This window comes from Homarus americanus, unplaced genomic scaffold (assembly GCF_018991925.1).
Source record: "Homarus americanus isolate GMGI-L3 unplaced genomic scaffold, GMGI_Hamer_2.0 scaffold48016, whole genome shotgun sequence".
Taxonomy (NCBI): domain Eukaryota; kingdom Metazoa; phylum Arthropoda; class Malacostraca; order Decapoda; family Nephropidae; genus Homarus; species Homarus americanus.
Window position 1 is genome coordinate 193,332 of NW_024755055.1, and position 123,382 is coordinate 316,713.

The 123,382-nt window shown below is 39.9% G+C and overlaps 1 protein-coding gene and 1 long non-coding RNA gene across 3 annotated transcripts; one reads left to right on the plus strand and one right to left on the minus strand.

Annotated features, from left to right (window-relative positions):
- Window positions 1-41,887: 41,887 nt before the first annotated feature.
- On the minus strand, window positions 41,888-73,151 carry LOC121856235. 2 transcript variants are annotated; one of them, XR_006086930.1, is made up of 3 exons: window positions 73,065-73,151; window positions 72,877-72,979; window positions 41,888-41,925 (listed from the first exon to the last, which is right to left on the minus strand). It is a non-coding gene; the product is annotated as an uncharacterized LOC121856235 (long non-coding RNA). The 2 variants fall into 2 exon arrangements; XR_006086932.1 differs by lacking the exon at window positions 41,888-41,925 and adding an exon at window positions 48,808-48,866.
- A 313-nt stretch (window positions 73,152-73,464) lies between these two features.
- Window positions 73,465-111,777, plus strand: LOC121856187. Its single transcript, XM_042351530.1, has 13 exons — window positions 73,465-73,630; window positions 85,130-85,248; window positions 87,045-87,140; window positions 88,053-88,220; window positions 89,780-89,904; window positions 91,067-92,577; window positions 97,723-97,854; window positions 102,096-102,177; window positions 103,810-103,919; window positions 104,401-104,535; window positions 105,557-105,768; window positions 108,623-108,768; window positions 109,481-111,777. The coding sequence occupies exons 1-13, from the start codon at window positions 73,544-73,546 to the stop codon at window positions 109,555-109,557; spliced, it is 3,000 nt and encodes a 999-aa protein (XP_042207464.1). The 5' UTR covers window positions 73,465-73,543; the 3' UTR covers window positions 109,558-111,777.
- The last annotated feature ends 11,605 nt before the right edge of the window (window positions 111,778-123,382 follow it).

Genomic DNA, 123,382 nt, shown 5'->3' on the forward strand with positions numbered 1-123,382 from the left:
TCCTTTATCCCACACCTCCTCCCTCCATTATCCTTCCCCCTCCCTCCTTTATCCCCCCTGGTCTTTCCTCCCCAACACTCTCCATCCAGTCTTCCCTCCCTCCTTTATCCCTGGGTGTTTCCTCCCTAACCCCCTATCACCCTGACCTCCCTCCCTCCTGTATTCCTTGACCCTCCATTCCTCCCTCATCTTACTCCCACCCTTAGACTCCCTTACTCCCCTCTCTCCCTCACCTCTCGGTCCACTTTGGTCTTCCTCCTTTTCCCTACCTTCGTCCTCTCCCTTGATCCTCCCTCCCACTGGCCGCCACATCCGTTCATCCATTGAGAGAAAGCCAAGGACGGTACAAAAATTTCACACACACACACACACACACACACACACACACACACACACACACACACACACACACACACACACACACACACACACACACACACACACACACACACACACACTGACAAATTTGGTGTTGGTAGGGGGCGACGCTTGCTACCTGTGGTGGTGGTGATGGTGGTGATAGTGATGAGACTGGTGGTGGTGGTGGTGACAGTGGAGGTGGTAGTGGTAGTAGTAATGGTGACAGTGGAGGTGGTAGTTTGTAATAGTGGTGGTGGTAGTGGTAATAGTGGTGGTGGTAGTAGTAATGGTGACAGTGGAGGCAGTGGTGATGACGATAGTACTGGTGTTAGTGACAGTAGTGGTACATGTGACGTTGGTAAAGGTGACAGTGGTGTTGGTAGTGGTGACAGTGGTGTTGGTAGTGGTGACAGTGGTGTTGGTAGTGGTGACAGTGGTGTTGGTAGTGGTGACAGTGGTGTTGGTAGTGGTGACAGTGGTGTTGGTAGTGGTGACAGTGGTGTTGGTAGTGGTGACAGTGGTGTTGGTAGTGGTGACAGTGGTGTTGGTAGTGGTGACAGTGGTGTTGGTAGTGGTGACAGTGGTGTTGGTAAAGGTGATAGTGGTGTTGATAAAGGTGACAGTGGTGTTGGTAGTGGTGACAATGATGAAAGTTGTGCTGAACGTAAGTGGTGATGACAATGGGGAATTGAATTGAAACAGTTTATTTAGCCAGAAAAACACAGATACAGAGTGGATAATAATAACAATATTAACATGGCTGAGCCATGAGAACCTGAGCTCTCTTGTAGGCACCTGATATATACTGTACATTTATCTCAAGGAAGTATTATGTAACCATTTAGTATCATCTGGAATAGTACAATAGCATGGTGGTAATAAAGAACATCTCATGTTACCACGGTTATCACTTCAATATTTATTAATTTTATTTATTTATTATTTTTTTATTTTTCTATTTATATATACATAAATTACAGTGGAATTGAAAAACATAAGTATAATGGGGGAGCAGTACAACCTGGGTTGTACAGTAATAAGGTTGAACAAGAGGACAGAGCTGTCAGGATTATGTCTAGTTGGCAATTATGTTTATTGCAATGGTAATTACTTATCTATTTACATGATAATTTCCGATAAAACGGTTTTGATGGTACAAGAAATATTAATACTTAGACAATAGATATTTTTTAAGAGATGATTTAAATGAAGGGAGCGTAGTCTTTGCTTGGATGGGTGGGGGTAAGTTGTTCCACACCTCCGTACAGCTCTCTTTCGTCCAGTTACCAGAGATTGTGTTTTTGAAGAGCCAGAGGCCCCCCACAGTGATGATAATAAAGGCAACATTGACAATAGTATTGACAATGGTGATAGTGAGAGCTCGTGCAATAACAACGGTGGTGTGGTGACTCAAGGCGATAGTGACAGCTGTGGTGAAAGTGGTGATACTAGTGGTAGCTACTGTGACAATTGTGATAGTGTCGAAGTAGTAGTAGTTGTAGAAGACGCCAGAATAATAGTAATAGTAGTTGTAGTAGCCAAATCAGTAGTGAGAATAATAGTAATAGTAGTACAGAAGTCAGAATAATAGTAATAGTAGGTGTAGTAGTAATAGCAGTAGTGAGAATAATAGTAATAGCACAATAGCTGAATATTAGGGGTTAATAGTAAAGGTAAAGAATATAGACAAAGCATATAAGGATGTGGAAGGAGTAAGTATAAGGGAAGAGAGGATAAGGTGATGAGAGAGGAGATATGATGCAAATGGTGGTATCCCTGGTGCAGGTACTGGGGTGAGATGGTGGTAGTGAGAAGGGTAATGGTGGTAGTAGGAATTCGAGAGAGAGAGAGAGAGAGAGAGAGAGAGAGAGAGAGAGAGAGAGAGTAGTGGGCTTAAAGTAGGTGTAGTGAGAAGGAAGAGGGTGGGTAGCAATGGGGGAGGGAAAAACAAACAGACGAAGAGTTGATGGGAGAGAGGGAGGTGAGGGGGGTTATGAGGAGGGGGGGGTTATGAGGAGGGAAGGAAACACACCTAAATATACCTTACCTACATACATGCACGCACACGTATACATGATGGAAGGGGGAGAAGGAGGGGGATGTGTGGGGTTTTAAGAGGGGGGAGAAAGACAGACCCTAGTAAATACAGGTGGCGACGCTGAGAGTAGAGGAGTAAGAGAGACCGGGATAGTCTGGCCGTGCATCAGTGACCACTTACTGCACGAGGAGAGGGAAATGGGGGGGAGGGAATGGTGAAGAGGGAAAGGGAAAAATGAAGAGGGAAAAAGAATAGGGAAGAGGGGAGAAGGGTAAGGTAGATGGGATGGAAGAAGGTGGAGGGGGTTGAAAGGTAAGAAGAGGTTAGAGAAGAGACAAGAGAGGGAGGGAGGGAGGGAGGGAGGAAGGAAGGAAGGAAGGAAGGAAGGAAGGAAGGAAGGAAGGAAGGAAGGAAGGAAGGAAGGAAGGAAGGAAGGAAGGCGAGACGGAACAGGAAAGGCAAGCGAGAAGGGTAAGGGTAAGGGATGGGAGAGAATCGGAACAGCAGGGGAGGAAAAGTAGGAGGAGGAGGAGGAGGAGAGGGGATGAAGAAAACATATACACACACATTCAAGTTAATCCCTACCTCATCATGGCTTCACCCCACCCGTCTAAACAATCAATAACACCCATAACACAATCAATCAATCAATCACAAATAGACTAACAATCAAGGTAATCCTAATGCATAACAATAACACAGTGACGACAATAACGCCTCTTCCTGCAGTAATAACGTGTGGTCGGGCAAGGCAGGTGTCGATCCCCTGACTCATACAATTCAACAGATGACGCTCAGCCACCCAACTTGTTCCGCCATTGACAAGTGCAGTCTCTCCCCCTACCCCAACGAGGTCTTTCAGTTGTGAGGTTAACACTTGTTACTGAGGTACGGTGTCATATGGATAATAAAAATAGCAAATAAAATAATAACAATAGTAATAGTAGTGGGAATAACAATTATAATAGCAACCATATAGCATAATTCAAATAAATAAATAATAATAATAATAATAATAATAATAATAATAATATCATCTCTCGTTCGGCCATGTCCCAAAGTTAATATCACAGAATAACACGCGGCCCAGCTTAGGTGATCTGGGAGGACGCTGCATGGCCCAGGTGGAACAGGTAACGAACACACTCGCACGGCAACGAACTCGTGGACTACTAGTCAAGTGAGCCCTAACTTAACTATTTGAATAAGGGCCTATTAAGACTTCGAGACGCTTAGGACTAGGTGCCCTAAGGTTTGGTTCCAATCCTAATAGCTAGGGTTAGGTTGGGGCCCATTACGATTGGGGTCAATTGGGAATATAACCCACTGCAACTGGGCCCCGATCCTAATGGTTGCCGTATATGTGAGGTTGGGGCAAGGTTAAACTGGGGCCCATAAGATCAGCTCGGGGCACATTAGACCAGTCATGTACACCAGGTGGGCAGAGGGCATGGAGGAAGGGAGAGGCAGATGGGAGATATGGCGGTGGTGGGCGACTATGGTGAACGTGGGAGGAGTATGGTGTAGGTTAACGTGGGAGAGAGAGAGAGAGAGAGAGAAACCCAGATTTATAAACGAGTGTGGGCGCCGGTGTAGGAGGCTGAGAGAGAGAGAGAGAGAGAGAGAGAGAGAGAGAGACTGATGAGCTGTAGGCCTTATACTGACCGCCTGCCGGACACACACAAACCTCCACAAAATATCAAATTTCAAAGACAAATTAGAAACAAGAATCAATCACACAGTTTGCATACCAACTCACACAATACAACGAAGCTTATAAAGAAACCTACGGAAATTCAGTTCTTAAGCTGGATGGTAATTACCTCATCTTACTGGGACGACAAGACGGACAGATGCCAATTAACCCGCCCCCTGCATACATAGTGAAGGCATTAAAAAAAAACAATAACACTGATTAAGAGAATTAAAACAACTTCAAAACAAATGACAGGTGTAAAATACATAGGGTTGGCAATTAAGGTGAGGAGATCCCCCGCTGCCCCACACTAATTAAGGAGCTCTAACTCACAACACTAATGACACAACAGCATCAACGGTCTCGGGTCTCGCAATAAAGGCTCTATTAGTAAGTCCATTAAAAACTGCGACCGTAAAATAACCAAATAAATAAATATATATATAAAAATCACTACAAGATCATGTAGCTCAAAGGAACGATTTTTATACGAACGAAATTTTGAGGAATAACTGATGAAAATATACTTTTTGTTAAGTTCTATTACATAAAAGTAAGTGTTTCCACAATTCATGGACGGACGGACGGACAGACGGACGGACGGACAGACAGACAGACAGACAGACACAGACGGACGGACGGATGGATGGATGGATGGAACGGCGTGTAACAAGACAAACAGAACTGAGGTATCACGCAAGAATCATGTAATAAGACCTTAACATGCACTTTAGGGCTAATAATGTGATAACCAACAATTATGGTACGGTAATTAGTTAAATAAGGTCCCTAGTCCTAACAAGCTCATTACCTAACCATCACGACTGGCTGGCACTTAATCCTAATGGGACCTCGTTCTATGAGGGCCATTAGACCTGCAGTGCCAGTGGATCCTTGTTTTAAAGGGACCCCGATCCTAATAGTCAGTGTTCGTTAGGTTAACATCCAAGAGGGGGTCAGTACCACACACACACACACACACACACACACACACACACACACACACACACACACACACCAAGCAAGCAAAAGGAGGGGGGGTGGGTGGAGTGAAGTGAAGTGGGGGTGGGGTTGGGGGTGGGGGTTAGTGGGTGGGGGTGGAGTAAGGGGGGGGTGGGTGGGGGATCTTTTAGAATTCAGGTCATAAATACTAACAGGCTGAGGCTGGGTTAGAGGGCCGGAGAGGGGAGGGACCACTATACCTTCGACTGATCAATTACTGTATTTATAGTTGTATCAACTCACTGCCTAACACGACCACTCCCACTAATTTATCCTCCTACCGATTAAATCCACGAGTTAGCATGATAGGTAAAAATCAGGGACAAACTCATCAGATAATTCTTTCCTGAAGTAAACATTCACAAGATTTATCCATGAAATAATGTACCCAATAAACAGTATAATCATTATAATCAATTCATCATCATCATTATTATTACCATTATTTATATTATTATTACCGGTATTATTATTATCATTACTATTATTATTATTATTAGTAGTAGTAGTAATAAAGCAATATAATTTTATCCTATCTCTGGTCAGGGATAAACACATCACACACACGCCTCAAGATGCTCGACCACAAGTACCTGCACAACATGTACCTTGACTCACGTCCTTCCTCAAGACGCACCTTGTCCTATACCTCCAGCCACCCTAAAAATAACACCTCATCACCCCCATTACAGTAATTTACTTGGATAAAAAATACATAAGTAGAGATAAAACCGGAATACAAGTCCCTGTTGGCCAAGAGGTGACTGGTCAGATGGGTCCCAGTCCTTTAGAGCGATCAACCCAACTTCCCTTGACCCTGAGGCCTAATAATAAAGAACCACAGTCTTACTATCAGGCCCTAACAAACTCTAATCTAAAACTAAAGGTCTAGGGCTCAAGGCTACGTCAGAATGGGGCCCTCTTGACCGACCATCACTCAAAACCCTAAGAAGACTAACAATACTGGCAGGCACTAACAGCGACAACAATAAACGCACCGCCAAGGCTTCGGCTATACTATTATAATCATCTAGACGATAAAAATACTACACGGCGACGAGAGACAACAACTCACAGATGCGGCTACACGTGGTGGTGAAGGTGACCTGTTTGTGGACCAACAACTGTAAAAGGTTTATGTCGAGGGCGGCAGCTCAAGCGACGAGGGGGCTCCGTCCATCTGACATTTGGACCACCACACCCCACCCCACCGTCGCCCCTCACCCCCTCCAATCCTTCAGAAGGTGGACTTGTTCATTCATAACCACCCACGGTTTTTCAGTCAAGGTATCATCCTCAGTGGGAGTTGTCGACCACGGTTCTCCACTCACACGTTCTCTGGCTGTCTCTATGATATTCTAGGGGACCACAGCTTATTATTTTCCTTTAAACATCCCAGTATCTTCCAGCCCTTCATTTCTTGACCATTATCTCATATCCCTATTTATTCAATCTTTTTCTTCTTTGTATTCTCAGTATTTCTCTGGCCAATCATAGCACTTACTGTCCTTGTTCCCAATATAACTATTCTTTAACTCTTACAGCACCACATTTTAAAAGCCTTTTCCTAGTGTCTGCTGAGAGTCCACGATTTATAACTATCAACAAACCCAACGTAATTAATTATATCATTAACAGTCCTTTAACCTTTAGTACGGTGGAGTTGTATTAAAAGTCAATGTTATCTGTCTCGCCACCACGTCTATAATGTAACCTTGCCACTGATGGACTGACTCATTCATTAACGGGAGGAGAATGGCACCCCGCTGACTCGCTCACTCACTTCCTCATTCACTGACGGAGAAATTTTCGCCATTTCCAACACAATAAGTTTTAAAGACTGAACAAATCTCATTGGATATTTGGCACTTTTCGTTGTGTTTAAAAAAGTTCTGAAATAATAACAAATAACTAAGTTGAAGCAAGTTTAAGATCATATTAACAGTAGTCAGTGAACTGATGGTGGTGGAAATAGAAAACAGAAAGATATATAAGATAGAAGGAAGATTAGCGAGTGTTTCTGTGAGGTATTAGTGAAGATATGAGCCAATCACGAACCTTAATATAATAGAGTGAGAAGCTATGAACCAATCAGTGAACAGAATACATCGATATAACACTATTACCAGCTCTGAACCAATAAGGGCCCTTAACATTGCATAGTGACCTTCCGTGAACCAATCAGGGCTCTTAATTTGACACAACGACCACCGCTGAGACCCGAGACAACCCATTTGGTTATAACACATCACAGTAACCAGGAAGAGAGGACGAAGTGTGTTCCTGAGGTCACACAACACACTCTCCTCTCTCTCCCACGTGGACCAGACAGACCATCCCGTCACCACGTCTCTAAACACAGTATCATCACATTTCTTTTGGCCAGCTACCTTTCTCTTGTACCTTCAGTGATATGAGACACGAGTGAGTACTAGTAGGATAATATGACCGGTTCGTGGACAAAAACTCACCAAACAGGTAATACGTCACAATAACAACTTTAGGTTACGATAGGTTAGGTTGGGTTTTTTTTCCAGGTGAGTTTTGGTCCTACCTCCAATATGGCCTCTGCACCACTCGTGAATATTCATTGCAGGGGTGGCTCGTGACTGTCCACTGTAGGGATGACTAGTGACTATCCATTGTAGGGATGACTAGTGACTATCCATTGTATGGCCACATCAAGTCCAGGCCACCACTCTCTCCGCTTCAATTCCCCATAAAAATGATATCAAGTCATGTAGGAATTTAAAATAAGCATTCTTTAAAAATCTGAGTAGTAGTGGTACCCGTTATATCACCACCACCATACCCTCCTTCACTTTCACCACCATAAGCTCCCTCACTATCACCACCACCACCATAAGCTCCCTCACGATCACCACCACCATACCCTCCCTCACGATCACCACCACCATACCCTCCCTCACCAACACCTTAACTTCTCTCACCACCACCATACCCTCCCTCACCAACACCTTAACTTCTCTCACCACCACCATACCCTCCCTCACCACCACCACCATATCCTCCCTCACCACCACCACCATACCCTCCCCCACCACCCCAATGAGTCACCCCTCAACACTCACAATACCTGCACGACGTAATTAACAAGATTCAACACAAGAGAAGCATCATGACACACACACACACACACACACACACACACCTACCTGTCATCTATTTTAAACATACACGCACGCACGCACAAACAACTCCCCACACACAAACACACCTTTATGTCAATTTATATCACACGCACCCCGCACGCACACACACACACACAAATAGCCGCCCCCTCACACACACACACAAGATAGCATCCATTAACTTTGTAATTCGATTCACCATAGCAAAATAAACAAAGACGTCAATAAAGGTCCCGACAAGTCCCCCGCCGCCGCCCCAGGGACCATGGCATTGGACAACGACAAAATACAACTATCCTGAAGTCTTGTTGTGATACAGTGAACCCTCCATATAACGGAGTCCTCTCTCTATGTAATCCGCTAGATGGAGGGTTATATATCTAAGAGACCCTCTATATAATGGACTTTCATCTTGTATATATTTCGTTAGATGGGGGTTTTCACATCGAACGGACCCTCCATATAACGGACTTTCTCCATCATAATCCGTTAAATGGAGGTTTTACTGTATATCCACACACCTCGTTTAATCCTTCACCGTTTTGTTTGAGTCATCGTGTTCACAACTCCAAACACACGGACGGACGGACGGAAGGACGGACATGTTCGAAATCCAAGTATCACCATAACGTTAGGACCGTCAACCACAAACCGAATAACGAATGGACAGACGAACAACGAGTAGAAGAACGAATCCTGATAACATAAGCTCAGTGACTTACAGAGTTGTGGTAGCGAAAACAACAAAAACAACAAAAACAAGACAATGACCACAGCACAGACAAGTACTCGGGTCACGGGGAGAGCTCGGTACTGCAGTTACAATGTTTGTTCACAGAAAATCATGTATTTAATTTGTGTGCGTGTTGGTAAATATGACTCACACACAAAAGGTGGAGTGAAGACTGGTCGTGGTGGTGTGGTGAAGAGTGGTGATGGAGGTGGTGTAGTGGTGAAGAGTGGTGATAGAAGTGTAGTGATGAAGAGAGTGGTGATGGAGGTGTAATGGTGAAAAGAGTGGTGATGAGGTGAGGAAACTGGTTGAGGTGTAGTGGTGGATAACAGCGGGGTGATGTAGGAGGTGCAATGGTGAAGACAGAGGTGATGGTGGATGTGATGTAGGTGTAATAATGAAGAAAATGTCAACACTAGCCAGACAAGGTTGAACACTACACCCACACGCTGTCTAACATGGCCTTACCCTATGTTCTTAACAATCTCCTGCCGAGGCCTTGTTCACATACTCCCTCCCACAGTAACTCCAAATCACTCCCACAAGCTAATAAAGGGTGAACAACTCCAGAAAAATATATTGACACTCGGTGATAACGTGTAAGATACTTTATGATCATGAGTAAGGCTCTTGACCATATACGGGTGAGGGAGTTGGGAGGAGGCTATGGTAGGTATCACGAGTTCCCCTGTAATAATAATAATAATAATAATAATAATAATAATAATAATAATAATAAATATGAACACTAACAAAAATAATCACAATACTAACAAAATAATACTAAAAATACCCCCCAAAATAATAAAATTAACAATATAATAATAAAAAAATAATAACAAAATAAAAATGTTAATACAAATCTTGTATATTTATTTTAAGCACCCTAACCTTTGCTATACACTACCGTCCTGTTTACCTGTTTCCATGCTTTTTCAGGAAGTGCCATGAGGTGCCAGACAGATGGTACAGTCACCCACAAGAGTCCTGTCGTCAGTGTCTACACCCTCGGGTTCACGAATCTGAATCTCGGGGTTGGTGAAGGAGCAGAAGAGGCGACGGGTACGGTACCCATCTGTGGTGAATATTCCCAAGGTCGGGTTCCAATATGGAGGTTTTCCTGGCCAACAAAATTACTCTGTAGAGACCCACAGTTTTCTTGGCCAATGGTGATTACCTTCTATGGAAATGCGGTCGCTCGTTTCCTTATATGCTTTCAACAACACGTTCAAAAAAATGTATTCAACACGACTTAAAACTGAGGAGGGCCACAACTATTATCAGGGGAACATCGTCTTATATACAGTGTGCACACGTTGTGGATAATGGAGAAGTGTGTGTGTGTGTTCATACGAGCCGTTTCTATACTTGCCTTCCATCACTCTCCCCTAGACCTTTCCTTCCGCCATTTTGTTATGTTTCTGTTCCCTTGATCCAACCCGGGGAAAAAATGGGTGCAGGATAGACGGGATATATACAGTAGATGAGATATATATTAAAAGGATGTACTATACACACAAACACAGACAAATAAACACCAATAGATTTATCGTGTTAGACGTCAGCTGCCATCAACCTGACCAAGTGGGAGGAGGAGTCTGCCAGCGCTAATATATATTAATAAACAAGTTTGACGACGGTAATGGCAGAGTAAAAGTTTGGCCATGACACGTGGGCTGAGGATCACACGGTGCACCGAGGATCACACGGTGCGCCGAGGATCACACGGGGCACCGAGAATGACACGGGGCACCGAGGATCACACGGTGCACTGAGGATCACACGGTGCGCCGAGGATCACACGGGGCACAGAGGATCACACGGTGCACCGAGGAACACACGGTGCACTGAGGAACACACGGTGCACCGAGGAACACACGGTGCACCGAGGAACACACGGTGCACCGAGGAACACACGGTGCACCGAGGAACACACGGTGCACAGAGGATCACACGGTGCACCGAGGAACACACGGTGCACACTGGGGCGAGGAAGAGCACCACGTCACACTGTTTGTGGAAGGTCATTGCAACACACCATTACCTAGGTGTTATGGACCCCCTCACGAACCTCTAGTCATACCTGTATTATCCTCCCCTCTCCTCCCCACCCCTTCCCCACTCCCTCCCTCTCCGTCCATGTGTGGTCGTCACCCTCACCACCGGTGTAGTCACGCCACCCCTCTTCTTCCTCAACACCCCCCACACCTCCGCCCCTAAATGTGATCATAGAATCCTCCCGCCATCCCTCCCTCCCATCCCTGTGTGATCATGCCTTCCGTCCGTCCCTTCCATTCCCGTTCCTCAGTATGGTTAAGTCATGCTACCGTCCCTCCCATCCCCGTCCTTTAGTGCAGTATGGTCATGCCTTCCGTCCGTCCTTTCTACCCTCCAGGACAACGGCCAGCCGATGATGAGGCGAGAGGCGGAATTATCGTACCTCCGACACGCCCCCCACCATCATGGGCCACCACACCACACTCCCCACATCCTTCCTCCAACACTCAAAACCTGCACCACCACACACAGCGAGAGACCACACCAACAAGATCCCTACTGTACTAGACAACGCTCCACCTTCTCTTGGTAGTGACATAAACACAACACTCAGAGTGGTGGCGGCGGCGGCGTGTGCCATGAGAAGCCACCAGAACCTTCCACACAGCATCACCTCCCTTCCTCCCCCTACACTCTCATACCTTTCTAACTTTGATTCCTTCGCCGTATAGAGGACGAGTGTACAATCCTTGGTACAGGAGTGACTTAGTCCAAACTCTTATACCATATACACATACTAGCGTTGTGTCTTAGTGTAATTTCGTCACCATTTACGCCCACTGGCACTAATTGACCGAGTTGTTTTTATGCATTCCGTACCAGATAAAATAAACATGAGTGTGTGTGCATCCGGTCTCTGGGAGGATGAAAACTGTGGCTTATACACACAGGGAAATGAAGCCTATGGCGGTGACTCAAACCTTTTTACCTGTGTTGGGAGTCTGTTGGGGTAAACAAACTATTATCCACATAATAAAGGGGAAATAATCATAGAGACGTGCGGTACATCCTCACCGGCCACAGGTAACAACTCGACTGCTTCACGAAAATCCTGATATTAGGGGGAATAAATTGACTTATCAAAGCTTAATCTAGCTATGTGTAATATGTGAGTCAGGTCCAAGGGAATTACACAGGGAATCCATTGTGTGTTACGAGACGTCAGGCCAACGTGAATTACATGGTGGACTGACTGACTATCTCCATCTGTGCGTGTTACGTGACGTCAAGCCAACGTGACTGACACCGTGAGATGACTCGTTAAATTTGAGGCTTTTAACGATTACGTAGACAATTCTCTTAACTATTGCCTGTGTCCATGCACGTGTGGTGGTGACGAAGCTCAGTAACGGGGAAACTATTTCAACAAATTGCCGTTGTCCCCTGAAGTAGGTGCTGAAGGGCGGACACGGCCACCATCAGGATGACAGGTAATGTGCTGGGGGAGACGAGCGTATCTCCTTAACCCACCCATTACGGTTTGAATATTTCTCCCTCAATATAAAGTGATAAGAGTACAGGTAATCCATAATATAAGTCAGGATATAACTATGGGGAAAAATACCATTAATGACTTATCTTTTACGTCTGGGGTGTGGGGGGTCCGGGGTGTGGGGTCCGGGGGTGTGGGGGTCCGGGGTGTGTGGGGGTCCGGGGTGTGTGGGGGTCCGGGGTGTGTGGGGGGTCAGGGGTGTGGTGGGTCGAGTGTGGGGTTCAGGATGTCCAAGGTTCGGAGTTCGGAATGTGAGGGTTCGAGGCTTGGGGTACGCAGGTTCGATAGTGGGTTCAGACACAGTATAGAAGACCCCACCATAGAGAGCGAACACAGTCACCACACAAACAACTTTCCACCAGACTTTCCAGGAACCCGGTCAAGGGAGCGTAATTGGCCCGGTGGTTAAAATCCTGTAGTAAAAAGATAATGTTCCTTGCGTTATCAACATCACAACTCTTGCTATTGACATTATCATTATTACTTTTATTATCGTTGTTGTTGTATTATCATTATTATTATCGTTAATATTAAAAGAGGTATTAGGGGTACAAAGGAGTCATCAGAGGGTTCAAATGAGTCATCAAGGGTTCAAAGGAGTCATCAGGGGTTTAAAGGAGTCATCAGGGGTTTAAAGAAAGTCATCAGGGGTTTAAAGGAGTCATCAGGGGTTCAAGGAGTCATCAGGCGTTCAAATGAGTCATCGGGGGTTTAAAGATGTCATCATCGGTTTCAAATGAGTCATCAGGGGTTTAAAGGAGTCATCAGAGGTTCAACGAGTCATCAGGGGTTTAAGGAATCATCAGGCGTTCAAATGAGTCATCAGGGGTTTAAATGTGTCATTAGGGGTTTAAAGGTGTCATCAGGGGTTTAAAAGTGTCATCAGGAGTTTAAAGGAGTCATCAGGAGTTTAAAGGAGTCATCAGGGATTCAAAGGAGTCATCAGGGATTCAAAGGAGTCATTTCATCAGTTCAAAGTAGGTCACGAATCTTTTTGGAACCTGTATGGGTAATTCAGGTGAAAAAGACTTTTATAGGTGTCCCAGGGCCTAAAAATAGGTGCCAGACAAACTTAAACCCAGAGGTAAATATCCGGGTGTGTTGGTAAGAAATTTCTCCCCCAAACACACCTGAACTTTGAATATGTTTATGTTCAGGTGTGTAAAGTTGTGTGGGACTAACTTTTAGACACGCACATACACACAAACGCGCACACACTATAAATGTCCTCTTTACAAACACACACACACACACACACACACAACAAATAGTAAACACACACACACACACATACATACTATATTTACAATCACAGGCAGGTACAGAAAGACAAAGACAAGAAAAACACACACACACACACACACACACACACACACACACACTAATTCCCTGACATGACCTCTTAATACTGTATAATTTGTAACCTTATAAACAAAAACATATAAATAAAAAATAAACGAACAATTTAAACAATACAATATCGAATACATCTTATTTTTCCCCTGCGTGAGACACCCCAATGCCCGTCCTGCCTGACCCGACTGACAATTATTTCCTTGCGTGAGGGACACTTATCAAGAGAGGCGTAACCCCAACAAATGACCAATCGCTTGTTTCTATTATTTTTCTTTACAACCCGGAAGTTATTTGGGATCACCTGAAGATTAACTACTACACTAAGGCTACACTGGGTTAGGTTAGATTAAGGTTTAGTAGGTTAGGTTTAGGTTAGACTAACGTTAGGCTACGTTAGAATAAGGTTTAGTAGGTTAGGTTTAGGTCAGACTAACGTTAGAATAAGGTTTAGTAGGTTAGGTTTAGGTCAGACTAACGTTAGATTAAGGGTTAGTAGGTTAGGTTTAGGTTAGACTAACGTTAGGCTACGTTATATTATGGTTTAGTAGGTTAGGTTTGGTCAGACTAACGTTAGAAAAGGTTTAATAGGTTAGGTTTAGGTCAGACTAACGTTGAATTAAAGGTTTAGTAGGTTAGGTTTAGGTTAGACTAACGTTAGGCTACGTTATATTATGGTTTAGTAGGTTAGGTTTAGGTTAGACTAACGTTAGGCTACGTTAGATTAAGGTTTAATAGGTTAGGTTTAGTAGGTTAGGTTTAGGTTAGACTAACGTTAGGCTACGTTAGTTAGGTTTAGTAGGTTAGGTTTAGGTTAGATAACGTTAGAGTAAGGTTTAGGTTTGATTAACGTTAGGTTGATTAATCTTCAAGTGAAATATGCTTGGGTTAATCTTCAGGTGATCCGCTATCAGAGAGAGAGCTGGAGTGGTACCGTTGTTTTATAATTTAACGTGGAGTAAAAAGCCAGTCTTGAACTGTGAAGTAAGGATACCATGTTCAGTTAAGGCTCCTGTATGACTCAAACTAATTACATTATTATTTAAGGTTACATACCAAGTCAAGTATTGTGCATAACTCAAATTACTGATATATTGTTAAGAATCCATACTAAATTAATTATCCTGTATGAAAATTAATGGTACTATTATTTAAGGATACAAGCTAAGTTAAGTTTCGCATATGAGTAGAATTATTGTTATTATTATTATCAGGCCGTAAAAGGGTGTTGATGGCATTTGTATCTTTAGTTTTACACCACAAAACTAAGTATTTATAATGAGTGATGCGATGATAATAAAATCCCGGCAACACACAGCCTGGATTTGTTTTCCTGACGCAACAGTTCAACAAAATAGAAATACAAAATATATTCGTAGTTTATTCTTGCGTGTTAAGGGGAACATGTGAAGAAGATGACTATAAGTTCAAGGACTCCCATAAGGTCACCTGTGTAACTTGTATAATAAAGTTCATACTCGGAGTGAATGGGGAAAAAAAATCTTGCCCAGTCACAGGTTATAAAAATATCTTACAAGTGACTCATTTGATTTTTTCAGTTAAATTAATGATGAACAGATGCTTCGATTAATGTTATTTTTAAGTTATTACGAGGTGAGTCACGCATAAAGAGTTTCACGAGGTCGTTCAGTCGTTCACTACTACCAATGACGACCGCTGACGACTACATCACTGTAATAATTGTTTCTCCTCGTATTGCTGTTAACAACCCAACCATCGAGAGGTAATCACCTGTAACCTTTAACTCAACACTTTCACATGTCCATATATGGTTTGTGCCCCCTTCATCACCGTCCCCAGGCGGGTGTCTCAGTCTGTCTGTCTGTTTCCGTCTCGTACAGGTAGAGCCACAAGGGCCATGGTGATCATATTGGCCTCCCCTTTACTGACATCAAGGCCATGTTCCAATATGATGGTTGAGTTGCTAATACGGAAAAAAAAAAGATTTTATACGGAAGAACAACATTGACGTCATCTTTCATGTGTTGTTGACTCGCTATTAAGACCATTCTGAATATTATAAAACAGTTAATATAATGAATTAAATTTAAAAACGTGAAAAATTACCCTATAAAATAATGTTCGGTGACGTTGATCTTTGAACGAAATCAAAATTAAAATATATCGGAACTTACGAAAAGAAAATTTACAGTAAAATTATATAAAATAAAGAGCAAATGAAGAGCTGACGGTCCCACGATAAACATTAAACACTGATATCAAATGACTGTATGGTCGACTTTATCCTGGGAGGCGGACGATCAGTTCTCCTGCCTGGCTGTAAAGGCACTGATGTGTTTTTACGATCTACACCGCAGCCATTAATTGGTGGCACATAAAACTGCTGCCCAGAATAAATCTTAATCATGTCACAACACACAGGTGAAGGTCACATTCTCACGTGACACACACACACACATCTGCGACGCGTTAGTCAGCTTCTACAAGTCTCAAAGGTTTCCCAAGTCGATTTTCCTCGTATGCGAAAATTTAACAATGCACCGAACCGGTTGACCAAAAAAAAATAACGTTAAGAAATATCTACCCACTAACACAAGCGTAACGAGATACAGTCACTTGGCATCAATACGAAGATCAACATAATATTTTGGAAATATTCTACACGTTATTTTTCTCTCTCACTGATGATAAATAAATATTTAGATATGATATTTTTGGACAACATAATACTAAATAAACGTTTCTAGTTAAGATAGACTGAATAAACGTTTCTATTAAAATTAGATAATAAACGTTTTTAAGGAGACTAAATAAACGTTTCTAGTTAATAGATCAATAAACGTTTCTAGTTAAGATAACTAAATAAACGTTTCTAGTTAAGGTAGACTCAATAAACGTTTCTAGTTAAGGTAATAATAAACGTTTCTAGTTAAGGTAGACTCAATAAACGTTTCTAGTTAAGGTAGACTAAATAAACGTTTCTAGTTAAGGTAGACTCAATAAACGTTTCTAGTTAAGGTAATCAATAAACGTTTCTAGTTGGTGTAAATAACGTTTCTAGTTAAGGTAGACTCAATAAACGTTTCTAGTTAAGAGACTAAATAAACGTTTCTAGTTAAGGTAGACTAAATAAACGTTTCTAGTTAAGACTCAATAAACGTGTCTAGTTAAGGTAGACTCAATAAACGTTTCTAGTTAAGGTAGACTCAATAAACGTTTCTAGTAAGGTAGACTCAATAAACGTTTCTAGTTATAACCAAAAACGTTTCTAGTTAAGTAACTAAATAAACGTTTCTAGTTAAGTAGACTAAATAAACGTTTCTAGTTAAGGTAGACTCAATAAACGTTTCTAGTTAAGTAGATTAAATAAACGTTTTAGTTAGAGACTAAATAAACGTTTCAGTTAAGAGACTAAATAAACGTTTCTAGTTGGAGACAATAAACGTTTCTATTAATAGATTAAATAAATTTCTAGTTAAAGATCGTTTTTAATAGACTAAATAAATTTCTGGTAGACTAAATAAACGTTTCTAGTTAAGGTAGACTCAATAAACGTTTCTAGTTAAGATAGACTAAATAAACGTTTCTAGTTAAGGTAGACTCAAAGTTTAATTCTCATTATATTTTTTGGACGTAACATTAGCTTTACTTTAGGTCAGCCAATTAATTATATACTTACGTCCTCAGTTAAAAGAAACATATCCTCGTTCACACCTCTGAGGAGACGGACCCTGCCACGCGATTAGGTTTTCACAACTTGACGTAAACCACTTTCTTGTAGTTACACAGCGTAACGTAAACCACCAAAAAGTTTTAAGTTTTATTTATTAAGTGCAATATACTGTGAAGCCTGACACCACCCCTCCTCTCATAGTTGTAATAAATATTCTGAACTATTTTGTTGGTCAATGAATATACTGTAATTACAATGGCATTACCGTTATCATTATTATTATTATTTCTGCTCTTAACCTTATTATTATTATTGATTGTGCTGTTATTATTATTATTTTGTTATCATTCTTATTTCATTAAATTTTGATCGTTGTTATTCATATTATTACAACAGTTATAACCAAAACCATTATTACAACATTATCATTAACGAACAAAATTACATTATTATTTTTACCTTTACCGTATTATAATTTCTATAATTATTTATACTACTAATTACTACTACTACTACTATTACTACAACTACTACTACCACTACAACCAGTAACTACTACTACAACTACTACCATCATTATTAACAGTCATTATATATTCATCCCTCATTATATCTCCACCATTCAAAACGTTTACATATTCAATAAGAGACACGGGTCAGCCTTTGTCCCCTCCAGGTTTTATCAGTAGTGAATATTTCGCCTCCTGCCAACACACTTCACTGCACTCACTATTTTAAATAACATACACGCTTACTATTATAATTATTGTTATTATTATCACCACCAATATTAATGATCATTATTATTATCGTTTTTACCACTATTAATAGCTTTACTATTATCATTATTATTAGTAGTAGTAATAGTGGTGTAGTAGTAAAATATGCTTTACCTATTCTTAACTATCCTCATTAGTAAGGTCATAATGGTCAAAGAGAGACAGACGTAAACCAACCTTCACCCCCTTAAGCTTTTATCACGATCGCCCATTTTACGTTCTACACACACACACACACACACACACACACACACACACACACCCTTTTAAACAACATTCACCATTTTTCGTTCAGCTGCCCTCTACGCCCTCCAGTTTTTAAATCAATATTTGAAATTGCGAGTGGAGTCACCCTCGGTTGCCAGGGACTTTGATCCATCAAGAATGGGGGGAAGGTGGGGAGGAGATACTGACCCCCACGACCAGCATCATTGATCAGCTGACACATCACAAGTTCACCCACTGTCAAAAATATAAATAAATAAATAAAATTAAATAAATAAATAAACTATATATAAAACCAACAGTAAATACTATAAATAAAATAAAACTTTGCATTATGTAAATATATAAAATGAAACAGAGAAACGCATCAATAATCAAGATGTTTTAAACAATGAGAATATATATCCGACTATGTGACTAACACCAACATGCAGAACGCCCCCCAGACGGCTCCTACAATATCACACGGGTCTAATGATTCAGTGAGAGAAGTCCGTCAAAAAAATATCGAGGCGGCCACATTATTATTATTATTATTATTATTATTATTATTATTATTATTATTATTTTTTTTTTTTTTTTTTTTTTTTGCGTGATCCTCGCCTCGCCCTTCATGTACGGACCAGACCTCAGTGCCATCAGCCTCACCTGTCACTTCAACTCACGGCTCGGGCATCACTACTACTGAGCACTGAGGTTACGATCACCAGAAAATGAAAGTTGCATAACATAACGTAATCTTACTTTCCACATTACTCTCTGGTAAAGTGTATTCCTGTGTGTGTGTGAGCGAGTGTGTGTGTGTGTGTGTGTGTGTGTGTGTGTGTGTGTGTGTGTGTGTGACTGTTTTTTAAGTGTGTTTGTGTGTGTGTGTGTGTTTCTCACGACCGATTCTCTTAGTGACTGTGTTTGTGTGTGTGTAATAATAATAATAATAATAATATTAATAATAATAAACGGTCTGGTAGAGTTGCAGCCGCCAACGCAAGACAGGTGAGGCGGTCAGATTCAGCGAGGAGGCTACGGAAGCTAGTTTATTGAACACCCCTTTACATCCTTGACCTTTCACCTATCCACCCTAAAAAACAGATATTTTACCCAACCAACCAATCAATCAATCAATCACCCCCATCAATCAACCAATCACCCCCATCAATCAATCAATCACCCCTTCAATCACCCCAACAATCAATCACCCCATCAATCAACCAATCACCCCATCAATCAACCAATCACCCCATCAATCAATCAACCCTAAAAAATACAACAGCTGGTGCAGAGTCAACATCTACAGTACATCGACGAATACTGTAGCTCCACGCTCTACAGTCAGTTAAGTACGTATACAGTCTCTTGAGTACAATGACAGTCCCTAGTACGATGGGTCCCTGAGTACGATGGCAGACCCTTAATACGATGACAGACCCGTGAGTACGATGACAGACCCGTGAGTACGATGACAGACCCGTGAGTACGATGACAAGACCCTTGAGTACGATGACAGTCCCCTGAGGAGTAGGATGATAGTCCCTTAAGCTGCCGACATACACAGAAGCCTGAGAAGCTATGCACCCTATTCAAGTAGCCGCCGTTCGAGTATAAAACCAAGAGAAACAGACCGCAATACAAAAACCACACACACACACAACAATAAAAAAAAAAAAACCCCACAACCAAAAACCAAAAACACCAAACAACACACACACACACACACACACACACAAAATCCGTCATTCTCAGCCCCTCACACCAACTAATACCGTAAAGCGCATTTTGACAGACAGCACCAAGGAAAAAAACACCGCCCATTTGTTTTTAATCTCTTTTCACATTTCCACTTTAATTCCCGGGCGCCGTATTATTACACACTAGGAAAATCAGTCCAGCCAATCAGTGCCGTGGACGTGTAGCCCTGACAACATTATACAGTCCAGCCAACAAAACAAGGATGACATCAGCCTGACAACACTACCCAATCAGTGACGAGGATGACATGCCTGACAACACTACACCCACACAAACACACAAACAACGTTCTAGCCAATCAGTGACGAGGATGACATGCAGGCCTGACAACACTACACGATCCAACCAATCAGTGACGAGGGTGACGTGCAGGCCAGCCAATCAGACACGAGGACTGCGTGGACGTGTAGCCCCAACAAAGTCAACACTCCGACACACTTAACTCACTGAAAACACAATCTGTATTTGCCCCCCACACACACACACACACACACTATCTGGTCTACCTGTTGTTACATTACCCTACTACGGTGAAAAATATATGTAGGTCTTCTTGACTCGCTAACTCAAAAAACACAACTTAAACTACCAATTCTAGCCCAGTTAACCCAAACAAGGTAATTTCTTTACCTAATCCAAGCCAACTAACCTAACCTAGCTAACTCAACTAATCCGATCAAGCTAATTTCTTTACCTAATCCAACCCAACTAACCCAATCAAGCTAATTTATTTACCTAACCCAAGCCAACTAACCAAACCTAAACCAGCTAACTCAACTAATCCGATCAAGCTAGTTTCTTTACCTAATCTAACCTAACTCTATCTCCTTCTGAACCACACTCCCAGATATTTGGACTCTTGAACCCGAAGCGTTTAGATATTGATGCATTATTCTATCCATAAATGCTTCGGATCCACGAGTCTACAGGGGTTCGTGGTTCAGGAGAGGTGAAACGACATCTGTGGGTCTGTCCATGATGAAACAAGTCTTCAGTGTGAGGTAATACGCCTGGTGAGGTTAGGTTAGGTAAAGTAACAGAAAAATCCCTCAGATGGTAACGTTAAGAGGACCGTGTTGCTGGGAGTTTGGTTCTCAGCTCATAATCATATTGTTTAAGTTTAATTCATCTAAAGATGGGGTCAAGAAGAGATGGTGTGTGTGTGTGTGTGTGAGGGGGGTAGGTAAGGTCACTGATTGGCTGGACCGTATAGTGTTGTCAGGGCTACAACGCCCACGTCACTGATTGGCTGAACTGATTTTCCTAGTGTGTTAAAAGTGTAGACAAACAATACAAACATGTACAGAAAGTATGTTTGATTGTTGTGTGTTTTATGGATCCATTGTTGTCCTTAAGATGGTGTGTGTGTGTGTGTGTGTGTTGGGACATTTTCAGAGTAGACACAGTGGACATAACTCCTTATTACTCCTAACAGGTAACTTCTGTAAGACTTATCATCATCACCATTAGTAATAGTAGTAGGTGTATTTACTCATCATCATTATTAGTATCAGTAATACCGGTACAAGTATTATTCGTTATTACCAATATATGTGTGTGTGTGTGTGTGTATGTGTGTGTGTGTGTGCGTCCATCGGTCAAAGGCGTTTCCTGTTGACAATTCTACCTGGCGATGACGTCACTGAGGACCCCGACCATTATGGATATACACAGGTGGACGGCAAGGAATGGCGGGTGGCAGAGAAGGTGATAGGGTGGGTGGCAGAGAAGGTGATAGGGTGGGTGGCAAGGAAGGTGAGGTGGGGTTGGGCGGCAAAGGGCGTGTGACAAATGGTAAAATGTTTCAGTAACATTCCCTGAAAAAAAATAAATAAATCAAAACTTGGCCTGTCAGCTTGGGGGAGAAACACAAGTGTATTGTTTTCGCAGTCAATTAGCCTGTTGATCAGTGACGCCTTGAACCAACCTAAGGCGGGGGGTGGGGGGAGAGACGGGGAGGAGGAGGAGAGAGGGGGGAGGAGAGACGGGGAGGAGGAGGAGGAGAGGGGAGGAGGGAGGAGGAGAGACGGGGAGGAGGAGGAGGGAGAGACGGGGGAGGAGGAGGAGGAGGGAGGACAGGGGAGGAGGAGGAGGGAGAGGGGAGGAGGAGGAGGGAGAGAGGGGAGGAGGGAGGGAGGAGACGGGGGAGGAGGAGGAGGGAGAGACGGGGAGGAGGAGGGGGAGAGGGGGAGGAGGGAGGAGGGAGAGGGAGGAGGGAGACGGGGAGGAGGAGGAGGGAGGATGGGAGGAGGAGGGAGGAGGAGGAGGAGGAGACGGGGGAGGAGGAGGAGGGAGGAGATGGGGGGGGAGGAGGAGGGAGAGACGGGGGAGGAGGAGGAGGGAGGGCAGGGGAGGAGGAGGAGGGAGAGACAGGGGAGGAGGAGGGAGAGACGGGGGAGGAGGAGGAGGAGGGAGGCAGGGGGAGGAGGGAGGGAGAGACGGGGGGAGGAGGAGGAGGGAGACGGGAGGAGGAGGAGGAGAGACGGGGAGGAGGAGGAGGGAGACGGGGGAGGAGGAGGAGGAGAGACGGGGGGAGGAGGAGGGAGAGAGGGCAGGGGAAGTGGAGGAGGGAGGAGAGACGGGGGGGAGGAGGAGGAGGGAGAGACGGGGGGGAGGAGGAGGGGAGACGGGGGGAGGAGGAGGGAGACGGGGGGAGGAGGAGGAGGGAGGAGACGGGAGGAGGAGGGAGGGCAGGGGAGGAGGGAGGGAGAAGTGGAGGAGGAGGGAGAGGGGGAGGAGGAGGAGGAGAGAGACGGGAGGAGGAGGGAGAGACGGGAAGGAGGAGGGAGGAGAGGAGGAGGAGGGAGACGGGGGAGGAGGAGGAGGGAGAGACAGGAGGAGGAGGAGGAGGAGGAGGAGGAGGAGAAAGAAAAGTCGAGGGATTTTGAGCCGAGATAAAATGTGAGAAGGAAAGAAGAAGGAGAGAGTGGAAACTAGGCCAGAAAAGAGGAAGAGGGATAAAGTATGAGGAAAGAGGTGAGATGATCTGTAAAAATACATGAAAGTATGAGCTGGGAGAGACATGGGTGGGGAGGAACACTACCAACACACACACACACACACACACACACACACACACACACACACACACACACACACCATCTTAAGGACAACAATGGATCCATAAAACACACAACAATCAAACATACTTTCTGTACATGTTTGTATTGTTTGTCGACACTTTTAACAGTTCAGAGTGATGATGTTGGCGACCAGGGCCCCACCTTCCTATACGTCTCTGGACTGTCTCCCTCGTTACTTGAGACCACAGCTTTAATTTACCATCCATCCGAGTCTCTGTCTTTACCCGGCCTCCCTACCCTTAATTATGTCCATTAATTATTATCACTACCGTATCCTTATCCCTCATCCCTAATATCACTACCCTATCCTCATCCTAATATCCATATCCCCATCCCTAATATCACTACCTATCCTCATCCCTAATATCACTACTTATCCCCATCCTAATATCACTACCCTTATCCCTCATCCCTAATATACCCTCATCCCTAAATCACTACCCTTATCCCTCATCCCTAATATCACTACCCTCATCCTATATCCTACCCTATCCCCATCCCAATATCACTACCCTCATCCCTAATATCCCTACCCTTATCCCCTCATCCTAATATCACTACCCTTATCCCCACCCAATATCCACCACCTCATCCTAATCACCTACCCTATCCCTCATCCCTATCACTATATCCCTCATCCCTAATATCACTACCCTCATCCCTAATATCACTACCCTTATCCCTCCAATATCACTACCTATCCTCATCCTAATATCACTACCCTATCCCTCATCCACCACTACCCTCATCCCTAATATCACCCCCTTATCCCCTCATCCCTAATATCACTACCTCATCCCTATATCACCCATCCCCTCATCCCCACATCACTACCCTATCCCTCATCCCATATCCCCTCATCCTAATATCACTCCACCCTCATCCTAATATCACTCCTTATCCCCTCATCCCTAATATCACTACCCCTCACCCATATCACTCCCTTATCCCTCATCCCCACACCTCATCCCTAATATCACTACCCTTATCCCCTCATCCCTAATATCACTACCCTCATCCCTAATATCACTACCCTCATCCCCGAATAATAGTTAAAAAGTACTTCAGTTTACCTATTGACACACAGTATTTCTCTGGTTGCAATGGTTAGCTCTGGCGATTCTTCATTAGTTCCTCTTATAGTACAACATATCTAACATTTTCTTGTAACTTTAATATATTATACATACTACAACATATGTAAGTTCATCAGTCAGTCAAGCGAACATATATTCACCCATAAATCAACTATGGAGAGAGAGAGAGAGAGAGAGAGAGAGAGAGAGAGAGAGAGAGACAAAATTATCAGTGATGGGCATCCAATCGCTGAAGGTTCAATACAATGTAGAGGAAGATATATTGTAGAAGAATGGGTACAGCCCCCTCTTCCTCGCCTGGCTCACATCCAATACGCCAACCGTTTCCTCACCCACTTTATTCTGCTCTCACATATACACACCAAGGTCACACCGTCAACCTCCCCCAACACCTACACAACGTTTGCCAGTTACATAAACCCACTCACACCTGTATAAGTTATACCCAAACGTACAATACCATACCATATATGTATACTAAACAACATAGCTACCTAGATCACACACACATTCTCTCACACACGCAAACACACGCACATTCTCTCTCACAAGCGCGCACAAACATTCTCACACACACACACTTCTCACTCGCACAGATAACTTCCACCAGATTAACTTACCCCAAAGAACCAAACCACTCACACACCAACCTTCGCTTGACCTAACTACACTTTGTCCACGAACTTAACAAATATTAGGATCCGGGAGTTTGCTTGTGTGTATCGGCAGGCAGGAGCGACGGGCCATGAGGCCCCCCACTGGGACACGTGGTGGTGGTGGTGGTGGTGGAGCCAACCAAACACAACGATCAATAACCACAACCTAAAAACTGTATCGCAAGCGGTTCTTAAGGTGTTAAAACCGGGTTGATAAATGTTCTTCCAACATTATAAAAACAGGAGGTTCACTGTTGTTCTTCCTACTTTATAACAGGAGGTTCACATCTTGTTCTTCCTACTTTATAACAGGAGGTTCACATCTTGTTCTTCCTACTTTATAACAGGGTTCACATCTTGTTCTTCCTACTTTATAACAGGAGGTTCACATCTTGTTCTTCCTACTTTATAACAGGAGGTTCACATCTTGTTCTTCCTACTTTATAACAGGGTTCACATCTTGTTCTTCCTACTTTATAACAGGAGGTTCACATCTTGTTCTTCCTACTTTATAACAGGAGGTTCACATCTTGTTCTTCCTACTTTATAACAGGGTTCACATCTTGTTCTTCCTACTTTATAACAGGAGGTTCACATCTTGTTCTTCCTACTTTATAACAGGGTTCACATCTTGTTCTTCCTACTTTATAACAGGAGGTTCACATCTTGTTCTTCCTACTTTATAACAGGAGGTTCACATCTTGTTCTTCCTACTTTATAACAGGGTTCACATCTTGTTCTTCCTACTTTATAACAGGAGGTTCACATCTTGTTCTTCCTACTTTATAACAGGAGGTTCACATCTTGTTCTTCCTACTTTATAACAGGGTTCACATCTTGTTCTTCCTACTTTATAACAGGAGGTTCACATCTTGTTCTTCCTACTTTATAACAGGGTTCACATCTTGTTCTTCCTACTTTATAACAGGGTTCACATCTTGTTCTTCCTACTTTATAACAGGGTTCACATCTTGTTCTTACTTTATAACAGGGTTCACATCTTGTTCTTCCTACTTTATAACAGGGTTCACATCTTGTTCTTCCTACTTTATAACCAGATAGATATATAGTTACAGAAACACGTACAATCTCTCTCTCACACACTGCTTCATTTATCGTAATTTTTTTCCCACAATGTCTCTCAATTATGTATAACCAATAACAAAGTGGAGAGTATTTTCGTTAATTCGTCGGTACGGCTAATAAAAATACCTTTGAAGTCACTGATTACCATTAAGGGGGGAAGTCACTGATTACCATTAAGGGGGGAAAGTCACTGATTACCATTAAGGGGGGAAAGTCAATGATTACCATTAAGGGGAAAGTCACTGATTACCGTGTTAAGGAAAGTCACTGATTATTAAGAAAGTCTGATTACCATTAAGAGTCATGATTACCATTAAGGCCACTGATTACCATTAAGGGGAAAGTCACTGATTACCATTAAGGAAAGTCACTGATTACCATTAAGGAAAGTCACTGATTACCATTAAGGGGAAAAGTCACTGATTACCATTAAGGAAGTCACTGATTACCATTAAGGGAAAGTCACTGATTACCATTAAGGGGAAAGTCACTGATTACCATTAAGGAAAATCACTGATTACCATTAAAGGAAAGTCACTGATTACCATTAGGGGAAAGTCTACTGATGATTACCATTAAGGAAAGTCACTGATTACCATTAAGGGAAAGTCACTGATTACCATTAAGGGGAAAGTCACTGATTACCATTAAGGAAAAGTCACTACAGTTACCATTATTAAGGGGTAGAGTCACTGATTACCATTAAGGGGAGTAAAGTCACTGATTACCACCATTCGGGAAAGTCACTGATTACCATTAAGGAAAGTCACTGATTACCATTAAGGGGAAAGTCACTGATTACCATTAAGGAAAGTCACTGATTACCATTAAGAAGGTACTGATTACCATTAAGGGGAAAGTCACTGATTACCATTAAGGAAAGTCACTGATTACCATTAAGGAATATGATTACCATTAAGAGTCTGATTACCATTAAGGGGGAAGGGGGTGGGGAATAATTATGGTCAACGAAGATTTAGTTTGAGATTTTAAGTAGTGAATCGGTGGTGTTTTGATTGTCAGTTCACAGTGGTGGTCTGATTGTCCGGTTCGTGTTGGTGTTCACCGTCGTCCGGTTCGTGTTGGTGTTCTGATCGTCGGTTCGTGTTGGTGTTCTGAGCGTCGGTTCGTGTTGGTGTTCTGATCGTCCAGCTCGTGTTGGTGTTCTGATCGTCCGGTTCGTGTTGGTATTCTGATCGTCCGGTTTGTGTTGGTGTTCTGATCGTCCGGTTCAGTGGTGTTCTGATCGTCCGGTTCAGTGGTGTTCTGATCGTCCGGTTCAGTGGTGGTCTGATCGTCCGGTTCATTGGTGTTCTGATCGTCCGGTTCACATTGGTGTTCTGATCGTCCGGTTCACATTGGTGTTCTGATCTTCCAGTTCACAAGGGCTAACTCATCGTACTCAAGGTCTAACTCCTCGTACTCAAAAGATAACTCCTCGTACTCAAGGGTTAAGTCATCGTACTCAAGGAGTTAAGGACAAACACATCTTCACTAAGGTACAGTGTTGGGATGACCACTGACCACCACCATAACTACCACTATCTATGACTCATCACTAACACAATCACCATCAAAAACAATTACTACATCATTATTCTTCTCACCTGCCCAGCGTACTGCACCGCATCGTACCGTACCCTCCACCAAGGTGTAACTAAGCATGAACCATCCACTCAGTCTCTTACCTGTAAATACAAAAAAAAAAATACAAAATCAATCAATTATCAGTATCAATTAGTTCATATCACCATCCGTGTTATCAATCATCAAAAAATATATACTTGATACACATTGACAAACTTGAATATGATCAATGAAGAAAATCTATACACATTCTACCACCTACAGTAGCCTACGTCTCAATGAAAGTGACTGGTCAATCGAGGTTGGTGAACAGTCTAGCTTTAAAGAGTTGGCAACGCCTCTGACACTAATCCTAGTTGGTTTTTTTTTTTGCTTTTTTTTACAATTTTAACTTGCAGAGCTGTCCTGTGCACAGTCAGAAAGGTTACAGGTCAAATGGGCCCCCGGTCTAACTATATCTAGTCTAATTGTTAGAACTAGGCCCCAGTCCTAATAGGCCCCGAACTTACTGTTACCATTAGGACTGGACCCCCCTTTTCCTTCAACTCATGAGCACTGGGTTGGGTTAGGTTAGGTTAGAGCCCATTACATTTGACTAGTGAGCTTTAGAATCACAGCATGCAGCAGTGTGTGTGTGTGTGATGTAGCCGAGTCTGGAGGTCGATGACTGTCGCTATACAAGTCATTTCAGGGTCGCTAACCTCACCTGGTGATCTTATAACCTTAAAACCTACATATTCTCCACTTGTCATTTAAGATTGTGGTAACCTATCACCCTGAATAATGCAGTGTCTACCTACCTACCTACACTGTCAACCTATCTACCTACACCTCGTCTACTTTTACATCACTCTGAATATTGCACTATCTATCTACCTACACTGTCAACCTATCTACCTACACCTCGTCTACATTTACATCACTCTGAATATTGCACTATCTATCTACCTACACTGTCAACCTATCTGCCTACACCTCGTCTATTTTTACATCACTCTGAATACTGCTGTGTATCTACCTACCTACACCTCTTCCACTTTAGAGGTGGATCAAAAGATATATAAACCTAAAAAATGTAGGAATTTGGCGGGAGTGTTGGAAAACATTAATCGTAGAGCAACAGCAAAGACTGAGAAGTAAACAAACCCCACATAACTACCCTCGTTTTCACTCCTCCAATTGCAAAAAAGAATTCTTGGCCTCACACTGATTCTCAAACGTTCTTTTCGATTCATTGTGTACACTAAATTGTCAGGTTGGTTCATGTTTACGCTGTCACCAGGATTCCACGGTACACAATCCATACACACCTTAACACTTCAACATTACCTGTCCATCTTGTTGTCAGTCTCCCTCCCCTCCCTCTATCATCCCACCAGACAAATGTATACACAATAAGACAGATGTATAAGTATAACAATTATAAGACGGCCATTGTCGTAAGCAAACACAACCATCAAAAGAAAACGAATTATATTATTTTTACCTCCCGCGGCTTAGAAATGAAACACAGATACATAGACTCGCTTTAGAAAACGAGTCGTGTTTACAAATATTTCATACATCAACACAGACATCAACACGTTCACTGTGACTTGTGATAATCTTCTCTCCTCTATACAAACTGCAACACCTTTTCCTCTGATTACGTTTCATTAATCTTCTTTTCTTCAATAAGATTATAAAACTTCACACACAGATCCCCGCACATCACTGGGATGATTTGGGTCAACTTGGTTTCATCTTTATAATCTTCTGTGAAACATTTCTCTAATTTATTTCTCACAAGATCTAGGGGGCGTTTGTATCAATTGGTTAGGTTAGATTGGGGGTTAAGTTAGAGGTTAGGTTAGAGTGGGAGTTAAGTTAGAGGTTAGGTTAGGTTGGGGGTTACGTTAGAGTGGGAGTTAAGTTAGAGGTTAGGTTAGGTTGGGGGTTAGGTTAGAGTGGGAGTTAAGTTAGAGGTTAGGTTAGGTTGGGGGTTACGTTAGAGTGGGAGTTAAGTTCGAGGTTAGGTTGGGGGTTAGGTTAGAGTGGGAGTTAAGTTAGAGGTTAGGTTGGGGGTTAGGTTAGAGTGGGAGTTAAGTTAGAGGTTAGGTTAGGTTGGGGGTTAAGGTATAGATTAGGTTAGGTTTATGACATGATTCACTGAGAGTTCAAGACCATCTGCCACATCTCTTTCCCACTCGAGCGAGGAAGTCTCTCATGTCGGGTGGTAAACTTGTCAAAACTGTCACCATCAACTGTGTCTTACTGACTTAAAAACCATAATAGTTCTAGCAATTGTCAAGGTGAACAAGAAGTAAATATATCAATATATGTCACACTGACCAAGCTAATATATGAGTAGAGCGGCATATGGGTCAGCCTATACAGTATGTTACCTGTTTTTTGCGAAATCAGTTATTTTGCAAAATTCTCGGCATGCATATTGGTAATTTTGCAAAATAACTTACAAACAGGTTAACCAAAGTATAAAAAAACAAAAAACAAAAACAGGACCACTTAATTGTGTATCAATATGCACGAGCCATACTAACCTAACCTAACCTAACCTAACCATAAGGTTAGGTTAGGTTAGGTTGCCTAAGTTATTTCACAAAAAAAATAATACTAATATATACAGGGTACATTTACTTAAGTATTAACGCTGTGGCTCTTATCGTTCTCGAGTCGAGGTACCGTTAAACATCCACTATAAATATACACTGTCACCAACCTCACATGACATGCGTGGCCGTCCAATCCAAATTACGAGGAGACCTTCCCAACACATACATTAACACTTCACGCCTTAAGTCCAATATGCGGTGTATCACCAAACGTTCTTCACCCCGACCTCACGTTTTACACTCACTGCTCACTATTTTAGCGTAATTAAGTTCCTGGCAAGACGAATTAATCAGCTATCGAAGGACTTCTTGCCATTAAGGGTTCAATGCTGCAGAGGTTTCACCACCACCCCCAAGCACAACAAAGAAGATGCAGGCTTGACGCACACACTCACTCGTTCAATGTATAATTAAACCAACTGACCCAGCAAGACATGTGTGACGCTCAACATGCTGAAGGCTAACACTGGTATATACCGTACACACTCAGACCAATACCAGACCATCAAAGCACACGATAGCCATCTAACTATTTACTCTGGCGGCTCAACACCTACAACCAAACACACCACAGTCTACATTAACTCGGATTATTACCAAACCTAACCTAACCCAACCTGACACACCACAGTCTACATTAACTCGGATTATCACCTAACCTAACCCATCCTAACACACCACAGTCTACATTAACTCGGATTATCACCTAACCTAACCTAACCCAACCTGACACACCACAGTCAACACTCACTCGAATTCTCAATGTTTTTGCTTTGTTTACCTCGAGCTGGTGTTAGGAGAATGAGATCACCTGAAAATTAGCCCCCCTCCCCCAACACCTGATGATTGAACACTTTAAACACTAAAAGAGAAACGTTCTTCCATCTGTTGAGAGTGAACTTCACCCCAACGAACTTGTAATAAGGGCCAGACCAAACTGTCTATTACCTGCATCAACACTGTGTACTGATGGGTCACCCACGAAAGTCTCGGCTGTGTTTAGCTTCATTTGTCACCATAAACACCTTCTAATGTAATAAAAAAAAAACATTAACAGTCAGAATACGGAGATTCACCTCACTCCTCCCCAGGATGACGGACGCTCTGCTCCATGGTTTTAAATGGGTCCACTGAGGTTAAGTTACGTTCAAATTCGTGTAATTTGGTGAAATTTAGTGTTAATAGATTCAGGTTTCTTTATGAATAGTTGTTTAATTTTGTTCAATTTAGTCACGTTAGGTTAAGTTTTGCTGACAATTACGAGAGGATTTACGTGAAAAGTTACTACAGGTTACGTTCGATTACCAATTGTTATCTCAGTTGAGGAGAGAACTAATGTATTTTTTTAACTTAATTGTTTTCAAAAACACTACTGTATACTACAAGTTTTCTGAACTCGAGTTAACATTTAGAGAGTAGTGTGTGTGTGTGTGTAATGAGGGAGAAGTACTCAGGTGATCTGTGGGAGTATATACTGTATATATAAAGTAGCCAGCAAAATTTCACTGCTCAGCGCTGAAGGTATTCTTTAAGGTCCATTACGACAGCACAGCCAAAGTGATAAGTTGCAGCAACTGTTGCTGCAAGTACCAGAGATTTTGAAAAAAAAAAGTAGCTATAGCGCAGGAGGTGGGCGCCTCGAACTGGTTAACTACGTTACCGATAAGGGCAAATGGATTCAGTCTCAATAAACAAGAATTTACAGATGCCATTGCTCTAAGGTACGGTAGGCTAGTAGAAGGTTTGCCCTCCCAATGCGTGTATGGCTCTTCCTATGACGTCGATCACGCCATTGTGTGCAAGAAGGAGGGCTTCATGTGCATGAGGAAGTAAGGGATCTCACAGCAAATATGTTGAAGGAAATCTGCCGGGATGTCAGGGTAGAACCGACCCTCCTTCCAACATAGGACTCCAAACACATCTGCGGCTCAACTAACTCAACACAGCTAGGGCAGCTACTTATGCATTAGGATAGTTAATTTTAAGGTAATAAAATGGCGGCGAAGGTGTGCCTATTGGGGGAGGCTGGAGGAGAAAGAAACAAGTAGTAGTAAGCTCCAACCACCTGATATTCCTGTGTCGAGATTGATCAAAGGAGTTAATCTCTGGCGCCAGTTCAGATAAGGGAACAACTGTGGCAGTAATCTACAGTCTATCAAATTTGGGAGAGCAATTGCAAGTAAGATGGTTTGGTCACGCATAGAGGGAGGGAGGGAGGGATGTGTGTGTGTGTGTGTGTGTGAGAGAGAGAGAGAGAGAGAGAGAGAGAGTAAAATAAAGGGAAGAAAGAAGGAAGACGTACAGAATGGATGGTCTGGCAGCTCTAAGAATAAAGATCGATCGGAAGGAAGAGGAGGAGGATGTGTTGTGACCCTTGAAGAAGAAGAAGAAGAAGAAGAAGAAGAAGAAGAAGAAGAAGAAGAAGGGAAGGGAAGAAGAGAACAACAATAAACCATTTTCCTAAACTTTAAATGATGACGAGAGTTTATAAATGATGACCCGATACCAGACGAGGCACGAACCTAACTGAAGGATAATGATGATAATGACGACATCATCTCCGGGGTTAACTCATCGTACTCAAGGGGTTAATTCATCATATTCAAGAGGTTAAAATTTTACGCGGAGGAAACTCTGTCCGGTGCTCGAGGTGTTACTGGATGGGTCTAGCCAGAGAAGACCCCCCCCTCCCCTCCCACACCACACCTCAACCATACCCTACACCACATCCCACAACATCCTACATCCACACCCCCACCATATCCCACAACACACCCTACATCCCTACCACCGTCCCACACCCTACACTACACCTCAACCATACCACATCCTTCACCCACACCACACCTCACACCCTCACCATACACCCCAACACACCCTACACCCCTACCACCGACCCACACCATACACCCCTACCACACCCTACACCCCAACCACATCCCACCACAACCCACCACATCCCAACCACACCCAAACCACATCCCCCACACCCCTACACCCCCACCACACACCTTACACCCCAACCACATCCACCACAACCCACCACATCCCACCCACCCCACCACACCACCACACCACACCCACCACATCCAACCACATCCCCCACACCCTACACCACAACTCCACATCCCCCCACACCCTACACCACAACCCACCACATCCCAACCACATCCCCCCACACCTTACACCCCCACCACACCCCACACCCTCACCAGACTACTTCAACACTACTCCATTGTCTATACCTTATCTTATCTCTCGTATCTCCTCCATGATGCTCTTTTATCTACCTATCCATAAACCATCTCACCGCACCTCCCTCCCTATATACCTAACCACCACCACCTTTCTCTACCTAACTACCAACTAACCAACCAACCAGCCAGCCTACCTAACTACCAACTAACCAACCTCCCTACCTACTACCCAACCAGCCTTCCTACCTACCTATTAACCAACCAACTAGCTTCCCTACCTACTAACCAACCAGCCAGCACCCCTTCCACCCTACTGCCAACTCCCTTACACACCACCACCTCTCACCACACCACCCTAGAACCGTGAACATTTTTGTTGTTTTCTGGTGTCCTAACTCTCTTCAGGTTAAATTTCGGAAAAGAATAAATAAAAAATATCGGCTCCTTCCTTTCCTCTTCTTTGTTTTCTCTTATTTTCTCTTTATCTTCCCTACTTTCTCCTCCTCAACTATTTTTCTTCATACTAATTCCCCATTTCTCTCCCTTCCTCTTCAATCCCTATTTTACGGTTCCGGTATATAATTCTGTTTATTTTCCTGTTCCTCCAGACATCAGGTTATCAGACACTATAAGATAACAGAAGGTGGAAAGGTTATGTTATGTTGTTAACTTCGGTTATGTTAGGTTCGGTTCAGTAAAGTTTCGGTTAAATTCGGTTCGGTTAAGTTAGATTAGCCTTACGGTGGCTAATCACAAGATGAAATAAACTGTAGAGGTGTTAATTCTTAGGTGATCCTGTGTGCATTTGAACAACTAAGGTCTTTCACTATATATTCCAAACTAAGATAGACTACAACTCCCTGGTTATTTATTTCCCATTAAAAACATATACAATGGCAAAATTATCTCCCGGCACGCATCACCCAACACCACAGATGACAACAGAGGTTTACATTCCGCTCGGCTGGCCACAACACCACATTTGCACAGTGACTGGTCAAATGGTCCCTTAAATCCTAATGGTTAAATTGGGTTGGGTTTGGCTGTGGTTAGGTTGGGGTTGGTTGTGGTTAGGTTGAGTTTGGTTGGGGTTGGTTGGGGTTAGGTTGAATATGGTTAGGTTGGGGTTGGTTGTGGTTAGGCTGCATTGGTTGTAATAGGCTGACAGGTTGGTTGTGGCTAGGTGGGAGTCAGTTAGGGTTGGGGTTGGTTGTGTTAGGTTGGGGTTGGTTGTGGTTAGTTGGGGTTGGTTGTGTATAGGTTGGGGTTGGTTGTATTAGGTTGGGGATGGCTGTGGTTAGGTTGGGGTTGCCAGGTTAGGTTGGGGTTAGGTTGGGGTTGGTTGTAATAGGTTGGGGGTTGGTTGTGGTTAGGTTGGGGTTGGTTGTGGTTAGGTTGGGGATGGTTGTGGTTAGGTTGGGGTTGGTTGTGGTTAGGTTGGGGTTGGTTGTGGTTAGGTTGAGTTTGGTTGTGGTTAATTTGGGTTTGGTTGTGGTTAGGTTGGGTTTGGTTGTGTTTAGGTCGGAACATAACAAGACTGGAATCAAACTATAATGTAGAAGCTGTATTGCATTACTTACATATTATGATCGACAATGTATGGCAGCCACACCACAAGGCAGGAACTTGTTTACAACGTAGGAGATGGTATTAAATGAGTCAGCGAGTCGCGTAACCTAGTGCGAGTGAGCGGGACAAGGCCATTGGGTTTTTAGGTTATATTAAGCACAAGAACACAACAAAACCGGAAATTCCAGAGACTAAAGCAACACCAACACCTTAACACCGTAAGGATCACCTAAAGATTCACCCCCAGCTTATTTCACCTGAAGATTCACCACTTAACCTACACCCCTCCTGCAGGTAGTGTTAGTGTGTTTAATCATAAGATGGAACAAATTGAGGGGAAGGGGACCGATCTTCAGGTGACCATTTAAAAGTCTTGAATGATATATATAATTCCTTTACACTGCCTTGTACACTGTCATCTGATATGTGAAGTTAGAATCATCAATAAACCTAAAGGGGGGCGATATAGCCTTAGTTACTCTAACCCTTCCACAAATCAATAACACTAAAATGTGAAGGAGACAGGTGTAACCGAGTAAGGTAACAGGTCAACAATCACTTCTGACAGTGTTTTATTAAGCAAACAAAAACTGAGGTGGATACAGGCCTATGAGATAAAAGGTTCCCCCCCCCGATTATTTTTTTGGGGGGGGGAGGAGGAGGGGGGGAGGAGGAGGAGGGGAGCAGGATGATGTAGGCGGCGGCAGACCACACCTGGGATACAAAGGAAGGGATGGTGAGACAATGTTATGGCGGACGTACACAATCTGGGCGTGATGGAACTACAGAGATGGATGGAGATAACGGGTGTAGAGGAGATAGGAGAAGCCTAGTGAGAGAGACAGTGGATCATCCAGGGGCCGTCAACCGGTGAATTATGACCCAACATGAGCTAAAAACACGAGGCTCCTTAGGTACTTGGGTTTCTGAAGGCTCACGGTCACACCCACCCACGCCCATCCACCCACGCACGCCCACACACAAAACGAAACGGCGTGATACAAGTAATTGCATTAAACATCTGAACAAGTCCAAAAACACGTGTTACCAGGAGTTAATCATCAATAGTGTTATAAAGGTAAGTGAGGAGTGTGTGCTGAGGGCGGCCCAGGAGGTGTGGCGGAGGTGGGTATGGTAGAAAAGGTGTGGTAGGAAGGGGTGGGTAGGAAGGGGTGTGGTAGAAGGGGGTGTGGGTAGGGAAGGGGTGTGGTAGGAAGGTGGTGTGGTGGTAGGAAGGTGGTGTGGTGGGTAGGGAAGGTGGTGTGGTGGTGGTGTGTGTGTAGGGGGATTGGTAGGAGGGGTGTGGGTAGGGGGTGTGGTGGGGAGAGGTGGTAAGGGATTGGTAGGAGGGTGTGGTGGGAGGGGGTGGTGAGGGGGGGGGTGGGAGGGAGTGTTGTAGGAGATGTAGTGGAAGGGGATAGGGGTTTGGTCCGGGGTATAGTGGAGGGGGCCAGGTGATATAGTAAGGGCCAGGAATATCTACACTATACCCCCTGCCCCCGGATATTGTGGAGGGGGCAGGGGGTATGGCGTAAGTCAGGGGGCATAGTGGAGGAGGTCAAGGGGTATAGTGGAGGGGGCTAGGGGGTATAGTTGAGGGGGTCCATCTAGCAATCAGTAAGGAGTTCGAAACGACTAATGGTACAAAAAAATTCTTCCCTTCTCAACAATATATAAGGTATAAACGTTTATGTTGCCCCTTCAAAAAAAGTATTGCTAATTTCTAATAATTTTCATAACTGTAAACAGGACAACACTCTCACCGGGACAAGCTTCTCAGACCGTATATAATGACTTAAATGAAGGCAAGGTTTGAGGAAGGATGTTGACGAACGAGAGAGAGAGAGAGAGAGAGAGAGAGAGAGAGAGAGAGAGTAGAGAGAGAGAGAGAGGAGAGAGAGAGTAGAGAGAGAGAGAGAGAGAGAGAGAGAGAGAGAGAGAGAGAGAGAGAGAGAGAGAGAGAGAGAGTAGAGAGAGAGAGAGTAGAGAGAGAGAGAGAGAGAGAGAGAGAGAGAGAGAGAGAGAGAGAGAGAGAGAGAGAGAGAGAGAGAGAGAGAGAGAGAGAATAGAGAGAGAGTAGAGAGAGAGTAGAGAGAGAGTAGAGAGAGAGTAGGAGGAGAGAGAGAGAGAGAGAGAGAGAGAGAGAGAGAGAGAGAGAATAGAGAGAGAGAGAGAGAGTAGAGAGAGAGAGAGAGAGAGAGAGAGAGAGAGAGAGAGAGAGAGAGAGAGAGAGAGAGAGAATAGAGAGAGAGAATAGAGAGAGAGAGAGAGAGTAGAGAGAGAGAGAGAGAGAGAGAGAGAGAGAGAGAGAGAGAGAGCAAAACGGCCAGAAGTGAAGGTTAAAACGAAGTGTAAAATAATAATAATAATAATAATAAAAAACCTTGATATATATATACACCAGGCAGCATGACGTTCCACATCCTGTCGTTTGTCGCCTCTCACCCCTCCCTCCCTCCCTCTCTAGTTGTCGCCTCTCACCCCTCCCTCCCTCTCTAGTTATACACTTTAACTTACAAAAACACAATATTTGTCCACACATTATTTTTCGTAATGCTAGTTTCTTCCCGTTGTCTTAATGTCTTCATACAGTGCATTTTGTCGCGTATTTTATTCACACTAATTTTAATGTAATCTGTTTATACGAATACTGATGCAGATATTATTATTATTATTATTATTATTATATTTTCTTTAGCTTTATCACCTACTAGTTTTATCATTATTACATTATCATCAACAACAACACACCCTCACCGTCCCACTGTGTTTCTCGACGACCTACAGGACGATCAAGAAGAAAACAACACCAAGACTGTTCACATTAGGCCAGACTATCCCCCTCAGGATGTCAAGGTCAACAGGAAGGTTGCCCAGATAACGACTCTTCTTGTGGGTCTTTCCGTAGCCTGAGAAAGTCTTTGGCACGGACGATTACCTACCGAGGGGTAAGGTCTCTATGGTCTTTAAATCTTTACCAACTGGGGTGATGTCAATGGTCTTTAAATCTCTACCAAAGGAGGGGTGACGTCACTGGTCTTTAAATCTCTACCATTAGGATAGGGAGTTATGAGAACTAAGCTCCAATCCTAAAGGCTAGGCTGGGCTGGTCTGGGGTCTATTAGGACTAGGGCCCACCTAACCAACCAATTTGTCTGCGACACTAAAAAAATTCGACGAAGACAAAGACAAACGGTTAGCCAGACATCCCTGACAAGCTTCATAAAACCAAAACTCGCGGCCAATTGACGGCCATTGTACCCGCATGCACGCACATGTACACACAGGCATGTTAGCGCGCGCACACGCATAAAATATCACAATGTGGTCTCTTATCTCCGGATGTGGACCCGGACCCTGGTCGCCATTTCAGACAACTGACATAATCTAATGTACCCGAAACCTAACTTAACCCAACCTAGCCTAACCCAACCCTACCTTATATACCTCTAACACAACATAACATACCATACCAGCAACGGAACTTACCGTACCGTAACACACCGTACCCGTACCGTAACACACCGTACCCGTACCGTAACACACCGTACCCGTACCGTAACATCCTAACCTATTCTTATCAAAACCCGCGTCCCGAGCATGAGACACCGCCAATGTATGACCGCAAAAGGGTGTTACAAAGATGACAAACAAAAACAGTAGACTGAATAAAAAGGCGATAAACGGTCACGAGCAGCAGAGACAGACAGACAGACGCCCCACTGTGACATATCAATACGATAAAACAACATGACACATAACTAGGGCAAGATGAACAAGGCCACCAGCATGACAAACAATTAGTCAGCATAGCAAACACCTGAGAGAGAGAGAGAGACAGACAGACAGACAGACAGACAGACAGACAGACAGACAGAGAGAGAGAGAGAGAGAGAGAGAGAGAGAGAGAGAGAGAGAGAACAAGACGCGCCCACCACGAGGAAGTGACTCACACCAAGAACTGCAGCAGGAAATGACAAACACACGCAACCTTCACACAACACAAAGCTGCTACAACACACATAAGATACGCAGTGTTTTTCCTCATCAGTCCCCCACACACAACCGCAGCCATCTGAACCATTTTTATCAACTTTAAAGCCCAGAGTGAGTTACCTTGGGATAGGTTAGATTAGGTCAAGGATAAGAGTTAGGTCAGGAGAGGCTATGTTAGGTTAGGAGAGGTTAGATTAGGCTAAGTTAAAGAGAGGTTAGGTCAGGATAGGTTAGATTAGGTCAAGGATAAGAGTTAGGTCAGGAGAGGCTACATTAGGCTATGTTAGGTTAGGAGAGGTTAGATTAGGCTAAGTTAAAGAGAGGTTAGGTCAGGATAGGTTAGATTAGGTCAAGTGTAAGAGAGGTTAGAGTTAGGCCAGGAAAGGCTACAATAGGTTAAGTTAAAGAGAGGTTGGGTTAGGAGGTTAGATTAGGCCAAGTTAAAGAGAGGTTAGATTAGGCTAGGTTAAAGAGAGGTTAGGTCAGGATAGATTAGATTAGGCTAAGTTAGAGAGGTTAGATTAGATTAGGTTAGCTTTAGAATAGGTTAGATTAGGTTAACATCAGAACAGGTCAGATTAGGTCAAGTATAAGAGGGGTTAGAGTTAGGTCAGGAGATGTTAGATTAGGGTCAGTTAAAGAGAGCTCACGACAGGTTAGATTTAATTCAGTGTAGAAGAGGTTAGATTAAGCTAACATTAGAACAGGTTAGATTAGATCAATTTTAAGGGGTTATATTAGGTTCAGTTTAAGGGAAGTTAGATAAGGTTCGATTTAAGATAAGATAGATTAGGTTACATTAGGTTCAGTTTAAGAGAAGTTAGATTAGGTTATATTAGGCTCAGTTTAAGAGAAGTTAGATTAGGTTATATTAGGCTCAGTTTAAGAGAAGTTAGATTAGGTTATATTAGGCTCAGTTTAAGAGAAGTTAGATTTGGTTATATTAGGTTCAGTTTAAGAGAAGTTATATTAGGTTCATTTTAAGAGAAGTTAGATTAGGTTATATTAGGTTCATTTTAAGAGAAGTTAGATTAGGCTAAGTTAATACACTCCTCATTTGTCCACTCTTTAACGGGATCATATCTGTACATTGACCCTTAATTGCAGATTTACGAACAAAAATAAAACCCTGTATTGTTCTCTTACTTAAAATGTAAACACAAAATGGAAATCAAATCTGGTTTATGTGATGAGAATGGAAGGTTTAGATTAGGTTTATGTGGGGAGAATGGAAGGTTTATATTAGGTTTATGCGGGGAGAATAGATGCACACGTTGACACCTTTGGGGGACCTTATAAAACTAACCTAACCTAATCTAACCTAATGTTATCTAATCTAACCCAACCTAATGTTATTTTATCTAACCAAATCTAACCTGTTATCAAATCTAACCCAACCTAATGTTATCTAATCTAACCTAATCAAACCAAATTTAACCTAACCTGATGTTATCTAATCTAACCCAACCTAATATTATCTAACCTAACCTAACCCAAACTTGCATCCATCAACACAGACACCAATTTTCAAAACACCAAAGAACACAAATCTGATAATACACTTCAATCTTCCTTTGTATAATACCCACATGACAAGTAGCTACACCAAATATTACTACTCTCTGGAAACATCATTTTTTCTGTAAGATTTGTTTTCGTTGGATTGATTAAATTATCGACACATCCTGTAATAATATCATACCAAAGCCCAGCATCCTCCCCTGTCCCTGATAAGCGTGTTTGGTGGCTCACGTTAAGAATGTCTTTCTTTTGGGGGTAAATATCTGACAAGTGGGAAATATCAGTAGGGGGTAAATATTTTGTGAGGTAAATATCGGTGCAGTGAGAAATATTAAATGCAGTGGGAAATATCTGTGCAGTGGGAAATATCTGTGCAGTGGATAATATCGGTGGAGTGTAATATCGGTGCCGTGGGTAATATCGGTGGAGTGTAATATCGGTGCCGTGGGTAATATCGGTGCAGTGAGTAATATCGATGCCGTGGGTTATATCGGTGCAGTGAGTAATATCGATAGACGTTGAGAGGCAAATATGGGTGCCGTGGGTAAATAAGACGTTGTGAGGCAAATATGGGTGCCGTGGGTAATATCGGTGCCGTGGGTAATATTGAGGCAGCGTGAGTAGCCATGCGGTGAGGTGATTCCCTCTCTCACACACCTCAAGGTCACGATAACTCACATAAGTCAGTACACACTATAAATAGCTCCATGCACTGAGTCAGGCGCGAAATATATAACACGTGGGCTATGATCTGGACTGTCCACACACGGCGGCGGTTCGTCTCAAAAAATAGCCGTTCTCCACTGTGACGTCACACTTGTAAACAAACACAAGACACGTGCACGGTGGGATTGCCCGGTGCACTAAACTCCGCCATTACAGAGGGATATTATATAAGTACATCAGATATTATGTTTAATTGTTTCGAATTTTTTTGTGTAAATTATACTATATTTTTAAACACAGGATCTAATGAATTTATTTAGGAATTTTTTGGGGTGTGAATCATTATAGTAATTTTTTTTAACACAGGAGTTTATAAATGTATTCCCTTTTACATTACATTCCTCACCCGACCCACAATGCACCGCGCAAAACAAACAGTGACGTCAGAGTAAACCATGCTATTCATTTTTCCCCAAGTTTAAGCCATTTCAGCACCCACCAGCCATCGGTCTACCCTAACCCCAAATTACCTTCCATTCTTTGCCGTCTGCCTGGATGTTCCATGCCTGAAAATTTACAAATGAAACGGTTAATATTCGGCGCCATTTTTTTCCCCTTAGATGGGGAAAGTTTTTGACGCGAGATGTGACTAGCTGTAGTGAGCAACGTTACGGGATTAAACCTTCACCCACAGTTAAACCATCATTATCCTCAGTTAAACCACCATTATCCTCAGTTAAACCACCATTATCCTCATAGTTAAACCACCATCACCCACAAAGAGTTTTACTATCATTATTATCAGTTAAACCACCATCATCCAAAATGTGGTAGATCATCATCCACAGTGTTAAACCGTCATCCATAAAACATTAAACTAGTCCATCATCCTCAAAAGAGATAAACCATCCCAATGCCCAGTTAAAACATCCCCTTTAAGATTTTAAAGCACGCAAAACCTTAAAACTGTCCTCCTCAAGGCGATTTCTTATCACCCTCAAACCCTAAACCATTATCCTCAAAGCTAAACCATTAGCCCCAAAACCTTAAACCATTATCATCAAATTCTCACAGCTAAACCATCTTCAAAGAGTTAAACCACCAGAGAGAGAGAGAGAGAGAGAGAGAGAGAGAGACCCCAACACCCACCATTAAAATTTCACGAAAAAAATAAAATAAAAAATAAATAAAAATAAAAATAAAAATATTCCCAAATTTCTCTCAAAAATTTACTTTCTTATCTTATGTTTACCATATAGGAATTTATTGTATTATTTTGTGAATTAAAAAATTAGGCATTATATATTATTATGATCTATTGACAGCTTAAAACAATGAAAATACTGTCTTTAAAATTTGTGGAAATTTATTTTCATTAATAAATATAAATAAAATTGTTAATTAAAATGTTCATATTTCTCCATAACATTTTAACTTGAATGTGGAATTTAATTGATGTTATATATGGACGTAAATATTATCTGGAACGCAAGAACCATGAATATTATTTATCTTAATTCCTTTGGGTGAATTTTCTTCTCTCTCAGGGAAATGATGAGATTACAGCCATAACGAGAATATGTCTGGCACCGTCCGGATGTCTGTGTCAGTCAGCTGTTACTAAGTAGGGTCAAAGACTTTGTGCAGTATAAATAGTAAAGGTTTATTTTAATTTCTTGTATACGATGTCTTAAAGCCTTAAGTACGGTGTCCTAGTGCCTTGAGTACAATGTGTTAATACCTTGAGTACGGTGTCTTAAAGCCTCAAGTACAATGCCATCTTATTCAGAGGACTATTATGTCACGGTACTCAAAGCATGAAAACTGCTGTACTCGGGGGAATCAGTCTTTCGTACTTAGGTGGAAGTCATAGTACTCTAGGGATTGGCATCGTACTCAACAGCCGGTGAACTTGAATCATCTTCCCGGGGTGACCAAAACACTCGCTAATTAATCACCTTTTTATATTACAAACGACACTCACAGCCAATGGTTCATTACTTCAACACAAGTCCTGAAAAGTTCTCTTCAAAACAAACCACTCCAGGGCATATTTCTCCTTCCCTAACAGCGGGGGAAAAACTAACAGAGAGGGGCAAGAAATATAAAACTTCCCCAACTCTTTCCTCTCTATTTCGGGGAGAGGGAGGGGCTAGGGGACAGAGGGAGGGGCTAGGGGACAGAGGGAGGGGAGGGCCAGGATAGGAGAGGGCAGGAGGCAGGGGGAGGGAAGGGCCAGGAGGCAGGGGGAGGTAAGGCAGGTACTTATATCACGAGCCAAAAATCAACACAGCAAAAAAATAAAATTAAATGAAAATAAAAATCGGGGAGGGAGGGAGGAGGGGAGGGGAGGGGGAGGAGGAGAGAGCACTACTATCAAAAACACCTCAATTTTACCCGAATACAGTTGAAAAGTTTCGATTGGTTCCAAGATACTAAACGATCCCCTTTGGGCTAAAAACCTTCCCTCCGTCCCCTTTAGCACCGGGTTACCATTTTTCACACAGCCTTTTTAAACAAATCCGCCATTTTTTATAAGCTCTCTCCTTCCAGACGCCCCACAACAACAACAATGGTGTAGCTGGACGGCTCTTGTGACTGACGCCCCTCACTCCACACACACCAACACAACCCGACACTTTACATATTTACACGAGGGACAACTCACCCCACGCCACAACAAACAGCTTAAGACGCTACACTTTCTACTATAACCTTGCCTATGATGCTACACTTCCTTGCTACTAACACTTCACTCCACCACTCACCACTAACACTCCACCACTCACCACTAACACTCCACCACTCACCACTAACACTCCACCACTCGCCACTAACACTCCACCACCCTCCTCACAACACCCACCATGACTAATGACCAGATCCAGGTAAATCATTCCGGAAAATGTTTTAATTAAGCTGGAGGTCAAGGTAGGGGGAAAACTCGACTCTCCAGCCCCAGGTCAGGTAAATCTCTTACCTGTGAACGCCCACCATCCCCTCCCCAACATTAGTTAATTATATCAAAAGGCATTATTATTATTATTACCTTCACCTCCGCCTGTTAACGGTACTAAGCCCAGCTCACCTCTGGCCACAATAATTAGTGACATCTAAGGAGTAATTCTACCCCCCCAGAAACATCCACCCTGAAATTATTATACTCGATCAGCGTGCGTCACCAACCACATCCTGTCAGTGTCGGAAGGTGATAACTCCAGAACGGATTCACGGATATTTTTTCCAGCTTGGCAGCAACATTTGGTCCTTCCGGTAACCTTCCCTACTATAGTTTTATATGAATCCCATAACAGCCATTAACCATTAAATTTGACGATTAGGTGGCCATTTGTCTGGCCGTAGTGACCCAGGCCAGAAGAAAAAAGAAGAGAAGAAAAAGAAGGTGGGGCTGGGCGGTGAAGGTTTAACACCACACCTTATGAACTGATGTCACCACCCAATATATTATTCTATGAGACAAGGGTATCACATAGTCTAACCTCAGGTGAACCCATACACACGTCCTGTGGGAGCACCAGAGTCAACTTGTGATTAATAAACAACTGCTTTAGAAATGTTAATAAATACTAAGACTAACGACTTTACACATAATTTAGAGAGAGAGTCATTTCGCCGTCGAGAATAGCTACAATCCCCATTACCAAATAACGTAACGTAACAACTGGTTAACACGCGGCAACAGTCAAGTGTCACGGGTTCATGGTGTGACGAGACTCATTCCCTCAGCTGGAGAGAGGAGTGAGAGGATTTTACAGATTGCCCACGAGGGGGCTAGTTTATTGGGCACCCCCTTACATCCTGTGCAAGGTGAAGCGCAGAAGCGTTTACAGCGTCCAACTGGGAAGCATGCGGAGTTGAGGTGAGAGGTGAGATAAGGTGAGGGGGGTCAGCGTGGGGATCAACGACATACCTCCACCAATAATCTGATCTTGGGCTCATCATCACAAGGGCCTCAGTGTTCAACCCCACCGCCCGAGAACAGTCACACCTCAGTGGCAACCGACACCCAATAACAAGTCTTTATTTCAGTGGCATCTAACACCCAATGAAGACATATTTCACGGATACCGATCACTAATAATCTCATTATTAATAAGTAAACAAAATACTGGCAATGGAAAGTAAAGCCAACATATTTCTTATTAACATTGAGGAGCGTTTTCAAAAACCAAAGACTACAGACCTAGAATGAGAAGGTAAAGTCGAGAAGTAAATATGTTATTAAATTCACACCAGGGAGTGTTACATTTGGTGGTGGAGAAAATTGAGCTCTAACAAGGCCACCACCAGACCAAGGTTGAAACATCAGAGAGGTGTTGCTGCCTCCCACACACCTTCACCTCTCAGTGACACAACCAATAATACGACTCCAATCCGTTCCCAAACTCCTGTGAAGTAATTACCCTACCTTCAACTAATGACTAACAAACTATGGGAAACCTGGATGTTAGACCTGAACAAGGGGAGTGAAGTTACACACGTGACTAAGACCTGAAGACGGAAGTAATGGTACAACCTGACAGTTAAGACCTAAAGAGGGGGAGAGTGAAGGAAGAAATGTCACCGAATACAACAGTTACCGGAGCTTAACAATGAACTGGTCACACTGAACCATGACACCTCCGCACCTAACAGTGAAGGAGGCGAAATTACCGTGGATGGAGAGAGAGGAGGCACACACACACCCTTCCATCCACCAAACAGCTACCAAGCACAAGAGGTAGTGGTGTGGTGCTTGTAAATACAAGAGATGCTTTATATCTAGTCGGGAAGACATGTACAACACCTGCACTCCTAACTGTACTGTGTGAAAGGTTCAGTCATGTAAATATAGCACCACTCAATGACATGCCAGCAAAAGGGTATATACATCTGTAACACACCTGCTCTTACAACACGGACTCTACATACCTCAAGGGATGAGTGTGAGGGGTTAAGAGGAAATAAGAGCTTGCCAGTCAACACGGCCAAGTCCCCCCCCCCCCTCCCAGTCTCAGCACAATGCAAGGGCTTCTCTCAGTGATGGAAAGGACACTGTTGAACTCAATGAAGAGCTTATTGTGGTATTTCTACAAACAAAACTAGCTTAGAATATATCTATTTGTTCAAATTAACTTGTTCATAATATCGGCAGCGTGCCTAGATGTACGTGCGAGAGAGAGAGAGAGAGAGAGAGGAGATATGTAACAAGGGTGGGATGGTGACACGGCCACAAGCAACACCCACCCCGCCACACTTGCCTCACCGCTGGCCATGCCTCAGGAGGGGCGAGGGGCGTGCTCCATAACGTGAAAAAACTCCTCTAGGGAGACACCCTCACCCGTCCACCGGCAGTGACTAGTCAAATGATCCTCAAACAGGCTACAGATTTTATCAGACCCCAACCCAACTAACAACAATGGAGGTACCAATTCTAATAGGCCCATATCCACGTGGTTAGGTTAGGCTAGGTTAGCTTAGCTTGGAGAACTGGGGCCCATTTGACCTATAAGCCCAGATGCAGAGCAGGTACAGTAGGTATTAAGAGGGTGGGGAGGAAACGAGACGAATGCCACACTACCCAAGATACGCCAACGACTGACAGCCATCACCAGTCTGAGAGGGCAAGATGACAAGAGTGCCGCACCATCCAACATCACCCACACTATTCACGAGGCCACACCATCTCACACTCACAAAGAGCCACATCAATTCACATTACCCATGAAGGACCACACTATCATACTAGTCAACATGAACCACACTATCCAGCAAGAGCCACACCATCACACTATCCAACAATGGCCACACCATCACAGTATGAAACAAGTGCCACACCATCACACTATCCAACAAGGGCCACACCACCAAACTATCCAACAAAGGCCACACCACACTATCTAACAAGGGCCACACCACACTATCCAACAATGGCCACACCATCATACTATACACAAGGGGCCACACCATCATACTATTCCACATGAGCCACACCAACTCTGAGTGCCTAACCTAACCAACTTTGAGTGCCTAACCCAACCTAACCAAGTTTGAGTGCCCAACCTAACCAACTTTGAGTGCCTAACCTAACCAACTTTGAGTGCCCAACCTAGCCAAGTTTGAGTGCCTAACCCAACCTAACTAACTTTCAGTGCCTAACCTAACCAACTTTGAGTGCCTAACCTAACCAACTTTGAGTGCCCAACCTTACCTAACCAACTTTCAGTGCCTAACCTAACCAACTTTGAGTGCCTAACCTAACCAACTTTGAGTGCCCAACCTAACCTAACCAACTGAGTGCCTAAACCTAACCAACTTTGAGTGCCCAACCTAACCTAACCAACTTTCAGAACCAACCTAAATCAACTTTGAGTGCCCACCTAACCAAACTTTGAGTGCCCTACCAACCAACTTTGAGTGCCTAACCCAACCTAACCAACTTTGAGTGCCTAACCTAACCAACTTTGAGTGCAACCTAACGAACTTTGAGTGCCCAACCAACCAAGTTTGAGTGCCCAACCTAACCAAGTGTGAGTGTCCAACCCAACCAAGTTTGAGGTCCAACCTAACCAACTTTGAATGCCCAACCTAATCCTAACCAACTTTGAGTGCCCAACCCAACAAGTTTGAGTGCCTTACCCAACTCAAGTTTGAGTGCCCAACCAAACCAACTTTGAGGGCCCAACTAACCAACTTTGAGTGCCTAACCAACTTGAGTGCCCAACCAACCAACTTTGAGTGCCTAACCAACTAAGTTTGAGCAATAACCAACTTTGAGGTCCTAACCAAGCTTGGTGCCTAACCAACCAACTTGAGGCCCAACCTAACCAACTTGAGTGCCTAACCAACTTTGAGGCCCAACTAACCAACTTTGAGTGCCCAACCCAACCAACTTTGAGTGCCCAACCAACCAACTTTGAGTGCCCAACCTAACCAACTTTGAGTGCCCAACCGAACCAACTTTGAGTGCCTAACCTAACCAAGTTTGAGTGCCCAACCTAACCAACTTTGAGTGCCCACCTAACCTAACCATTAAGACTTGGGCCCCGTCTCCGTACCCCATCATAATAGTTAGTTTATTTATTCGGTAGGTAGCCATCGGGGACTGAAATCACTAAACCAACCAAAGTGGAAATCAAACTATCCAAAGGAGAACTAAAATATACAAAGGGGTAAATAAAGCCATCCAAATAGGGCACCAAGTCATCCATCCAAATCCAGATAGGGTACTCAAGCTATCTAAGATAGGCACAAAACCACCAAATAAGACACAAATCCAAATAGGGTACCAAGCCATCCAAATAGGGAACCAAACCATCTAAATAAGGCACCAAACAATCCAAAAGGGAGAGCCAAAACAAACCATCCAAAGGGAGAGCCAAACCATCCAAAGGGGGAGAAGGGAAGGAGGGAGCACGCCACAGTAACAGCTGGAGCCACATATAATTACCTTGGATCTACTATTAAAGGGCAGCCATTGCGGGGCTTGCCACTGTCTCGCGTACAGCTAAAACACGAGAAATATATAACAGTAACAACAATTAATAATAACGATAATATCAAAATAACGAATACAAAACTAATGATAGTAACAAAAATAAGAAATATATAACAGTAACAACAATTAATAATAACGATAATATCAAAATAACGAATAAAAAACTAATGATAGTAACAAAAATAAGAAATATATAACAGTAACAACAATTAATAATAACGATATCAAAATAACGAATACAAAACTAATGATAGTAACAAAAATAAGAAATATGTAACAGTAACAACAATTAATAATAACGATAATATCAAAATAACGAATACAAAACTAATGATAGTAACAAAAATAAGAAATATATAACAGTAACAACAATTAATAATAACGATAATATCAAAATAACGAATACAAAACTAATGATAGTAACAAAAATAAGAAATATATAACAGTAACAACAATTAATAATAACGATAATATCAAAATAACGAATAAAAAACTAATGATAGTAACAAAAATAAGAAATATATAACAGTAACAACAATTAATAATAACGATAATATCAAAATAACGAAAAAAACTAATGATAGTAACAAAAATAAGAAATATATAACAGTAGCAATAATAAATAATAACGATATCAAAATAACGAACAAAAAAATATAGTACAAATAAAAATAACAAATAAAATTGAGAATATTAAACATTTTCAAATTCTGTGTTTACGTAATAGGAGGCAATACACTGTACACTGCCCTCGTCTACAATAAAGGTTAAAGTTGAGAGAGAGAGAGAGAGAGAGAGAGAGAGAGAGAGCTGTAGGTCTGGAAGTGGTGGACTGGGCTTGGCTAGGCTGGTCGGGTCGGGTCAATGACCTTGGCCCGCCCGTGTTACGTCACCTTCGGCTTAGTTACGACATCTTCAGTTTTAAGTCTCGTCCACTTCATCCAATTCACGCCATCTACAGATATATTACGTCCTGTCCTGTAAATTTGTCACCTTCAGTTACCAAGGAATAGGTGCGTGAAAAAAGAGTGGTCCTCGGAGTACATAACACCCATATGTGACCTCTGACCTTCAGCTGCGACCTTAACCCTTGACCTAGGAACTTCAATCTGGTGTTCCTCATATTAATTCAGTGACAAGTTTCATGGACACCCAGATAGCCACACAAACAGAAGACAACGCCACGCCATGATACGCCTACTTCAACAAACACACACACACACACACACACAAAATCAACCCATACCAGATACACATACAGTACATACCTGTTTACAAAGGATGTATACTAATTATCTTACAGAACTCACACACACAGGTATCATCTCTTAACAAGGTCTTTAAAAAGTTTTCTCATTATCCACAGTGACGATATCAGGTTTCCTGTGACCCCGCCAGATATCATGGGCAATGGATGTCTCGTAACTCTCAGTAATTCATTATTACTCAACCCAATAAAGTGTAATATCTCGAGTTTATACAATAATATATTCCATTTATTCCACCAAGATGAATATACTATTTTGTCAGCATAGGTAACTAGGTATGTTCGGGTGGGCTAATCCCCGTATAAAAAAAAATATCAAAATTCGAAACTACTCAAACAACTAGATATATACATCCTCTTAACACCAATTAGTGGACAAGTTTAACACAGTCTTCGTAAACCATGAACTGTAGCTACTTATACACATTATCAGAAATATCTTGACTGACGGATCCGATGAATTGATAGGGTTGTCAAAATCCTTCGTCCCGTTTTGTCATATTGTCTGACACAACTGGAAACACAATCTGCACCTACCCATTACGGTTATTGAACGTCTGGGTCAAGAGAAAAGTGGTATGTCGACCCCTGGAGAGAGAGAGAGAGAGAGAGAGAGAGAGAGAGAGAGAGAGACACACACACACACACATAGCTTTCCAAATAAAATTCAACTCTCATTTACTTACATTTAAATAAAAAGCCTATCCATATTGATCGCTGTCTACAATACTTTAGATAATTATTCTCTATTACCGTAAACATTAACAGCAACCAGAGCCGATAAACAGATGCCACACTCCACAAACGAAGGTACCGTTAAACATCCACTATAAATATACACTGTCACCAACCTCACATGACATGCGTGGCCGTCCAATCCAAATTACGAGGAGACCTTCCCAACACATACATTAACACTTCACACCTTAAGTCCAATATACAAAATCTCAGAGTGGAAAAAAATGACAGATAGACCACAATAATGTATGTATGTGCACGCTTAGGTCCAGGGTTCGATTCCCGACTAATGAGATGTTGTTTGTATATTGAAGTCCACGTGCTATGTGGACTGATGAGACAGTTTGTTTGTATGTATGTATGTGAAAAAAAAACTGCCTTAAAATGGTAAGTGAAGACCACAATCGCCAACCTTCAGCCCAGAGAATTAGACCATGATTTATGAAGAATTAGGGTCCTGTTCTAAGACCCCCCCCCCCTCACCACCAGATCCTAATATGCCTTAAGTGTCTCGACCCTAATGATCAGGTTAGATCTACGTACAGAACAGGTTTGATGAACTTGTCTGGCTTGGTCAAGTTGGGCTAGTTTAGGTGTTTGGATTGCTTGACTAAATTATGTTTGGTGTGACTAGGCTGGCTTAGTTAAGGCTGGTTAAATAATGATTGGTGGCTTGGTTAGATTGGCTTAGTTAAATCTGGCTAAATTACGTTTGGTTAGTTTAGATTAGCTTAAGCCGGAAATTATCATGTAAATAGATAAGTAATTACCATTGCAATAAACATAATTGCCTACTAGACATAATCCTGACAGCTCTGTCCTCTTGTTCAACCTTATTACTGTACAACCCATGTTGTACTGCTCCCCCATTATATTTATGTTTTTCAATTCCACTGTAATTTATGTATATATAAATAGAAAAATAAATAAACTAAAAAAAAATAAATAAATAAATAAAATTAATAAATATTGAAGTGATAACCGTGGTAACATGAGATGTTCTTATTACCACCATGCTATTGTACTATTCCAGATGATACTAAATGGTTACATAATACTTCCTTGAGATAAATGTACAGTAAGGTATATATCAGGTGCCTACAAGAGAGCTCAGGTTCTCATGGCTCAGCCATGTTAATATTGTTATTATTATCCACTCTGTAACTGTGTTTTTCTGGCTAAATAAACTGTTTCAATTCAAATCAAAGGTTAGGGTAGGGTTGATTAGGTGTTGACTGTTGTTTTATTATTATGTGATGTAGTCGTGGCCAGAATTAGGCTAGGATACGGACACATCTGGCAAGTTAGTAACGCTGTACCCATACCGGAACACTCAGCATGTAAACTTTGTGATAAACCTTTAAAGTATACACTTGAACACTATATTATTGAATGTGACACTGTCAAAGACTTCTGGCCACCTGACTTATTGTATCTTGAACTATGTAATTACTTCATTGAATCAGGTGTGCTTGAGGACATTCTTGCTGTTTATCCCAAATTTGCTGCTGGCCCACACTGATTAGTCTTCAATAACAATATGACTCCAATGTATGTGATCCACTGACCTATATATACTGCTAATGAATATGATGTATTTCCTTCTTTGTGTACGAACCTCTGTCCTGCATGGCAGTGAACAGTGACATTACCCACATGAATCTGACCTATATATAGTGTCAATGAATATGATGCATTGTTTGTGCACGAACCTCTGTCCTGTATGGCAGTGAAAAGTGACATTACCTACATGAATCTGACCGACGTATATGTATGTGTGCGTGTGTGTATATATATGTACATGCATATGTGTATGTATATATGTATATGTATGTATATGTGTGTGTGTTTACATATATGTATATGTACTGTCAATGAATATGATGCATCTCTTTGTGTATGAACCTCTGTCCTGCATGGCAGTGAACAGTGACATTACCCATATGAATCTGACCTCTATACATTTATAGTTGTTAATGAATATGATGTATTTCTTTGTGTATGAACTTCTGTCCTGCATGGCAGTGAGAAGTGATACCACCCTCAGTGTCAAGACCTGACTGAATTACTCAGAATAGGCAAACTGTACTACAAGCTCTGCCAATAAATTTGTTAAACTAAAATTGTTGTATTTATAGGCATACGGGAGTAGTGCGGCCCCTACCAATAGATAGGGAGGAGGGAGGGGAGGTTGTGTGTATTTATATTACCCGGCCAGTCAAGGTCACGGTCGCCCCAGTGCATATATTCTCTCTAATGCATTCTTACGGTGGTAAATTTATAGTACAGTACAGGACATAATTCGATATTTTCTCCTTTTTCTTTGTTGCTACTAATAAGTTCAGGCAAAAAACAAGACGATTTTCAAATATGACACTTTTGGCGCTTTTTACCCCTACCGAGTTATCGTGAGTTGAAAATCAGAAAACTACTCAACAAATGCTAAGCGGTGGCGAGAAGTGGCTGTCGTGTCGCGGATGTGCTACTGGCGAGTGGGAAGTTATAACCGACTGTTGCACGAGTTCTTCAAACAAGCTACAATTTTCTTCCTTCCACTTTTCTGGAGGAAGACGCCAGGTTCCCCTGAGGACGAGTTTTAAGGTTAGAAATGACTTGTGATACAGAAATAATTTGCGTTAATTGTGGCGGAGTCCGGAGCCCCCCGGTTGGGAAGTTAGGTATGTTTGGTTGGTTAGCATAACTTAATTTGTCATACAAGTTTGATCGCACCAACCAAAATCTACCTAACCTTACTTAACCTGGGGGCTGTGAGGTATAACTAGGTATTCTTAACAGTTATATATGGATTTGTTCACTATATATCAATATTAATCAAACATTCGTATGAGCCAATGAGCTGCAAGGTGGGCGGGGCTTCTTTGTCTCGCCGCCAGGAAAACACAACTACAGTAGTCAGCCAGTCAGACTTCTGTACCTTATGATTAAGGGAAAACAATATAGTTGTGGTAACATGTTGATAATAGATGAGTTTTTAATTTTGTTACTATTGTTTCCTTTATTTTTAGCTGTGTTTAGTTAACCGATTTTCCCCAGTCAGATTGACGGATATAATTCGTGTGGGATGCCTTTATTTAAATGCGGCTTTATGGAATGTACGCGTGCGTGCTTCAGTTAGTTATTATACGGATAAATATTAAAGACTGAAGTATTATATATACCACAGGGAATAATAACACGATAAAGGGTCAGGTAGATAGTGAACATTTACATCACTAACGTCTTGAGGAAAACATTTGTGATGGCTGCTTATACGTGTTTATTTATGGTGGTATTTAAGAGTTATGTTAATTATATTGCTGACATTTTATCGTACATTGTTACACAAAACCATTTTCCATCCTGAATATTTTTTTTCATTTCATATAACACTAAGGACATGAAATCAAATTGAAAGAAAAAAAAACGACACTTAGCTGGCACGAACTCCTGTGGCATGTTGTTGAAGCAAGCAAACAAATACAGTATTGAATAATATATTGTCGCAGTATTTTTTTTTATAGTTTTCCTTAAACCGAGATTTGGCGACAAGAATATCCGGTCGGGTTGAATATATTTATTATTATTACTGTTATTATTATTAGTAGTAGTAGAAGTAGTAGTAATTACTGTATAATCCACTACGTTTCCAAAGGGGAGTATTGATTTTCACATGTCCAAACGTATGCACATCCCAGCCAAGATTAGTAGCAAGAATACGAGAAATATAGCCAGGACAGAACATTGTAAAATGCGTTCCTCCAACTGAGAGTATGAGAGGGGGGGGATATCACACTAATGCTTTCCGTTCATCTCCGTCTCATGTTTGGTTTCTGCTCAACAGCTCTTCCCAGACTCGGCTTTTATTTTATTTATTTATTTATTTTTTTACGGGTTGCAGGTTGAGAATGTATGTTGGGGTATGTTGGGGGCGTGTTGTCATTTTGGTCTGAAGTGCATTTTGACAGGTTCTTTGTGGAAAATGTTGGGCGTTTTGCCAGCCCTGTCAATTTTAGACTTAATATCATTTTTGGCGGTCAAGGGAATGTGCAGTTTCCAATGGATCTCGTAACTTACTTTACTTCATATATATATATATTTTTTTTTCAAGGCTGGTTCTTGAAGAGGAGAGGACTGTAAAATTACAATGGCCAAGCGCTTTCTTGTATGCAGAGGGATGATCATCAGTGTGGTAGTGATTGGGGGTGTGTTGGTGTTGAGGTCGCAGCTGTGTGGGGGGGGGGTCTGACGTTGCACTTCCTTGTATTGTCCTCCTCACCTTTCTTCTCTTTACCTCACCCCTTTTCATCGACTCCCTTCTCATGCTCCCTCCTCACCCTAGTCTCCTGTTTTATCCTATTCTCCCTATCTCATTTGTCCTTTTTTATGGCTTCTTTTGTAATACTCTTCTCGCTCTTTTCCTCTACCCCAGTTCCCCCTTTACTACCTCCTCCCCTTCCCTCCATCCTACCCACATGGTCATTTGTTTCACTGGGGAGCGACGCCTTGAAAGTGACGACCAAAATGCGTGTAATTCGCCTCGTAATATATACAGTGGAATATATCTGTAGAATTATTATTTTTCCTTATTAGTTTACCGTCAGTATCAACTAGTCACTTTAAACGTATTTTTATTATCTGCATTCTGTGTCAGGGTTTTAAATACATTCCCAGTCTGTACGTCGTTTTACGGAGTTGAAAGTTATTACGGAGAAAATTAAACGACCCGTGATATTGGCTAAGTTAAGGCTGGTTAAATAATGATTGGTGGCTTGGTTAGATTGGCTTAGTTAAATCTGGCTAAATTACGTTTGGTTAGTTTAGATTAGCTAAAGCCGGAAATTATCATGTAAATAGATAAGTAATTACCATTGCAATAAACATAATTGCCTACTAGACATAATCCTGACAGCTCTGTCCTCTTGTTCAACCTTATTACTGTACAACCCATGTTGTACTGCTCCCCCATTATATTTATGTTTTTCAATTCCACTGTAATGTATGTATATATAAATAGAAAAATAATTAAACTAAAAAAAAATAATAAATAAATAAAATTAATAAATATTGAAGTGATAACCGTGGTAACATGAGATGTTCTTATTACCACCATGCTATTGTACTATTCCAGATGATACTAAATGGTTACATAATACTTCCTTGAGATAAATGTACAGTATATATCAGGTGCCTACAAGAGAGCTCAGGTTCTCAACTGGCTCAGCCATGTTAATATTGTTATTATTATCCACTCTGTATCTGTGTTTTTCTGGCTAAATAAACTGTTTCAATTCAAATCAATGGTTAGGGTAGGGTTGATTTGGTTAGCGTAAGTCATGTGGTCAGGCCAGGTTAAGTTAGATTAGCTTAAGTCAGGTCGTTAGGTTAGATTGGCTTAAGCCAGGTCAGAATTGGATAGGTTAGATTAGATTAACTTAAGTCAGGTGTCAGATAATTGGTTAGATTAGCTCAAGTCAGGTCAGAATAGAGCTCAATTACCAGCACCCAGTGGCCGATTAAAGCTGGGATATGGGGGGGAAATACACACATGAGACTGACAGACCTGCACATCCGTCACGTGAAGGCCACAGAACGGCACCCATAAAAGCTGTGTCAAACAAGCACCTATACTGATTTTTTTTAATCCAGCAAATAAATCCTGCACTACAATTACTGTATTGCGGCAATTATTACAGTGTGTGGTGTGTTACTAGGCGTGATGTGTTACTGTGCGTGGATACATTACCATGCGTGGCTATATCATTGTGCAATAAACATTCTGACCCATGTTTCTCGTTGTAATACATTATATAAAATTTGATTGATTTATATATTTTAATAAAATTAGTTACTATGTTTATATAAGGAAAAACAACAACACAAAATCCTAACAAACAGAATAAGGAGTGAAGTTATATGTACTCCGGTGTCATAGTGGTTTGTATTAATAAGGCTTCATGTTTGTCTACGAGTGTAGTGCTCCCAGCCAACGATCAGGGGTCCGACTAATTACCCAAATGTAGCCGGAATGAAGTCAAATAATGGTCCTACATGAATAAATCGGACTGCCAATCACTTCTCGACTAGTATTTGGTGTCAGAAAGTCACAAAAAATTGGAAAACTTACTTTAATCTGAGTTCGCGTGCATGTACCGACGGAGCGAGGAATTATCCAAATGTACCCAAATGTAGTCGCAATGAAGTCAAATAATGGTCCTTCATGAATAAATCGGACTGCCAATAACTTCTCGACTAGTATTTGGTGTCACAAAGTCACAAAAAATTGGTAAACTTAATTTAATCTGAGTTAACAGATCGAGTGCATGTACCTAACCTAACCTAACCTCGACTAGTATTTGGTGTCACGAAGTCACAAAAAATTGGTAAACTTATTTTAATCTGAGTTAATAGATCAAGTGCATGTACCTAACCTAATCTAACCTAACCTAACACACACAACTCAGATTAAATTAAGTTTACCAATTTTTTTTTACTTTATGACACCAAATAATAATCGAGAAGTGATTCACAGCCCGAATTACGCTTGTAGGACCATTATTTGCCTTCATTGCGGCTACATTTGGCTACATTTGGGTAGTTAGTCGGACCGACGATCAGACACTACCTTAGGTGTTGTAGCACAGTATAGTAATACATAATACGGTAACAGTTACACTAACGATATATCTGGTACCACAGGCCGATCTGTGAGGCGTAATGTGTAAGTTTAGTACGTGTGACATATGTAGAGTAGACGGTAGTTCCTGGAGTCATTTCACTAAGACTGCAATGTACATGCATACAGTATATACAACATTAGTGTGGTCGCCGTGTGTCCTGCATGGGTAGGTGGCCTTATTACCAGTACAGGTAGTTCTGCTATAACGCGATAATTGTGTTCTTGTAAAATATCGTGTTATAGAAAATCGCGTAATAGAAATAACAGGGCTTATGGAGAAAATAGGGTTAGGTGCAGATTACTCGAAATCGAAAAAATTTAGTAGTTAGCCTAACACAAAGGATAGCACAGTCTAAATAAATGTTACATTCATATCTAATAATGAAATCATACAGTAAATTTAACACTTTACCTTGAAAAAATATGAATGTAACTTGATGGGGGAGAAGGGTGATTTTGAGGTTGATAACATCAAGCTTCTCTTCAAGTGTTATATCCTTTCTTTTACGATAATCACCGGGAATTCTATCATCAGAATGCTTTTTGGAGATATTCTTCTTTACCATATTCACAGTTAATACCACAAAATTGGAGAAATAGTAAGCAAAAATCGCGTTATAGCAAACAAGCGATCGCGTTATACAAATATTGTTCCGAATTCATAAATCGCGTTAGAGCATATTCGCGTTATCAAAACACGCGTTATAGCAGAACTCACTGTATTCACAACTCGCCCTAAATCTCAAATTATCGGCAGGATGTAGTGCTGACTCAAGTGGCTGAAGCCGTGGGTTGACGGTCTCAACCTATCAGCAATAAATGACACCCAGCCACGTGGCTGATGCTGTGGGTTGACTCAAACAATTGGAGGCGAATGGCAACAGATCACGTGGCTGATGCTGGCTGTGGGTTGACTGGTAAATGTTGTAGTAACTGACCATTCCTTCACGCTCAGTCCCCAAAGCTCTTACAAAGCGGTCACAGTCAACACTAGGTGTGCTCAAGGCCACCAATTCCCGGGTATAATTACTGTCCCAGTTTGCCGGCAACAGCAAATTTACCTCATTCAAGAGGTCATTACTGGGTGACCACTTCAACATGCAAAGAATATCTACAAACGCAGCACGCACGGTAAACCTGATACAATGATCATCTGCCGCTCGACCATAAACTAAACATTTAACGAAAATACGGTGTTCCAAATTCTAAACCGCCTAAGGTCTCCTTCGTGACCCATTCGCTACCAGGCCATTATTTTTTACTAAGAATTTACATGTCCATCCCTAAGGAGGAGCAGCCCACCCATGTGGTGGTGACCATAACTCAGAACATTTGCTATAGCAGCACCCCTTTACTAAATACAGTTAGGTGAGGTTAGATTAAAGATATCTTTGTAAACCGTATGCTATAGTAGCACCCCTTTACTAAATACGGTCACTTAACACCAGCTATGAGATGAAGCAATCACAGTGAAGCCACACCCAAACAACCAGAACATTCTTGGGTACTGTTTGGCATCACAAGTTACAGTCTACTAAAATCAAATTAACTTGGTAGCTATGCCATGCCCCCTTGCGCATGACTTAGAATTAACATGATTGGTTGGTGGTGGGGTGAAGAATGCCCAGTAAGTTAAAGGCCAGATTGTTAAATAGCCCCTTCGGCAAAGCAGTGCCTTTGCAACAAAGGACACATTTTCAAAAAGCGGCGGGGAAGTGTGGACCACCCCTATCAAAGACTATACTGTACCTAAGTATTGTACTGAATTTGCATAATTATGTAAATTAGAAAAATCTTCTAAAAACACATCGTGTGGATGTGGCTGTAAGTTGGGTTAAGAGACATGGTGGTGACACACATGACCAAAATAACACTGATGTGCTATCACTTTATAACACTTTGTATTTTTCTAATATTTCTGATATTACAAAGTTCAATGAACTAAAAGTTAAGATGAGATCATGACATCTTGAGAAGGTTGTTAAGCACATCCTATTTCCTTACACCACTAACAGAAACATACTACTGTACAGGTACTAACAGCAGAATTCTGAAAACAAGACGAATGCAAAATGATCAATGCTAAAAAATGGACAACTACTGTACCGTATACTGTATCCTGAAACCAAATCTTAATATAATCAAGCCTGGAAAAAGCAACTCCCACATAGAAAAGACCAGAGTTGAAAACTTAGGCAAACCCCTTAGATAAAAGTAGCTGGGACTGATTCATTAAATTGATATTCATTCCTTTAAAAACCAAGTCCCTGAAGTATAACTTAGAAGCAGGTTGTCACCATATATGGTATCAGAGGCAACAAGTCAGGATGACATCAGTCTGAGTGCACTGAACATCTGAGCCTCCCACTTGGCTTAACCATATGCTGTCTTTCCCAGATTCAATTCCTCAGTTCAAGCCAAGTTTAACCTCATCCTCTTGGAAGAGGGAGGGTAGCTATTACACATTTTACCAACGAAGAACCAAATGTTCTCTTCCCTCAATGTTTAACGCCCATATTCCAAAAGAAAAGAAGGGCTATACAAAGCCCATTATACACTGTCCCCTCCGAGGAATGGAAACAATTCCACGGGTTGATAAATTTATCCAAATAAAAAATTATGGATTAGTAAGCATCCAACACATGTTCAACACCAACTGACTTCTGTTCTCCACCACCTACAGTACAGTACCAGTTTCAAATTAGGAATTCTTGATCCTATCACAAGAGTTAACAACACTAACTTTCCAATACCTTACAACCGCCTGGTTTTTATGAGTGTTACGAACTTTACAAATATTCTTGTAGCCACTTTAACAGAGAAAGGAAAAACCTTGAGTTGGAAAAAAAAAAAAAAACATTTCTAGGCAAATGAAAAAGAATATGCCAATAAATGTCCTAAATCAACAGACACACACCAAAAGAGTTCCCATACTCTAAAAATCTATGGACAGGAACTCCCATGGAAAATGGCTGACAAAATTGGTGGAACACTTAGCACACATAACAACAGTCAACAATTATTACAAAATGAGCCATGAACCCACTGAACTTATTCAGCTAATTGAGGTCTACCATAATACAGTACAGTACAGTATAAGCATTTGTTGTAGCTGCACGGAATAGCTAACACGTTAGCTTTCCTGGACCGTGTCATTACTAAATACGACCGTACCGCTGCCAGATGCCTGTCTTCTCCGCGTCTTGGGAAAAACTGTTGTATAACAGTCTTGGAAAACAATAAAATTAGGAGAACTGTTATTTTGACAATACAGAAAGAAATTGTGAAGAAAATATATAGAAAATTATGGAAAGAAAGACAAAAAGTCAACTATAAATAAGAGAAACACCTAGAATTCTTTTACCCTAATTTATTTGTAAAGGACACCAAGACAGCTTTATACTTCAGTAGCAAATTATACTGCAAGAATCAAAGATTTGTGAGGTATTGGTGTAATATCTTTCCTCCATTACTTACATGGCTTGATCCATTTTTTCTACAGGAAAGGGGCTCCACTACGTATGTTGTCTTTTCTCTGGTAGCTAGATTGTGGTGTTCACATATACCGTACATGAAATAAGATGAATTTCAGGTTCGTTTGTCTTAATTTTTGCACTTACTGAACTGTAATCAACTTGTTCACCCTTATTTAAAGTATCTTATGAGTATTGATATTAAGGTTTCATCAATCATATCCGAGTAATTATCAATATTGTTACACCAGTCACCAACGGCTATTGCAATTGGACAGCGCCCACTTAAAGGCGGACGGAGCCAAAACAGGTTTCAACTAGGCGCGATCCTTTTCAATTCTTTCACACCGTATGCTTTGTTTTAGGTCCTATCCAATATAATACCGTATATAGAATTATTTTTATTATTATATCGCAGTTTTTTTTAATGCCTCACGTGTCCTAAACTCTTCAATACTGTATTAATAAAAATATTCTCCATAAGTGGCCACAATCCACGTATTTACCCACTGTTTTAGTGGGAGGAGCTCTCTGATAGGTTGTTAGCTATTCGGGCGCAGCACACACTAACGCCTCCTCGAGGGTTGATTTTCCCTCTGAAGGGGTCATGAGCAGAACTCGGCAGAAGAGTATGCGCCGTCAAAATAGCTAATGCATTAGCTATTCCGTGCATCTACATAAAACACCTTATGTCAACCTCCTGATGGACTGGAGGTTCCATAACATTTCAGTTATGAAATCTCTCAAGATCTCCGAGTTGTCAACCAGTTGAAAATTCAGAAACTGTTCTCAACCCAAATGGGCATACAGAAGTAGTACAGGGGCCTCCCAAATTTGCGGTTCTCTATTATTCGCGGATGACACCCTGGATATACCCAAGAATGTCTGCTGGTAGTTTTAAAGTTGCCGTCATTTTTGCGGCTGGGAGAGGGAGCCATTCGTTCTAGAGACAGTAATTTACCTGTATTGTAAATATATGCGTGTGTGTGTGTGTGTGTGTGTAGATACACAAAACACATACAAATAAATAGTAATTGGAAAAATCCTCTCACAAACAACCAGAAAGAATTTTATTAAAAAAATGTGAGACTACCCTCAAGTCCGTGCTATATTACTTTACAGTATTAATAAAGCACGGACTTGAGGGTAGACTGTCACTTTTTTAATAAATTTGTTTCTGATTATTTGTGAGAGGATTTTCCCATTACAGTACAGTATTATGTATCTGTATACAGTACAGTATTATATATCTGTATGTGTGTGTCCACACACACACACACACACACATACATATATATACTGTACAATACAGTTAAAAGAAATAATTGTCCTAAAGGCAAAGACATAATGGGAATATACATTTCTTTCTTTGTACACAAGTCAGCAAATGTTATTCGCGGATTTGGCGATTCGCGACAATTTTGAGAACCTAATCCCCGCGAGTTTGGAGGGTCTACTGTACTACCTATAATATAATACAGATATACAAATTCTTTAGGGAGGGTGTCTGGTCATAAAATACCATATAATTATAGAGTACAGTATACAATAATTAAACCATTATTTTTCAAGGAAGACAATCTAACCAAGGCTAACCAAAACTACCTGAGAACTGTTATAGTAAGTTACCGTAGGTTTGGATTGTCTTCTGGAAAATCAAAAAGTAGCCAACTGTCCTATTTGTGGGTTTTCTTCCAACAGCAGCCACAGAGCAAAAAGTTCCGAGAAATCTGGGCACCCGGTAGATCTCTGCTCATAAGCAACTTTTCAAATAGTTAATAACTGTAAAACAGTGTAATGCTTTTCAGAAAGCTCTTCCATATTCTACCCTCCTTCATAAGTAATAAAAATATCAGTTAATATACAGAACATATTTCAATGCAAAGGGTAAGAAAAGGTGTGAAGTCAATCCAAATGAAATTGTAGGACTAACTATAGTACAGGTAAACCTTGATAAATGATGTCTCGTTTACCTATATTAAGACCATCTCACTATATAGTACAGTAGGGTCGGGATATATCACCAGATAAGGTCCAACGATGTTCGCTATATGTTAAATCGCGATATATAATTACTGTACATGTAATCAATGGGGAAAATAGGGTTAGGTTCTGGAGACCCAAAAAAGTGACTAAACTTGACTTAACGAGTTAATTTTCTTACTAACTAAAGCACCAATGAACACTAGACTCGGGAACAACAGGCTATTTCAGTATCAATATCAAGGAAAACCAGACTCGGCAGTTGACAAACCATCCTGGGAAAACTAGACTCGGCAGCAGACGCCACACTGCCACCCTCACTTGACAATCCCACACCTACATAAATGAACACCAAAAATATTAGTTACAGTATTAAATCTTTTCCATTATCTTCACTTCACTTTTCACATCACTAGCAACCCATTTACACTGGCTTTAGAAGTCATAATCTGCACCAGACTCGGCAGTTGACGCGCCCTCCCGAGAACAACAGATGACACACTGCCACCCTCACTTAACAATCATAAACAAACAATCCAAAAATATTAGTTACAGTATTAAATCTTTTCCATTAAGCTTTTCATTATTTTTACTTCACTAGCAACCCATTTACACTCACCTTAGAAGTCATAATCTGCAGCAGTTGGCTGTTTTCTCTTCACTCACTCAGAAAGACTGAGCGGGCGAGCGTGAGAGAGCAGCCATGGTGGCGCCTCTGGTGAGCAAATAACGCATTTGTTTGCCATGGCGGTACATTTGTAAATTTTCCTGTCCGATTTCCCTCGCCAAAAAAAAAAAAAAAAAAAAAAAAGCTATATATAGGGAATTTTCGATAATTTTGGTAGCAGACATATAAATTAAATTGTTATATAAAGTCGCGATACCCCTGTATATCCCAAACCTACTGTATGATAAAAAAAAATCGCTTTAACAATATCCATTGGTTGGAATTTTGTTATCTCTAGCGCAAACTATGGGTTGCATACAGTACTCATTAATTGCTGTCTTGTAAAGATTCCAGCAATGCAAATTATATTTTTATACGTCAAGTCAGTGACATAAGTAAACAATATTTATCCCTATGCACCACCATAGGTAATGCATCCCTGGCTGCACTTTTTTGTTTTCTATTGATTTTGTAAGAGCAGGAATTCTCTGTCAGTGATACATGTGTGTTTCGGGACCGGCTGGGAACATATCCCATTGAACCCCGTGTTATAATTTTTTTTACGGGGAATAGCTCACCCGGGCACAAGTCATTAACCCACAACGGGGCCTAGGGGGCGAAAAAATAAGAGTAAAAAGAAATTAAAAATAGAAAAGAAAAAGATTACTGTACTGTATATATATCTACACCACGAAGATGCCGGAAAACCATCTTTTTAAAGTGAGACATTGTATGAGTATGGAAACATAGAAGAAGGCAGAGCATTCCAGTTTGGCTGTGTGAGGAAAGAAGGATGTACTATAAGGGCCGACATCCACAGAGAAATGGTGGGCACTGCGGGAAAGACGAGTGTTACGAGCCCACGGCCTTGCCTGCGGTACACAGGATGCCAAATCCACCGAACATTGCCCGTTAAAGTACGTACCTGTAAAAGAGGGAGAGTAAAGCAACAATGCGGCGAAGAGAAAATGAAGAAAGATTATCTACGATATTTCACTTAGCGATGGGTCTTTCAGGAATCTAACCCCCATCGTTTATCAAGGTTTATCTGTACGTATACAGTATCAACAGACGACTTGGGACACATGACCATAGGTAAATGATGGTTAGAATGTATAGTACAGTAAACTGTAATAGAAGTCAAGCCAACTGAAACAGTTTGACTAATTTCACAAATTACCCTTCTAGATCATACAGACAGATCAGTTTTACATAGTACAAGTAGAGTACAGAGTATACATGCCTTCCTGAAAAGGGCAACTTTAAATTAAAAGACAGTAAAGGCTCTGCAGTAATTTCTTCACTAAGAAATACTGTACAGTAATGCAAATGGGAGATTAGGTTCCTGGGAAAAAACTTTTACCTGATAATAGACGTGAAATTGTAATTAGGGTAAATTTTAGGGGTAGTTACTTGGTCAAATTTTTTTTTTCAAAAACACTCGAAAAACTATATATTGCATACTTACTCACTGTCACCTAGTGTACTAATTACAATCGTCCCGTGAGCATTAGCCCAATATAAATAAAATCATTCAATCACTACTACACACTGTCAATCCTCGAAGAATTCATTGATGTTTTGTTTTAAAATCATCATCAATGTGTTACGGCCATATTCCTTCCATGCTTGTGTGGGTTAGCTTCAACTGCCTGATGGCAGCTGTTGGGTAAAACCAAAATGGGATGTGCCCCCACCCATCACCACAAACCCAGGGTGCCATCCTAGAAAATGCAGCAGAAACCAGGGGATGGTGACCTGGTTGCCATCAGGCATGTTGAAGCAAATTTTATGACTGGATGTCCTTCCTAATGCCAACAACTGGCACTACTCCCTGAGGTAATCAAAGACTACCCACATATATACTGGTAATTACCATGTACTGTAGAGTACTGTACTCTATTGGTATCTGCAGATTTCATTTCTTTTCTACTTCATTGATGTTTGTTTCCATCACAATAAAACTACAGTAAATATATTAAAACCGTTTTAACCAAAATATTTAATTCTAAAATCATGGTGCAGTACATCTTATACACCAGCAAATACATACGGTACTTATACTATACGAAATGCAATATACAGTAAAAATACAATTGAGAGCGTTGAGCAGTTCTTCCTTCTCATGGCCATTTATCAACTAACCACCTACCACCACCCAATGGTGAACAGTTTGTTCACCAACAACAAACTACTGTACTGTACTTTACAACCTCCAATTTGTACCCAAGCCACTATACTACAGGCACGGTACAGTGATATCTCCATTAGCCGTAACAATTGGTGTAGAGCACTTCCGGGAATGAGAGATTTCCAGGCAATGAGACAATTCTTTCAGAGCTGAAAAAAAATCCCTTATCCCCGGAATTTTCTGGGTACCATGAAAATTTTCTTCGAAGTTCCAGAAATTGTGCATTGTATCATCTCTTGAACCCGGAACGAAATCCCCCATCCCCAGATTTTTCCAGAAAATGTACCCCCCAGAAAATCGTTCCAAAATCCGCAATTTTCTGGAAAATTCCAGCCTTGGGAACGATTTTCCGAGATTATTTCAATTCCGGCTATCGGCGAATTTCGGTTTAGAGGAATTCCGGCTAACGGAGATATTACCGTTTGTATTTCCTGGTTTTCCCAATCTGTAAAAGTGAGTTGGTGACAGAAGGAGCATCCAGCTTTAAACTTGCTACAAATTTGCCTGATGATAACCAAGACACCATGCCATCAGGCAATCACAGTTAACCCACACAAGCATGGAAAATGCTGATAAAGCGCTGATGATGAAATTAGACATTGCAATATCACATGTCGGGCATTTTGGAGGCATGATCTTGGGGGTAGATTGACTAAAAATCACAAACTCCGATAAACTTCTAACAGGTAAAAATGTACGCAATTCTGCTGAGGTGGGAACACTTCTTGGGTCCTCTGTTCTTCCACATAACGTCCACAACAAAGAAAAGGTATGTGGTAAAAGAGGATGGCCAATAACACCGTAACAAAATGTGACACCAAACAAACACCTTACCACTTAATTTGCGACAGAATGATAAATAATGAATGTTAAGCAGGGAAGCCTTGTTTTCATGTTGCAATCACACAAATCTGTACTGTACAGAGCTAGATATAGTATTAGCTATAATGAAACACATCACAACACACAAACAGAATTATCTGAGAACTGCACAGTAGCTACCAGAATGTAATGATAATAGCATGCAGCCAAGAAGGGTCATTCTCCCTGCATCTTTTACCACTCAAAACCTGACTTCAACGTGTTGTGACATTTTCACTGTGCTGTGGAGGTGAAAGATGATCATTTAAGAATACAGTACATACTATACATGTATAGTGTGTATCATCACAGGAGAGTGAGATGCTGCCATCACTACCAATCAACTCTCACTCCCCACACAGTAAACATTATAACAACTGTACAACCTAACTCTAACACTTTATATCCCTCAAGCTCCCACCAACAGGCACTGATGATTTAAAAAACAAAAGCAGTAAGGGAGGACATCATCCCTCAGCTACTTTGGGGTGAATTAGCCATCAAGCCCCGGGAAAGACATCTCGAGCCCCTGGTGTCAGTGATGGTTTACAGGCCCTCATACCTCAGTTCCTCTAGGGCCCCCCTGCCACTTCATCTCACCCCTCTGTCCATAATACATTAAATGATTTCTCTATGAAATATAACCAAACTAAATTTTATAAGCTTTTATCATATGATGAGATCAATATTATTTTTTCTGCATTTATTATACTTCAATATATACCTGTACTGTGTGTGTGTGTTGACGGCAACCCTGGGGAGTATCAGTCACACTGCCTCCTTGTGTAACAAAGGCTTAGTATTCAGTGTGTTGCATCAGCACTGCTCCTAAATGGCTGTCAAGTCTATGGGCCTCACTTTCCCTCATTACTGGGACATGGTCTGATCCACATTCTGCCCACAGACCTGCAGCTCTTACTTTACATAAAATTTTCCAACTTTTCTTTATAGAAGTAACTTAATGTGAAAATCCCTTTACTGTAAAAATATGCCTTAATGGCATTGGCACCATGAATTAGCAATAATAATCTTATTCTTTTTATATAAGTAAACTATCCTTTCTCCACTTTCATACCTATCTGTATTAACCAATCCTGGTGTTCCTACGGTACTTCAGGTGCTTCATTCCCCATCCTTACCTTGGCTTTAAAACCCCAAATTAAAATTGTATTAAATTCAACTGCTGTGTCTGCTTCCTATAAATCTTCTAAAAAAAATTCTGCAAATATTTAGATACAATACTGTACTATATTCCTCACCGTCTTCTAAGATCCTATTACAGTACAGTATTAGTTTATGCCCTCTTACTCCTACACTTTGGGGATTTTTGTTTATAGTCCAAGGATTTGTTTAGGCCAGACAGTGCTTTCTAGCTCTTGGTGACTCTCAACCCATAAGTGACACAGTGTACTGTAGATGGACCTTAAGTGACATTGATCCCAACAAGAACACCAGAAAATTATCTATATAATACCTGTACACAGCATATGTGAAGCAAAAACTGAAAATCAGGGAGGAACAAAACCCAATGCCTTTCCTCACAAGATATGTATGAAGAAATAAAATAATAAGCAATGGGAAGGGATTTGTAGTTCATTCATTCTTAATCTGCCCACCACACATATACCGGCAGTATAATTTCAAAATAACATACGGTACGGTACTATCTACACATTTATACAATACCAAAATGCACTAACTCTCACATTAGTTTCCTGTTAACACCACCTCACACTTTATTACTGCTGAAACACTTCCTCTACTGCCACTGTAACACTATCTCACTTTACTGCTGTTGTGACACTATATAGTATCTCACTTTACTGCTGGAGTAACACTATACTGTACAGTATCTCACTTTACTGCTGTTGTAACACTATACAGTATCTCACTTTACTGCTGTTGTAACACTATACAGTATCTCACTTTACTGCTGTTGTAACACTATACAGTATCTCACTTTACTGCTGTTGTAACACTATACAGTATCTCACTTTACTGCTGTTGTAACACTATACAGTATCTCACTTTACTGCTGTTGTAACACTATACAGTATCTCACTTTACTGCTGTTGTAACACTATACAGTATCTCACTTTACTGCTGTTGTAACACTATACAGTATCTCACTTTACTGCTGTTGTAACACTATACAGTATCTCACTTTACTGCTGTTGTAACACTATACAGTATCTCACTTTACTGCTGTTGTAACACTATACAGTATCTCACTTTACTGCTGTTGTAACACTATACAGTATCTCACTTTACTGCTGTTGTAACACTATACAGTATCTCACTTTACTGCTGTTGTAACACTATACAGTATCTCACTTTACTGCTGTTGTAACACTATACAGTATCTCACTTTACTGTTGTAACACTATACAGTATCTCACTTTACTGCTGTTGTAACACTATACAGTATCCCACACTACTGTTGTAACACTATACAGTATCTCACTTTACTGCTGTTGTAACACTATACAGTATCTCGCACTACTGTTGTAACACTATACAGTATCTCACTTTACTGCTGTTGTAACACTATACAGTATCTCACACTACTGTTGTAACACTATACAGTATCTCACTTTACTGTTGTTGTAACACCAAGTTTCACTTTACTGTTGTTGTAACACCAATTTCCACTTTACTGTTGTTGTAACACCAATTTTCACTTTACTGTTGTTGTAACAACAATTTTCACTTTACTGTAACACCAATTTTCACTTTACTGTTGCTGTAACACCAATTTTCACTTTACTGTTGCTGTAACACCAATTTTCATTTTACTGTTGCTGTAACACCAATTTTCACTTTACTGTTGTTGTAACACCAATTTTCACTTTACTGTTGCTGTAACACCAATTTTCACTTTACTGTTGTTGTGAATCCACACTTTTAGCATTAGTGTGACTCGCATCTCACTTTACAGCTGCTCTAACAGCACTTATCACTATACTACTGCTGTTACACCATTTCTTACTCTGCTGCTGCTGTAACACTAGCTATGTCTAGGGCTGCTGTAACACTAGCTATTTCTAGGGCTGCTGGAACACCAGCTATGTTTAGGGCTGTTGTAACACCAGCTATGTCTAGGGCTGCTGTAACACCAGCTATGTCTAGGGCTGCTGTAACACTAGCTATGTCTAGGGCTGCTGTAACACCAGCTATGTCTAGGGCTGCTGTAACACTAGCTATTTCTAGGGCTGCTGGAACACCAGCTATGCCTAGGGCTGCTGGAACACCAGCTATGCCTAGGGCTGCTGTAACACCAGCTATGCCTTGGGCTGCTGTAACACTAGCTATGTCAATATGGTTGTACAAGGATGATCAGCCCAAGGGCCACCGAGGCATCATTTGCTTAAGGTATAGAAGCTGTTGCCAACACAACAACCACACCGTTAGTTAATGAGTTGCATGACCTAGTGTCAAGGAATAGTTCGAGACGACAACTCGCCAACTGCAATGGCTAACCATTACCCATGATCACGATCCACAAATCAATTAACATCCAGGTTCCTAATTACTGCTGGGTAGACAGAGCAAATGGCATAAAGAAACTTGCTCATAGTTTCACCCTGCCCGGGGATCAAACTCGGGGCCACTCACCTGTGAAGCGAGCAGGTTGACCATTGACTAATCGTTGTACCAATAATTCACTAAATGTCTCGCAGGATACAAGTACAGTAATTACATCACTGAAATCACTAATGATTATTATTGACAAATTTATGTAGATTCTTCACCCTTTTTGATCACACTATTGATATTACACTACAATTTCAAATTGGCAACCTCAATACTATATGTAATTCAGGTATGAAGATTGGCAACCATGGCCCTCCACTCTCAATGTTTTTAGACTGGTTATATTGTATACTGTATTAGGCAGGATTTTATCAACATTCAAGCATATATTGCATTATCTCTTTAGAACAAGGCTGTTGAATGCTGGTGTTGCAGTTTCTGGGTACAGTATTCCCTGGTAAAGGACTCACCTACCAGTAGTTTCACTTGCACACACACAGGGTAATTTTGGAGACAGCCATCACTTTGTCAGATTTTTTCTTCAGGATTTTCCTTAAACTATTTCTTCCAATGCAGAAAATATAAATATGGTGGAGGGAACAACATAAATCTGATCTTATGAAAAACATATTTAAATCTCAACACTAAATGTAGATGTTTATTGGCACTAAGGAGCTATTATATGACAGCAAACTTAACCCAGGATTATTAAACTAGGTTAAGTAGGCTTAATTTTTTTAATTACTAATGGAAATACTGTACAGTAGATTAATGCCCATAACTTTCCTAGCACAAACTAAAAAGAGACCACTATATTTCCTATGAAGATTTCCCAGAGTTCATGCACACTTTCCCTTGAACCTATATTGTACCAGTCAAAAATATAACTACAATAATAAAGCAGTAACCATTTCTTAAAATTATGTATATTTTCCTATCTTTTTTATAACCAAGATCAGTACAGTGCGTACTGTATTATAATGCTGTTAACCAACCCACTCGGTGATGTTGCCTACAAATGTCACAAAAAAAAATGTTGTTCTACTCATAATCTTGAATAATATAATGATCTTTACCCTTCATTATGGCTAACACCAAACGATTTTATTCAGCAGATAGAGACCCCCACACACAATGGGTTAAAGTTTAAGTATCTAAAAATATATGAATGGTGTATATTTTACACCATCTTTTAAAACAGGAATAAATTAACAATCATAACCTACATAACATACAAATTAAGTTAAGCCAAATAAGGTTATGTAAGTTCATTTTGCAGGTTCCAAAAGAAATACATTATACTGTAATCATGAAAGCAATTCTCAGGACTCCCGTTTTTTATTTTTTTATTTGTTTTCATTGCACAAAATCTTTGCTCATTATTTTCCCAAGATGTAAGATGATAGTATCCTGCTTTGTTTCTTATCTCCTGGGCTACCCTTGGTTAAATGTCTCCTGGGTTATCCTTGGTTAAATGTCTCCTGGGTTATCCTTGGTTAAATGTCTCCTGGGTTATCCTTGGTTAAATGTCTCCTGGGTTATCCTTGGTTAAATGTCTCCTGGGTTATCCTTGGTTAAATGTCTCCTGGGTTATCCTTGGTTAAATGTCTCCTGGGTTATCCTTGGTTAAATGTCTCCTGGGTTATCCTTGGTTAAATGTCTCCTGGGTTATCCTTGGTTAAATGTCTCCTGGGCTATCCTTGGTTAAATGTCTCCTGGGCTATCCTTGGTTAAATGTCTCCTGGGCTATCCTTGGTTAAATGTCTCCTGGGCTATCCTTGGTTAAATGTCTCCTGGGCTATCTTGGTTAAATGTCTCCTGGGCTATCCTTGGTTAAATGTCTCCTGGGCTATCCTTGGTTAAATGTCTCCTGGGCTATCCTTGGTTAAATGTCTCCTGGGCTATCCTTGGTTAAATGTCTCCTGGGCTATCCTTGGTTAAATCAACACTGTGTATGTATGAACTAAACCAATGTAAACTTATAATGTATAGTTGACTAGTGTGATCCTACAGATGCTTTGTTGGTCACCTCAGTTATTTTGATAATTTTTACTGTGGATTTTGTATCAGTTCATCAGTGTTTCTTAAATTAAATAATTATATGTCAGCACTACAAACAGTACTAAACCTCACAGCATAATACCACCCAAATGAACCAAGACTTTTTCATATAATTGGATTTTTTTTTTTTGTAACCGATAGTAACAATCTGTAGCTTATTCATCATCATTTTGTTTGGCCTTACAGTAATGGTTCTTTTTTTCAATACATAAATGTTTGAATTCCATAGTGTGAAGTTGAGGTGATATTTCCCTTAAGCAAGCATGACAACCACTTTGTATAATATAACCCAAGAGGAGCTTTTTCTCGAAAGGCTTAGTGGTATAGTCTAGAAATTTAAGCAGATGTAAGACTAAACAAACCAAATTGCATATCCTGAGAGCCTTAAAGTCAATTAAGTGAATCACCATCCATGAAACTGACGTGAAGCTCCCAACCACTGTGCACCGATTTGGATGTGCCAGTCCGAGCCAACAAAGAAGTTAATCTAAAGGGTCTTGAACTGTGTTAATTACCCCGAAAAGTTTATTCCCATTGCGTATAATACAAAGTTGCCAGGACTACTTACCTTCCCCTAGCAGAGTTGTTGTCATTGCCCTCTCGAGCCTTGCTTGCCTGGGGCCTGTTGTTTTTCGGCTTTTTTGCCCGTTTCTTCTTAGCGACCGCTGCAACTGAAAGACACATTGGATAGTAACTACCTTCAAGACTTTAAATGCTTATATTCACCTATATTTTCATACCATAAATGTTACTTACTGCGGCGATTCATTTCGGGCTTGGTGCTCATTTTCACTCGCCACGGGCCAAGTTCACCACTGGTTGACGGCACCAAGTGACGCCTCACATGCGCACCCTAACACCACAACCTTTATCACTCTTATTTAGGTTTACCAGTGAAAAGGAATGATTTATAATGATAATTACTATATCACTAATTCATAAAATTATTGTTTCAAGATGGGGATTTAAATTGTTGGAAGAACATACGTGATTATTGATGTACTCCTCAAATGAAAAAAAAAAGTTATATATTCGATAACAAGCCGATTGGTTAACCCTTTATATCTGAATGGACATATATTTGTTTAGTTACAGTGGATGATAATGAATGTGTTAATAGTTTAGTAGAGGTGCATCAGTCAACGGCTGGATCAGCTGTTCATCACAACACAAGGAGCGGCGCTGGACGGAGGAGCCATGAGACAACGGACGACGCCCACACTTTATTGTTAATAATGTCAAATACCGGGTGTCCAGCGAGGATTCCTGGTCTTCGTCAAAATGGTCGACACCACCTCATGCAGAAACTACATTTTAGAGAAGTAAGCTCGGAGTCAATGATAAGGTTTAGGCATAAATCGGGAGTCTCTTTCCTTGATCTCCCACTCATGGTCATGGCCACCGCTGTACGCTCCAACAGTTTAAGCTCAATTTCGTTATAATCGAGTTCACGAATTAATGGGAAATACTGACCGTCCTATGTATTTAAGTTATTTGTTATTGTAAGTGCTATAAAATTAACGATTATCTCTCTGTGCTGCAGGAAATTAGTGTGAAGCAGCTAGCATCTTTGCCGTGAAAATGGTCTCGATGTATTTCTCTCAATAATTAATTGAGTGTTTTAGTTTATGTTTTATGAACCATAGACTAAACTTAATGTTAAATATAAGTATTATGCAGTTGTGTTTCCCTTTAAAAGCCAGGAACCTGTACAATCATTTCTACATATAATACGTATGTCACAAAGCAGTTCAACATGTCAACAACCTAAGAAAATGACCTGTAATCTCTCGGCATGACTTGGTGTTATGTGTTAAGAATTAATTCAAGCTTGGCATAAGAAACTGTAGATGTTTCACTGTGAAAGCTGGTACAATTACTGTCAGGGACGTTGTGGCAAGTTGGTACTATTGTAGCTGTAGGTGAGGGGGTGGAGGTGGAAGAAAGGCTCGTGGCTGTATTTCTTTATATTTATTGGTAAAATATTTGCTGGTGTGTTTGAATTAATGTATATAACGAAAATATATTGGGGGATAAAAGAAGAAATGGGTGAGAATATATGAAAATCTAATTTTTAATGGCTGTGGGTTAATACAGACAACACAGACCCAACCTAGCATTCCTTGGATAGTTTTTGGTCATCTTACATATGGTTGGTCCATATTGACTTCTTTCATTAGTGGTTTAGTCCCATTGCCTCTTGATATAACTTAACTCAGGTGTCATTTCTCACAACCTCCCCCCATCTTATTCCTAGCCTACCCCTGTCTTTCCTCTTCTCCACGTTCAAACTCTTGTATCTCTTGACCCAGTTGGTCTTGGCCATTCATTCTACATGATCAAACCATCTCAGCCTACCTCTTTGCTCTGAACAGGCTAGGGTTTCCTGTCTTTCGGTATTACATTGCACATCCACCTCACTATTCTCGTTTCAGCTTGTTCAAGCCTGCATATGTCATCCACTTTAATTACCCGTGTATCACTGCCATACATCTCACGCCAGTTGCATGCTGACATAAGAAGTGTGATGTACTGAACTTATGAAACTGCTATCAGCTGTTCCTTACAGTTCTCTCTTCACTTGGTATCAGAGGCTACTTTCATACACTAGAAATAATCATTAAATCATGCAGGGATAAAAATAGTCAAAGCTTACATTGCTGCTCCCTGTAGATTTACTTCTTTTCAACAACCTAACATTTTGGACTTCCATCAGTAGTCATACTCACCATTTTTATGAAACACAGAGTAGAATGATGTTCTTATTAGTATTACTTAGAACATAAGAATGGAAGAAATTGCATCTGGTCTACTGGCCCATACTGGACAGTCCCATTTACACCTAACCCTTATTGCTCATGCGGAGAAAAATAGGTCATGTTGGGTAAAGGTTTAGACACCTGTGGCCTGATATTAACTCCCAGTCTCTCATCATTGTGAACATATGGCCAGGGTTCACTGTCATACATTATCATATTTCATACCAGCTGCATAAATCTTGCTGTCACGAAAAGCAGCAACTCTTTAAACTTCCTCCATCCACTTGTGACTTTTACAACTGATCTGGCTTCAGCACTGATCATGTCACCAAGGTAACAGAACTCATTGACACAGTCCAAGGACATATCCCCAATGATGAGTTTCTCCAGCTTCTCTATGGATACAAAGTTACTTGTGCATGCAGCTAACTTAAAGTCAACATCATGCAGTCTGCAATCTACTCCACTGTACCTCTTGGGCTATCCACCTTCCACACTCGCTGCACATTCTTAAATTATTCCATTGCCACTTCATTGCTATCTGCCAACAGCATTAAGTCATTAGCATACAACTCCCAGGTCAGGCCAGTCGTAGAGTCCTGTGATATTGCCTCCATTGCCATGATGAACAGTAAGGGGCTGAAGACAGACCCCTGATGGATTCCTACTTTCAGCTCATTTTCCTCACCGATTACTCTCACAGAGGTTTTCCGGCCATACTGTAATGTCATAACCACTCAAACAAGGCACTCCTTGACCCCTAGCTTTATCATTGTCCTCTTCAAATGCCTTTCTCGAAGTCTATAAATATGAAGTACAAATTTTCTCTCCTTCCATAGGTATTTCTCATATACCTGTAGTGTCCTGGCCATAATTGCCTTTGTAGTCCTCCTACCTGGCACAAACCTAACTGCATTTCATTAAGTCTACTCTCTCCATTATCAATATCTTGATAACTCGTTCCACAAGTTTCATAGCTTGATACAGCAGCTTCAGGCTCCTGTAGTTTCTGCATTCAAGAGCATTGTCTGGAACAATACATTTCATCACTATTGCAATACAATTAATTTGGCCACCATTGGCATGTCTGCATTGTCAGGTGCTTTCAACTTATCTGTAACTATTCCAGAACTTTCTGCCACCTTTCCATTCTTCATTTTGTCCATCTCTTCTTCACCCATTCTTTTTCAATCCTTGGGCATAGTCCCTGTTTTGGACTTGACCTCACAGTTAAATGAGATCTCAGGTAAAGATTACCGATAAGTCAACCATGGCCTATTACAGTACAGTAGAACGTCAATTTAACGCGAGATGCGTTCCAAGAGAGGTCGCTTTAAGTCGAATTCGCAGTAAATCGAAGTGTTGTTTTAATGGAATAATTCAGTTTGGTACTTGAGAGAAACACAAAATACTAAAAAGACTTTTATTAACTAATAAATGTTAGAAAAATATATGGCGTAATGATATATATGCAGCAAGCACTCCCTGCAGTTGAGTTGAGATCTGGATGGTACTGTCTGCTGCCTCGCGTCACTGGCCCTCCCCCTGCACTTTCACTTTCAACTTAGTTTATCATTACTTTTTGTTATAAAATATAGATTTTCACCCACCTTCAGTTAGGCAAGTCATCCTCTGAAGATGCAGAGCCCAACTCAGCCAGCTCATCATCCACTTCACTGTCTAGTGATATGGCTGTGGAGGCACCTGACACGCGGGAAGCACTGGATGACGGCCGTGTCTGCCCAGACACAGATGGGCCAGCTACCCCAGGAGCTGAAGAAATGGAAAATATTCATTAAATTATTGAATTTTTACCTCATAATTATTACATATCATACACCCAAAATTTAATATCTATTTTTCCAAGCAATAAACACTCAGTTTCATAACACACAGTTTCATAACAAATTCACCTGATGAGGATAATGGATGGAAGAATGAGGTGATTTTCTGAGCGAGCAGCTGAGAGTTCGTAAATGCAGCCCGATTCAACGCCTCCACCACTTGCATACTGTGTTCCATATCGGGGTCATGTTGCAGTGCAGACTGGGTGGCAGAAGTGACGTGTTGCATGAACTCCCTCAGCTTAGGAATTGTCAGTTCCTTCCTCGCTGTTTGGGGCTTGTCTGTCGCTTCCTCTTCTTCCTCGTGTTCTCTTCGCCATCTCCACCATCTCCAAGACTTCTTCAGAAGTGAGAGGATCCTCCATGCTGACAAACAGTTCATTCACATCCTCTTCTTGGATTTCTTGAAATCCTGAATCACCTCTCACTTCCTTAACGAGCTTCAGAATGTCATTCACGTTCTCGTCTTCATCAAAGCCCTTGAAATCATGGACTACCTCAGGCCACAGACTATGCCACACTCCATTTAGTGCAGTTTCTGAAACACTTTTCCACGCAAGTGCGATGTTAGCTTTGGCATCTTTAATGGTACAGCTCTTCCAAAACGTTGCTGCAGTCATATTCTTTTCCTTGTTCATAGCTTCAGCCATTTGCTTCATGGTAAACTTGAGATAATATCTCTTGAACAAGGCAATAACACTTTCATCTTGTGATTGAATAAGTGAAATCACGTTTGGAGGGAAGAAGGTCAAATTTACGTCCTTATTCACACTGCACAGGTGTTTGGAGTGGCAAGATGTTTTGTTCATGAGAACCAAGGCCTTGTTGCTAAGGTTCAATTTTTTTTAACATTTTTGATGAATGGGGCGGCATGGCTGATGTACCACTCATCAAAAATATCAGAAGTCATCCATGTCTTCTTGTTTGATCGCCAAATTACTGGAAGTTTTGGGATGGGCACATTTTTCAAGGCACGAGGTCTAGCTGATGGTGGATGACGCGTGGTTTCATCTTGCGGTACCTGATGCATTGGCCATGAGAAGAATCATCAGTCTGTCCTTGCTGAACTTGAACCCTGGTGCCTTTTCTTCGTTCTTCATTAGATAGGTTTTCTTGGGCATTCTTTTCCAATACAGTCCAGTTTCATCACAATTCCACACTTGGCAAGGAGAATAACCATTTTCTAACACTATATCCTTCTTGACTTTTTTCATATCCTCAGCAGCCTCCGCGTCGGCAGATGCAGCTTCACCTGAAAGCGTCACATTCCGTAGCCCAGTCCTTTTGATAAATTTGTACAGCCAGCCTGTACTTGCTGTGAGCTTGCTGTCTTTGATGGACTTCCCTTCCTTTTCAAGCATCTGAGACTGTATTCTGTAGGCTTGGTTTTGCAGCATGGGGCCAGTGAGAGGTAGTTTTCGGCGCTGCATGTCCTCTATCCATACCTTCAGTGCATCTTCCATCTCACTATACATAGCAGACTTCAGGTGGAGTTTACCCTTGGCAACATCTGCTCTAATTTTCTTATCGTTGACCTTGATAGTGTGGACAGAGCTCTCCGATAGTCCAAATTAGTGCCCCACACTTGAAGCACCATTTCCTCGCTGCAGTGCTTCCAGCACCTTGTTTTTCTGCTCCAGTGTAATTACTTGCCTTGATTTCTTGGTCTTTGGGGCAATTAATGATGTAGTGACTGGCTTCTTGGCATAGTGGCAATGGTTGATGTACATGGTAGAAGGAGATAGTGTCACAGTATGTCCGTTCACTAGAGCGGCAGCGCGAGAACTGAGGATGCGGGAGGGTGGCGGGCAGCCTTGTAGTGTGCCCAGAGAGGCGTCTGGCAGGAAACATTAGGCACAAAACTTAAAATAGTGTGTATTTCCATATGACGTGCCGGATTTGATACGCGTAAAATAGGAAAGATTCGGTTTAAATTGATACATTGTCCTTAATTGTGGGCGTCGCTTTAAATCGATTCGCGTTAAATCGACGTTCTACTGTACTACAGTATTTGGCTCGTGTTCTGCCACACTGCACTAAGCTATGGTTTGTGTCAGGTCTTAGTGGCCATATTAACAGTACCATAAGTGCATCAAGATGGAGCCAGTCCTTGCTGCTGTGACTTTCCAACTCTCACTCCTGTATAGGACACAATAATTTGGAGCATCTTGCCTAAAATGAATTAAAATCATGTGTAAAGATTAAAAAAAATAGAAGAGAAATTGTTATTATCTACCCTGTACTATTTCCAATATTCCACTTCCAAAATGAAGATATGTTGGGTTGGTTAACACCTTAGCTTATGAATTGTTTTTCCAAGTGTGTGCAATTTTTTAAATTTTTGTTTTATATTCACATACAGGCAAATTAAAACATAAAGCTACAAATGTTATTATTTTTAGAAAAAGAACAGAGCAAAAAACCTGCAATAATAATTATAATAATAATACTGTAATCCCCAGATAACTTTCGAATAAAGAAATGCAGTCATGGGAAGATTAAATTTTATGAAATACAGTTTCCACATAATGGTGTTGTGGTTGTAAATAAAACTCTGAATTTGTGAATAAAACTTGGCAGTGCACTTGCACCATAAGTTTCCTAACCTAACCTTACCTTTCCTAAACTACCGGTAACCTAACTTAATCTAACACGTCAGGCTTAATTATTTTTTACATATACTAAAAGAAAATTGAGAATTCTAGGGATAATGAGATACAGGGTTAGCCTCAATTACAAGGCATCATCTGGGGAACTGTAGAAACACAGGTGCCAGAAGTTGAAGGGTGGGGCTAAGACTCAGGTTCTATAGAGGTTTGATTAAAGGCACTTTGAAACATTTCTTGCAACATAAGTTGTTTCATATGTTTTGGTCTTTCGTGGAGCAAGTGTTCTTTAATTTTATAGACAGACATTATTTGTCGCTCTGATATGAAGCTCCTCTGTTCCGTGCCACAAATCCATTCTTCAGTAAGGCTTATCATCCTGTCAACAGGGATTTTGTTTTCTACACTAATATTCTGTTCATCATTATCATTATGGTTATCTGAGTTTTCATTCATCACCATATCACATATGCTGCCATTAATATTGCTGCATCACTATCCTTGTAAAGCTTAAAAAAATTATCTTTTTGTTTCCTCAACCATATTTGTCACACAGCAAATTTACCGAGGCAACTTTATCTAGCTGCTGTAGTAACTCTACTTTTTCCTTTATACTAAGTGCCACACACTCTTTTTGGGGCACTCTTCCCGTCCGAGAGTCTTCCTGCAGGCCTTTGTGACAATGTAAGGGGTATATAAAAGAGAGTACTAAATATGCAGCAGAAATATACACAGGAAGCATACATAACATACACTTTTACTGATGCTGGCTGTTACTGGTGACTAGTGTGGCCCAGGAATTACTTGGGGCTAATTTTAAATTAATTTGTTCAGGAATATAACTGGGATTTTGATCGTTCTGTATACAGTATGCCCCCAAGTTCACGTATTTTTACTTCGCGGTTCTCGGCTATTCGCGGATGACACCCTGGATGTACCCAAGAATGTCTGTGGGTAGTTTTAAAGCTGCCGGCATTTTTGTAAATGTTTCTTCAGGCGCTAGAGTTAGCACACTGAGTGGAGTGTGGGAGGATCATTGTTAGGGGTAGGTAGAGGCATTGTAGCTGCATTGCAAGGGCAAGCATCGAGGCCAAGCGGCCAGCATTCCTGAGACTGATGTAGTGTACACATTAACTTGTTTCAATTTTTCTTTTCTTTTTTCTTTCATTATTGTTACAGTTTTTTATATTACAATGAACAGATACAGATATTTTTAGAGGTGAATCTTGCAAAATTTATACATATGAGAGTAATTTTAGTTGGAACTTAATTTCATAATTTGTAACACTGTTCATACTGTCAGCTGTTGTGGTGGTGGTCAAGATGAGTCTGGTCTCTTGTTATAAAATATGTCTAGGATTATACCAAGTATTGCTCAAAAGCTAGGGTCGAATTATACATGATGTATAGTGTGTGAAAAAATATGTTGTCAATGCCTATGTGCCTCCCTCCACCCCTACTGTACCTGCCCCACCACACCATATCACCTCCACCACCCCCACTGTACTTCGCCACGCCTAGTACATTGGCATCCCTGAGCCTGGCCGCACTGTTTGTAAACTCTGTGGTCAACTGACTCTCACACCCTCTTTCACCACATCCTCTTTTGCCCTATGACTTCCTCCTACAGGTCCCCAGCCCTTACCAACACCTCTTCCCTCCCTGACCAGATATCTCTCCTCCTAGTGACAGGCCTGGCACTTGACATTAATAGGGACCTGCCACACTTTGCCATAAACAGATAAATTGTACCGGGAATTTCCCCCCCACACACTCATCATTCTGTCACTTTATGTAACTTGCTGACAAAACCCATGACCCTTCAGGCCTTTACGCCCTTAATGCATGAGTCATAAAGGCAAGCATGAACTCCGCATGCTTCCCAGTTGGGCGCTGTAAATGCTTCTGCGCTTCACCTTGCACAGGATGTAAGGGTGTGCCCAATAAACTAGCCCCCTCGTGGGCAATCTGTAAAAAAAAAGAAAAATCTGACGACAAAAAATCAGGTCGGATTACTCACCATTAGATAGGCTTATACGCGAGTATTCATGGTATATTTACACTGTGCTGTCTTTAATCTTGGAGCCTCTCATCAGGGTCTTATCTCAGCTCAATTCTTACAACTTCTCCCAATATCATTCTTGGGTTACCCCTGGCTCTCCTCCCCTCCACTCATGCATCTCTTGAACCAGTTGGTCTCCTCCCTTCACATGCCCAAACAATCTCAACCTACCTCTATTGTGAAACTTCACCAATGCTCTCAGAATCCAGCTGCCCTCATTACTCAGAACAGGGTTTCCTGTACAGTACTTTACTTTTATCCTCTTCACCACTGATTGGCTCGTTTGCCGCTTGGGCGATCGGTCACGTCTCTGTTACTTTTCCTTTTCTTTTATCCTCTTCACCAAATGATCGACTCGTTACCCGCTTGGGCGATCGGTCACGTCTCTGTTACGCACTGTTGGCAAGTACTGGGCATGCACCGGCTCCTGAATGTACCTGAACCTGCTCCAGTGTTGGTCAAGTCTTGTCTTGAAAGAGCTCACACTCGGTGCCGTCACAACACTTTCTGGTAGATTGTTCCAAGAGTTCACAACTCTCACTCCGAAAAAGTTTGCCCTCACAATTTTCTGGACTTGCGGCTTCCTCAATCTTGAGCTGTGACCCCTTGTGGGGCGAGGGTCCGCCAGCTCCAAGTAATGACACTCGACTGAGTATTGCCCCTTGAGACGCTTATACACCTCAATTAGGTCACCCCTTGCCCGTCTGTAGTATAAGCCAGGCAAGTTCAGGCGCTCCAATCTCTCAGGGTAGCTGAGGTGCCGAAGTGCAGGCACCAGTCTGGTGGCCCTCCTTTGAACATTTTCAACCAACTGACAGTCCCTAGCATATCTCGGGGACCAGACGGGCTGACAGTACTCCAGATGGGGAAGCACTTCACTCTTGAAGATAATTACGAGGGACGGACCGTCTAGATATCTGAATGACCTTCTTATAAGACCCATAAATTTATTTGCCTGATCTACCTTCTTCTCGCAATGTCCCGAGAACTTCAGCTCGTCAACATACACACCTTGGTCCTTCTCACATTCAGTCTCAAATACTGTAGTGCAGTTTCTTCATCCCGTTGGGACATATGATACGCCTCCTTACCGTTGGTACGCCTCAGGTGCATCCTCTTACACTTCGTGACATTGAATCTCAGCAGCCATTTCTTCGACCATTCTTGGAGCCCACAGAGTTCCTTCTGCAGCTCTTCACAGTTCGCGTGGTTCTTAATTTCCCGAAATAACTTGGCGTTATCGGCAAACATTTGTATGGAGGAGTGTACAACGTCAGGCATGTCATTTATGAAACAAACAAACAACAGCGGGCCCAATACACTGCCTATGGTACCCTGCTTGTGGCAGGTACGGATGATGATTTTGTGCCATTAATCACCACACACTGCTTGCGGTCGTGTAGAAAGTGTTTTATCCACGCTAGGACATTTCCCCGAATTCCGTACTCTTCCAGTTTGATTTTCAGCCTTTCGTGGGGTACACTGTAAAAAGCCTTGGCAAAATCTAGGTAAATATTGTCGATATTACCACCCCATTCCAGAATATGGGTCCAAATATCCAATACCTTGAGCAATTGTGTTTAGCAGGAACGCCCCTGCATAAAACCGTGTTGGCAATCCTTTACAAGGTTGTTTCGTAGTAGATGTTCCATCGCGGCATCTCTGATAATACTCTCAAGTACTTTACATATTATGCTGGTCAGGCTCACCGGTCTATAGTTGTTCATGGAGTGACGATCGCCCTTCTTGAAGATAGGACTCACATAAGCCACTTTTCATTCACTGGGGACCTTTTGTTCATCCAGGCATTTACAAAACAGGATCTTCAGGGGCTCAGCAAGCTCGTTGCACAGCTCTCTTAGCACTCTAGGATGCACCATGTCAGGGCCGGGACTCTTATGGACCTTTAGCTTTGACGGTTTATTTCTAATACCCTCTTCTGTGAACACAATGTGGGTCAGTGCTGTGTCGAACCGTCTGTCCTCAAACGCAGGAAGGTTAATCGCATCCTCTCTTGTGAACACCGAGGAAAAGAAGCTGTTCAATGCCTCAGCTTTATCCTGGTCAGAATCTGCGTAACTACCATCTTCAAGCCTCAGGTCTGATACTCCTACTCGCGTTTTCAATTTCGACTTTGCATAGCGGTAAAACGCCTTTGGGTTTGACTTGACCTCGCTTGCAACCAGCCTCTGGAACTCCTTTTCAGCCCTCCTACACTCTATCTTTGCTTGGTTTCTGGCTCTTGCATACATCCTCCTGTCTTGCTCATCGTTTGACCCAACCCACGTCTTGAATTTCTGGGTTTTCTTCTTAATTTTGTCGACCGCCGCATGGTTCATGTGTAGGGATCCCCTCGTATTCCTAGAAGCACTGGGTTTGGTCTTGGGTATATATTTATCGATCAAATGGGTCACTTTACTAGTTATGATATTCAGCGTAGTGTCTGCGTTCTTGTACCTTAATGAGTCAGGCCAGTTGATACCCCTCATCTCTTCCCTCATCCCATTGTAATTTCCCTTGTAATATTTGCACCTTGGCCTGGCCTTATCCTGAACTAGGTAACAGTTAAATCTGAATGACAACACTATATGGTGACTGGTGCCAACTGGGGCAAGGTGTTCCAGTTTGGCCACCATACCCTCCTCGTTTGTTATGATGAGGTCTAGTGGCTTGGGTGTTTGCTCCCCTCTGTAATGTGTCGGGTCTCTAACATGTTGGAACAGAAAATTATCTCTCAGAGTTTCTACAAAAAGAGTAGCAGGGTTATTCAAGTCATTCGGGGTGAACTCGTTTCTCCAGTCGATGTCGCCATAGTTAAAGTCCCCCATGATAAGGAGGTGGCTAGGGTTGAGCATCGCCGCGTTGTTTATTAAGGTCTTAAGTTCCTTTGATTTAGTGGGCCACAGTTTGGGGATCTGTAGATACACCCGACGATAAGTAAGTCCCCTCCCTTTAATTTAATTTTACACCACTTGGACTCTTCAAAAACATCCTCTCCCTGTACCCTCGCCTGGCTGGCTCTAAGGTCTTGCCTAGCATAGATAACCACACCCCTCTTGCAAGTTTCTTGAGAAAGGTTCGTAAATGAGTCATATCCGGCAATACTGAACTCAAATTCCTCTGGGTTGATTCTCCTGTTCTTGTACAACAGTTCTACAACTCCTACAATATCTGGTTGGTGTACTTTCAGTAGTGTTTCAAACTCCTCTCTCTTATCAAGAAACGTGTCAGTATTAGTGTACATGACATTCAAGCCAGAATTTGTTCTCGGTAACGTCTCTGCTCTTCGTAGTAACCCCCCCCCCCATTCTCAGAAGCTGCAGCATTTGCTAAGTACACTGTATTTTGCAGGGTGTGTTCATTGTCACATTATACAGCCTTCTCTGCATTTTCATATCCACTCGCTCAGTCCTATGTGTGTCATCCTCTTTAATTACTCATGTTTCACAGTCTTACAACATTACACTTGTCACACTTTATTTCATTAAGCTCATGCTGATAAGGACTTTGATTGTTATTTAATGCTTATTATTTCATTTTTTCTTTCCAGTTGTATGGGGAGACAAGACAAACACGTACTCGTCCACGGCAGAGGCTGTTCTATCAGCTGCCTCACCGCCTGGCGTTCTCCTTGGCTCAAGTGGCTCCTCCCTCTGCTCTTGCTGCTGGGTCAGTGCCCCTTCATTGTTTGACACATTTTTGTTAAGCATCTAGATACATGGCCCTAAGAGGATTTGAAGAGGCTGGGGATCAAGGGAGCAGTGGCTTAACTGCTACAAAGCTTTCAACAAATGGGTCAGATTAAAGATGTTGAGTGATACAGTCTATGAATTTAGGTGTGTGTAAAGATAAACTGCATTAAAGTTAAAGCTTTTGTATTATCATATACAGTATATGAGTATTTTGAGCTTGAGACAACTTAACTCGGCTCAAATGTCAATTTAATACAGTACAGTACAGGTATATCATTATGGCTGATAGTCACTTCAAAGGGAAAAACCCCTGTGTGTGGCTCCATTTTGTGAGTCAAAAGAGTCTCACAAAACTTCACTTGTGAAATTTATCTTTATGTTTTCTATTTACTGCTTGTTTTTCTTTCTCTTGTTTCTTCTCTTGAAAGTTTTACCAACCATAAAAAGTGAGCAGTTAATAAGTTCAGTAAACCTTGTTTTATGTGAACTGGTGTCTATAAAAAGGTCAGGTAATGGATGGTTTGAAATGCTCTTTTGTAAAGAGAAAATCAAGGTTAGGTCCAGGAACTACTGAGACCATTCAATATTGGAATTTTTACCCCTTATATACTGTACTGTATTAAGACCCCTTCATAACATCATTTGTGTGTTAGTTGCAAGGGCTGATAACTGTTCAGTATGGTGCCTCACTCTGCCCAAACTGTTTGTTCTGTACTGCACAGTTGTGTCCTGTCTTAGGTTCTTGGAGAGAGGAAATATATACCATAGGTTAGGCTATTACGTACTGTACTTTTGGAGGTGATGCTACTTCTTATTAGTTAGGTAGGATATATTAAAGAGAGGATGGGTGAGGGAAGCACTAGATGGGAGGTGGAAGGACTTTCAAGAAGGAATTTTGTGTACATGATCAGAATACATGGCATCAAGTGGTTTTTGAGGAAGGACATTCTACTGAAGTGATGTACGTATAGGATGATGATAGTACAGTAAACTAGATGGATAGCCTGAGGACTTTTTGTACAATGGGAACACTACATAAGAACACATTTGGTGAGGTAGCTAAAAGGAATGACAGTGGATTAAGGGGAGTGAATGTTTCTCTTTGTTTCAGCCACTGTGTATGAAAAATGTGGGTAAGAGTGTTGGAGATTATTTATTATTGATTGGGAAGTACATTCACTGCCTGTCGACTCAATATTCACCGTTAATTTAATTTAAGCATTATGAGTCTTTCCGGATGTTGGGGATTCACTATGTAAAGTACAGTATATGCAAGTTAAGGATGTGAGGAAGTTTGTGTGATATTTCTGCCTGTTGCTTTAGCCCTTTCCTGTGATGTGTGCTGCCTTACACACATGTGGCTGGTGTACTGCCAGTTTTTATTTATCTATCCCGCTGCTGATACTTTTGGCATAACTGTGTGATGCGGACCTATGTCGCTATATAATGGTGACAGCAGCGGGATAGATAAATAAAAGCGGCAGTACACTTATGCCTTTGACTGACTTGTAAATTTACTGCTCACAGTAGGAGGACAAACTGTGGCTGGTTCATCCCATCCTCTGCCCTCCAACTTTATAATAAAAAAGGGCAATTGTTCTTCACACCCTATTCCTTGTCCTATACTGCATTGCCCCCCTCCTGTTGTATATTTCCTCACTCATATACACCAACTGCTGTATACTCTTATTGTTAGTCTCTTTACTCTACCATACTATTACAGGAGTCCCTAAGAAATACAAATCTTAATGTAGTGTATTCTTCTGATGGCAGGCATGTGTTCTTGGGATTCACAAAGTGTGGCCAGTTTGTGTTATCTTACACTCACTCTTGTGACACTGACGACCACACACTGCAGATGATACATAGGTAAGTACAGCACTGAAAGCCATTTCATGTATGAACACTCATGAATTCTGCATTACTTTCGTATATTCTTTAGTTACCTTTTATGAAATAAATTAATATCTTCTGTTATGACTGTTTCATCTGAACATGTTACCAGAAGGAATGAAGAGGCCAAGAGGCATACATGGGAAGATCTCTCGAACAATAATTGTATTTGTCAGCGATGATTGACTACTATATGTACTGTATCAGCATTGTCATTCTAAGGCCTAAGAGTACCCAAATTATTATCCTCTGTTTATCTAATGTTATTGCAGAGTCATAAGGTTAATTAATATACAATAAAAACTGGGTAAATCGTGGGTAATAACATATCAGATGGATGCATCATGGCAATACCAGGATCTGTACAGTATATCTTTCTAATGTAGTAGTACGGTATAGTTGGATGCATTTCTAGTAACAGCAGGGAGCCTGAGGTGTTATTTCTTCATAATTGTGATACATTTGTTATAGAATATCTGTTCATATTTGAAATACAATTTGTGTAGTAAGTTGTGGCAGGATATTGACCCCAGGAGGTTATCATTGCATTATTGTGCCAGTTTAGCTTCTGATGTTGTCAGTACAGTAAAGATTTCTTACCCCTACTACTATTTTTTGTTATATTGTCACAGGTTTTGTTGTTGTAGTTAGTAATTAAGCATTCTGTAGTTCTAGGACTACAGATAAGAATAAAAATTAAGAGAGAGAAATAGACAACTGTTGAACATAACCAATTTTCTCATTTATATATTCTGTACTGTATTCAGTATTTTGACTGAGCTCTTCATTGTGAGAGATGCAGGATTGTAACCTCATGATTTATCCAGTTTCTGCTGCACACAACAAAGTTATATAATTAATTTACTCAGTCTTATTTCTTGTCAACAGATATCGGCTACACTGGTGGGTATTTGTTCCTTATGCTCCTTTACGAAAAGTGGCAGAAGTGATGCTCTTTGGTGACCAGGATTTACAAGAGAGCTTGTATGAAAATTTCTTCATCTCTTTGTGTCAATGGCCAAGAGATTTGTCCAAAATCCTTGTATATGGTTGCAGGTAAGAGCAGCATTTGAGCTTTGTTGAGTGAGTACAATAATGTTAAATAACTGATCATATTTTATTGTCATTTATTGTGTCCTGCCGTATTTAAAGAAAATTTGTTACCTTGAACAGTTTGGCCATCTGAACTGAAAATATTTAATTGTGATTGGAAAGTTTATAGAATCTCCTTTCAAATGTTACTGTTTGTTTTCAATGGCCACATTAGCACTGTACAGGAGCTCCAATTAGTGGTTTGCTGCACATTTTAAGATAAAATATTGTACCCCTTCCATTTTATTATTCCCCACCTCATTCTGTGGCAGAGGCTGTTAATATATTTCAACTTTATATTCTACAATTATGGCCCTTCACTAATAGCTTACAGTAGTTTCTTTTGTTTTTCTACAACAGTGTGTGTACTCTTGTATACTGTGTACTTGTTGAGGAAGTGTTCATGCTTATCAAACTCAAGTCATCTCTTTTCAACCAAATAAATGACTTTGGTTTTCATTGCATTGAAACAACAAAGGAGTGAACTATGTCACATGGATTATCTACAATTGCACTCAATTTGTTTCTTTTTTGAGGAGTAAATTAAAAGATATGTACTTGAAAAACATATCTCACTGGTGCACCCTGCAAGTCTTGATATTACAGGAATGGATGATTTTGTGAAGGGTTTTGCCTCACCACAAGGCCATGGCCATGAGTGCTTCACCCTTTCCTTAGTATCCTCACAAGATTTTATATATTTATTTATTTTTTATCATTACAGTAAGATCTCTGTAAGTCGGATTATATATGGATGCTCAAGGCTGTCTGATGTATCCCCCCCTCCCCGTTGTTCACTTGCTTTCAACCATTATTTTCTGAAAAATTCCTTCTTAAAAGAAATAAAGTTAAGAGTGTACATACAGTATATACACAGTATTTTTAATCTAGCAGATGAATCTTGAGGCAGAGGACAATAGGGTGCTGCTTACACTTAGAATACCTATATTCACACTAATATATACAGTAATTACACCTTAGATTTATTTACACTTAACGGTATATCTAGTACTGCACAGTATACTGTACTGAACACTTAAATCTGGCTACTATCATAAACAGTACTTTGTTTCAGCCCAAACTCTCCACAGATAACATTCTTGGAGACCCCATCATCATTACTGTCTCATATCTTCAGTTTCTCTTCAATTGGTAGAGATCTGAGCACCATTCTTTTTCTCCCAGCGGCCATCAGTGGTACTGTTTTGTCTATACTTGTTTATTTGTTGGAGATAAAACATATAGATAATACCTCAAATTTATTTACAGTGGACAGGATGCAAGCTTGCAATAAATATTACCATCTTTTAATTCCTAACCTTGTATTGACTACAGTACTGTACTGTATTCCAACTTGACTTAGCCCCTTCCTGTCACTTTCTACAGTTCTCTTGCCTAATTCTCCTCATCAGTTTCCCCCCTGCCTTTGAGGTCATAATACTCCTACTTGATTCATCCTACACAAGGTGGGAAGAAGAATATAAATAATACAAGTTCCCAAATTGTGACTCTACCATTGACAGCATGATTGAGGGCGGTGACGGAGGCAGTTCCCAGACCCGCAGGTGTTACATCACTATTACTGCAGTTCCTTCTCTTGATAACTGTTCTGCTTGTTATCAAGTGGCCACTTCATATGAAGAAGATGGTAGATATATAATCTTGTTTATCTTGTTTTGTTTTTTATAACTGTACAGTATATTTAAGAGGTGAACTACCTGTATATTTGAATGTAAAATTGAAATATTCCTAATTACTCTATTGAATTCCTGGATTAATTTAATTTAAGACTGTGCATCATTGATAATGCATGATAGTAATGTGGCCATGAATTATATTAATGTCCTTGGTAAAGTTAACCATTTGTGCATGGGAGTTGCTACTCCACAAACTGTTGATAATATAGGTAAACCTTGATAAACGATGGGGTTAGGTTCCTGAAAAAAAACAAAACTTCGCTAGATAGGGAGCATTATAACACGGGGTTCAATGGGATATGTTCCCAGCCGGTCCCCAAACACACATGTATCACTGACAGAGAATTCCTGCTCTTACAAAATCAATAGAAAACAAACAACACTCACCACATCCTGAAGAATAAGTCTGGTCATCATCACATGTCCCCTTCAAGGCTAAGGGGACTCTTGTAGGTGGAGTGGAGATGTCACTCTGACTCCCACACAGCCTCTGGGGAGTCATGCAGATTCACAATGCCAAGCTTCGCCTCTGAGTCTTGGATGCCTTGGCCTTCCCGGACATTTTCAAAGTTACACTGGTCACCTCAGTCACAAAAACAGAGCAAAAGCATTTGTCACAAAAACAGAGCAAACAATGATAACGTTAAAACAATGATAGCAGCCATCACTGCTCACATCATTTTCATAGCAACAGAGGTGAAGCTTTTTACAGTCACAAAACAACAGAAAATATCCTATACAGTCACCATAACACAGTTCTTTATAAATGTTAGTACAGTGAACATACAGCCAACGATGCTGAATGATATTGTGGAGGTACATGATGGAGGGGAGATGCGATTGACAAAGAACCAATCACAGGCTTGTTGTGGTTTACACTACAGATAAAAAAAATGCAACCAATGGATATTGTTGGGTATTTGATGGATATCATTAAAGTGAATTTTTTGATCATATATAGCAAGATGGTCTTAATTCATGACCATCGTTAAAGTGTAATATCATGGAACGAGACAGTTTATCGAGGTTTACTTGTATTATAAAGGATATTAGATAGTGGTAATTACTGTAGCTATTTTTATACTAAATTGTAAATACCTTCTTTTTTTCCAGATCTGGCAGAGCGTTGGAATAGCTGTGTGCGATTTAGCTGTCTTAAGCATGGCATCACAGTTCATACCAGTTTTGAGATGGTACCGCCTTTCCCCAAGTTCCTCCCTAGTGTACAAATGAAACGGAAGGGATTTGTGGTGCTCAATGCTGGAAATTTTATTCACGTGTTGAACGTTGACTTAGAAAATATGGATAGAAAGATGAAAGAAGTGGAAACAGAGATATTAGGTGTTAGATTAAACGGTATCAGTGCGGTGGCGAGAGAGGAAGAAGAGGAAAGTGATGATGATAGGGAACAGAATAAAGTCAAGAACAGGAGAGTTTCAGGTGAGCAGTACAGTGTACCAAACTTAAGATCTGGCAAAGTTTACAACATGACGGACAGCTCCAGCAGTGACGTTGATCCCGAGGCTGATGGCCAGAGTAGTTGTGAGGAGGAGGAAATCACTCAGGTAGGAAAAGAACAAAACAATATTGGATTAGTGTCAAGTGGTTTGAAAATAACTTTAAATAGTGGTGGTAGATTAGGGTGTAGTAGTTCCATGACAGACAGAGACAGAGAATGGGAAATTTTGATAGGTAATTTGCCTCCAACTAGTGAAGAAAGGACTAGAAATGAAGACGCTGTAAGTGTTCACGTTGAGTGTCGAGGCGGTCAGAGAGGTTGTGTCTCTGATGGCCAGAGTGTTTCCCATTACTGTGACAATGAAAACTGTGATAACAGAAATCGTGGAAGTCTCTGCGGGCAGCAGAACAGTGACGCTGCCATGCGGGGTGTTGCCCGTAATCTCACGCTCAAAGAATTTCAGTTGCCTGATGACTCTCCTTATCACTTTTATGGCGAGAGTGACTGTTTTATTGACAACGACTCTGATGACTCCACAAGGTGCTCACACATTAGTGAAGATTCTCGTTTAGGCCGCTCTGATCTCAGGGACAGTTCAAGCAATGTAGATCGATGTCGAGCTGGAGTTAATTGTTGTGGAAATAATGGAATAGCTGACGACTTTCCCATTAATTCTCAACATTCACAACAACAGAGTAGAATGGTCCTCCGAAGCTCAAGTGAAAGTTCCTATGGTGAAAAAACTCCGACAAAGCAAGCCGAAAAAGAGTACGAATTTATAGATGAAATAACAGATTCGCGCCACGAAAAGCTTAGTGTTTTTCGTCGCAGACGTCTCGCTGACAAGAAATACGAATTTTCTGATGAAAATATGGAAAACGTTCCTCAGAAGTACAGTAGCTATAGAAGTCAGAGTCGTAGACTGCTGATGAGCCCGTCTCGTTCGCCAAGATTTCGTTCACTAGGCGTTCCATTGTCCGAGCTCTCAATAGAGCTTGGCGAATCATCAGGGCTTCTCAGATCAGTGTATGAGAAGCTTTTAAGTCCAAACTCTGGTAGTGGCTCACCTAATGATGTACTTCGGCCCATTAACCAGAACATCACCAGTCCTGTTCTATCACCACGAGATGACCGATGGAGAGAAGAGATTGACCGTTTGGAAAAGGTAACTAAAAATACCAGTATTTTTTATCATACATGTACAATATATAATCCTGTTTTTATTTTACAGCTTATTGAACAAGTGTACAATGCCTCAGGCTGATACCAAAAGGATGCCAGTGGACATTGTTGGAGAAGAGATGTCAGAACAGTTGGCTGTAGAGAATGAACATCTACAACTGGAAAGAGATTGTCTATATAGTGTTGGTCTTTCTACCGTACATTGTGACTAGAATATTTGCAAAAATTACAAATTAATCTTTTTTCTGTATTTTTTCAATGACAGTGATGCAATGATACACAGAATAGAACCCCAAAAAGAATTAGCTAATGTTTTATTCACTAGTAGCTAAACCAGAAATTATGATTAAAGAGGTACTGTATATACTTTGCTGTATAAAACAAGACTGATTGCCAGTACTGGAGAAGTCGTTAAATACCTGTACCTGTAGCTAATGTATACAGCATATGGAGAAGGATTTTTTACACATTGTATTGTACTGTACTGTCCAGGCATTCTCCTTTTTAAATTGAAGCACATTCTCCCATAGACTCCTATTATAAAAGCTGAAATATATTCCTCCAAAAAACTTCCCCAGAGCATATTAAAATGGGACAGATTGTTACATAATCTGCTTTTATTGAAAAATTTTGGTGTACACATGAATATATGCCAATGATAAGAATAATACGCAAAATACATGCAGTAACTGCATTACAGTAATAATGTTTTTGTGTACAGTGCTTGTGAGAAACCAGACAAGATTAGAAACAAACTGAGTAGTATGAAATGCCAAGGCAACATTTATAATACAGTAACTATATTACCCCAATGATATAGGTACATTATATATGGACTACCATTATATAATTGGAAATATGTTCTTTATGGTAAAAATCCCGCACTTGACCATGATTAATTATTTCATCTTCCCAAACTCCTGTTGGTTTGTTTATGTGGTACAAGTAGTGTGGTCGCGGATGCTTGAGCTATGATGCCGCTGCTTCAAACATCAGTCCAGGTGTACTCTGTATTGTACCTATCGTTTAATACTGTATTGATTTTATTTTGCTTTCATAATGCCCTTAAATAAACACAAAAGAGATAGAACTAAGTTTAACAGTACTAAAGGCAATGTCGAGTGCTAAATGTAAGAAAAAAATGGAAATTCTACCAGATGGCCAGACGTCTGACTCATCTCGTTTGACATTCCACCAGTCTTCCATCGTGAGTTGCCAGCATTTTCCACACCTCTGAACATTTCTTCATTTCCAGATTCCACACTTTCTCTTTCAAGTACAGTACAGTACTGTACAGTATACACCTTTAATATACTGTACATAATTAGCATGTGAAATTTAAGAGTTCAGGTCCATCAGTTTACAGTACAGTATAGCAATACTGTATAGTATACTGTACAGAACTTAGATTGAGTTGGTTGCATCTCTAGGTCTTTAACAGGAGGGAAGTCTTGGTTTAGGATCTTCTAGTGAGTGTTCATGATTGCATCACTAGTGGTTCATCAATATGAACTCAGGGTCTGAGTTTCATTTACAGTATTCTTAAATTAATGTTTTCACCTAGTTTTTAGTTTCCTAATACTGTACTGTACACAGCAGAGGGAAAGTAGTGATCTAGAAAAGTAAAGTAGAAGGCTACAGCTGTAGTAGCAAGATTGTTTTATACTGTACTGTGCATGTATTTAAAGGTATACAGCTGAAACCAAGCAACAATGAATTGTCACCACAATAATAACTAAACAAGACCAACTTCAGGGAATAAAGCCATATATTGTACCCATAATGCTGCAGTTGGCACTCCTGTGTGAAACATGTTTAATAATGAGTTCCAAATCCGTTCCTTCAAATGAACTCCATTTTAGGATTGTGACAGTGAATATACTTATTAATTACTGTATATTACTTTTATCTGAAATTAATCCACTGGTTTGTCTTTGTAAAATATTGTTTTGAAGAATTTTGAAAATTTTTACTTATATAACTTGTAAAATTTTTGTGAAAAATGAAACTCCTGAAATTTAATTCCAGTACCGGTACACCATTTTGGATAGTCTACCAGAATTCTTAATCTATTGCATACCATTGGCTCACAAAAAGTGGAGGCTGGTTGGCATTTAGTACTGAAGTAATTCAGTTGTCGTCTCAGTCAGCATTCAGTGGCCTTGTTTCTCATCTATAGTTTGAAGCAGCCATAGCATCTTCAAGGTATGAACACTTGTTCTTCTGCTTAAGAAAATGAATTTGCCAAATATATCCAGTGAATAAGTTAAGTAAATATATATCCTTCAAATTGATGCAATATGAGATGCAGGAACCTAGTCAGTAAATGGCCTTTTGTTTATGGATCTGGACATGGAGCATTAAGTATAATAAGTAATTCATCTCTTCTAGACAGGAGTGGCCAATCACTTTTTCCAGCTACTGTATTAAGAATGGTAACCATAGCTACACTAAATGTCAGACAAACACACACAGCCACTGGATTATGACATGATAGCATTCCTCCATCAACTCACCTCTAATGCCAGACTCAGTCAAATTCACATAGGTCAACTTTGCTACAGCCCTTGATCCTTCTGAGAGTTATGCTATGCCTGGATGGTGAGTCAGCAGCAAGAACCTGCACACCAACAGAGGACAGTTGTTAGTTGGAGGGTCGACTATAAAGACTTGGTGTTCAAATTAGTTTTGGCCCCACACACAATTGCTGGTTCTAATTTTTCTGGAGTTAACTCTTCTTGTTATTTAAAGAATTTCCCTGGAACTTAGAAGAGTTGTTGCTCATAAAGTGAAGATGTGCACATGATTATTGTTTTGCTCTGAAGAATTTTTGTGAAGAGTAATTAAATTCATAAAATCTTCACACAACGGGGCTTTTATGCCATTCTGGCACAACTCTATAACAGATCTACTTTCTCGTTGGGTTATAGCAAGTGAAGAAAGTGCCTTAAAGCACAGATTACTTATGTTTGAAGTATTGTTTAAAAGGTGTAGAGAAAGGAAGATGTTTATTCCAAGGAGGAGTGTGTGGAAACTGAAGGAACAGAATGTAAGCGAAGACTGGAAACATCCAGTGAGAGTGAGGGGGAAGTGTAGTGAGATGCTGGGCATGGCTGACAAGATGTGTGGCTGGACAAAGGGACCTGTCAGGCATGCAGTAGCCTGGTGGTGGAATGTTGAAGTAGACAGAACAATAAAGGACAAATGAAGATGGTATAAGGCCTGGAAGGTGGGTGGTAACAAGGTAAGAGTACCATACAAGGCTAAGAAGCATGAGAAGCATGAACAGGACACATTTATGGATATGATGAATAGTGTAGACACAAGAGGAATGGTTTTTGGAATAGCCAGGTAAATGCAGGTGTGCCCTGATAACCGACGTATATAAGGACCGGAAAAAGTCATTGGATAGTGAGGCTTATATTGCAGATTGAATTTGCATGTGCACTGTAATGAGCCACAGTGTAGCTATACTATAGGCCCCCCCTCCCCCCCCCCCATTAATCCTTCATTAAACAGGGTAATCCCTCTTTTTGATCTAAGTGTGTGCTGCGGCATCAGATTTTAAAGGCAAAATGCAGAGTCCCTCACCATGCTCTGCCATTTTTCATTCTATCCCACATTGCTTAAATTTAACCTAAGAATCACCTTTTCATGTTCATTCTCCCCAGATTTCCAAGCCATAATGATAAACATTCTTTTCGTTAATTTTGTGCTGTCCTTCTCAGTACCATGGATTCTTATAATTTGTTCATAGAATATTATTATTTATGCCAATGGGTTGTGTGAGTAGAGGTGTCACTGCTGTCTGTAATTATTGTCTTCAACTATGTAAGTCAGTAGCCTGTATCTGGTTCTGAAAGAGTTACAATAAACATAATTTGAAAATGTAATTATCATAACAACCTCTAGTGCTAATCTGTTGTGTGGAATCAAATGGTTAAAGATCAAAGTCATAGTCATGAAAAAGGAATCTCATCATGAGATGACACCAAGCTCAAGTGCATTCAAGTTGTATTTGCACATCACAACCAGTTGGTCAGAATTTTTTTGTATTCCATCAACTGGTTTGTTATCAGAAGTACTTTTCACCTTCATGCAGTGAGAAGCAATTGTACTCTCTTTGTGGTCATCTTGCCACATTCTATAAACTTGCAACTCAATTGGTAAATGTTGAGAGCATCAGTTCTTTATCAGTCTATCTGTTTAGGACTGGTAGTTATTCATATGCTTTGTATGTACACTACAAGTATAGGCAGTCTATTTGTAAAATCAACTTATTCATTGATAATCCCCTCCCCTCAGCACAGGAGCAGGGAGATAAAACAATAAATTTGTCTGGCCTGTGTCAGCGAACATTTTAACATAAATGTTCCCTTTTATGTGATGATACTGTAGTACAGATTGAAAATTTTCCCTTGTGTTCATTAGTGCTTAAGTTATGCCCTCTTCAAACTTGGAACTACGTACAGTAACTGATTTTATGACGTGGGAAATGTTTAGCGTGAAGTTTGAGGAAGTAGTGTTCACCTTCAATGTTATGTCATTCTAACTGTTCTTATTTATTAAAATTGTAGCAAGTATTGTACAGTACTGTGCCTACATATGGTCACTAGAGATGAGACATGCATATTCACAATTAGTTTTCATTTGGTTATTATGTATTACAGTAAAATATTGGAATTACAGGGTGAGCTGAAAGTAGGCAGGGAATGGAAAGGTATATGTACTGTACACTACTACATTTTGGCCCAAGAAAATTTTTATACTGTATAGTAAAGTATACCTATATTACATGTAGGCATATGAAAGGATTTGTGGTCTATACCTAGGCATACAAACAAATGCACTAGAGCACTCTATATACATAGACAGTATAATATATTTAGGTTTTGGTGAAAGTTTATGCACTATTTAGTGCTTGGAGAACTACATTTAAGGATTTAAAAAGTTCATTTACTCTTTTTAGGCATAGGAAAAGGTTTTAGTTAATAGGCATGAAAAAGTACTGTACAGTATATATGTGCTACATTTATGCATAGGAAAAGTTTATGCACTATTTTTAAGCATAGGGGAAGTATGTGTACTGTACAGTATTTAATATAATAAGTATTAATCTTTTAAACAGGCAGAACTACAGAGATGGAGCTCACGAGAGAGTTTAGGACTGTATGCTCTTAGTCCAGGTTGTGTTCAGAAGTCTAGTGAAAGATCTTCCAATCTAACACCAAATAGTGTTTCTGATCTCAGTCAGTCACAGGTAAGTTCTCCACTGGTATTTGTGTCTATTATTCTTTACCAGTTTTATGAATTACCACTAATTATATGAAGGCATCATGTATGATAACGAAGTTTTGTATATACTGTACACTATTGTATGTAATAAAATCACAAGACTAATCACTTTATTATCCCTTATTGTTACACAAACAGATGAAAGATCTGGACACACAAGTTTGTTGCTTTTGTCCAGAATAAATCTATGTAGTACAATATGTAGGGGTTAATGCATAAATCCATGTTTTTATTTTTGTCCCTGGCCTTTATAGGTGACTCAGGTTATAGCCAAACCAAATGTATGGAGTTAAAGCATTTGCAACTAATGAGATAACATTTAGGTTGTGTAAACAGTGTCTCCTGCCAATTATAATTAAATCCCTCGTATAGGTCTCCGTGAAATAGGTTTCATTCAAGACAGAGGGTTAGTAAGTCTATAATAAAGTGTATTCACATCACCTCACTTGCTTGTTTCAGCCATAAACTAGGGAGGCTGAACTGATCCCTGTCAGTCCTGGCCACTGCAGCAATGGTGGCAGATGTGTTCTGTTGTTTGCTCATGCACCAAGTCATTTTTTTTCTTCTGCACACTATTTAAAGATAGCTGGGTAAATCTTTTATCTCTTTATCGTTGTTGGAAGTTTGTATAACACTAAACTTTGTATTCATTGTACCTATTTTCTCAAGGTAAAGTGATTAAGAGACTGCTTTAAATATCATAAAGCAAGAGCTGTGAATAAAGCTCAGTGTTCATTTAACAAACATTTTAGTTCACGGATAATGTACTAAAAGTGAAGTTTGATGAAAATCTGTCAGATGATTTCAGAGATGTCTTCAAAGAAATTGGTAATGGACAATGTTTGTTAATTTTAGAAACTGGCCATATTTCATGTTGGTTTGTCACCATTTAAGCACACTTGAGAAACCTTGATGCAAGGATGCCACATGTGAGATGTGATGAAAATGTGTTGTGAAGTTTCTGAAGTATTTTTGACACATCACCCTATCATGATGATAAACCTTTCTGCAAGTGAGCTAAAAACTGTCTTGTACAGACTGTTACTTGCTGTGTGGGTCAACAGAAAAATACATTCTGGGATGAACAAGAGTAATTTGTAGCTCGAGCCAGTTGAAGAGAAGTTCATGTTTGGTGTGGACTTGAGCACACATGGGAGCAGATGTGAGCTGGAACATGGAAGTTACAGCTTTGGGAAGAGAAACGAAGTTGAAGAAGGGATATTGGTAATGGTTGAGAGATTAGACATCTGTGTCAATACTGGGTTTAGGAAGAGAGAAGAAACAATTTTGACTTATAGGAGCAAGTGAAACAAGAGCCAGATCAGTGCTAGGAAATGTGTAGTAAGCAGCAAGGTTATACCAGGGGAAGTGTTGACAGACAGCACAAGTTGCTAATCATAGGTGCTATGTGGTTAAAGATAAGGAAGAAGGGAGTAACCAGGAGACAGATTGAGGTCAAGTTGATGGACCAGAGAGAGGAGATTTGGTGGAGACAAGGGGAGCGAAGAAGAATAGAGAAGTTCAAGGAAAATGGAATAAAACAAAGAAAACAGTCATCAAAGTGGCAGAGAAGGTGTGCAGAAGAACCAAGTAAGGGAGACCTCAGGAAGAGAAGACTTGGTAGTGGAATACTGGAGATGCAAGGTTTGATTTAATTTGATATCATTGGGAATTCATCACAAGTACTTTTTTTTTTTTTTAGGCACCCCCCTACATCCTTGTGTAAGGTGAAGCGCAGAGAAGCGTTTACAGCGCCCAACAGGGAAGCATGCTAAGTTCATGCTTGCCTTTATGTCTCATGAGTTAAGGGCGTAGAAGCCTGAAGAGTCGATGGTTTTATGCCATCAAGTTATTGGAAGCTCCAACAACTTTCCCTGAATACGAATTTGCAACTTTCGACTTACAACAGGTACCTACTTTACTGCTAGGTGAACAGGGACTAATGGGGGCTAGGAAGTATGCCCAAACAACTTCCACCAGCCCAGGAATAGAACCCGTGACATCTTGCTTGCGAGGCAAGAGCGGTACTGCTTCTACCACCGGCCCCCCATCACAAGTACATATGATAGAACTCAAAGGATAACGCCAAAAGACTTATTTACATTTAAAGAGTACCAAACAACTGGTGAAGGCTGGACAAAAGAGAGGTTTAGAGCAGTTAATAGGAAAGTGAAGAAAGCAGTGAGCAGAGGTAGGTAGGAAGTGGTACAGATGTGCTGTGACAACTTGGAGGCACTAGAGGTAGAGATGGAAATAATAAAAGCAGGCCCTTGAAAGTGTAGATGCAGTGCAGAATGAAAAGAGGGATTCTTTATATTGGGAAAAGAACGTTGAAACTAAGTGAAAAGATCAAAGTCTGATAATCTGAAAGCCAACTAGAAATAGAAAATGAGAGAGATGTTAATGTAGAAATGGTAGCAACAAAGGGACCCATGATGGCTATCAAAAAGGAGGAAGTGATGAGGACACTCAGTTTGATGAAAAGAGGGAAGGTCTGGATGAAGGAGTGGTGTTGGTGAACGTGTTGGGAGATCAGGGGATGGAGTAACCGTTGGAGGGGAGAGATGAGAAGATACCAGAGGATGGGAAGAATAGTGTGATAGTGCCAATGTATGAGTGGCACTGGACTGTGGAGGATGTTATGAAGGCATTGGAGTGGACCCTTACTGCCGTACTCTGTTGTAATGCCTTTTTATTTTAGCAGCATTTGTATGCATGAAAAAATATATGTACTGTGTATTACAGTACGAGGGAGGGGGGAAGACCAAGAAGATGCAAGAATGTTTGAAAGAAGCACTAGAAGTGAAGGGGATAGACATCCAGGAAGCAACAGTGTATGTGTAGGCCACCCTGCAGTATGGCAAGAGAGAGCCTTGTTTAGCTATTCAGCAATCCGGCTGGATATCCATTTTTTTTTTATTGGGCGTACGTAATTAATTTTTATTACTCAACTAGCTAGAGTTTTAGACTATATTGTACCTGTATGAGAGTGTTTGTACATTTTCCTGAATCTTACATGAGCCTTTACTGTATTATAATACTGTGCTGTACAGTATTGTATAGTTGGGCAAATGATAGTCTTTACATCCAGTCTTCTACAAAATTTTATTCCAACTTCAGATTTTACAACTTCAGCTGCTTCAAGGGAATAACTTGAGATAGAGTTAACTAACTCAATCGTCATAAGAAAATAAACTGCAGTGAAAACAAATGTATGCAAAATAAGCTGTGTCATCTGTAGAGTTTTTATTTTAAAATAAATTCTGTTATTGAAATGTGCTCTTATATTTTAGACAGAACACGTGCCATTAATTTGGGGAGTAAAGAACACTGGCAAGACAAACCAGTTCTAAAGAAGTAATGACAATCATTATGGTAATAATTGTACATTATAATGTATTGGTTACTTTCTTAGTTTCTTATAAAGAAATTTAATGATTTCATAATAAAAAGAAGCTTTTCAGCATTTTATAGAGCCAATCTGTTTTGATTTTCTTTGTATTGCTTTGCCCTGTGGCATTGAACGAGCATTTTGAACTAACAGTACAGGGTACTTGAAGTTGCATTCCAATATTTCAGTACCAATGGTTTGAGTTTTACAATCACAGTGCAATAACGTTTCCTCCATTCAAGAGGATCGGCATTTCTTGGTGTTAGCCGGAGTGCCAAATATTTTTAATTTTTTGCTTTATAAGTGCCCCTTTTCCTGCCTCTTGTAACTAAACTTTTCAAGCTGTCGTGTGACACTGCCATTTTTGTATTACAAATATATACAGTATACACACACACACACACACCATATTGTTACAAACAAGAAAGTTTCAAGTATTGTGCACGCACATACTCACGTTATCTTGCTACACCAGGAAGTTTCAAGGAGGTCTACTGCACATGCACAGATTATTAGATATGAATCCTATAAATAGGAAAGTGTTAAAATATACCAGTACACAGCACAAAACAAAACCAGGGTGTACATAATACTGTAATAAGGATTGTCCGGCCAGACACTGGATATCAGGTATCTAACCGATATAAATAAATTGATATCCGGCTATCCAACAAATTTATATTCCGGCCCATCCTAATAATGTTTTTGGGCCGTATGCACCTTCCATTTTTTTTTTTTTTTTGTATATTCTTAAAAACTTGTGGTAGTGATGGGCTTTTAGTTTATAATGCAACTTGTACTTCTCATTTTTCCAGTCCTTGAATTGTGTTGTGGACTTTAACCGCCGGTACATTGAGGTTGACGATGAACTTGTGTCTATCATCACAGATATAGAAGGTAAGGGCAAGTCTGATAACCAGGAACAATATTTAGGCTTTGAAAAATGAATTGTAATTACATTTTTTATTAATTTATCTCTGTGAATCATGGCAACTTAAATTAAAGTCGTTCATGAACCATTAATAACTATTTCACTGAATATAGAAGAGACAGTTTTGGTTTTAGGTGCAGTGTGAGTATTGTAGTACATGTACTGTAGAAAGTTAAATTTAACATTTCTACATGCTTACTTGATGTAGTTGCAGTATATTTATTTATGATACCCATCTTGAGAAAAAGTATTTTAATTGGTAATTTGATTACTTTATCCATTTTGCTGTGGTTAATCATGTCTAATTCTTTTTCTGTACAGTCTGTATATTAATAAATTTCTCATAAAGTGCAGGATGTTATATTTCTGAGTTGTTCTAGATATTTACAGTGTTAATAAGCAGGACTGCCACACCTTTGATTCATTTAAATATGATGAAAATTTTAGAGGAAGATTGTTATGATATAAAATACTGATGAGGAACAAGATAAATATTCCTGATCAAGAACTTTAGACTAAAAATTGTCCACTGGGCCTCTACAACAGAATCTCCTTGCATATGGTATACTGCACTGTACTGTACTCTACTCACAGTTTGGAAACAGAACCACTCTAAAATTGTCAGCAGCTTTTTAACTTCATAAGTTTGCTGTTTACACAAATTTCATGAAATGGCTGCCAATCTGTCATTTTCGATCTGATCAAAAACTTGTTTCACATTCATGAGAGTACTGTACTGTGGTGCTTTACACTTGTGTGAAGCATAATTGAAGTTAAATCCTGAAATTCCATTCCTTGATTTAGAGGTAAGCAAATGGCTCACAATTTATAGTTCTCACTGTCCCTAAGACAGACCCAACTATCTACAGTATTGGCATACTTTAGATACAGAAATACAGTACAGTAAACCCTTGCCATTCGCGAGGGATAGGTTCCAAGAAATGGCGCGAATTGACAAAACTGCGAATAGCAACTTATATGATACCTTAGTGCTTTAATATACAGGTATACCTATACTGTGTGAGAAACTTAAGTCACAATACTGTACTTACATTAGTATGTGGAAGTCTGGAGCTTTCTCAGTTTTCACTATGTTTTTGTTACGAACAACCTACACCACTTCAGCACTGTGAATTCGTTCACACCAAACAACCAACCAACAGCGGTAGCACTCATCCCTTCCTTTAACTTGTCTAATAAATCAACTTTCTTTGTCAGGGTCATCACTGACTTTTGCCTTTTATGTTTCACTCCACTAGCATCACTAGCACTGACACTAAGCAGTCTTTTCTGGGCCATTTTCACCTCTCCCCTATACCCAAAGCATGACAATTGGTGATTCAGTTATGGCGATTAGCAGACACTGAACCACAAGCCATCTGTAGCCTCATGATAATAAATTAAGCCTGTGTACCAAAAGTAGCAGCGAAGATGTTTTACAAGCTTTCACAAACAGAACATCACCAAAACTTGACATTTATTTAGTGGGTTTAAGGCATTTAGAATTGTGATACAGTATATGGTTTCGTTATAATTAATTTTGTTTTATTTAAGGAAAATACAAACCTTAAACTCATCATGCTATTTTATTATAACAGATGATGAACTGGGAACAGCAACTGGCTATCATAATGCCTTACCTCTTGAAGTACATGGGTCAGGCTACACTCAGATGCATATGATCTCCAATTCCAAGGCTGAAAAACTGGTCAGTTATTACTATCATTGTAATTTTCCTCTAATCTTCCATTCTTTTAAACATTTTCTTCCTTCAATGCAGTTTGGTCAGAATCATAAGCAAACACATACACCGTTACGCTCCCTTTGTTTACCCTCGTGCCTTGTGTGTATTCCCCATTAAATTTGGGGTTCAAAACTCGGGTAAACTCTAAACAATAAAACCTTTCCAATGCATTCATAACCTTAATAAATAGGTCTTGGAAGCAATGGTAATGAATTGTATCATCACTTCTTCCTGTCCATTATTGTCAGTCAACCTTTCCAGCCACCTTCCTGTCATTTATGTGTCATTAAGGAGAGCTAAGTACATTTGCCTCTAATTTTTGAGGTGTGAGGAAGTTGATGAAGGGTGAGTCACACAGTCCTGAACTATTAGCATAAGGCATTTATAACTTTTGTTGATTTCATTTTTTATTTCAGTAACTCTTACATAGTTTTTATTCTGACAGATGGCTCCAGGTGTATTAGTTAGACAGGTCAGCTTGGATGTTGAGCAGTTTTGTCATGAAATGGCTCAGAGATTGTGTACTGAGGCTGGCAAGAAATATTTCTTTTGCAATGACTACAATGTGGAGATAGTTGATGTAAGTGGCTCAGTAACTGTTATTGTATCTGTTTCTCTGTAAAGTCTTCATGTAAAAAACGTTTCTTCTTTCTAAACTTGTCTTGGATCTCTCACTCTCTCTTTCTCTAGCTGTTCACTCCCTTTTTATGTCTTACCATTTGTAAGTAACAGCTAGATCTATCAGAGACAGGTTTGTATTTGCTTCATATATGTGGCAGCTGTACCTCTCATTTATACCAAAGCACATACTACTGTACACTCATGGGTATATATATATACAGTGTATATATATATATATATATATATATATATATATATATATATATATATATATATATATATATATATATATATATATATATATATATATATATATATATATATATATATATATATATATATATATATATATATATATATATATATATATATATATATATATATATATATATATATATATATATATATATATATATATATACACACGCTGATAACCACAAGGAAAGAAGAAAACACGAAGTTCCCAAGCGCTTTCGTGTAATTCACATCTTCAGGGGTGAGTACAGTCTGTACTCACCCCTGAAGATGGGGTTATAAATGTTCATTTTGTATATATAAATTACAATACAGGGAATATCACATTCTGGATAAAGTAATTTACTTTAATTTAGTAATACTTTAGTTTATATCTTATTTAGAAGGCAATTTATCAGTAATAAAATGTTGATACCATGTGGAGATTTGTTCATGAGTCAGATGCTCGTAAGTTTGGGACTCACTGTATTTAAATTCATACTGATACACAAATAATGCTGTTGCCTGTCATTCCTTGCATATCATTGTCAATAATGAATTAATTTATTAATTGCTACTTGTACTCTTGTTTTCATATGATAACTTTGTGCATGAAGCAACACTGTACTGCACTCTGTATATTTTGTACTGTATTTTAGAATAAGTTGTTGTTGTATTGTTTGATTTAGTAGGGAAGATACTACCACATTTTTCATGTTGAGATCTTGTAACATATTTGTTGACAGGTGTGCCCAAGCAGTGGGGACATTGTGGCCCTGGCATCTGTGTTGGTCCAGGCTGCCACAGTGGTAAAGGGGCTTAGCAAGACAGTTCGATCCCCACTTAGTTCCTTAACCCGTCGTCAGTACAAAACTACAGCAACATTTATCTTTAACATGGATACCAAACAGTATTATCTCATTGATAAGGAGCCACTACTTGAAGAAGATCCATACAGGTGAATATTGTATTGGTCTTTCTTAACTTTAACAAACACAGTACTGTACAGGCAGTCCCCGACTTACGGCTGGGTTAGGGACCCAAATTCAGGTCGTAAGTCAAAAATGCGAAAATAATACATAGAAAATCTAAAATGGTTGTCTTTTTTTTTCTCAGCACCACAAAACTCTCACTTTTAAGCTTGCCAGCCATTTTAAAGGGAATTACAAACGAAAATTTTGTCAGTACACGGCGCAATCACTAACGTGGGGACTCAAAAATACGTAATTTGAAAAAAATTTGGTACGACTGTGGCGGTCGTAAGTCCGGGTGGTCGTAAGTCGAGGAGTACCTGTACAGTCTCTCCTCAACTTACGACGAGATTCCGTCCAAACGACCAGGTCGTAAGTCGAAAAGGCAAAAATAATACAAAGAAATTCTAAAATGAAATACAGTACAGTAAAAGTAATCAATAATGAAAATGAATAATTAGTGTTACTGTGCACTTACCTTTAATGTAGTCAGCTGAATGCACACAGGGCCTCAATAATTTTTTAATTAAGCATGTAGACTACATTAATTGGATGAAGCAGAGGAGGAGACAGGGCTGGGTGGGTCATCAAGTTCACTTTCTTTAGACAGGCTAACATACTTGCTTGTTGAAGGTATTGGATCATCTTTAGGGCGTGAGGAGACAGCAGTGGGGGACTTCATAAAAAATATGTCCAATTTAGACTCCACAGTTTGCCTTTTCTTTTCATTGTAATTCTTCCTGTAGCAAGCAAGTCCATCTTGGATCAGTCTGTCAACTTTTGCAAAACGCTCAACATTTTGATCCATTTCTTCAAACATTTGTATCCCCTTATTAATAGTAGCAAATGCCTCTGCCATTTGTTTCACTGAAAACTTTTTGGGGGGTGTAGGCTCTTCTTCTACATTTTGTCTCTCTTCTTCCTTTGCAATTTTCTGTGCATCCAGTTCAATAAGATCCTTGTTACTTAGCTCTTCTGCTACACTTTCCACCAACTGCTCAACATCTTCATTATCAATTTCAAACTCCAGCTGTTGACCCATCTGCACTATCTTGTTACTAATCTCAGAAATTGCTTCATCTTCATTTAATCCTTTGAAACTGTTCACATATCTTTTTAGGACCTTCTTCCATATTCCATTCATGCACTGGTCTGTAACCTCATCCCATGCTGCAGCTATGTTTTTTGTACATTACAAAAAGTTGTAGTTCTTCCAAAACTCTCTGAGCGTTTTCTCACCTTCAGTAGCAGCAATAGCCTGAGCAAAGGTCGTACGTAAATAATACGTTTTAAAAGCAGCAATAGCACCTTGATCCATGGGTTGGATGATAGAGGTAGTCTTAGGTGGAAGGTAGACTACCTTAACATCAGGTTGCAGGTCGTCCAGGTGTGGTGGGTGTCCCGGAGCATTATCTAAAATTAAATAAAATCTTGAACGCAACCCCTTGTTGCAGACAATACTCCCTGGCTCGTGGAATGAAACAACTCAGGAACCACTCCTCAAACAGTGCTAGGGTCATCCATGCTTTCTTATTACTGTGATAAAACACTGGCAGTGTTTGCTTGCTGACATTTTTAAAAGCCCTTGGGTTCTCTGAATGATATATCATGAAGGGTTTTACCTTGAAACCAGCTACATTCCCCCCAACAGAAGTGTGATTCGGTCCTTGAATACCTTGATTCCCGGCATGGTTTTTGCCTCTTTGTGGATGTATGTCTGTTCTGGCATGTGCTTCCATAATAAGCCAGTTTCATCCACATTAAATATTTGCTCAGGCAAACAATTTCCCTCCACGATGACACGGTCTAACTCCTTAAAAGCTTCAGCAGCACCCACATCAGCACTTGCTGCCTCTCAACTCACCTTTACACTGTGCGAACTGTAACGTTTCTTAAACCTTTGGAATCACCCATGACTTGCTGTGAAGTTTTGGTCCCACTCATCTCCTGCTTGTTCTTTCAGGCTTTCGAAAAGGCTTCTTGCCTTAGCCTGTATGGTTAGAAGGCTTAAGGGTACACACTTTTACAGCTGATCCTCCATCCACGTCACAATTAATTTTTCCATCTCATGAAGAGGACCTTGTCTTTTTTTCGTTATTATTGTTCACTTTATAGGTGCTGATCCTTTCACTACCTCACGAATTCGTTCCTTGTCCTTCAAAATTGTTGATATCGTCGCGTGAGAGAAGCCAAGGTTGCGTGAAATGGTTGCTACTGGTTTTCCATTTTCATATTGCATTATTATTTTCATTTTCATCTCAAAAGTAATTGATTTTCACTTTTTCTTCTCAGCACCACGAGAACTCTCACGTTTACGTTTGCCAGCCATTTTAAAGGGAATTACAAACGAAAATTTTGTCAGTACACAGCGCGATCACTAACAACAACAACAACGACGGCCAAATAACAACTGAGCGGGCTGCGGCGTGGCTGCTGTACACCACGAGGCGACCCAGCCCACGCTGTCGTACGGGGTCACATTACGACCAAACGTTTCGGGACTCGAAAATACGTAATGTGAATAATATTTTATACGCTGTCCGGGTTTTCATAAATCGAGGAGAGACTGTACTGGTTTACCATGTGTACAATGATTGATTTACCTATTTCTTTATACAGAATTTCATGTTTATATAATCCCATATTAAGACACATTGCCCAACTGTTATAATTATTCACTGTATTGATTGATATTTAAAGTGTACTGTACAGTAGTATTTTTTTTTATGGTGCACACCTTTATGTTGATACTGTAGTAATCCACTCAGGCAGTTCACCAAATATGATCATAGACAATATAATTCATGAAAAGTCTGATTGCATTTGTTGATACTTTGATAGTATTGAGACCTTGGAAGGAGACGTGGGTGATGAGAGATGGTGGCTGAATGCTCGGCAGACGGCCCGTCAGTTACGTCAACAGTGGACGTATCCAACTGACTACTATTCTAGTGTCAAGGTCATGACAAATGAACCTCTTCTGAAAGGTAAGATCCTTCATGGATATTTTTAATTTTCTTCTCTTAACTATAATAAGCTTAGTTAGGTGTGGGACTAACTGTGTAAAGCTAATTGTTTAAAACCAGTGTCGTAGTAGTATAGTACAGTATTTTAACTAAACTAGTAGATTTGAAGCTTATTACCCAAATGTTGATTATTACTACAATTCACGAAGCAAAGTGCATACTATACAGGTATAGTATTTTATGTCCTTTGGGCTATCTGGTGACATCCAGCCAATAAGCAGAGCCTGACACATACCCACAGGCTTATTTACTAAATGGCAGGATGCACTTTCCCTGCAGATGATTTTTATGCTATAAGTCTTTTCACACCTTAAATTCAGCTTCTGGTGGAGTTACCTAAAAATTGAAGGAGTTTTTAATCTCACTGATCGCTACACTGCATTCCCCAATCCATAAAATGGGTTCACATTTCCCTTCAGGTTTAGTTCCTTTGATTACACCCAAGGGTCAACTTGTCCTGTTTTCCTGGTATACACTTCTGACATTTAAGTGTTTATGTATGCTTTAATTCTCTTAATGTATACTGTCTTTTTAATGTGTGTTATCATATGATACATGTGTAATTATCTGTGGTTATATTGTTGAGGTGAGCAGTTTTTATTTTATTACTGCTCCAGTGTATACCATTTCCCCATACAGTACTTAATAGTAATATGTGAATATTCTTTTGCAGGTAAATCCTTGAACCACATAATGGAGGGACAGCACCTCATAGCTCTAGTTCTAGGGCCACACCCACAAGGAGTTTGAAAAATGTAAAAAAAAAAAAAATAAAAATAAAATAATGATAAAAAAGCCACATAAAAGTGCATTATTCATTTATCTGGAACACTTCTGAATATTGATTCATCCACATAATTTATCTAGCAGCTCACAATAAATAATTTATTCATAATGCACATTGTTTACAGTGTATGTTTTATATTTTCAGCAAGCCCTTTCTTACCTCAGTACTGTACAGGGAGGACAACACAGATTCTCCCTCATTTGCTCTCATTCATTCATTTAATCATTCATTCATTTTAGCTGCTGTAATAGATGTGTTCTGCTGTGGTGTACCCTTCCACAATATGTCCCCAAGATTTCCACAGTGTAGATGTATTGAGATTAATTTGGATATTACTAGAGATATGGAGATAGAGTTTTGTAAAGACCATGGTTGTCATAAATGGTGCTAATAACAGTTACCACAACCAGCTGTTGAAAACACTCTTTTTGTTTATGTGACTCAGTGGAAATTAACCAGTTTTAAACTCCTATTGTGATTTAAAAAGCACGATTTTTTTATACACAAATATATTAGATTTGACATAAAGGAAATGTTCCACTATACCACAGTTTTTAATAATGATATCATTTACATTGTTCCGTTTACAACTCCCTGGAGAAATGGAATCCGGTGTTACTTGTTCATACTTAGTACTGTACAGTACAAGTCAAAATTATGAGTGACTTGCTTCTAATTGTTCCCCAAATTGTGGCAAAACATTTTTGTTATTTTGGGAAGTTTAGTTACATACCGGTAAGGTGCAGTTCAGGAAATATTTACAAGGTACAGTATCTTCTATTTTGTAAAGTTGAAAAAAATTGAAAAGAGGCGAAGGTTTGTCCAAACCATGAGATTGATGTTTTGTGGCAGAATGAGCTTAGAATAATTAATTTGTAAAAAGACTAATGATAAAAATATAACTTAGGTTGATTAATGTGAAGGTAATATTAGGAACCGGTTTTTCATAAAAACATTACCCGAGAGTGTGTATTCTTAAGGTGTTGGATATTGAAGAAATAAGTGAAAAGATAACAAGTGTAATTATTAATGATCATAGGGTGATGTGCGCCCTCACCATGTTAAAGCTTGAGTAACTAAAATTGGCCAGCAAATTGAACACTTAACTTGTGAAGCGAATAACTTTTACTTTGAACTGGTAACACTTTCTTAACATTTAACTTTAAAGCTTTGATGTGAAACAGAAGGATGGATAGTAAACTTTATACAGTGAAGATGGATTTCTAAAAAAGTTAATTTGGAGTTAGTATTGTTAATAGATTGAAGAAAAATATATATCACTGGAAGATAGCAATATAATTATGAAGTAAATAGATAAAAATATATGATATGAGGTGTAAGGACGTAAGGAACAGATGGCAAGAAGAGAATACTATTTGTTTAAGCTGTATGGTGGATAAAGCAGAGGAAGACTGAAAGCAAAGGCAAAAAAAAATGTTGGGGGAAAATTTTTTATACTTGGTGAAGGAGGTATTGTTGTGGAAGAATGTGTAGAACTGTGTTAAGATCATAATGTATGGAGGGGGATCTACATGGGTTAATGTATAGGAGGAAAAGCTATATAAGATACAGATGAGTCATAAGGGTGGGAGAGGATACCAGAAGTAAGATTTTTTTTTTAGTGAGTAATGATTAAGGTGACATGTACAGTAATTGAGTATACTGTATACCGGTAGCTTAAAATAAGATGTATTTTTCTCAGACATTTGTGTGGTATAAATATGACTATGCAGAAGTTATCATCCCTGCATTTATTATTTATGTATTGAAATAGATATCCTACTTAAATACAGGAGCATCTTATTTAATATTTATCAATCTTGAAATATATTGTGTGTTGATCTTCTTAAAAAAAAGTAAGGAATTTTGTATTTTAAGTCGTAGAATTCTAAAAACTAAATCTGCACCATTAATTTTTATCTTTAGCCAAAAAATATATTGACAGGCCACAAATGTTTTGCTCTGGTGAACAAAGAAAAAGTTGATGGAGTAGATGGGGGAGTGAGTATTGTTTAAGTGGTGCGTGGAGGAGACTGCATGAATTACCCCACGTGGCTGTAGGAGACTACAGTGAACCCTCACTTTACGCGGTTAATTCAACCCACGGCGGCCCGCGTAAAGTGAACAACATAACATATGGGATTAATTGAAATAGAGACCGGGCCGACCCCCAAACTCCACTTTTTCAGACACAATACCTACGTTGTAGTAAAAATAACTTCTTAATTTTATGATGGTATGCACACACAATTAATAATTAAGAGAAATATCAATAATATTAGGTTTTTTAACACTTACATTAATAGAAAAGATGGCTGGGCACACAGGGATGGGGGGTTGGTTCCGAGGCAGAGGGCAGATTATTGGCCCTCACCTGTATCACTTGTATCAATTGTATCACTATCCACCACAGAGGCTTGCAGGGCCTCTTTGTCAAACCCCTCAAAGTTCATATAAGTCCATATCCTCACTATAATTATCACTATCACTGACTCGGGCCGGCTGTGGTGGGTGACGGGTGAAGAACTCGGTAATGTTTTGATGACTGGGCAACCTTGTGCGCACCCTGCTCGCGCTGCTCTCCGCGTAAAAGGGTACACACACACCGCGGAAAGTGAGCATTCCGGTTTCGGCAGGGTACCGCGTAAACGTGAAAACGCGTAAAGTGGGACCGCGTAAAGCGAGGGTTGACTGCTGTATATTGGACAGGATATAAATAAACATTGACTCGTGTATAAATTATTATCAAATATTTTTATTCTATATTTATTTATAATTCTTTTGCTGTTCAACAGTCAGATTATAGTACTTAACTGAAATTATGAGAATCTCACCTAATGGTCACAGGAAAGAAAGTGTCAAGAATGTATGAAAGTACAGTAGTAATTTTATGCATATACTGGACTGTACTTTGGTGTATATTTCTCATGATTAATGTCAGTATAGTATGTTGATAGGTCCCTTGTTCAGTAAATTACTTGAATGAAGTGTACACTGAAGCTATTTGAGCAATGAACACCATCATCCTACCTGTGCTGGTTGTTATTGGTAACAGCCTAACACTTTTGAGTATTCTTAAGGTGATATCAGATGAACACACTGTTGTTTGTTGACAATTGGTTGTGGCAGTGTGGTAAGGAGAATAAGGAGGAGGAGTGAAGATTTATGAAGTGAAAGAATCGCTTGGAGGCTTTTCAGTCCTAGGTGGGAGCTGTATAGGGGAGTGAGGCATCACAGACAAGAAAATAAGACCATAGTGAAGCTTGCTGGTGTAGTATGTGAAGACTGAGTAAGATCTAAGTTGTATTTCTTTTGACTCTGTCATGATGAATTAGTGGTGATTAGTATTAGTCAATAAAAGAGCTTGCCAGACACTCAGTATTGCTAGTAATATGGGAACAGTTCTTTAAGTCATACGAGCAGTAACTCTAAGCTCAGATTGAGTCTTGTGCTACTCCACCTTTAATTATTGCATATTTAAGCATTTTAATATTCCATGCATTCTTAACTAAGCTAATGGCCTATGTGGAGCTAGATTTTTTATAGTACTTTTATGTATACAGTATATTGTAATAAATGTATAACACACAACATGTAATACTGCTGAGTCCATGTTGTCAAGGATTTGTGTGTTTTCTTCAACTGATTAGAGATAAAAGTACATATCTAGCTCCTGGAAAATCTCAATGCAATTTTAATGCCATTTTAGACATTACTTTTTTGCTTTAGCTGAAGTGAGCCAGTGAGTTACATTCTTTTATATCCAGTTGTATGGAGAACTTAATGTATCCAGGATGTGGTGTGTAGCACTTACCTCCTGTGGAGTTTTGATTTTTTACCAAACATCTTTGTGTCACATGGTGTCTGGACTGTATTGTATAATTATTGTAAGTTTTGTGTGACCATTGCTGGTCCTCACATCAGGAAATTTTATAAGGGCATTTATTTTTATATGAAAATTTGTAACCACTAGATGAACTTCAGCCTTTGGCTTCTTATGGTAATCTGGACATAATTGTTGCTGTATATTTTTGTAGTTACTGATGTGAGAAATTCACACTTAGTTACATTCCATATCTCTAGCCTTTCTCTATAGTCTTTCAGGAACCAGTCTTCATAAGTCATAAGTATTATTGCATATTGCACTACTATTTCCCAGTTTATGCATACTAATGAAGAAAACAAATGAATAATTCCTCCCCCCTTATGTATTGGAAATAAAATGTATGATATATTTACACAGCTTAAACATAGATAACACAAGATGTTGGGAAATTTTGAGATAAGTAGGGCTATAATTTATATTCTAGAGATTGTTATACTATATCAACTAGGGTTCAGCCTTTTTTAGGTACCCCCAACATCTGCATTGTACATTTTTTACAAAGAAAGCTCAGCAATATTTTCATTATACCTGTCTCATATACTGTACTGTACATTATTAAGTGTTGTGTCGAGTGAATATCTTCCACAGATGTTACTGTTACCTTCAGTCTTATTTCACAGTGTTTAGGATTAGGAGCAGCAGTCCATTAGATGATCTTGCAGTTGTGTGCAAAATTTTGTTCAAAATGTTTAATGGTTTTTCTTCTACTTTTAAGGCCTCTTTTTTATATATACAGTACTGTATAGGGGTTATGAGTGATCAAAAGTGATTTTTGTCTGTTGTTATCAACGGCCTGTAATATTTTTCATCTTTCTTTATAAAAGTATTAAAAGTTATTAAACTTGATGACAGTATACTGCAGAATGTAATATGTAATGTTCATGATCTGTGGCCAATTAATTATCATGTAACTTGCTTTTCCCAACCACCTGTACTAATACCTTCTTGATGTTGATGCAGTGGCTGAAATAAATCGTTAAAATTGCTTAAATTAGTAATCTTGGATCTGAGAAGTTTTATTTGTGATAATCAAATTATGTAAACTGCATAGTTCAAGCGCATGCGTGTTGATAAACGCTTTTAATTCTTGCACACTTAGTTGTGTAAATATAATTATGTACTGAAATGTTTAAAAAATAATCATTATCAGTGAATGAATAAGAGTGAAAGTAACTTGCATCACATTGAAATTTGAGGCAGAAGATTCCTTAAATGTAAGCAAGTGCAAAATTACACAGCATTACAGTATTTACAGGTCATGATCATTGCATATCACAGTTTGTTATTCATTTTTAAACTCTTGCCCATAGTAAAATGATGATGTATTTCTTAAGGCAGTATTGTGGATGAACAGTAATATCTCTTTATTCTAATGCCATCTATTTGTTAGGAAAACATTAATTTTACATTAAACTCTTCCTTATATTTCTTAAAACTTTATACTGTACTGTGGTTATTTAGCTTCATGTTTAAGTGATTGTCTTACATATTTGTCCTGTGTTAATTTGTCCCAGCTCTAAAAAACTGTGATCACTTTTCTCTGCCTTTAATCTTACACTGTACAGTATAGACTTTAGATCTCTACCATAGCATTGAATAGCAGAATTCCATATTGAAGGTCACCTTTACTTTTATATGCAGGATATAAGTTTATAATTGACAAACTAAAGTAATACTCATGTTATTTGATCCCACATGGGACCTGGAATGAATCAATTATTAAAAAAATAAATAAATAAATACGTTGAAAAATTTATCTTGTATACCGTACAGTACACGAAAGGAAAAATAATAATTTCTTAAAAAATTATCCCTTTGTGGATATACAGTTGTGCACCAACACTTTTGATGGTGAATACAAAATACTCTTAAGGTAATGTAATCTATACAGTACTGTACTGTACTTGTATACAACTGAAGCTCCTCTTATTGTTGTGATTGGCTTCATATGGCATGGGACAGTACATACTGTGAAAAAATTCACAGAATAAATTTTTCAAATTGGTAACTAAACCACCTTAAAATATATAATTTTATACTGTGGTATTTCAACAATGAAATTTTGATGCCCATTGGCATCCTCTCGGGTGTGTACTGATTACTGAAGTGTGGACATATATGTTCCCTTCATTAAATGTGAGTTACACTATAATATATTAATGGAACACAATGTTACATGGACTTTTTTGGGACAACTTGAACATTACCATCAGTTAGATTCAAATTTTCCTGATATTGTAAATTCAGCTGAAGAGAGTAACCCACCATAGCCAATGACTTGTATATGTGTGCAGTATACTGTATTGTGCTGCCCCATCCTCCCTGTGTAGTAGGATGGTTTGTATATGAAAATATTGGTATTTTGTTTTATTTTATTTTTAAACATGAGAATGGTGATACAAATCTTTACATGACCACACTTATCATTAAATATAAAGAATATTAGATGGACACTTGACAAAACAAGGCGTGTTGGTTCTGTTTTCTTTATTGACAAGTTTATATAAGATTTATATATTATTTTCAGTATTTTTAGGTCAGATTAGATAGTTTACAAATACTGTATAAAGTGAAATTATTCTTATGTTTCCTTCTTATAAGTTTTGGACACTGAAAGTTGAAATACAATCAGTTCTACTTCTGTTTTAGACTTACCTGTAAGTTAATTAATCAGGTGATAACTCGACGTTTCTTTTCCTTCAGATAACTTGTATATCCCACACTCGCAATATTTTGAGTATGGGGGTAAATATGTTCCTACCTGTGACCATAAATAATTACATTATTTCACATTTGTATTTTATCACTTCACCAATCTACTTACTTTTTCCCAGTTTCAGTTGTTTAACAGAACATTTTATTACTGTGGACAAATAGTTAAGGTTGACCCTGATCATACATCGTATTCATAATTCATTCTCGAGTACAGGAAATTTTACACTTGAGTGCAAGATATCCACCTGACAGTATATTAATTCAGCACTTCAGATATTATCTAAGTACAGTACAGCTGTATGTAGAGTACAGATACAGCATTTCCTTTAAATCCTTCATTCCAAAGTGTAAAGAATTTGTTTCTTCACATCTTGTTGGTGCATAGAAATTTCTTTCTTTCATATTTACATAATATGTCATAATTTATGTGCATTAAGGTATTCTGCTCATGTCCAGTAATATGTTTGAGACAGAAAATACAGTATTTCGATTACCATGCCCCAATGAATCATTTTTATTTGATCAAACTAAACAGCATCCAGTCTGCCAGTTATCAACTGGTGAGGTGGGTTGACACCATGGGCAGTACCGTAATGCTGTACACTCCCTCAAAAAATTATCTACTGAGCTACTGGATGGGGTCGATGAATTTCAGAATGAATACTGTACGCTACTGCAACTCCTGCTGTCTCATTGGGGTTGTCAAAATCTGTCATCCGTTGTGTCATAATGTCTTACACAATTTTGGAAAGATAGTTTTTGAGAGACTGTACATACAGGTCAAGTGACACAGTTTTTAAGTTCAGTTCCAACAATATCATCTTTATTTTCATATTGTGATTTTTGCCCATAAGCACAGCAGTGTCATGAACTGTACTGTGTTTGGTATAACATTAGTCATTAACTTTACAAAGTGTTTGTCTCTATTTACAGGTACAGTATAGTGTAGGTACTCTATTTCTATATACACACTGCATACTCATATCAGTGAAGTTTGTTATTTAACCTCATCTTAATGACTGATATAACATTGATATTAATTTACACTGTGTTTGTTCATACACACACTTAGATGACAGTATGTTATTGTGGGCATTATTCTGTTTATGAAACCTTTGTTTGTTTGCTTGTTTTGATGTGCAAATTTCCTCTGCATAATTACTGCCCAATATTTGATGTTTTTGTTTGTCATTAATATACTAATGTATTGTATATTGAACTTCTGCTGAAGTGACCCAGAAAGAAAAGGTGCTTCCAGTTATAAAAACAAGAAAACTTTGTCCTAACAACTATAGATAATTTTCTCACTTTCTTTTGGGCACAATCACAGATATATTGTGTGTCATTTAGTGTAATACTATTGCTATAGAAGTGAAGTTTATTTCAATCGTTACAAATCATTCAACCCCCTCCCACCCTCTCCCCACTCTTGCAAGCCCTTTTCTTGCTACAGTGTTGTAGAACACGGTAGCCAGAATAAAATATGGCACAGACTCTCCCTCATTCGATTATTTTTTTCTTCACCTCCTCCCGTAGCTGCCTCACATACATGGCCCCAAGTTATCCATCTTGTTAAGCTGTTTAAAAAGGATGCTCAAGATTACTCCTTTGAAATTGTAAGAATAAAGCATTACTGAAATTTTTTTATTTATAATTTGGTTTCTATTTTATTTCATTTTCTTTCTCTCCCAGTACAGTAAGTGTTAATGCAACCTCTCAGGGTGCTCTCAGGAAGTATCAAAGGAAGATTTTGATATATTGATAAAAACAAACAAATATTTTTGGTGTTTGTGCCCAAAAGTAAGTGATATAAATACTCTTAACTTAATCATTACTGTATAAGCAATAATGTGTAGTGTAGAGGACCCATCTATGTGCTCAAAATATTTGTTTTTCTTTAGAATGTTATTCTTCATTGTACATTAATTTACAGTGAGAAGTAAGATCATTTTTATTGACCTTTGTTGATTATATTTAAACATATTACCATCACAAGGGGTGAAATAACTGATAGCACATCAAATTTTGCAACACAAGATTAACCTAGTTTGATATTTGAAATTTATAGCCAATATTATGATCCAGTCATCATTGCATATAGGTACTGTACTGTACGAGATTTATCTATTTATTTGAAGATATTTTGCCCCTTGCTTTAAAATCCTCATCACATTCAAGATGTTTGATAGTTATTATTTATTTTCTCACAGTTTCTTATTTATTTTAGACATCATTTATGGAGGACTTAATTACTCAGTGTCATAGCATAAAGATGATGGAGGTTGTGGACTGAAATGTATTAAGCCACACAAAATAATTTGTGTACATTTCAGTACTAGTTATACTTTTACCACATTAACTGTAAAAAAGTCTTAATTCTTTAATAAGTTTTTTCAGTTGTTATAGAAATCTTGTGACTGGTGCTCAATAACCCAAGTGTTGAGGCACCTAAAATAACAGCAGCTGTGAAAGTTGGAAGACTGAATTGTCTTGAATACACAAATCAGTTTAGAATCCTTGAATATTGTGATAACCATTCTTTTTATGTATATAATTAAGTACAAAATGTACTTCATTTTTCATTTTTGAACTGTAATGCTCCCTAACTAAGGACTCACTAATCCCTAGACCTGGACCCTAATCTGACCGACCTTTAACCTATTGTTATCTAACCTACCTGGAACACAACCTAACTTAACCTTACCAAATTTGAAGTTTTAGTATAAAAATTCTGGTCTGGTTTCAGTTCTGGGAATTAATATTGCTCTCCAAGCCTTCCTCAAGTAAGTAAGACTTTGGCGTGGTATATTTATTTGTATAAAATTTCAGTATTTTAGTAGAGATTAATTGTAAATGCCATTGGCTTGGTGTGGAATTAATGAGATGTTAATTGTATAGGAGCTTCACTAGTGTGTGTGTGTGAGAGGAATAGTCGACCATGGTGTAGCATTAGATTCAGCAAATAACAAAGTACTGTACTGATTTGCTGAACATGCTATCCAGTATCTGATATTTTGATAGGTTAAATTATGTTACATGTAAGTGATTTATTGTGAAAAGGTTTTGATAATCTGCTTTTTTTATAACAAAAGAAAACATTAGATTTTGTTTAGAAAAATGGAACATCCACTTAATTCTCATGATCTACCTTTGTGTACTTATATATCTGTTATCTGTGACCAATACAGCAATATTTATTTTAATGTTGGTTTGATAAACCTGCCTCCTGCCAGTAAGATAAGAACATAAGAATGGAGGAAACTGCAGCGGGCCTATTAACCCATACTGGGCAGTCCCGTTTATACCCAACCCCTATTGCTCATATAAGCATCCAACCTATGTTTGAAGCTATCCAGCGTATTCAAGTTAATGATGATATATGGTAACGTGTTCCATTCATCCACTACTCTGTTTCCAAACCAGTGTTTACCTATTTCATGCCGAAATCTAAATTTGTCTAATTTAAAACCATTGTTACGAGTTCGCTCCTGGTTGGATAGTTTGAGTACCTTTGTAATGTCCCCTTTGTTTAACCCTGACTTCCATTTATACACCTCTATCATGTCGCCCCTCACTCTATGTCTCTCGAGGGAGTGCATATTAAGATGCTTTAACCTGTCTGTACCCAAGGTTCCTAATGCCTGGGATTAGTCTTGTCATTCTCCTCTGGATTCTTTCCAAGGAGTCTATATCCATTCTGTAATACGGTGACCAGAACTGAACTGCGTAATCCAGGTGAGGTCTCACAAGCTCTAGATATAATTTTAAGATGACCTCGCTAGTCTTGTAACTAACGCTCCTTTGTATGAACCCAAGTACTTTACTAGCCTTGTTACGAGCAAAAACACATTGTTTGCTTGGCTTAAGATTCCTACTTATCATTACTCCTAAATCTCTCTCGCAGTCGGATTCCACAATGGCATCCGTGTTCATCTGGTAACTGGGTTCCCTGTTTACATCTCTTTTACTGAGTACTGATAATGTACAGTGGTCCCTCGGTTAACGAATTACCTCCCATTTAGGATCTTCAATTCGGTTAACGAAAAAAAATTTGATTAACGAAATCCTTACGAAAATCACGTTTTGTTGTGAGCAATAGCTGGTCAGCTGATGGCCCAGTCTGCCAATTCAGTAATCTGTTCTATGTTTAAATTCGTTTCCAATTGAGTAAATATCATTTAAGTTGAGCTTTTTAATATTTTTGAATGTTTTATATTGAAATTATTAGTCATTTTAACCTTAAATATTGATAATATATGTACAGTAGTACCTGTACAGGGAACTTAACATCACAGTTTGTTGTTGTGAGAAATCAGCTGAGGGGCTACAGTACTCGGCCAATTCTATGTTTAAATTAGTTTCCAATGGAGTAAATAGCAATAAGTTGAGCTATTTAATATTTTTGAATGTTTTATATTACAATTATTAGTCATTTTAACATTTATTTAACATATTGACAATACATGTATTATTTGGACATTTTATGAATTATCCCTTTACCTTCTCAGTCTGGCTTGTTTAATGACAGAAAGCAGCCATTTTGTTAGTGTCTTGAATATTTTTGCATTTTTCATTGAAATTATTGGTCATTCTGAACTTTAGTTAACATACTGATAATATATAGCATAGTGCAGTGTTGATTTAAAGAAAGTAATCTTGAATTACACCTAGTGAACTTAAAATTTATTGGTGAAATGAGGCATCAAGCATGGGTCCACTGAAAGGTGATTTCTCCTCCATCTCTACTTTCTTCTTTTCTTCCTTCTCCTCCACCCCCACTTCTAATTCCCATCATCAACCAGGAACCTTCTACATACACACCTCAAAGTAAGTGTACTTAACTGCATTTTTTTTTTACTTAGTATGTACTTTTCTGTGAGCTGGAACCAATTACCCAACATCCTATTGAAACAATGGATTCGGTTAACGAACGACCTTCTGGAACAAATTGTGTTCGTTAACCGATGGACCACTGCAGTTTACCAAAGAAATTTATTTCTCAACCAATTTTATTTGATGTGGCTTAAAATTTTCCCATAATGGCTTTTATTGAATGTTTTAGTAACTGTAGTTTGTTTGAATTAAGGTGGGAAGCTGTGCAACCCGAGAATGACTGCCTCTGTTGAAGCCCCACGTGTTAATTTGTAGAGGAATATCTCGGGAAGGAGAGATAGAATCTAACACTTGAGTGATCACTTATTACAGGTTTGGTACTTGGTGACTATTTAGTACATGTTTACTGCTTTCCTTTTAATTTTTATTTTATTTGGCAGGTAATTTCTTTGTAATGAAAAAAACAGTGGCTACACATCAAGCTACTAAAGCTTATAGTATGCTCAGTATTATGCCTCAGGCATACCTTTTTTATATGTAATAGTAAATGGTTTTATATACTTGTTGTAGTGACCTTTTAGAACCTAGGGGTCTTCATAAGTGTCACTGCTTCAAGTTCAAATACTGTACTGTGCTTTATCTTTGCAAATTCGTCCTCTCATACTTTTCCTTTAAATTACTGAGTGATTATTGCATGTTTTTCAATATGGCTTTTTTTATGATTGTTGACCCAACCACTCTTGAATTTGTTGTAATTTAATTAATTATAAAAATAAAAGTCCTAACCTAGTGTCAGTCTTTGGTAAATCGTTTATAGGAAATATGTCCAGGACCCTAAACTTTTGACTGGAGTCCAAAAATTCAAATTCTGGAAATCAAGTAAGCACTTCACACACACAGGTATCCCCCAGTTTACAATCTCCCTATCTACGATATTTCGCTTGAATGATGGTGATGTATTAAGTCTATTCATCTATTTGCGATAAAAAAAAAATCTCATGAATGATAGTCACCATCCGGCCAATGCGGAATATGGAATGCATCTCTTGGTGCACTTGTCAGCTGTGGTCTACCCATGCGCTGCCATTTTACCACCCAGTGCACTGCAATTCCAAGCTTTGTCCCATGGTGTTTGGACATAGTCGTGACTGTGTAGTGCGACTCTCTCTCTCTCTCTCTCATTGAGAGGACATCACTAAAGTTCACACTGTTCTTTGTTTTGGTGACTGTGGAGTGATTGTAGCTATATTTTTGTGACTAAATTGCTTTGAATCAGTTCTTGTGAGCAGTGTATGCTATTGTGGATTTCTCCCCTACAAACGCTGTTTGTCGCTGCCTAGCCGACCCCACCAATTCCCCAGTGTATGCCTCGTGGTCTGGGTCAACCAGCGCCGCCATACATCACGGAGCGGGGGTCAACTGCTAAGCCACGCCTACCCCCGCTATTTAAGACCTGACCTCGTGGTGACCTGTCTCTTTCTACCCACACCAACCAGCCAGCAACACCTCCTCCGCCGCTGCCTGGCGGCCCTCGCTCCTCCTCCGCCTGCCTGGCGAGCATGGCGACCCACAAGCTGTCCTCCTCTGAGCATCCTCACCAACCAGCTCTCTCTACAACACGCTTGTAACCATGCTGCCTTCCCAGCACCAAGCTGCATTATGAAAAGTTAAGGTCCCCATAAATCAGCAGCAGTCGTGAGGTACACAGTATTATTAACTACATCTCGCTGTGTTTTGGTAGTGATGGTTTGGTCGACAGCAATGCCATGTTGGCAAAAGATGGTGTGGTTTGGCACTCTGCTTCTGGGTTCTGAAGTACAGTACAACATTCGTCCTAGATACTGTAGTATGGCTCTAGGGTCCAGGCACTCACACACAGCGGTCCCTCACTCAGGAGTTACTGAATTTTCTGATGCTTTCTGGATTAAATTTCTGCAAATAAACTGCTTAGGAACTCAAGAATTAATATTAAAATGGTTCGTCAAATGGGTCTCAGTCTTTTTGAAACTCAGGTTAAATTAATGGTCCTGGTGGGCCTCAAATAAGACTTAATCATAATAGTTTGTTTAGGATGAGGCCTGATAGGCCATCTGACCTTCAACCATTACTGGCTATGAATATTAAGCTTTAAATAAATCCCGTCACCATCACGCCTAAACACAAAGCACAATTTTAGCGGGACTTAAGAAGCAAACGATCACAAAAGCAAACTACTGAATGCACTTTTTTACACCAGCCCCACGAAATTCAGTTTCATACACTTTAAGAATGTTATACTTGTATTAATATTCCTGAATAAAATATCAAAATCTAATACTAGATATTAAAATAATACTGTATGGAAATATTTTCTG

Coding starts and splice junctions, on each gene's coding strand:
- LOC121856187 (XM_042351530.1), top strand. CDS start 73,544: ATGTCAAATACCGGGTGTCCAGCGAGGATTCCTGGTCTTCGTCAAAAT. Junction 88,221..89,779: donor ATCCTTGTATATGGTTGCAG/GTAAGAGCAGCA, acceptor TACCATTGACAG/CATGATTGAGGGCGGTGACG. Junction 104,536..105,556: donor ACAATGTGGAGATAGTTGAT/GTAAGTGGCTCA, acceptor ATTTGTTGACAG/GTGTGCCCAAGCAGTGGGGA.